Below are 144,179 nucleotides of genomic sequence, written 5' to 3'. Positions count from 1 at the left end.
CTTAAGATATGGAGGTTATCCAGTAGAGCCTGATCTAATCTCATGCGACCTTTAAATGGCAGACTCTGGAGGGAAAAGAGGAGTCAAGGAAATTTGAAGTGTGTGAGGGGTGTGACCAGCTGCTGCTTTGAACATGGAGGGGACGTGGGAGAAGGATTCTGTCAACCTCAAAGAGGTGAAGGTGGTACCCGGTTGACAGCCAGAAAGGAGAGGGAGTCCTCGAATCCGACTTCCACCTCTGAAGAACTGGATTCCACCAACAGCCTGCATGAGGTTGGAACGGAGTTCACGCTCAAGGTCTTTGGGACCGATAGGAGCCAACTGAGGCTCTAAGGAGGGAGCCCAGCTCAGCTATGCTGTGCCCAGACTCCTGACCCACAGGAGCTGTGAGATAACTAATGGGTGTTGTTTTAAGCTCCTAAATTGATGGTAATTTGTTACACAGCCACTGCAAACTAACATGGGTAGGAAGGTTCTAATTCAGTCTGACCAACTAAAATTTTGCCATTCATGTGTAGGTACATTTCCATCATTTTTCCTCAAAACCTAAGGATGGTCTTTTTAATGCAGAGAACAAAAAACTTGTGGTTGGCAGTTCACATGTAGTAAGTCTGATCATAAGTCTGATCGTAGGAAGAGATTGTTGCTTTGACTTCCAAAAAATCGTTAAACTCCAGCCTCGGTGTCCTCAACTAAAACAACAACAACAACAACAACAGAAAAACAAGATTAATAGTAGCTATTCTAACCAACTGCTAAAGGTAGGTTAGGAATAACATACAAAATAAGTGAAAAAAGACTTGTAAACTGTGAAAATGCTAGAAGCATATACAGAATCAGATACGGCGCTTGTTTAAATTATGCCTCATTGAACTTTTCTCTGGCCATAAAAAAAGTTCTCGAGATGTTAAAATAGCATAGCTTACTGCTCAAAAATCTCATCATTCTAAGGGAGACTAGATGAAAGTGAACATAAACACTTTGAAAATACCTTGTTGTCATCGGCTCTTTTTATAGGAGATAGTAATTTAATAACAGAGTCTCAGATACAAATGTATATCATGTCTTCTTTAAGAGCTGTAAAGTAAAAGCTGTATTTTATTGAACTAATTGGAAAAACTAGTCCGTTCCAACTTTCTTTCTCCTTTGCTGTCATAGGCACTTAGGTAGATTGTAAATTATTCAGGTATTATTTGCAAACAAGATTGTTCTCAGGTGAACGGAATGGAAATCACTGAGAGGAAGGAGATGGGTGAGCTGTGAGTTAGGAAAGAGCGATGCAGAAATGCGCTTAGGGTTAACAGAGGCGTTACCTAATGTTTAATGTCTTCCCTATGCATAGTGCCAAATCGTTATTTTATGGCAACCTTTCCTCTGTTTTTCGTGTGTGTTAACTTTCTGCAGTGAGCAGATGTGGCCACACACATTCTGTTTGGCAGAAGGCAGATGCCAGCCCCTGAAATGGGTGCCCGGTTCCAAGGGCAACATCTGGATCCCTGGCTTGGCTCTGTTCCTGTCTGTGCTTGTGGCTCTAAAATGCCCCCTGGAGACATTTTACGATTAGTCTGCAACAGAGTTGGCATGAGTGTCTTGTCTCCCTGGCAACCATTTTCCCTTTGATTCTTATACATCTGCTCGGTAATATACAGTATTTCGGAAACTGCTCCCCACCTCATTTCCAATCACAAAGCAGATGACAGGGGGCTTTTGTTGAATGGCATATCATTTCCCCCGGTGTCCAAAGCTATTGTTTTCCAGCGTCCTCGCAACTGCCTCAAATGGCAGAGTGAGCCCTCTCTGCAAGGCCAGTGGGTTTAAGAAAAAGTGTTAGACTCTAATGAATACTCAGTAGCACATCTTGAACCTGTGAGGATTTCTCATAGCCAGGAGGGAGCAGGAAGGTGGAGCAGCCTGACCAGGCTTCTTTCTTGGGTAAGAAGGACCTGGTTGGATGAACTTGGGTTCCTGTATTCTTTTTTTTTTTTTTTTTAAGATTTTATTTATTTATTTGATAGAGAGAGATCACAAGCAGGCAGAGAAGCAGGCAGAGAGAGAGAAGGAAGCAGGCTCCTGGCTGAGCAGAGAGCCCGACGTGGGGCTCAATCCCAGGACCCTGTGATCATGACCTGAGCCGAAGGCAGCGGCTTAACCCACTGAGCCACCCAGGCGCCCCTCCTATATTCTTTATTTATAATCTCTCTTTCCCCCACGTCCCCATCCTCACCTTTTCTCTTTCCTCTCCCTTCCCATGCCCTCCCCTTCCTTCTCTTTTCCCTTCTTCTCCACCCCACTCCCCCATTTGCCCCGTCCTTAAGGCAATAAGAACTCACACTTCCTTGTTGAAAAGAGCATTAGGCTATGCCTTTATTAACTCTCTATCAGAAAAAAAAGCTGTTGGGTTTTTTTTTTTATTTTATTTATTTATTTGACACAGAGAGAGAGAGAGATCACAAGTAGGCAGAGAGGCAGGCAGAGAGGAAGGCAGAGAGGAAGGGAGGCAGGCTCCCTGCTGAGCAGAGAGCCCCACGCAGGGCTTGATCCCAGAACCCAGGGATCACGACCTGAGCTGAAGGCAGAGGCTTAACCCACTGAACCACTCAGGCACCCCAGGAAAAAGCTGTTATTAACCAGGTGGTGTCCCTCAGGCTGCTCTTTTGTCTCTAGAGAAGTGGGGATGTGGGGATGTGATTCAGGCATGTGGCAACACGGAATCAGTTATTAGCCATTCTCTAGGTGAAACTGGAAAAGAGATTAGATTATGAAAGATAACTCCTTCTTCCCCAGCCTGTCCTTGCACATTTCCATAAGTAAGTACTTAGATTACATCCGGAAAGAAAAGTGTTAAAATTTCACAAGGATCTACTCTGGGTAGGAATTTATAGAAAGTAATTAAAGTAATTACGACTACCAGGATAGGAGTGTGCATTCCCATTGTATAGAAGAGGAGGTGAGACTCTGAGAAATTTAGCGGCACCTTTTTTTCTGGTGACCTGTGTAATCGGAGAGCTACAAGCTATACAAAGCCAGGATGGTTTCTCTAACAGGGTGCCAAGGAACACACCTTCAAGAATTGGCTTAATACCACCCCTTTTCTTGGAAGAGTTGGAATCATCAGGGTGAGATTAAAGAGGCTTCCAAACAGAGGGAATATCTTACGTTCGAGGCAAGAATAAGAAGTCATGATTTGCACAGGAGCTGCCAAAAACACTCTCACCTCTACTAACACATGAAAACGCATCTCAAACACTGCATCTTGTTGGAAGCCTCCGTAAGTCATCACCTGAACATTCCCTCAACCCTTCTTCCCTCCCCACCCAAAAAAGAAAAAATAATTAACAGTTCCTGGCTAAATAGATCATTAGGAAGCTATAAAGAAAAACAGTTCACTTAGGAACGATGTCAGCCTGAGAACGGGTCTGCAGCCGTGGGCCTCCTCACATCCCTGTTTCATTAGAGCAGGGCGCTCTTTCCGCCAGCCGTCTACCAACTAGCAGCCTGTGGGTATCAAGGACTCTTGCATTTTAGAACTCAGTACACAACATGTTAGTGTTCTCCTACCTTTTAAACACCCCGTTGCATCATTTCTTTTTTTCTTCTGGATATCATCACCACTCTGTCCTGCCTTTTTTTTTTTTTTTTTTTAAAGACTTATTTATTTATTTATTTATTTGACATAGTTCACAAGTAGGCAGAGAGGCAGGCAGAAAGAGAAGAAGGGAAGTAGGCTCCCCGCTGAGCAGAGAGCCCGATATGGGGCTCAATCCCAGGACCCTGAGATCACGACCTGAGCAGAAGGCAGAGGCTTTAACCCACTGAGCCACCCAGGTACCCCTGTCCTGCTTTCTTTTGTGTTCTAAATCAGTTATGGGAATGATAGCTTTATGGGCTGTGTCAGACTACAACCTTGAAGGGATCCAGATGACCAGCCCATCCCCCCATAATAAAAAAGATAGGTTATTAAATGAGTAGTGAATGAAAATACAGTTTCAAAATCCAAAGAGAGCCTACCATCTCTATGCCAGCCATCAAAAACTAGCCAACACTAGGGCACCTGGGTGGCTCAGTGGGTTAAGCCGCTGCCTTCGGCTCAGGTCATGATCTCGGGGTCCCGGGATCAAGTCCCGCATCGGGCTCTCTGCTCAGCAGGGAGCCTGCTTCCTCCTCTCTCTCTCTCTGCCTGCCTCTCTGTCTACTTGTGATTTCTCTCTGTCAAATAAATAAATAAAATCTCTAAAAAAAAAAAACAACAAAAAAAAACTAGCCAACACTAGAAGCTTCTGCTCCCCTACTCACTGTATGATCTGTAGTTCCTCAGCCACATGCACTGAGGAACTTTCAGCTTCAGCATTTCAAGAATGAGTATTCATAAGAGCCCTGACTTCATCAGAAGGTTGTGAGAATTAAATGAAATTAGGTACAGAAAATGCTCAGAGAGCCTAATAGGAAAATGATAATTATAAGCCTTGTGGCTGGTGCATTTATAGGACACCTGACTCTGAGACAGAGGTTAACATGAAGGAAGGTTATTAGAAGTATCTCAGGATCTGTGCCTGGGGGTCAAGGCAAGGAAACTGGGAAGCTGAGCTGGAGAACAGTCATGAGAGGGTCTCTGCTAGCCCCCTAGGGAGCTCCAGATCTCAATGGGCCCTTTTGAATTGCCCTGGATTGCCCTGGATTGGGATGAGGGTCTGTCCCTTGGGTGAAGCAGGTATCTTTAGCCTGAAGCAATTTCCAGAGAGGGCCACTCCAAGTAACTGTGACAGTAACTTCTCCAGTTATGAATGAGGTCAGACCTGGGAGGCACAGCAGAGTATCACCAAAGCACTGGATAATGATTGTTATTGCTTTGATGATTCCTCTCGTTCTTTTGTTCATCTTGAATCATTTTTCTCCCTCTTTTAGTTCCCTACACGAAAAACAACATTTGTGGAGACCAGGGCAATAATACAAATGGAGAGCTGGTCACCTGGGTGGCCTAGTGGGTTGAGCAGCCGACTCAGTTTCTGCTCAGGTAGTGATCTCACGGTCGTGGGATTGAGCCCCACATTGGGCTCCCTGCTCAGCACAGAGTCTGCTTGGGATTCTCTCTCCTCCCTCTACCCCTCGTGCTTGTGTTCACATTCTCTCTCTCTCTCTCAAGTAAGTCAATCTTTAAAAAATAATAATGATAATACAAATGAAGGGTCATATACCACATGTCTAAATATATAAAATGTATAAAGCAAGCTACCAGACAATTAATTGCAGATGGGCACTGTATCTTATGAAAGATAGACCTTTATAATGACCTGGAAGCCTAAGTAGGAATTTAGAAATTTCAGATTCCTTGGAAATCTGTGCTCAGTGCATGGTGGTTTGGGGAAAGCCAGTCCCAAGGCCTAAGATTAGGATCTGTTGCCTTGCCCGTCCCAGCTCTGACTTTATTCTTTACCACAAGAAGCTCAAGGGAGTGTGTGTGAAGCTCCAGCCCACACTTACCATAACTTCCACTAACAGCTGTGTTCTGCTGTCCCTCTGGGTAAGGGATGATCGGGAGATGTAATCCATCCTCGGAAGGGTAGACTTGGGAAGAGGTATAAAGGGATCTCAAAGCAAGGTTAGGACAGTCAGGGAAAGGAATTCTGGGGGCTATATACCTGGGAAAGATCTAGAATGGTGTATCTCAGTGGGTCTATGTGCTTTGCCCCAGAGACATCTTACTCCGTTTAGAGAGTCACAGATGAAAGAGGACCAGAGTGGGACACCTATAAAGCTCAGACAGGATGACCTAATGCCTTGTTAGCCTAGTACTGAGGGGTTCCCCAGATATAGGACTTTAAAGGCTAAAATCAGCCAAATGGTCAAACTGGTCATCTTTATAGGATCCAAGCCAGAGTCCTGCCTTCTCAGCTCTCAGGGTGGTACTATGCTTACACATCCCTATTCCTTCTTCCCAGGAAATGGGCACATGCTGTTCCTTCTCTGGAAGGCTGGAGTCTCCTTCTGCTCTGTCTAGATGCCTCGTTAACCCTTTCTTATCCTTCAGATCTCAACTCCATAGTTTCTTGCTCAGAGAAGACTTATCAGATCTCTTTAATAGTGCAGTTTGACCTAGCTTGATGCTCCTAGGTCAACATTAGACTCTCACCATGGTTGCAAGCGTACATGCCTGTCTCAAGGCAGACAACCGTTTGTCTGTCTTAACATCCTGAAGGTCTTCCACACATGCTGCTTGACTGATCAAGGCAGCTCATTCTCCAGTGCTCAGCAGCAGACAGAGATTCCCTTCATTTTGGGGGCAGAGCCTCAGGATGTGGAGTTGGCTGCCTGGATAGGGCAGTCATTTCTTCAGTGGGCTCTGCCTGACTAGACTGCTTATGAAGTGCTTCGACGCAGAAAAAGTATTTCAGAAAGGTTTTCCTGTCACTGTGTGCCTGCATAGAGTTTGAACAAACTCCTGGGTGGGGGGCAATGCATGAAGTCTTGTGGATTTCTGTGATCCACAATTCACACAGGTGGAGTGGCAACCCCGATTCATTGATTAACAAACATCGGTTGAACCTGTATAGCACCTGCCTTCTCCAATATATACTCTCATTTCAGTTAGCAAGTAGAGCCATAATGGAAGTAAAACAGGGTAATGAGGTCAACTCCTCTCCATTTCAAATAGTGCATTCAGGAAAGGCATCCCCAAGAAAGTCACATTGGATCTGACACCTGGGAAGACAGAAGAAGTGCGTCACTCAGGTATCAGGGAGAAGCCATGGCAATGGGAAGGGCAGAGAGGGGGGCATGGTTTGGCAGGTGCTCCAGAGAAAGAAGAGCCATGCAGCTGGAATCCACACACAGAGGGAAAGGCAGGGTAAAGGCGTGGGGGAACCACATGGAGACCAGAATTACAAGACCTCTGACGCCATGGCGGATCGCTGGTGAAGGGTAAGTGACTGCCTCTATCCGCCTCACCTGCAGACTCACTGTTCGGCATCTTAGCACGGAACATCTGGACTTGACATTGACATGCTGCCAGGGCAGGAGAGATCACCCAACCCATGTGTCCAAGTGAGGAGACCAGAGGAGGAGTAAGGAGTCAGAAGAGTGTGTGACTCTTGATCTCTGGGTGGTGAGCTCAAGCCCCATATTAAGTGTGTAGCCTACCTAAAATAAAATTTTAAAAACATATGAAATCAAATATCTAAGTTATACTATACTCCTCTACTTATTTAAATGCTTCTCATGGCATTAAACATACTCTGAAATTATTACTCTATTGTCTGTATAATACCTTAGCAAAGATACCATAATTTAGTTTACTCCATCCCCTTTGTAATCACTCGGTTTGTTTTTAATGTATGATTACTACAACCAACAGTGCAACAAATAGTCCTGTAAGTTCATTTTGCAACATATACAAATATCTAATCATTACGCCGTCCACCTGAAACAAAAGTACAGTGTTGTATGTCAGTTACTCAGTTAAAAAATTAACAGGAAAAAAAAGAATCTTCATAAATAGACAGTGGTGATCGTAAACCAACATTGTGAATATACTTAATGCCGCTGAATTGACACCTAAAAATCGTTAAAATGGTAGATCTTACACTGTGTCTATTTTGCCATAATAAAAATTCATGAATTTTTTTAAATGTACAACCAAACCCCAAAATATTAAAATAATCAAAGATTAACTTTCTCTAAACAGTTTGATAGAGTTTAAATATATGTTTCTATATATTATACAAACAACATATAACTTACCTTCTTGGATTTTTCTTTTTATTCTCTCTCCTCCGCTATTGATCTCCCATGCCTAGACGAGTTTCCGGTTCGCAATAAGGACTCAATAATTAATTGTTTGGATGCAATGCCTGGTTAAAGGATGTGAGTAAGTTTAAGAGAAAACATCTTTAAAAGGGATCCAAATAGTGCAAACATTAGTAGGACTTTTCCAGGGTACAGACTAATCCAGCTTCAGCCTTTATGCTTTGGTGGGGAGGGAGGCCATGTGTAAGACCGAAGACACCGCTAATTGCCCTATATTCAGACAATCCTGGGGTGCGCTCATTTCCTGATATTCCACAGAACACCAATCTTCACTTAACACAGTTAATGATATAATTTTTATTTTTAAAAGGGAGAGCTGATGTTCCTACCAGCTTCAGAAGATGTTTCAAATCTGGTTGTGGAGCCATTCTAGTTCCAATTAAGCAGTGGGGGGATTCAATTACAAGCTGTGGGAAGCGAAGAGTTTGTGTCAATAAACCAGCAGTGGTATTAAGGGTGGTTGTCTGGTTTGCAAACATTAACAGCTTGAAACCTAAAGGCGTGTGCTTTTGAAATTATCTAACTATGCTTCTTGTGTAGATAGGATTAAGAATACCTGAAACCCAGCCTGAGGTTTCCTTCAAAAGCATTTTCTCTCTTGGAACTCACAGCGAATTTGGGCATTAAAGTAGTATATTAAAGGGCTCACTGGGAGCTTGTTAATGAGGTTAAAGACATTAAAAAAAATAATAATAACCAAAAAAATGGTGTCAGAAAACTATCTGGAAGAAGGCAAAATAATTTGTAGCAGGGTCTAGCTAGGGAGGAAAAGGGGAAGATTCACTTAAATAGAAAATTTTCAGATATGATAGGGCTTTTGGAAATAGATATACTACATACAAAACAGGAAACCGAGGCCTCAGAAGGTGAAGGCAGTATCCCAGACCTGTCTAACAAACTGCTAAAATCAACTAAAAGCACATAAAATGGAGACAAGGCTTGGAAAATCCCCGGAACAGGCAAAACCATGTAAGCTGTGTGAGGAAAACCATCATCTAGCTTTATGTCTTGAAGGTCAGTGAAACATAGGCTATTTCTTATGAATGATTCTGATAATCATAAACATAATATAAGTCCCCTTCCTTCAGTGGTGTAAGATCATCATTTTAAACCAATCCCCACCATCTGGAAGCCTCCTTTGCAAAAACCGATTATTGTGAAAGTAAAATGAGTTCCTCATTTTCCCTCATGAGCCGTACTGGAACAGCGTGCCTCCGAACTTTCTACCAGGTTTGGTTTTGAAGTTTTCTGTTTGTGAACACTTGTTTTCCTCCGCCATAGAGTACTCCCATCCAGGAAACTCTCTGAATTCCTTTTTTTTTTTTTTTTTCCAATTTATTTATTTTCAGAAAAACAGTATTCATTATTTTTTCACCTCACCCAGTGCTCCATGCAAGCTGTGCCCTCTATAATACTCACCACCTGGTACCCCAACCTCCCGCCCCCCCCGCCACTTCAAACCCCTCAGACTGTTTTTCAGAGTCCATAGTCTCTCATGGTTCATCTCCCCTTCCAATTTACCCAAAAGCACATACCCTCCCCAATGTCCATAACCTTCCCCCCTTCTCCCAACCCCCCTCCCCCCAGCAACCCACAGTTTGTTTCGTGAGATTAAGAGTCACTTATGGTTTGTCTCCCTCCCTATCCCATCTTGTTTCATGGATTCTTCTCCTACCCACTTAAGCCCCCATGTTGCATCACCACTCCCTCATATCAGGGAGATCATATGATAGTTGTCTTTCTCCGCTTGACTTATTTCGCTAAGCATGATACGCTCTAGTTCCATCCATGTTGTCGCAAATGGCAAGATTTCGTTTCTTTTGATGGCTGCATAGTATTCCATTGTGTATATATACCACATCTTCTTGATCCATTCATCTGTTGATGGACATCTAGGTTCTTTCCATAGTTTGGCTATTGTGGACATTGCTGCTATAAACATTCGGGTGCACGTGCCCCTTTGGATCACTACGTTTGTATCTTTAGGGTAAATTCCCAGTAGTGCAATTGCTGGGTCATAGGGCAGTTCTATTTTCAACATTTTGAGGAATCTCCATGCTGTTTTCCAGAGTGGTTGCACCAGCTTGCATTCCCACCAACAGTGTAGGAGGGTTCCCCTTTCTCCGCATCCTCGCCAGCATCTATCATTTCCTGACTTGTTGATTTTATCTGAATTCCTTTTGACATCATTAACGGGTCTAAAACACCAGCCATGCATGAGGTGCTCTGCCAAGAGTCAGATACACAAATGGAATAAAGCCTCAGTATCTGCCTTTAAGGAATTTACAGCTCAGCAAGGATCTATTCATTGATCTGAAATTCTTTTCCTTTACTTCTCTTGACTCACCTAAAGCATGCTGATCCTTTTGCCGAACCAATCATTCTTCCAGCTACTCCCATACTGTACATTGCTCGTCACCTTTTCTCCTTTTTTCCCTGTGTTTTCTGATGTGGCAATACAGCCATTTAAAATTATTTCATATTTTTAGAATTTGAAAATTCCAAAATTGTGATGATTTTCAAAATTTCAAAATTTGCTAATTTTGAAACTCTTTGGTTTCAAAAGACATTTGTGCTAATAGTCCTGGCTAAGAGCATTTAGCCTATATGTCATTCCCTGGAAATAAAATTTCTCTCTTAAAATGGAACAGTCCCTCCCCACCCCCAACCTATACCATATTGTTTCCAAAATGAGGGCTCTAATCATCTAATTTCCCATGAAGCTGAAAGTAATTCCAGCTTCTCACAAATTCCAAGGGAAGAGTCACCTGATGAGTGACTTTGGGAGAGGGAACGAAGCCTTCCCCACCCTGCCCCTGATTCTGTTCTGCACATATTCAAAGTGAGCTGGGCATATAGTTAGAGCAGCCGGCTATACTCTGGCTTTAAATTTTAATTCAGGACTGAAGAGATAGCATGCTTATTTTGTCTGAGATTGAAAAGAAACCACATTTTCTAGTTGTTTTTTTTAGAAGTGAAGTTTTGGTTTTGACCTCTGTCTTTTGGTCTCTCAATTGGTTCTAGATTTGGTGGGGGGGGGGGGAGAAAGAGGGTTTTATTGGGCTGGAGAGAGGGATCCTGAACCACAGTACGTACGTTGGGCTGAAGAGCCACTGTGCAGGAGGTCTATTTTACTGTTGAATGAAACTGTTTTTCAGGACTGAGAGAACCATCTCCACTAAGCGGCCCCAGAAGACAGAATTTTCCTGGTCAGCAAGGTAAGAAACGGGAGAAGCAAGGTGACTCTTGCTTTTCTAGCTTCTTTCAAAAGAACGAATGGATTCATGAGGGAGGTGGGATTAGTAGGGGAGGGAAAAGGGAGCAGGCGATACACAAAATAAATGAAACCAGGGCTTCAAAACCTGAATCCTGCAAACTAACAGATAATTGAAACTATTCTGGGGAGCCTCAGGCAACTAGGGATGGCAGGGTGCAATCTTACTTGTGTCTTGTTCTCTCTTTTTTCTTTCCTTCTGTATCTTGTATTGTTTGTAAGGTGTGCGTGGGGGGTGGGGAGGAGTGATAGTCTTTGATGTATGACAATGTTATCAGTATTTTTTTTCCCTCCTTTAAATATATCTGTGCTCCTTTATAGATCAGGAGAAGCACATCTTTCACTTAGACTGTTGCTTCTCCGGGATGGAATGGAGAACTTTATGTGAGTGTGTGTGTGTGTGTGTGTATGTACATATGTATGTTTCTATATATACATATGTGTGTGTGTGTGTGTGTGTATGTGTATACAAGCAAAAGCACACATAGCCTTAGGTGTGTGAGGACAGGGGGAAAGAGTTAAGAAAAGGGGCAGAAAAGGACCAAGAAAGTGGGATTCATTCCCACCCTCTTTTTTCCAATGGAAGAATCAATAATCTGTGATAGATTCTTTTTTTTTTTTTTTCTTCTTGTGATAGATTCTATATGAAGTTGTGGGAAGCTCAAGAATGGCTCCCCGGAAATGTCCAATCCTAATCCCTGAAACCTCTCGATAAGGATTTTGCAGATGTGAATGAATTAAGGATATTGAGATGAGATTATCCTGGATTATCGGGGTGAGCCCAATGAAAGAAATCGTAAGGGCCTTTATGGGAAAGAGATGGAGAGTCAGAGTCAGAGGAGGATTTGGGAGGATGAAAGCAGATGTGGGGACATGAGCCAAGGAATGTGGGCAGCTTCCAGAAGCAGGAGAAGCAGGATTTTTTTCCCTAAATCTTCCATAATGAAAGAGCCTTGCCAACCCATTTTACACATCTGAACCCCAGAACTGTAAGAGAATAAGTTTGTGTTGCTTTAAGACACTAAATTTGTGGAAATTTCATACAGCACCAATAGTAAGCTGATACGGGGATGATTAATGACTGAGGAGTAAATGGATCAATATTACTTGTATCAATAATCACAGTTATTCTCATGTTTACATATTTGTGATGAGTTATAGACACACCTTCTTTTTCTATATGCAAGCCCTTCAGAAAGGTGAGGGCATTTAATAAGGGCTTTTTGCCACTCTTTTTCTTCCCACTGAGAGATTTTCAGGTGTATCCCAAGCCTGGAAGTTTCTGGAAGACCCTGCCAGGGGCTAGCCCATATATGCTTCCTTAGGGAGAATCTATGAGAAATTAGGGAAGAGAGTATATTCCTCTCATTTTCTCCAAAACTGTTTAGTGAACTATGATTATGAACAAGCTTTGAAACACAAAGGACCAGATTTAAAGTGTAGACTGAGGCTTAGGCAGAAGGGGAGGCAGGTTTCAAGTGAGCATTTTGAGAGCCTGGCAGGTTGTGAGTTTTGGGATTCATTAATAGACTAAAAGCCCGTTAAATACTGTGGAGCCATTCTTCTGTAAGCCGTTCAGTTCACTTCTTACATAAGGAAATAACGTTTAATAGCTTATTCAGGAAATAATTGGATTTTTAAAACCCTAAAATTAATTATAATATAAAATTATTGCATTTTTTCCCTTAAACAAAATAAAGTAGTAAACTTTTGAGTGTCTTAACTAAACTCATCTTTTTTTCCATATAAACTTTCATTGCAAAGAAATTCAGATTTTAATAGTTCTTAAAAGTATCTTTTTTAAGGAACTCTAAACTTTACTATTATAGTTAAAATTAGATTATAAAATCAATCTAATGTAAATTGAATCATTAATTAAGTCAATTTTAAAAGAAATAATTCAATTTCATTAAGGAGTTGTTACACTGATATTACAAAGTGAATGGATTCCTGTAATTAAAAAGCATTGAATTCCATATGACCATTTATCTTTCCCCCTCTTTTAACCATTTTGGAGAATTTCTAAAACAGAGTTTAATTAAATGCTGAAACAAAGATGTAATTCAAAATTAAAATTCTGTGGAAGAACTCACTGGTAAAACATCAAAGCAGTTCTCCTTCCCCCAGCCCCCAATATTTGGAGGAACCATAACCACATGAAGTATATATAAAATGATAAGCATGGCAGCTATTAAGATGTCATTCCTTATCGATGTGATAAGGATCCACCAAGGAAAAGGATCCTTTTCCCACCAAGGAAAGGGATCCTTTTCTAAATGTTTAAGACCAGTCTTTAATGAAGTGATTGATGTTTTCTTGGAGTTTAGAACTTGGTTTAAACTGTATTTTCCAGAGTTAGGTTTGGTGGTATTCAAATTTTACAGAAAATAAGCCACATGTTTGGAAGATCGTAATTTTGAAGAAAGAGCCTTTGTTTGGGGTCCAGTAGACTCTCAGTGCTATTGAGCCTTGTCAACATTATCTCCACTGAGGCTCAGTTTCTTCATCTTTAAAAGAAGAAACAACAACAACAACAACAAATAAAAATTTAAAAAAAATAAAAGAAGAAACAACATCTCCCATGTGAGTTATTACAAGGATTGCATATAATATCATTTGCCAGTTGTCTACTGCACATCTTGGAACACAGGAGATGGCAAGTAAATATTAGTGTTCCTCCCTTTTTGCCTTGTCAAGTTGTGGAATTATAACAGGAGAAAGACCGTTGGATCTCAGTTAGATGGTATATACTAATGGGAGAGATTTTTCTTCTGTCTTTGCTTCAAAATTGCACATTGTGATTTCTACACAGGTAGAAATCACAGGTAGTTGAAGTGGACATCTTTTAGGTTAAAAGGAAAAAAAAAAAGCCTGTGGTACAATGACTTTGATAGCCACTTTGTAAAAAATACATACACATATGCCCGTGAAGCGATACTGTTATTATCCCCACTGTTGTACGAATAAGTTTTAACTTATGCAATTTTCGCATTTTCTCTTTGGCTTCATGGATATATTCATTTGAATGACTTTCATCAGTGATTTCATCCACAGACCTGCATCTTTAAAGAGGCTTTGACTAGACCTCCTGTTTTGCCTCCCTCCAATAATTTGGACCACAGCCGCTAATTGCAGTGTCTAATTGTATCCTCAATTGGCTGATTGCACCCACAATTAACTAAATATAAGTACCAAGCATCTTGGTGCATTCAATTTTATGCCTCAAAGGGAGCCTGTGTGAGAGGGTAGTTGGCAAGTTGGCTATCTCCAGGAAAACAATTTCTCTGACTTTGGAATTGTAGGTCTAATTTTAAAGCTTTCAAATATTTTTTAGGTGGCACAGTCCGTAAAGCTGGTGACTATCTTAGTGCACCTTTGAGAACATAAAATCTAGACGAGTTGCAGAGAGGCCACAGTTTAAGCAAAATATCAGTAGAGGCACGAGGTTCAAACTCATTGGCTCTTTCCTTACCATAATAATGCTTGAGCAGCTCCTGGAATTGCCGTCCCTATCAGTATGTGTACAATCATGGCAGACTTTGGAATAGAAGAACTGGGACCATCATGTATTTTAATTCCACAGCAGGTTGGATCACCTTTCTTCAGCAATTTGAAAGGCCTCTCTGAAGAGTTAGTTGCAACGATGCAATGAAATGCAGGCACTCCAAGAAAGCAGGGGCATTAAAAACTGACGGGGGGCCAACATAAATCCCTCTCTGAAAAGCGAGTTGGAAATGCCATCGGAATGGAAGCCTGTCATAGCCAGGGTGTGAACTTCCAAATTACAAGTATGGCAGATGTGCCAAAGTTATTAGTGGTTGATCCATCAGTTAATGTAGAAACTAAAACTGAGTTTTGTAAAGATTATTCAACAACCACTGGAGTGTTGTTTTGAAAGCAAATCAAGAGGCTGTAGAAATCTTTCTCTCTAGATTAATTAATTAGTAACAAAACAAAACAAAAGGTTCTCATACGAGTACCCAGGAATAAACAGGATGGTTAGCTAGAGGAAAAAAAAAAGAGAGAGATGTGTACGGAAGAAATTTCCAGCTTTTGTTTTCATAATTTTAGCCTGAGCAACACTCAGTGCTCTGCCATTTCTAACATAGTTTTTGCGTTCAGCAATAGCTTTCTTTACCTCATAGGTTATAGAAGTCCTAACTCAGAGGTGAATTAATCCTATGCTAGGGGTGAGTCTGTGATTTCTAATTTTCAATGCAGATTAGCATGTCTGTGGTATAAACAATTACTACACAATTTTGTATATTTGAGCTGGGCAAACAGATCCTACCCTTGGTCCATCTATATAAACCATAAGCTAATATGTTATTTCAGTTCTTTATCTTCTAATACATTGAACTCTTAGTATCACCTTGTTATAGATTTGCCTGAATATTATGTCTCTCAACTCTCCTGATGGATGAGATTTCTTTCTATCTTTCTTTCTTTTTCTTTTTTTTTTTTTCTGGTGTGGGTGGTCTGGTAAAATAGCTTGATAACTATGTTCAGGGTTGATAGGCAGGGTATGCTTATTTTTAAAATTTGGGGATTAGAAAATTCAAAAGAGAGATATAAATTTGTTGTTCTTGAGGATGTGTGTTGGGGGTAAAGGGGACAATGGCAATGAGGGAGGAAAAAAAGAGGGACCAGAGGAGTATGTAAATGCAATCTGTGACTGAGATTTTGGCAAGATTGTCTTAAAACAGGAATGACTGAGATGGGATTTCAACTCAATTTGGGCATGCCAAGTATAATGTTACCCCAATAAGGTCTACTCTATTTAGGGAAAGATATGTAAGTGATTTGTGTGTGTTGAAAGCAGTGTATTTAGGTCATGTCTGAACTTATGTTCGGAGGTGTGAACTCAGAAACAAAAGGCTCCATGGAAAAATAAGTTCCTAGAAGCTTTATCCACCCCCCCCCTTTTTGAGATTTATTTATTTGAGAGGGAGAGAACTCGCACAAGTAGGGGGAGGGGCAAAGGAAAAGGGAGGAAATCTCCAGCAGACTCCTCCCTGAAAGCAGAGCCCAATGCAGGCCTCAATCTTAACACCCTGAGATGATGACCTGAGCTGAAGTCAAGAGTCAGATGCTTAACCCACAGAGCCACCCAGGCACCTCCCTACCAACTTTCTTATAGGTAGAGGAGGCCTTAGGCTTCTCCAGTCATGACCATGGGTGTTTCAGATAAATTTACGTAAAAACTGAGGAGCCTGGGGAATCCCAACCAGCATCTGATTCATGCTCTATTGAGGAGTAATCCAGGCTCCACTAAAAACATAGATATGCTTATGAAAACAAGACACTCCTGTGGGGTGCCTCCATCCTAGTGAGGGAGACCATTATGATCAAACATGATCCATGCCACATCAAGAACATGCACAACATGCCCCGGCAATAAACAGAAAGCCCAAATGGAAAACCAGCTCAGCGTTTCCTTGGTGCAGGCGAATTCTACAGCATGCGTTCAGAGGACAGAGCCTACTCTAGCCTGTAAGCCTTAACTTGTGGGAGAGATTACGCCAGAATTAGATGCATTATTAGGGTTCCTGGAGACCATGAAAAATCAGCAATTTCCTAACCTTTCCCGGATCCTTTTGAATAGTTGTTTTTTGATGCATATTTCTTACCCTGTTGGATTCTCACATCAGAATTTTTCTAGAAAGGCAAAGAGAAATCTGAAGTGAACCTTGTTATTTTCAACAATGTAGAATTTTAAAGAGTTTTAAAAGTTCAGATGAGGTTTGCATGGCAATTTATAATTCTAAGTTCTTGATCAGAAATGACGTGGGGATTGCAGCCTAAATGGCCCTCTTTTACTTTTTCTTAGAAGTGATTCTCTTCTTCCATCTATGGGAGAAAATATTCTGCCTTTACTAGTAAGCAGGCAGCTGTCATTTATTTTTTGGCATAATTTAAAGCCCTTTAAATGCTTATTTTTAATTTTAATAATTTTGGAGGTGTTCATTTGTACATTAAAATTCAGGAAGCTGGCATAGCCCTCGGCTTACCTTCAGGGCAAAACTGTGTGCAAGACATGCTTCTATGAGATAATTTGTTTCCTAATTGGCATCCGTTTGCTGAAATACAATTAAAGTTATTGCTCTAATATTAACATCAACATCTTGATTGCTCTATAAAATATGAATATTTATAAATTCTTTTCTTCCATGACAGATATCTCTTAGGCACTTTATTTTTTGGTATTGGCAATTTCTTATTTATGGAGAAGTTTTAATTTCTTGCAGAACAGTAGTAACATAAAGCAGGGTCTGGGTAGCTTTCTGGGGTCTGAAACATTACAGTTCGACCACTTAGACTCTAAAGAGCCATGCGGAGTATCATTCCTAAAGACCTGTGTTTGGATTCTTGATCTCGATTGACTTGAAATTCTGAGAACTGGATCACCCCTGCTTACTTTGCCCCATTATGGTAAAGACTGCATGAGCTGGCACCCGGTGGCTCAGTCAGTTAAGTGTCTGCCTTCAGCTCAGGTCATGATCTCAAGGTCTCAGTGTCCTGGGATCCAACCTCACCTCGGCTCCCTACTTCCCTGCTCAGTGGGGAGTCTGCTTCTCCATATCCTGCCCCCTGCTCTTATTTTCTTTCATGCTCCCTCTCAAAAAAATAAATAAAATCTTTAAAAAATATTAAAAAAAAGAAGACATAGTATTTTACTACTAAGTTCTTAGAGGTACCATTTCCAGGTTTTCTTTTCTTTATTTCTTTTTTCTCTCCTCTCCTCTGCTCTTCTCTCCCCTTCTCTTCTCTTCTCTTCTCTTCTTCCTTCCTTCCTTAGAATGAACTAAAATATTCATAGTTGCCTAAAGGCAAGCATGGAAGAACATAATTCCATAATTATGCATTCATAATAAAATGATTACTGTTTATCAGTTAAAATGTTTATATTTGTTCATCCATCATAGTCTTTTCATGTTTTATTTATTTATTTATCTATCTATTTATTTATCATATCATCTTTTAAATTGGAAAAGTAATATAAGGTATCTTTCATGTTCGGCATAGCAAATCATTAGAAAGGGTCTATACTAAAAAGCAAAAGCACTCTCTCATCTTTGCATATTTAATTCTCCTCTTAAGTGGCAACTGCAGTGGAGTTCCTCAGTTATTCTTCTTTCTTTTTTTCCCAAATGATTATCTAAAATCATCAGGTGGGGCCTTGCAAGACAGACATCCTGACAAGGTAAGAGGTTCTCCTGTGGTCTAGTGCCTTCATCAGAGCCACAGCAAAATGAAGAATCAGTCTGTCGCAAGGGTAAGGAGGCTACTGGATGTGGATAGAAGAGTCCAAAGGGAGGGTAGTAGGGCATGGACATGGGGAAAGTCGGGCCAGGATGTGATGAGCAAGGTCTCCACCATATACATGGGAGAGCCTGAAGAGAGGTTAGAGACTTGTAGAGTATGGATCAAAACATAATGTGTTAATAATCGTAGTAGCCTAGTTTCTCACAGTCAGGTATGAGTGTTTCAAATGCAAAAAGTGGGAAAAGACTGTGATGAACTCTGGTGTTGCATTGAAAGATTAGATATGAACTTGAAGTTTTCAATAGGTAGAGATTGGCTATACATATAAATGTGAGACTTATGTCTATGCATATGTATAAATAAATATATTTCTATCCCTGTCCACTGAAAGAGATTGTGAGCTATGACACACAATAGCAAGGAGCATACCTAGTACCCAGATCGCAGTTTCTAAATACAATTTTTTACTAAATGGAATCAGGGCTCCCAGAGAAATGGGCTGATTCCAGGGCTGAAGCAGGGGGAAAAAAAGCCAGAAAATAAAAAGGAGGAGGGCATATAAAACTAACACAGACACCAACTTAAAGGGGTTCCCTCTGGCCAAATCTGAATGAATTTCAGCATCACATTCAATAATGAAAGTAATGGATTGAATAAAAAGTGGAATAAAAAAGTAGAATAAAAAGAATCCACATGATCATAGTGATATAAATATATGAATAAATTAACTGAAAGTTTGATGAGGAATGAGATTTACATAATCTCATAATATCTCCCCCAAATACTTATTATTTATAATGGGAAAATAACTTTATAGCAGAGAAAGCTGGAAACACCCCCTTAATCAAGTGATCAAAATTAACATCACCAGTAATAGAATACCTTGAAATTCAGTGCCACCTGAGAGAATTCAATGAAAACACAGCATTATGACTGGGATATTGTTGCCCAAGATGCATCACCTAAATCTAATAATGTGGGGACATTAGACAAACTGAAACTGAGGGAAGGTCTGCATTGTAACTGGCCTATAAGAAATGTGGTTATGGAAATCAAGAGAAGACTGAAGAATGTTCTAGATCAGTGGAAACTAATGGAGGGTGACAACTGTATACATTATCTGAAAGTCTCTGGATTGGACATTTTTGTTATAAAGGATATTTATTGGGAAAAATGGCAGAGCTTTAAGAGGACATTGGTGAAATTGTCTGAAGATTAAATAGTAGTAAGAAGCAAAGTTAATATCCTAAATTTTTTGGTTCTGTCTGTTATGTAGGAGAATGTCCTTGTTGTTAGAAAATAATTTTAGTTATTCAGGGGTTTGGGGCAATTTTCTCTCAAATAATTCAGGAGAAACTCATTTGTACTATTTTGTGACTTTTCTCTGAATTTCAAAATAAAAGAAAAAAGATCCTGTGTTTCTAGAAATACCACCTCCTTAGGAAATCAGTTGTGAGGATAGAAGTCCATGTTTATATTTTCTCACACAAATGGGAGAATGTACATGCTATTTTCACTTGGCATTTTTCTCCTGGGGGTGATCTTGGCAATCACAACATATTAACATATGTACCAGGCATTCAAAAGTGCTCATTTTTTTAAAAAAAATGGGAAATTAACCATCTGGTTCTTTTGATTCGAAATTCTATAGTCATATTCTGATCTCAACAGAAATATTCTACTGCTTGTAGTTTGGGTGTCTTTCTTGGGCTTAGATGTATTTTGATTCTTTATGCATAACTAACCTTGATATAATTGAACTCGTTTAAATTCACCTTTTTCTCGGGTAAATTCAATGTGTGTGTATGTGTGTGAGAGAGAGGGAAGGAGGGAGGGAAGGAGAGAGGGAGAGGAAGGGGTGGGAGAGAGCCAGAAAGAAAGAGAGAAGGATAATATACCAAAATCTTAACTATTACTTTCTTTGACTTTGGGGATCACAAAGCTTTAAGATATTTTTATTTTTATCTCTAATTTAACACATTTCTTTAGAAAAGAAATAAAGAGCCTTGGATTATTTTTAAAATATGGTATTGATGACAAGATAGTTTTTGAAGGCTGTAGCTGTTTGACTCCCTAGGTCGAGCCTCCTTTCTCTATATACAAACTCCTGGTACCCGTTTTGTCGCAACATTCTAGGTGCAGTTTGATAAACCCAGAGCACAGAGTGACCACAATCAGGAAAAACATGATTCTAGGAGAATTAGGTGAATACTTTCCCCTCTTTGGATAAATGAGGTACATTCTGGAATTTAGCATCTGAACCTTAGACAGAAAATATGTGGAACTATGGGTATGGAAGCCTTGCCAGTGCCTGTCCATCCTACTTCACTTATGCCAGTGCCTATTGATCAGACTTCACCATATCTATCTATCTATCTATCTATCTATCTTTCTTTCTATCTATCTATCTATCTATCTATCTATCTATCTATCTATCTATCTTCTATTTGCCAGGATCAACCTATCAATGCTTAAGCCTTCTTTGAGTGACCTTGGAGAGCCACTTGCTCTGTTCAACAGTAGTCCAGAGAAAGAACACCATGCCGGAGCAGCCCTAAACCAGTGACTTACAGCACATGGTGTGTGAGTACTTGTCCCCTTACCCATATGGAATGTCTGAAGCCTGAATTTTGCACTGTGATCCAGACTTTCCCTTCTGTGATTAAGACTCTGTTTGCCCACGGTTATTTGGCTTCGTGATGTATTCTTTCTTGGCTAACTTCCCTCCCCGTGTCACTTCTTCACTTCTTGTCAATGTTCCCTGCACTAACCGAGTGAACTACTTATACTCAAATCTGGTATGAGAGCCTACTTTTGGAAGACGGCTAGCTGGGGTGCTGGTGACAGTAGTATCTGTAGCTAGATAAGGGGCTTGGAAGAAGGGTCTCATGTAGGCATTAGAATAAAGTTCACCATGACCTGAGATTGCTCAAAGATACATGATAGAATTTCAGGGCCAGGTATACCAACGTCATCTAGCGACTGCCACAACCAAAACCATCTAAACCTTGAGTTTTTATGACATGTCCTCTTCGATACCTTCAATAGCTAGGAATTCAGACCCCCTTGAGTTTTATTTCTGCTTGTTAGAAAGCCCTTTATGTGGAGAAAGAATTAGAGCAGTGAGTCCGTGTTGCTCTCTCTCTCTTTCTCCGAGTGTATGTGATAAATGGTGCAGGGAAGATACTGATTGCTGAAAAGTAGAGTAGGACTCTCAACTCTCTTCTTTATATTGCACAAGTAAAATTTCAGCCAAAGATTATGTTAGCATTTTCTGCTACTGTTTGACCTGGAGACAATTTTACCAAGCCCAAATCTAACCTCACTGACCTTAATGTTCAAGTGACCTCTCAGATGCCAGCCCATGGCTATGCCCTTAGCATTGCCATCCTCTGCGGGTAAACAAGTGTACTAATATAACCAAGAAACCCCCAGCAAGAGCTAACAAAATGGAATTTTCCTTGTCCAACTAGCTTCGGAGACCAGTGGTTTTTCTAACCTGACTGATCACAGCAGAAACAAGGGAGCATGAGGGACCACAGAACTGTGTACACCGTGAAGACAGTTGACTCCTGTCAAGCCAGTGAAATGAAGTCTTACCCAAGGCAGCAAAGAAAGCTGCGGGATTCTTTTTCTTTTCCTAAGTAAAGTATCAGGATACCATCATCTGCATAGGCCCAGGAGTACCTGTAGACAGGAATACAATAATGTTTTATTTAAATTGAGAAACAATCCTTGTGAAAGCCTCGGGACATCAACAACACTTTCCAGGCTAGAAATTTGAGGGCAACTTAGAAATCATGCCAGTGAGGATGGCATGTGAGTCATGCAAGAGCAGGGAGAGACAGAGCATCAGACAGGTGACGAGAGGTTAGTGGGACAGCGCCAATGGGATATGTCCTCCTGAGCCCTTGCGGTTCAATGAGGTTTTACAGAGAAGAAAAAAATAGATGAAGTTTCATTTTGTGCATTTAATTTCTATAAGAGCAAGAAAGACAACAAGAGCCCTGCTTATACTTATCTTTAAAATACAGGAAATTAATTGCATTTAAAAGATGTTCCCTAAAGCCATTTGGGTGTTAGGAGAAGGTTCTCCTTCACTATTCACTTCCAGCATAGAACCCAGAAGGAAAATAATCATATAATCTAGTCTGGATCAACAGATGCTGAGCTGTCATCTCTCTCTTCTACTGGAATCATGTCTCTTCTATTACATCTCCTTTGCCTATGGGGATACTATGGGGATATCAAAGTCTACTGCAGAACACTACTTTCAGGTCTGGACACAATATTTGAACAACATCATCGGCAAATGAACCAAGTTCAGCAGAGAGATACCAGAATTATGGCACGATTCCCCACAATGTCCAATGAAGGGATCCTCTTCTATGAATATTTCATTCATATATGTATATGATATAATATAAAAAATCTTTTAATAATTGATTGGTTACTTTTGCCTCTCCATCATGTCAGTAGCATTCTTGAGTGTGGGGATGGCTACATTCCTAGCCAAATAACCTCGACTTTCCTTTCAGATAGTAGGAGTTCAGAAAATGTTGATTAAAATCTTCTTTAGTTGTGCATAACATGGAAATCCAGTGAGGGTTACCATTCTACTTCCATTGACATTTTGTAAAACCATCCATCATAGTATTTATTTCACTGCACTGGGCTTCTTTTTTATTTGTTGATCTCCCTTACCAGACCATGAGATTCGTTGAGAGTCTTATGTCATTTCTGGTGCTACTAACAGCTGTTCATTGTAGTCCTTCAGTTAAAGTTCAATGAATGAATGGGACGCCTGGGTGGCTCAGTTGGTTAAGCGGCTGCCTTCGGCTCAGGTCATGATCCCAGCGTTCTGGGATCAAGTCCCACATAGGGCTCCTTGCTCGGCAGGGAGCCTGCTTCTCCCTCTGCCTCTGCCTGCCTCTCTGTCTGCCTGTGCTCACTTGCTCTCTCTCCCTCTATCCCTGACAAATAAATAAATAAATAAAATCTTTTAAAAAAAAGTTCAATGAATGAATGAATGAAGACCTCTAAACTCTGACGGAGCCATCAGATGAAGACATTTGGGTAGTTCATTGTTACTATACTATACTTTTTAATTTTAGATGATTTTAGGCTTGCAGGTAAAGACTATTTCTTCTATCTATATATCTTTGGTTTCCTTCTCTATTCTATAAGAAAATGATGTCTTCATAATCATGATTACTACTTTTCTTCTAGCAAGGGAGAAGTTTGTATGAGAGACATGTTTGACTCACATATTACAGCTCAATAGATTTCTGGGTCCAGTCAGTCCCAGCTGACCCTTAGACTTTGCAAATGACAGAACAGATGAATGAATGACACCTTTGCAGTACAAATTTATTTCCCCAATGCCCCCTTTAGCTGAACCAGTTTTTCTTCTAGTTTTTTCCCCCCTAAGATTTTATTTATATATTTGACAGAGAGAGAGATAGGCAGATAGGCATGCGGGGGGGTGGGGGGGGTGGGGGTGGGGAAGCAGGCTCCCTGCTGAGCAGAGAGCCCGATGTGGTCCATTTCAAGGATCCCATTGTTCGTACTTGAAATAGCCCCCAGAAATATGTGGCATGACAAATACGGAACCTGATTTGGAAGAGTTGCTAATTGCTTATTTTTTAGTAACCTCCAATCACACATTAAGTCCAGGATTTTTAACATTCGCATTTGCCTGCATTTGTGTTAACTATGTTCAGAGATAAATCTCACCCCTGTGCTGAATCTAAATCCCATAACTACAACTATCCTGCATCAATGGTGGAATTCTTTAATCTGGACTGCAGCAGTCACTCAATAGCTCTAAGATATGTTAGTTAGGTTATCTGGCCTATTCTTCATGCTTTATCTCCATTTATTATGCACCTACCATGTGCTAGAAATTTTCACACACAGTTTTAGAAAGGCTAAAGAACTTTGTCAAAATCAGAAAGCCAGTATGTACCACAACAGTATTTTTAATCTAGATTTATATAATGTCAAACCTTGTATTTAATCTACCAAACCATGGACTTTGGAGACCGTATATATATGTATGTATATATATATGTCTCCTGACATATATATATATGTCTCCTGACATATATATATATATGGTCTCCAAAGTCCATGGTTATATATGTCAGGAGACATATATATATATATGTTTATGTATATATATGTATATACATATATATATTGTATATGACATTGATGATAATATTGATATAAATATATATAATATTGATGTTTAAGCAGATATTTTCTTGTCATTAATTGAGACATTCATGGCTCTATCTGGTAAACCTTTGGTAGTATATGGATACAACATTGTGTAAACTAATGACAGTTTTGCAAATAGCTGATTTTCACATTTCTTGTTTGAATCAGGTATGCATTTATTTTTGTCCATCCCTGACAAATGCCTTTTGCATTATATTCAGTTCCTAACATTCTTTGGTAGTACTTTCTTGGATTAGAAAACATTCCACTATTGGGTATTTACCCAAAGAAAACAAAATCACTAATGCAAGAAGATATGTGCACACCTATATTTATTGCATCATTATTTACAGTAATCAAGATACGGAGGCAACCTAAGTGTCCATAGATAGATGAATGGATAAACAAGATGTGGTGTCTATATAGATATACAGTGAAGTATTACTCAGCCATACATAAGAATGGGATCTTGCCATCTGTAGCAACATGGATGAGCTTACAGGGTATTGTGCTAAGTAAGAGAAATCAGATAAAGACAAATACTAAATGATTTCACTTAAGGATGGAATCCAACAAATGAATCAACAAAAAACAGAAACAGACTCATAAATGCAGGAAACAAACTGGTGGGTGTCAGAGGGGGAGGGTTATGGGGGATAAGCAATGTAGGTGAAGGGGAATAAGAGGTACAGTCTTCCAGTTGTAAAATAAAAAAGTCATGGGGATGAAAAGTACAATATAGGGAATATGGTCAATAATATTGTAATAACATATGGTGACAGATGGTAACTATACTTGTCATGATGAACATTGCATAATATATATACAGTTGCCTAATTGCTATGTTGTACACCTGAAACTAATATAACATGGCATGTTAACAAAATTGCAGTAATAAAAATTTTTTTATTAAAGTCAAAGGTGTGGGGCTCCTGGGTGGCTCAGTGGTTTAAAGCCTCTGCCTTCAGCTCAGGTCATGATCCCAGGGTCCTGGGATTGAGCCCCACATCGGGTTCTCTGCGGGGAGCCTGCTTCCCCCTCTCTGTCTGCCTCTCTGCCTACTTGTGATCTCTGTCAAATAAATAAATAAATTCTTTAAAAAAAGAAAAAAGGTCAAAGGTGGTCCCAAATGATCAATGGATCTCTTTGACATTGGGTCCCAGTATGTGCCTCTCTCTTATGCTATAATGAAAAAACATGGGAATCTTTTCATAATGTATACATATATTGAATTTAAAATGTACATTGTACATTGTACATTTTAAATATATTACAATTTATTTGTCAATTGTACTTCAATATACCTGGGGGAGAAAAGGAGTTCTGGAAGTTTGCTCGAGGCTCTTCCAAGATCTTTTTCAATTCTGACCAAGTTTTACCAACATTTCAGTAAAAGCAAATGAATCACTGAGAAATTTAGATTTGGGGTCCATTTCCATAATATCACTGCCCATGCATACCAGTTAGGTTGTTTATAATTTAGTTAAGGTTAAAAAAAAATGATAGCGAGGGCTCACAGAGATTCAGGGAAATAATCACTTTATTTTTATATTTTTATTAACATATAATGTATTATTAGCCCAGGGGTACAGGTCTGTGAATACACACTTCACAGCACATACCTTCCCCAGTGTCCATAACCCCACCACCTTCTCCCTACCCCCTTCCCCCTGGCAACCTTCAGTTTGTTTCGTGACATTAGGAGTCTCTTATGGTTTGTCTCCTTCCCGATCCCATCTTGTTTCATTTATTCTTTTCCTACCCTCCAGCCCCCCTCCACGTTGCCTCTCAACTTCCTCATATCAGGGAGATCATATGATAATTGTCTTTCTCTGATTGACTAAAATGATCATTTTTTTATAAAGCTACATTTTTATGACTCATTTGGTAAGCAACTTGGCAATATAAGCAAGAGCTTCAAAATATTTACAGATATTGACCTGATAAATATGCTTCTGTGACTACAAACCAAGAAAAACATTCTGACTACATAAAGGATGTGGGAAAAGGGGGAACATGAAAGAGCAAAGAAGTTTATTGTAACCTGTTTTACTGCAGGACAAAGTAGGGGAGAAAATATGAATGTCTCCAACTGGGAATTGGTTACGTAGCCTATGGTGCATCTACTTTATAAAATATGATATAGTCGTTAGCATGATAATTTTGGAGACTTTCTAATAACATAGAAAATGTTTATGGTATTATATTAAGTAAATTTGCTTTGCTATAACTGCACCTGTATCTATAATCCCTTTATACCTAATCTTTCATGTTTTTGTTCCTAAGAAACAGTTTGCAGGATTTGAACTCCCATTTCTAACCCCATGGCTCCCTCCACAACACATCTTCATTAAAATCTAACAGCCTCTCGTGCTCCTGGGAGAGAAGAGAATCTAAGTAGAGATGTAAAATTGAAACAGGAGGGATGAGGCTAGCCTGCAGATGAACAATACAACAGTTCCAGTCTCGGATGAAATCCTGTATCTTTTTTTTTTTTTTCTCGTTTGCTTCCTGAAGATCCTTTAAAATCTTATTTCTCAGTGAGTAATTTTGTCTTTATGGTACAAAAGGTAATTCCCATACCTAATATTGTTTCTAAGCACATGTGAGTACCCTGCTGAGTTATATATGAGTTTTTTTATGAATATGACACAAAATGAAAATTCCATTTCTTGAATTGAAAAAAAAATGTAAATTGACTTTCACGCTCAAGTGAGTTGTTTCAGGGACTAGGTGGGGGGGGCAGGATAGATTCAGTGCATCATCTTCTCTATATTCATGTGTAATTGATGTAACTTTTAGCAATTGTTCTACATTTCCTAACATCATATTCGAAGAGTAAAGTAACAGACATTATTGATTTTAAACAGATCTTAGGTTGCCCTCATCAAAAGTTGTCTATCTTGGGTAAAGGCATTAGCAGTATCTTTAAAAAGATTGTAAACTGCTGAGCCCTCGAAGTTTTAGTCCTTTTGTTGTTCAAGTTAGATTCTTGGATATCTTGCATTATGCCTATTTTGTAGTGAGAAATGGGTAGCTGGCATTCTAACTGTCATTGTTTGTATTTTCTTCGATTTGGGGGCAATTTTATAAAGCTCTCTAGATGGATAAACGATGGTTTGGTATAGGGCATGAGCAAGTGTTTCTAGTGACCCTGGTTGGACAGTAACAAGGATATGGTTTCTGCCAGAGAAAACAAAGTTGTGAATAGACAACACATTCGGGCTGATATATGAGAGGTTTCTAAGGGTTGTGCAAGAAATTTCGCAGAGGAAAGATGACAAGAAAACCCATACACATTGGGGATGTTAAAGATGGTTTGTTCAAATTGTAAGTTTAAATTATGAAATGCCGCATGTTATATAAAGGGATTTTCATGTGCAAAACAAAACTTGTTGGCCATCATTATATTCTACGTGTCATATTAAGTTGCAAAGTTGATTATTTAAGCAAAGGATATTTAGCTCTTAAAGCTTGAGTTAGAGGTTCAAACTCAGGTTGTATGGCTGAAAGACTGTCCACTATGTCATCACATAAGAGTAAGGAACCCTTAAAAACTGCACCTGTTGGGGCGCTTGTGGATCAGTTGTTTAAGTGTCCGCTCAGGTCAAGATCCCAGAGTCTTGGGATCGAGCCCCATGTCAGGCTCTTTGATTAGTGGGGAGTTTGCTTGTCCCTCTCCCTCTGCCTCTTCCCCTGCTCATGCCCTCTCTTTATCACTCACTGTCTCCCTTTCAAATAAATAAATAAAATCTTTCAAAAAAATGTAAAAAGGATGTGGGGAAAGGGGGAACATGCACACATGATTAGAGCACCCCTCCACACACATGCACACCCACATACACTGTGTGTCTTTAATGAAAAATACTAGTTGAGTTTGTCTTAATCTCTTGTATATTCTTTGAATAAAAGTATTTCATTATGCTTACAGACATATCTGTAAAGCTTATTACTGTGTCAGACATATATCAGTTCTTAATAGCTTTGAAATGTGTGAGTGTCTGTGTATGTGATCAATGGTTTACAGTGAGAATATGTTAAATGTTCTTTAGGTGTGTCCTAAAGAAATTCTTTATATATATTTGTCAACTCAAATAATTTTTATACTTGGAACAAATAACAGTTTTTACTCAATCAGTAGTAAAAGGTGAATTACTCAACTTGATAGCCGCACACTTTCACAAGGGGAGGGTTTGAGGAGTAGAGCCGGAAAGTGAAATTGATATCCTTCGCAGAAATTTAACATTCCTACTTCCTGACGGCTCTGCTCTTAGCAAGAGTATCCTGGCAGGGTTACCAGGACCCCAGTCATTCTAGGCTGCTTATTATTACCTTGTTATGCAGGAACCAGAAATGCAGCTTAGTGAAGGAATTCAAGTGCAGACTAATTGTTTTAAGTGTCTTTAATGGCAGCCTTCTGAGATCAATGGTTGCTATATGTAATACTATCCATTCTTCCAGAAAGGAAAATGCAGCATTTATAGGAAACAACGCAAACTTCCATGTAAAAATGAAAACAGTGTGTTTAACTGATGATACAGATAAGAGGTATTCCAGTTGGCACTGTTATGGTCATTAAAATTTTAGGGTGATTCTGATTTCAATACATTGTTCATTCTCTCAATTCAGTCCATGACATGCCATAGTTTAGAACAGTGAAAGTGTTAGTGTTAGAAAACACTAGATGGTATCTAGCCACTCTCCTTATTTTGAAGATGGTCACAAAAATGCCCTGAACTCTCCTAGCATAGCTCTCTCAATGACATCAGGAAACATATGACTTTATATTTTGAATGAAGGATTCTATGTAAAAATCTAGACACCTAACTTCTCTATAGAGTCTCAATTTACATGATAGAATAACTCAACAACAAAACTTGCTCCTAGGGAAATCTGAGCCTCTGGCCATAGACAAATTGAAAACTTACCCGCCTTTCTGTATTTTTCACTGACGCTGCAGCTTGTGGGGTTGTTTTTCTGGTGTTGGGTTTGTTGTTGTTGTTCATTTTTTTGTACGCATTTGAACTGAAGGAATTTAAATTTGTATCATTAGTGGTATGATTATTACTGTTGTCATATTTATTTAGCAGAGCGTATTTCTAACATGAATAGTTAATAGCTGAATTGACATTTCTGAAAATATCCTTAAGAGAAGATAGCCTTTTATGAAGGAAAGAGAATGGTTCTGTTATATCACAGCAATCAAAATTCCTTGAGAATGTAATGTGATACTCTACTTTTTATGACATTCTTTTTTTTTTTTTTTTAAGATTTTATTTATTTGTCAGAGAGAGAGAGGGAGAGAGAGCGAGCACAGGCAGACAGAATGGCAGGCAGAGACAGAGGGAGAAGCAGGCTCCCCGCCAAGCAAGGAGCCCGATGCAGGACTCAATCCCAGGACGCTGGGATCATGACCTGAGCCGAAGGCAGCCACTTAACCAACTGAGCCACCCAGGCGTCCCTTTTTATGACATTCTTAACACCCTTTCTTGCTGAGGCTTTTGCAGGGAAAGGGGAATAGAGAGAGAAGACTAAGGTGAAGGTTAGAAGTATAGGGGAATCACCCAGTGAGCATGAATTAGAGAAAAGAAGGAATCACAGTGGCATGCTCTCCGAGTATGAATGATTAGGATTATTGGATATAAAGTCACTGAATGCACCTAAGTCATTGATCAAAAAAGCAACTCGCCATTGCAACCTTGTGAATATCAGAAATGGGATTTTAAAAATGATTGCTGGGTGTATTCTGTGGCCTGACTGACAACAACAACAACAACAAAAACTCATTTAACATAAACTTCGTGAGAATCCTCTAACTTCCAAGAATGGGTGCTAAGGCTGAGCAGAAAAAGAAGTCAGGCTTATAAGCAACTCACTTTGGTGAAGTCAACAACATAAATAAGTAATTATCTGAGAGATACATGCTGTAAGAAAGAACCAATCTAAAAACGTATTTTCCCCCTTATGGAAATCAAGGTGGAAAAAGCTAATGCCTAGTTTTTTTTTTTTAAAGGGGAAGTCGAGTTCCGTGTCGGTAAGCAAGATGGAAAAGAATGTCTTTGAATTATGGACATTGTGTAATGAACAGTCCTTCAGGTATCCGGGAGATTATTAAACATAAAGAGAGGTTATCAAAATGAATATAGCAATCCACATGTGGCAAAAGTAGACTTCTACTTCTTGACCTGAGTTTCTTGGCTTGGGTCATCCATTCCCTGCTTCTTCCTCATCCTGAATGTCCAGCTTCTAAACCTCTTTGCCACCTTGGTAAGCTTACATTTCCCATGCTGATTCTAAGTGCATGAATTTGAGCATATGATCTTCCAGAATGCCCAGCAGAGCACCCAGATATTTACTGGGTACCACATCTAATTGTACACATTATAGATTTTGTTTTTGATACAAGTTTTTTCCTGAAAGTGGTCGTAGATCGTCTTGAGAAATGAGTGCCTTATTTTTTCTTTTAAGATTTCTTAAAAAATTATTATTTATTAGAGCAGGGAGAGCCGGAGGCAGAGGGAGAGGGAGAAGCAGGCTCCCCACTGAGCAGGGAGCCCGATGTGGGGCTCGATCCCAGACCCTGGAATCATGACCTGAGTCGAAGGCAGACACTCAACCACCTGAGCCACCCAGGAGCCCCGAGTGCCTTATAATTATTATTATTTTTAAAACTCTCAAAGTATTCTATAGGTGAGGATGTCCTTGTTGCCAAGATTCCTCACAATCCACGGAGGAAACTCTATCATCAAGAACCTCACAGGTCTTGGGGCGCCTGGGTGGCTCAGTGGGTTAAGCCGCTGCCTTCGGCTCAGGTCATGATCTCAGGGTCCTGGGATCGAGTCCCGCATCGGGCTCTCTGCTCAGCGGGGAGCCTGCTTCCTCCTCTCTCTGCCTGCCTCTCTGTCTACTTGTGATCTCTCTCTGTCAAATAAATAAATAAAATTAAAAAAAATAAAAAAAAAAAAAGAATCTTCCAGGTCAGAAAATCACACCGGTAAGAGAAAGCCATGTCCGTATGCTTGGCTGGCGTGAGAAATCTGTTTGGATTTATCAGGATAGGAAATTTATGTCTCCCGAGTGAATCCCTGCTCTCTTTTGGCCGCCTCGTAAAGACGGCCAGAGCCGCCCTCACCACAGGTTTGTCTTGTGGGGAGTCTAATCACGGACACACTCCGCACCCTCCCCCTCGATGGCTGCCTCGGCCTTACCGCAGGCGGCGTCTTGAGGAAAACGCAGCGGGTTGCCCCTATCCGCAGTTTCGCTTCCCGGAAGCCAGGGAGCCTCCTCCTGACGAATCGTCGGAAGGTCGCGAGCAGCCTGACTCGACCCACAAATCCTGTGTTTTTCACCACGTGAACGACTCCTGCTGCCGGCGTTTGGAGATCTCCCCACCTCAGACCGACAGCCGTGAGTACAGCGCCGTGAGATATTTTGAGAGAGACCGCGGTCAGGTAACTTTTTAGTAAAAGTTAGTACAGTTGACCCTTGAACAGAGAGGTTAGGGGCGCCGACCTTTGGCGCAACCCTAAACCTGCCTCGTCCTTCTGACTCCCCACAGACTTAGCTACTCATCATCTGTTGACCACAAGCCTCCCCGGTCAAGTAAACAGTAATGTAAACAGTTGATAAATACGTATTTTGTTTGTTATGTTTTATACATCATAGTCTTGCATTAAGTAAGCTAGAGAAAAAGTGTTAACTAAGAAAATCTTAAGGCGGGGCGCCTGGGTGGCTCAGTGGGTTAAGCCGCTGCCTTCGGCTCAGGTCATGATCTCAGGGTCCTGGGATCGAGCCCCGCATCGGGCTCTCTGCTCAGCAGGGAGCCTGCTTCCTCCTCTCTCTGCCTGTCTCTCTGCCTACTTGTGATCTCTGTCAAATAAATAAATAAATAAAATATTTAAAAAAGAAAGAAAATCTGAAGGGGGTGCCTAGGTGGCTCAGTCGTTTAGCCTCTGCCTGCAGCTCAGGTCATGATCCCAGGGTCCTGGTGGGATTGAGCCCCGCGCTGGGCTCTCAGCTCTTTGGGGGAGTCTGCTTCTCTCCCTCTCCCACTCCCCCTGCTTGTGTTCCCTCTCTCGATGTGTCTCCCTCTATTAAATAAATAAAAATAAAATTTTACAAAAAAAAAAGAATATCTTAACAAAAATATATTTACAGTACTGTACTGTAAAAGATTCATGTGTGAATGGACCCATGGCAATTCAAATCCATGTTGTTCAAGGGCCAACTGTCTATTGTTGTAATTGTTCTATTTTGTTATTGTTAATCTCTTACTGTTTCTAATATAAAAATTAAACTTTATTCTAAGTATGTATGTATAGGAAACAGTATGGAAGGGGGTACTATCCATGGTTTCAGGCATCCGTTGGGAGATTTGGAAGGGATCCCCCATTAATAAGGGAGAATGTATAGCATTGGTCTGAATGCCTTGCTTGAATCCATTTTTGTCTGGCACTCCTTATTGTCTTTGTTCATTCCTACTTAAAAAACATTGTTTGCGCTCCCTTTTTAACTCCTGCCTCAATATTCAGACTGTTACTTGCCATTATTTTCCCAACTATATCCAACCCCGGCTGCCCTCTGAATGTGAGTTTTCTTCTACCGTGTACCGTGTATTTCCTCCCACCATTTAATTGAAGCTTATAAGCAGAAATTGGGCTGCTGCCAAAGATATAACTACCCAGGGATCAAAATGCCTTCCATGTGGAGCCATTAATGTTAGTGAACGTAGACGGATATTTTTATTGACTATTGATCTCTATTTGAAAGGAAGTATTTTTGCCTTGACCAAGCTAATGAAAGTGGGTTTAGGCCCTGATTGGAGCTGGACATGCAAACTCTCATACCTACAAGGGGTGATTTTTAAAATATTTTATTTTATTTATTTGACAGAGAGAGATCACAAGTAGGCAGAGAGGCAGGCAGAGAGAGAGATAGAGGAGGAAGCAGGCCCCCTGCTGAGCAGAGAGCCCGATGCGGGACTCGATCCCAGGACCCTGAGATCATGACCTGAGCCGAAGGCAGCGGCTCAACCCACTGAGCCACCCAGGTGCCCCCAAGGGGTGATTTTTAAGGGGTATTTGTCATCAAGATCCGGTCCCTATTATTTGTGTTAGTTTTTCTTTTTATTTTTCTGTGCATTCATCTACCCCTATTGGTCCTGATTTTAGATGCTATTATTTCCTGGAAGATCAGAATATTTGAATTCCTTACGATATTCCTAATCACTCCTCTCAGAACAAGCACGAAAGGCTGGTGTTATGCTCCCTTTCCTAGTGGAATGCAGCGGCTGGTACTTGGGAGAAATACAAAGCCTAGACCACCAAGATTAGGACAGGATGCATGCATGTGACAATCACATAATGAGTTATGAAATCAGGATTTTTAATGAAACTCCATTGTCTGCTATACAGATTAGAGTATGTCATCCTCCAAGCAGAAACATTTCCAGATTGATTGAGCCATCTTTACTGAAGCAGTATCTCCATTTATTTTGCTGGGGCCTTTGACCCCTAAGAATAGTAGCTGATTGTAATTGCATAAATGGCATAATATTTTAGAGACCTATGGAGAACTTGTGTGGAAAGGAAGCCTTTTTTGAGCCTTTTTGAGCACAGCCTGCCATTGTACATAGTTTTTATTCATTTTCCTGATTTCATTAGTAAAGGTATTTGTATGGAAATGGATTAAGGTTTATTTTATTGTGCTGTAGATTCTGCTGTAATTATAACACTGATGGATTATGTTAAACCGCTTTGTGGGAAGCTTTCTCCGGAAGTGTTTTTGATCTACAAAATATGTGCTTTTTTGTCCCACCTGGAGGTACTGAGAGAGTCTGCCCCTACTTAGCTTGCCCACACCTTCCAACTTTATCATTTTTCTCTTCATTTTTAGGTTTAAAGGGTGGTAACTTAGCTGTGGTAAATACACTTGAAAGACCCTCCAATCCCAAGGGTATAAATGTTCTTAAAAAACAAGCAAAATTGAATAAGGAGAAAAAGAATGAATAATAAGTTTAGTGAGTCTTACTGTATTTTTTTGTACTTACCTGTGACATTTTGAATATAAAATTTTCTAGGATGTAGAAGCGCTTTCATGAATGTGTGAATCACAGAGGGGTGAAAATTCTGCTTAATTTTTTTCTAAGGGAGAAATGATAGAGGACAATTTGAACAAATTTTTTTTTTTTTTTTAACCAAGGAGTTATTTAACTGGACTCTAGGGGTCGTCCATGTGTACTATCAGGTTATAACTTTGTGCCTTCACACGCAGGGTTTCTTCCCTGACCTTCCTTAGTTTAGAAGACTGGGGCATAAATTTTTATCAGCCCATAAGTTTTTAAAACTAGGACTGGGGCATCTGGGTGGCTCAGTGGGTTAAGCCTCTGCCTTTGGCTCAAGTCATGATCTCAGGGTTCTGGGATGGAGCCCCGCATTGGGCTCCCTGCTCAGCAAGGAGCCTGCTTACCCCTCTCTCTCTGCCTGCCTCTCTGCCTGCTTGTGATCTCTGTCTGTCAAATAAATAAATAAAATCTTTAAAAACAAAAAATAGCCAAAACAACAACAAAGACTAGGACCAGACTCTTAGAATATCTGGGCATAAGAGCCCAAGTCTCTGGCCAGTATTTTATTCAAAAGGAAGTGAGCCTAGAATCTTACTAGTGAGACAAAGTTGAATTCAATAGCAAAGGGCCCTCTCTGAGCACTGAATTTGTGTATCCATTGCCTATCCCATATTTCCTTGTAGGTACCACCTATGCATCTCACCACTTCAAAAAGAATGAAAGTATCTTGGTTTCTGCACAAAGACCTGCTCTATCTTTATAACCCCCAGATACATCTTCTTGTCAGCTTTGTCCCATCTTAAGGGGATTACCATATCTATACCAAAACCACACATGTCATCTTTTATCACTCTCTCAGTTATTTTATCCAGTCCAATATCAGATCCTCTCCATTTGCTCTAATTTAAAAATTTTCTCAAATTGAGCAAATCCCCCAGCTTCAGAATAAACACCCTACTCAGCAACAATGATTTTTTTCCCAGGTTACCGAAATAACATCCTTCCTAGTATGTCTTCGTACCCCCAGGTACATTCTCCACCTGGAAGCCAGAATGATCTTTTAAAACTGAAAATCAGAACACATCAGTCTGCCATTCGAAGCTGTCTAGTGGTACACCACATTAGTCAAAATTTGTTCCAAATCTTGCCCTGGAGCCTCTTCACCTCCATTATTTTCTTTCCCTGCCTACCTTCCTGACCACATCCTCAACCCTTTGCTCCTTTGCTTATTTTTCCTCAGAAACATTGGATGCTCAACTCATCTGTGTCATAGCGGTTTACCTGGTCTTTTCTTTCTACCTGGAATGTTATTTCTCCTCATCTTTCTGTGTCTTGCTTCCCATTCATGTCCCTCTGCAAGTATCTTCTGCTCACAAATACCTTTTATAATTCCCCATCCAAAATGACTGCTTTCCTCTTCCTTGTATCTTATTCCCTATTTTTTACTTCACAACAATGACCTTTATATATTTCATTTCACATTTAGTCATGTCCTTTTTATTCCTATTTCTCATAATAAATTGTAAAATTCCAGGAAGATGGGGATTTTTGCTTTATTCACTGGTGTTTACTGGTTTGTAACATAGTGTCTGACACATGATAGGCACTCAGTAAGCGTTTGATGCCTTTATGACCAAACGAATGAATGAAACAAAGAGAGATTAAATGGAGTCCTGAGGAATTTGAGGAAAGGTAAAGAGGAAGGGCTGGGAAGATCTGAGAAAAAAACGTGGAGAGCTACTAAATATGGTAGACCCTTGACTTCTCTTCCATGAATATGTATTCCAGTGAGAAATTCAGTGCTTCTTAGAAAAACAAACAAGTCATCAAACTGGCATCTGGGAATGGGGTGGGGGGGAAGCAAAGGAGAAGTGGAATCATTTAGAAGCTGCAGACTGTTCCTTTAGCAAATGACTGAATGCTAAATTTAATTGGATGTGCTCCGCTAGAGAAAATAGTCTACTCATTAAAACATCAATACTTGAAGTTCCAAGCAATCTGGCATCTTTTTTGAATTACAATATGTGCAAAAGAAAGACTCCTACAATATTTTATCTCAATAATACTTTTTATCTATAATTTGTATTGGGTGTGCAATCTGTGGAGATGAGAATTTTCTAGATATTGATCATCTGATTTTGAATCAATATTATAAGCATGTAAATATTTGTAAAACTCATAGATGTTACAGTCTAGTCCCCTGAGTTTAAATCCGTTCCAAACACCCAAGTTTTCATATACTTTTTACTTTGATTTGGAACTCAGAAGATCAGCTTCGTATAGTGGAGAGAATGTAAGCAGTCCAAAACCCTGGGATTTTGTCCTAGGTTTAAACTTCAGTAACTCCTTGACCATAGGCTAGTTCTTCAAGCTCAGTTTCCCCATATACATACAGTTCATAGATTATTCCCAGGTCTGTTCTGAAGATCAAATGGTACAATATTTATACCTGAATTTTATGAATTTAAAAATATCATTGGGATATGGCAACAACAAATATTAAAGTTAATGCAGAAGTAATCTTAATAACTTTCATTTAATAGATTTTTTATTTATATGCCAGTTTGGCAGTAAGATGTAAACTTCATTCTATAGTTTTCAACATCCTACACATCAGAGCTCCTGACTATTACAACACATTGAACTTGTTTCATTGGTCTTGCTTTCCTTCTGACATACCAGACATATCCACCTTGAAGATTTTTAATTGTTGTCTCTTTTTCCTGGAAGTTTCTTCCTTCAGATGGCTTGGTCCTTTGCCACATATAGGATGCATTTCAAATGATATGTCCCCAGAAAGATCTTACTTGACCACTGCATGTAAATAACCACCTTCTTTTTACATGTACCTTCACAAACAGGTACTTCCTAGCTAATTTCCAAGCTGTGTTGACTTAAGAGTGTTATACACTAACTGAATTTAGTATTACTTTATTTATGTATTTATTGATTTCCTCATTATGCCATGCCTTACTCCCTTTTTACAAAGAAATATGTTTCATGAGAGTGGGAACTGTTGTTCATTAGTCTTAGATCCATGGTTGAATTAGGTCCATGGTTGTAGAAGGAAGGAAGAAAAGAAGGAAGGAAAGAGAGAAGGAAGGGATGATGGGAAGAATGAGAGAAAAAAAAAACTTTAAATTGGAAAATCTCTGGGAAGAGTTTATGACTTTACTTGGCATATCGTGAATCCCTAAGTGATAGTTGTAATGGTTATGGCTGTTTTTGCCACTGTGGTTAGCATTGCATACATTCAGTCCTCAGGGGATAAGAAATAAATACATACATACATACACACACACACACACACACACACACACACCAAACACAAGCTTTTTGTTTTTTTTTTCTGCTCCTCCCCTTTTTAAGTAGACAGGAATTAGGTCTCTACTAGCTCACCTGCCCACATTCCTGTCTGTGCAGAGGGGGCATCCTGCAATTATTTAAAATTTCTGACTTTTTAAATTAAAAAAAAAAAAAAAGGCACTGCCTTCTTGCCCTATGCTGCCACTAAATAAATAAATAAAATAACGGGAACCTAAGCTTTTTGCAGGGTGATCAGGTTCATCCGTGAAATGGTTCAGGTCTGTTAGGAATAAAATTTCCCCCAAGGTTGTGAGGAGCTCAGAGCCAGGACTCTGGAGTGACAGCCAGCCAGAACTCTCAGTTTCCCGAAGGCCAAGGGGGAGAATTAAATTGGGGAAGGAGGTGGAGAGGAGGGAGGCAACGGTGGGTCGCAACAGTGTGTGTACACACACACACACACACACACACGCATAGGTGTATATATATGTGTAATTATATATATTTATAAATATATTTTGGATAGATAGGAAATCAATCTTAAGATTTAGCAAGGGTAGGGGTGCTTGGGTGGGTCAGTGGGTTAAAGCCTCTGCCTTCGGCTCAGGTCATGATCCCAGGGTCCTGGGATCGAGCCCCGCATCGGGCTCTCTGCTCAGTGGGGACCTGCTTCCTCCTCTCTCTCTGCCTGCCTCTCCACCTACTTGTGATCTGCGTCTGTCAAATAAATAAATAAAATCTTTAAAAAAAAAATTAGCAAGGGCATCATTGTTCCTAGAAAATTCACTGGGAAGAGTTAATGCCATATTTGGCCCTTATCTATTGCTCATTTACCAGTGGAATCATCAGCAGTGTCATGGGAAACATTATCAAATTAATAACCTGAAATTTGAAGAAGAAAATTAATTTCTAAAACCTAGGTTTTCTGAACCGTTAAGTCAAGGTATAACACTTTGACTTTGAAAATTTCAAAATTCTGTTAAGCATTTCATGGCTTATAAATTCCAAATATGTGTTGAGAGTATTGAGGCATTTTGGTTTAGAGAAAGATCTATTAGTATTTCCCATTAATATTCAATTATCAGTGAGATTGACCAGTAATCCTCTAGCTGTCAACATGTGTGTTGAAAGGAGAAATTTAAAAAATTATTTTACTAGACAAATTCTGTATCATTTACCCATGAATAACGCATTGTAAGATTTATGGCAAAACAATTTTAAAATTAATTTGTAGGCACACCTGGGTGGCTTAGTTGGTTAAGTGTCTGCCTTCAGCTTAGGTCATGATCCCAGGGTCCTGGGATTCAGTCCCGCATCTCACTCCTCACTAAGCGGGGAGCCTGCTTCTCCCTCTGCCTGCTGCTCCCCCTGCTTGTGTTCTCTCTCTTTTCTCTTGCTTACAAATAAATAAATAAAACCTTAAAAAAAAATAAAAGTAATTTGTAGAAGGATGATAAAATAATAGAAGAAAAACCAAAAATAAGAGTCTAGTTTTAATGTAATAACAATGATAATAATCATTAAAAATAATAATTACCATTACAGTTATTATTATTATTCATGTTGTTTTGAAAAATTGAAACTATTGATCAGGGAGAAGTTTGACAGCAAGAATGTTCCTGCATCTTATGTAATTCTCCATGTTACAGGCATTCATGACAGGCAGAAAATAGCATTAAAAATCAAGAAAAAAATAAATACTTCATTTTCAACATTGCTTTATTCAAAACCCCTCTTTGTCTTAACAGGTTAGGTTTTCCTGATGACTCAGTATAGGCTGAGCAATTGGAAGAGGTTCAAGATGTATTTTAATAGGGCATGTCTGAGAAGTAGCAATTTACAAATGAAATACTTATTATAAGTATTAGGAGGTTTAATTTGAAAGGAAACTATTCTTAAGAGAATCATCTTGAATCATTATCTTGTAGTGCTAAGTGTACTGTGCTATATATATTTTCAAGCTAAGTAATAACCCAATTAATATTTGAAATTCTTGAAAACCGTTCTGGTGACTGCACTCAAAATGTGGCCCATGCAGGAAGTAATTCGAGTGAAGTCAGAGAAAGACATTCCTTTGCGATGTGTTTTTTTCTAAACTTTAGGTGCTTTATATTTTACTGATTTGGTAGTTAATCATTCATTTTCTCTTTTGCCAATTACCTCCGTAATTATTTTTTTCCTTTCATAAGCCTCCTTCTTTTGTCAGCTTCTCCATTCCAGAGATTTCAGATCTTTTCAGAAAATCATCCTTGAATAAAGCCTGTAGGAGAACCTTAAGTCACTCTTTCACTTGGGCTGATTTTTATTGTGTTTTTCTCATTAGCAGTCTTCCTTGAAGGATTAGAGTGGAAGAACCAGGTGTATTATTTCATATGACCTCATTTGTTGGGATTCTGTATTTGCATAATTACATTTGACTTATAGATAGAACTTTTGTTTATGGTCTTGAGACTTAGAGGTTTTTTTTTTTTTTTTAATTTATTTTATTTTCTTTAGCCCCTATTCAAAAGTTTAAAAGACTAAGACATTACAGAGACAAATGGACATTTTCTAAATTTCCGTTAGAAATAAACAAGGATGTTAAATTACACAAAACGTAACCTAAGCAGTCATTAGAAATCATATCTAAGGTAAAACCCATTGTTTTGGATTGCAAAACTTTAGTTGGAGGATGATAAGTTTGAGCTTTTCTGTACTTCCTGATATGCATTTCTTGAAGCCTTAACATCTCTTTGTTCTTGGAACCCTCATATAAAACAGTGTCAATGCTATATGCCTGCTACTTTTATTTATTTACTTTTTTTGCAGTAAATAAGTTCATAAAAGATTTGGGCACATGTATTTAATTATGGATTCTTTACATATGTGAATTTACCTGATGCAATAAAAATAAGGTCTCTGGCAGGCATTGGTGATATATATTTATGCTTGAAATACATTTGGACCATTTTGTAAATGTACACCTGACCGTTTGTATGTGAATGTATTCACTGGTAGGAGAAATACCAAGTGTTTTGTGAGCAGATAACATGAATCCAGCATATTCCCTGCAAATAAGGAACAACCTGTTTTAAAATGGAGTTTAACACATAGGATTATAGGAGTGGGGAAGAGGGACATTTTGGTCAATTTGGAAGGGTTTGCAATCTGTGTAAAGCATTGATAGTATTGATAGTACTTCAATAACTGGAAATAAGAAGGATGGAAAGATAACTAGGCTGAGGAAATGATACTGACAAAGGCACAGGGTATGAAACTAGCCCTCCCTTGAAATGTCAGAAGTGGGAAACGAAGAAGCAATTTTTCCCAGCTAATATCATAAAGTTGGCACATTTTAACACCATTTCTACAGTCTGTTATTTTAATTTGTTCTTGTTCTTTGCTTTGACAACTATGAGTGTTATTACTGTTTTATGATTTAATGTTTGCTTCAATTTCCTAACACACATTTGTAAGTTACTTTCTTCTTATCTCTCAGACTTATCTAGAGTCTCTTTCCTTCTGCTTAGAGAACTTGCTTTACAATTTCTGTTAGTGAAATTCTGATGTGACGCATCATCTGTTTTTGTCTCTTATGCCCTTTATTCCCATTATTATTCTTTACTCCTTAATAGGAGGAGTTTGTGTATTTATAATTCATAGAATTATTAACCTTTGTGGATATTTGTGCTTTCTATTTATTCCACCTATTGCAGCTTTTTAGTCTTTTTGTCTTCCCACCCTCTCTCGATCTCTCATCTGATTTTGAGTGATTGAGAATGGCTTCCATCCGATTTCCCCCTTACGAGTGTGGCGTTAATGCCCACTGAGTGACTGACCTAGAAGTTACGTATGTGTCCTTAACTCACCAAATTGTAATGTCAGTCAGGGCCAATATTTTCTCTTTTGAATAACAGAAAAATTCTGTATAATTGACATATTTTACTCTCCTCCTAAATTATATGGTATTGCTTTTGTGTATATCAATGAACTTAAACCCCACAAAATATTATTTTTGCCATATATTGTCAATGTTTATATACACATTGATTATCTGATCTTTATTCCATTATGGAACTCTATCTGAGATCATTTCCCATCTGACTAACACATACCCTTTAGGGGTTTACTTTTATTGAGGCGTGGGGATGGAGACGTCTCTTTTTCTGTGTGTATGTCTTAAATGCCTTTACTTCTCAAGAATAGTGTCACTGGAAATTGAATCATAAGTGGTCACTTGTTTTTTTTTTTGCTACCTGTGTTTTTTCACATTGAAGATACCATTCCACTTTTTTAGGCTTGCCTTGTTCCTGTGGAGAGGTTAGGTGTCAAACTTCTGCTCCTTTGAAAGTAGTATTTTATTTTTCTCCTGTTCTTTTAAAAAAAATTATACTTTGTCTGCTTCATATACTGGTTTACTCTGATGTGTCAGGTTATGGATTTATTTTGAATTACTCAGTTTGGAAAATTTTGAGATCTTTGAAACTGAGAATTAATTTTTATTTTTTTTTTTGCTCCGGAAAGTGATCAGCTGTAAACTTTTCAGTATTTCTTCTGTTTTAATTTTTTTTCCCTCTTTTCCTTCTAGTATTGTCCAACTTTTTTCATTCTGTTTTCTGTGTCTGAGTTTACTGTGTCTTGTCTTTCCATCCTGAAATCCAGATACTTTTGACTTACATACATTCCATTTCACTAATTATGTTTTCTGCTCTGCCTAACCCATCATCAGACATGTCCATTGAATTATTAAATTTAATTATTTTTTGATTCCTTAAATTTCTATTTGCTATTTCACCTCTTATATTTTTCTGCTCCTTGCATATATTTTCAGCTTTGTTGCTTTTTTTGTTTAAATTTAATTATCCTTTTTTTTTTTAATGTTGGTTTGATGTTTTCAGTATTTAAACTGCAGTGTGAATCTCTCTTTGCTCTGCATTATTTTTCTTCTGGTTTTGCTCATATGGTCTTATTTCCTCTGTGGCTGGTTAAGCCTTGTGTGCTGGTCCGTGCCTTCAGAAAAGTGTGCCGATTTCCTGAGGTCCAGAATAAATACCCTTTTTTACAGAGAGATGAAGTGTTTGATTCAGCTTGGTGCCTGGAAGACTGCCATTTTGGGGTCTCTAAAATCAGGTTTCTGGCTTGAGGTTCCTCTGCTCCATCTAGGTTAAGGTGTAAACCTAACGAAAGCCACACTATGGGTGGCATGTCTCAGGATCATTTTGTTTTCTTTTTATTCAAGCTGGGTTCAACACCCAAGTATTTTTTCTTGGTTACTTGTTTTTTTTAAGGAGGGAAGGAGAGGCATGTTTATTATGCCCGCACATGCTGGAAGTTCAAGTTAATGCAAGGGAAGGTATTACGTAGGGCTCCTCCTTTTGATGAGGCTGGTCCTTAGCTTAGTGTTGTTCAGTACGTGTGGCTAAGCACCTCCAAGTCCAGCGTGGGATGCTGGCAGATGTCACCAGGCAAACGTGGCTTTGTGTTTTAATGCTTTAGCTTACTCACTGTCTTTTCAGATCTATAAATCTTTTGGGAGACAATTATATTTTTTATTGTGACATTTGTGTTACTTTCATAAGAAGATGATTAAGACAGTCTTACCTACCGCACTGTCATTTTTTCTGACTTCTTGCTCTTCCATGTCTGAGCATCATTTCTGTAATTATTTCTGCGTTTTCTCAAATTCTCTGATGTGTCCTTTTACTTGAGGCTCATAGATTCTTTGAAAACAAAACAAAATAATGTGTTCTGTTGAATAGCTATATTTTTAATTTTCTTATAATTTTGTATTAATTTTGTCATAATTTCCTTTCCTCTTTTATCAGTAAAGTGATACTAGTTCTTATAGTTTAATAAGCATTTCTTTCCACTACATTATCTTTCCTTCCATGAGTTAGGGCATATTTGTGTGGCTCATAATTTTTCACTGGCCAATGACTTAAAATTTTCATGTATAAATATATGTGTGTGTGTTTTAGAGCATTAACATTATTACATGCTATAGTACAAAATCAGAGCAATAGGTAGAAAATAACCTAGGATATTTTGACACAACTCTTACTATCATGTAGGAGTATTTATTTTCACTTTAGCTTAGTAGAGTTTTTATTACAAAGCTGTTCAGCATAATAAAGTGATACATCTCTTCTCTCTAGTTAACGTGGGCTCATTTAGTAATGTTATCTCAACTGCTTTATTGCTGACATTTATTAATGAGTGTGTAATATTGCATTAACTGGTAGGCCCAAGTTATGAGCTAATACTTTGAGGATAGATCATCTGTATTTGACTTCTAGAGCACTGTTATACCAGAGCAGTTTTCTCAAAGTGTTCAGAAGTCATGAATTCAATAAGGATAATAACAGTAAGGCTTATTACATTAGATAATACATGTAAAACACTTAGACATGTTTCTGGAACATAGCCAGCATGCTGATGTTTGCCATCTCTCATACTCAAAATTTCAAACAAGCTGGGATATAATAATACATAGTTGGAATGTTATATGCAATATTTTAGGTAAGCAATGTAGAAAACTAACAACATAAACCAGTTGAAGTTCTCCCTTTTCTGGAATTTTAAGACTCATCAAATTAAGAAAGTTAGACTTTGGGCATTTAGAGCAGAATTCTATTTTGTGGGTATGGGATGTATTTTCTTACTGCAGCATGATTTTATCTGGTTTTCATAGTTTCTCAACACTGGTTCAGCTGATAATCAGGAACTTCCTTTCCTTTCTAAAAAATGTTGTACATAAAATCTATGGTGATAATTAACTGCATCATCACACATTCATATTTCTACTCTAAGTTAAATTGATTCTTTTTTTTTCATGTGTGGTTGTGGTACATCTGTAGTTGTCTCGGTACATGCTATGTGGACAGATTGATCACTTCTAACGCCTCTTTTCTCACAAAGAGTATCTGCTCTGTGATGCTTAGAGAATTTTTTCAGTTTGAAGAAGAAGCGGCACATGGTGGCACAAAGGGAGCCTCTCCCACGTTTTTAGAGCATAGACAGTCACACCTGGAAAGCATCTTAGAAGCCACTTTGTCTTTCAGGTGATGAAATGGAGCCCCGGAGATTGTTCTCCCCTCACAGCAGGTGACAGCACATACCTCGTCACCTCCATTGCTTGGAAGAGTCAGCCCCTGTCTTGACAATTTTAGTTTGGTTATTTCATGTGTCTCATTGGGCTGTCTCATCAGTGATTCACAGGACTCCTATAATCTCCCTAGATCTCGAATTTTGAATCATAATGACTTTCCCACAGTACTTACCCCTTTGAAGAGCTGTTCAAGTTTTTCTAAATTCTTCTTAGATTTTCTGCTACATTTACAGACATTTACTCTTATTTCCATTATTCATGAAGGCATGCAAACAGTTGGAAAATCTCAAAATGTGAGCCCAGTGATTTCTTTATTTTTAATTCCTGAACATATTTGGATTAAATCCACCTTGAAATGCCTTCTAGACATTAATTTTCAGTAGTTGTCTTATAAAGGCTTTATTTTGCTTTTGTTCTGCAAACAGGGTACAGATGTGAAATTTGGCTGGAACAATTAGAAAGAGTTTTGGCAACTAGAAACAGAAGTTCACTATTCAAATGGACTTAAATGAAAATGGAATATATTACCTCACAAAGCAGTGAGTCTTGTTGAAGCATGACATACCAGGTGGATATAGGTTAAGCTACAGTAAAAACGAGACTCCAAAATACATGGTTAAACAAGATGGGAGATTCTATTCATCAGGATGCAGGTGGACCCTATGTGGAGGGGTATTCAGCACAGTATGTGGCTCCTCTCTATGAAGTCATTCCCCCCCAAAATTCTGTTTGTTGTTTCTCCAGCATCCTGCATGTTGTTATCCTCATTCTTCTGTACATTTCTGGCTTGTTTGACTCTGTATATGTTCTATCCCATAAGAGAGGGGAAAAAGAAGGAAAAGATGCCATTTCCTTTTAAAGGAATAACATGGAAGTTGAAAACTGGTCAGTTGTGTCTCCATTCTGTTTCCAAGGATTCATTCTCAGGGTCATACCTAGCTGTGAAAATGTTTGGTCTGTTAAAATTGAAGTGAATTTTATTACTAAAAGGAAGAAGGGGAACGTGGGTATTGCAGGGGGTAGGGGTGGGGAAGAATTGGTGGCATGAGCCACAGGCAGGTTTCATGGTATATTGATTCAGTAGCTCAGTTGTGTCAACTTTGTCCTTTTGAACTTTTCTACCATCAGCGATGTGTCAGTTTTCCCTTATGCCAGTTCCCCTCACTGTTCCAAGAAAGCCAGAGATGATCCAATTTCCCAGATACTCAGGGGCAAAAAAGGGCTATTCTTTTACTAGGATTTTATATCTGGTATGATTTAACCTTCCCCAGAAATCCTTCAGACTCACAAGGTCAAATGCCCATTGATGGATCCACAAAAAGAACCAGAGCACTATTACTATTTAAAACAGTCAGTATTAAGTGCTGAGATTGGAGTAGCAGGTTATGACCCTGAAGCCACAGAGGTAAGAGGCAGAAGTGTGAAAAAACCTGGAGTTCTAATGTCAAGGAAGAAGGAGGAGGGTGGACAGAAAGTAACCATTACTTACTGAACAGCTCTGTTGTGAGACCAATGAAAAGTACAGCTTTCCAGCTTAAGTGATTCCAGGAATCCTATAATCACCTTCACCCCCCAAACCAGACAAATAAAAAGTCTGGATAGTTTAAAGGACTTATGCAAGGTCATATGGGAAACTAATGTTTGAACTGTATAATGCCGTTCTTCCAAAAGCCTCCAAACAAACAAATGTGCATATAAATAAACAAAGCAACCCATTTTCGACATATGTTTATGTTGATAAAGCAACAGCTATATAAGTTTGTACACATGAATGAACAGTTAGAATTCATTGTAACACTTTCTCAGAGGGGCCTTAAAAATAACAAATGTCTACAAGTTGAATTTTCCACTTCTGGTCTTCAAGAAAAGCAAAGTTCTTCCTCTCTGTGACTCCTATCAGGTCCAGACATTTGAAAGGAAGAGGGATTTACATCAAGCAGCCTTGATTCTGCAATTATGTAACAAGTTCTGTGTAGAGGAATGAAACTGGAGGGGGAAGGAAATGGGAGAGAGAAGAATTTTATGGGAGGACACTGCAGCCATAAATTTAATATGGATGCTGGAGAAACATGAGGAGGTGGAATAGATATTATGGACTGTAGTGTAGAAAATATTTATGAAGTAGATGGGTTTAGGTTCCAGTTTGCCCAGTTTCGTCAGAATAGACTGAGGATCAGAATGGAGGTTTCACTGTGGAATGCTCAGAATGACAAAGACAAAGACAGGGAGACATTAAGACAACAGGGAGAAGACACTGGTTCTGGGAGATGAACCAAAGAGTTAGACTGTGGTACACAGGGACCTCACTGGACTCCTATAAGCCTACAGATTTCTCTCTGATTTAAACTTTGAGCTTCTCTCTGAAGAGTGAGGGAGACCTTTAGGAGATTTTTAGCAGGGAATGAAAATTAGATCATTAAAAAGATGAATTGGACATGTGTTTGAATTATAAATAGGTAGGTGGAAAGAATGAAGTCAATGAAATAATTTAAGGAACCATTGCAGTAACCAAGGGGTAGTTTTTTGTTTTGTTTGATTTTTAATAAAGATTTAGAGAACTCTGACAGGCACGGGGTGGGGGGGGAATAGAGCACAAAGGAGAACATATTTAAAGGGTGGAAGTAGCAGGTCACAATAAATCTCCAGAGGTCAGAATTTGAAGACGTGTATAGACGCGGTTTAACTCAATAGAAGGCAGAACTCTCTCCTACTGAGAGTTTGCAAAAACTGCAGTAAAGACACCTCATTGGGTAGTAACTCCTTCATCGCTGAAAGTTGTCACCTCAGCTGGAAGGAAGCCTGAAAGGAGAAGTATTATCTTAATTTCTGTATCCAGTGTGATGGACCAGAAAGATAATGAAAATCTTTCATGGCAGTCATGCAGATATTTCATGACTGTATTCTGGAAGTGTGTCCTTAGATGGAAGAGCTGAATAAACACAGAAAAATTATTTACAAAAACCTATAAGAAAACACCCTGCAAGTTTACTAAACTTGAGAGAGAGAAGGAGATAAGGAGAGAGAATATAAGCTAGATGTAATGTGTGTATTTTAAATCAGTGGTTTTCAATTGAGGACATTTTTTATTCCCTAGGGGTCATTAATTAATGTCTGGAGACATTTTTGCTTTTCACAACTGGAGAGGTGTTACTAACATCTGAGAGGGAGAGGCAAGAGAATTCCCTAGTCCTCATGCCAGAGGAAAAGAAAAGCATTATCTGGCCTAGAATATTAGTAGTACTGGGGTGAGAAACCCTGCTTTAAATGAAAAGGTACACAGCCACTCAGTCAACATTCTTGTTTGGTTTGAAATTGTGTATGCTCTTGGTCATATATTGTGCTGATTTACTGGTCCACGTGCAAGGGGTACAGGAACTAGGTTATTTCCCCAGTGCAAGCGGAAAGTAAAGCATCAGAGATAAAATGTGTCCAAGAGATTAGAATAAGACTGCATTCTATTCGCCGTGAATGACTTCTTATTCTACTTCATTATTAAAATAGGTTGCTCTTCTCAGAGGCATAACATTACTTACTGTGACATCTCATTTAAAATTGTCCTTGAGAACCTCAGATAATAATATTGTACCTAGTTTCCTAATTTGACTCAGAAGCTAAAAACCAACCGCATTTGTTAAGCATTTTATTTAAAATTGGTTAATGTGTGAAAAAGTCATAAATTAGAGTGACACCTTTCAAAAAGGTCTATTTAAATCCCACCACAATAAAAGTATGCCTTAAGTTCAACAGCAAATGTGTTATTAATAATAAACCTTGTCGACTATTCCTTAAGAAGGGCTTTCTGACTGAATATTGTCAAATACCTAGAAATGATTGTGTGGTAAAGGAGAGGCTTTCCCTGTGGTACAGTCATTAGAAAAGATCTTAGAAATTGCCCAGTTTTTAATGATGAACTAGAGCTCAGAGAAAGGGAGTTTGGTATTAGTGGTTTATTTGTATCTAGAATCCAGGCGTTCTGACTCTCAGCCTGCTGCTGCCACTGTCAGGACTTCAGGATATCTCAGTTTAAGAGGAGAAGCCATGTTTCAAGGGATTATCTAATGGAGATTCTCCTCAGAATGGCATTTGTAGTTGCTGGAACTGAATGATGCTGAAGAAGAAAAAAAAAATGCCATGACCAAGTAAGACTTGGAAATCTTGTGTGCTCAAGAGTATATTTGCTTCATAATTGCACGTCTAAATTCATTTTAATCAATAGCATATTTAACTTAAAGACACTCGACATTGTCTACAGGAAATTGACTATGGAATTATAAGTTCATTGATCAGTAGCTAATGTCCCATGGTCCACAGCTTCGTGTGAAAGAAAACTGGCCAAACACTGTCATACTTAATGTTTTACACCTCCCTCTGTCTGAAGTGACTTTCCCTTCTTTCCTTCATGGGCTAGCCCCACTTTCCCTGCAAGGTCTTATATTGTGGCAAATCCTCTGAGAAGCTTCCCTGACCTTCCTCTGGTTCAGGTGACCTTTCTCTACTTTTACAAGAAATTTCAGACTAGAATTTGTAATTGTGTTTTCTGTCCCACTGAAGAAATGTGGCCCTTGAATTGTTTTTCATCTCCAGCTTCTGTTAGTTTATTAGTGTCAATACTCAAGTAGATCCTTAATGAATGCACTCTCAGTAGATAAACTTTGTAGTTTCTCTTCTAATATCTTTATTTTTTTTTTAAAAAAAGATTTTATTTATTTGATGGAGCTCACAAGTAGGCAGACAGGCAGGCAGAGAGAGAGCGGGGAGGGGCAGGCAGGCTCCCTGCTAAGCAGACAGCCTGATGTAGGGCTAGATCCCAGGACGTTGAGATCATGACCTGAGCCAAAGGCAGAGGCTTAACCCACCGAGCCACTCAGGTGCCCCTCTTCAAATATCTTTAAAAAAGAACATTCCAAGCCTTCTCTGCAAATCTAATCTTTCCTTTCAGAAACATTTCATCTTGTTTTATTTAGGCCTTTCTGTTATTCTGTCAAAATTATGTTAAATTAATTGTACCACAGGATTTTTATCTGATGTCTTTCACATACATATTTTTATATATATGCTGATACACAGCTGTGAGTGTCCGCACACACACACACACAAGCACACAAATAGATGGGGATAGAAGAGGCCATGCTATTCATGGGTTATTACATTTGGTCAGGTTCAGTGTATCACTAATAACTGTGTGAAACTCTGAAGAAAGATGATGATCATTGGTATTGTGGACAGAATATCTACTTTGCACCAAGAAGTATCCAGACATGTACAGATTTTTTTACTCCCAAGTCTTGCAACTATCTTAAAAGTTAGCCGGACAAATAGTGAAGAGACAGTTCTTTGAATTTGGATCTTTGCTTTGAATTTCTGACCTTCGAATTTTTATTCTGTCATTAATATTCTTATACATCAGTGCTCTAATAATAATAATAACAGTATCAAAGGATTGTCATAAAAATTAAATTAGTGCCTTAAAAATCCTAGTACATGGAAGGGCATCAGCATTTATTGATTATTTGTTTTGTCGCTTTTTCATTGTTACTGTTATCTAGAGAATTGAAAACCAAACTTCTGCCTCTCTCCTAAATCCTTTATATTTGAGTTGAACAAATCAATTTTCAGTTGTTTGTATTTTAAGAAGGTTATATTTAATTACCAAAATAGCAGGAATTAGAGGAGTGGTTTGGTTGACTTTAATTTTACTAACCTTTTTCTCCTTCTTTGTGGGAAGCAGGCATCTGTTTAAATTTTGTCAAATTTACGGTTCTTTGAAAAGATAGGCGTTCCTAATTCATCCGCCTCTGCGTGGGAGCCTATAGCACCTATCACTCTAGTCCTGTAGTGCTTTGACAGGCCTACAGTCTAAGAGTGAAATGATGGAAGAGAGATAGGATGGATATGCTCTGTGCTGTAAACATGGGATAAGGAAAAGCAATGTGGCTCTGCCTTAAACGGGATAAATTTCAGTGGCTAGGTTTCAGATTTGTTACTTTTCATTCTCCCCAATTGATGTAAAGTAACTTTCTTTCTGAGGGGTTTGTTCTGGTGTTTCCCCTCCAGCACCAATGGACTGACCCATGTATTATGACACTACGTTAAATACTATGACACAGCATATGAACCCAGCTCCTGGACCTTCTGCTTGACCCGTGCCCCATCCATACGCCAGAAAACAGTTGGTCAGTGGTCAATGACTGCTCCCCTTTGCCTCACTTTCTGCTGTTTGTGGAGGTGTGTGAGTGGACGTGTTTGTGAACGAATGTATTTATACATTTTAAACCGTGGTTGTTGCTCTTGAACCTGGATTTCTCCTTTTGACCCTTGGCCCTCTCTATGGATAGCTTGTTCTCAGTCAGAATGCTTTTGTGCAAAATGCTAGTACCCAGTGCTAGGTTATGGTTTCATTCTAGTCCCTTGCAGCGCAAGGGGATTCTGAAGGATTACGTCAGTCCATGAGGTTTCTCTGGTGCAGGGCTCCAGCATGACAATGTGTAGGTGCAAATCAATTATATTTTTAAAGACCTTCCTGGACAATTTAACAACTTTCCCTGGAAGCCCAGTTCAGTATTTAACTCTCTTTCCTGCTATCACAGACCTCCTTATCTCGAGTTTCAGGCTTTTCTGTAACTAATGCCTCTCTGTCACCCTTCAAGGGAATATGGGAGAAATTAAGTAAAACAGGCAGTATCCTATAGTATAATGGATCTCCAAGAGTGGTTCATGGATCACTAGTAGCAACCATCTGGGAACTTGTTAGAAATGCAAATTTTTTACTCCCACCCCAGACCCACTGAATCAGAAACTCTGGTCTAACACTGTGTCCTTTAGAAAAGCTCATGGGTGATTTTAAGGCCTGCTAAAGTTTTAGAAATACTGGTGTAGTGGTTCAAAGTATAGAGTCTTCATTCACATAAACTGGCCCCACGATTTCTAACTATGTGCTGTGGAAAGACATGAAACAACTCTGTACTACTGTTTTCTCTTGCAAAATGCAGCTAATAATGGAGTCGACATTATAGGATGGTGACATGTAAATAATTAATATAGGCAATGCACTCAAAAAATTGCCAGCCACGTAATAGAGTGTTTGATAATGATAATTATAGCAAAGACCAAGAATAGGCATTGACAACAGATTGCAAACGTTAGGGAGGTGAATGAAATGCCAGTATTCCTGAAATCTGTTCAGATTTTCACAGTACTAGTATTTTCTGTAATTCTGCTCTGTTTACTTTCTGCCTGTAATGAGAGACATGACTTGTTTTTTTAGTTGTCAGGTAGAACTGCTGTTTCATTTCAAGTGAAAGTTAGAAGGAGAAAGAACTGTGGGTTTTTGCTTTGTTTTGGTTTTCGGTTATTAAATAAATATTACTGTGTCTTAGAAGTGGAAAGTAAAAGTGCAATCACTGAGTGCTGGGTGTGATGGAATCAGAGAGTCTTCTCTTTGGGAGAGCCCTAGAGATCAGCTATTGTAATAACCTGAGAAACACATGAATTTCCTCAGAAGTATACCCAATCAGACTTTTTCATCCAACACATCCTTAGTGAGGGGAGTTTCTCTACCTCACAAAGCAAGTTGTCACTCATTGGACCTTTTAAGTTGTCAGAATAGGAGGAAACATCCATTCCCTTTAGTCTCTGTCCTTTCATATACAATTTGCAGGACAAAGTACAAGTGTATTAACCTCCAGGATCCTCTGATGATCTCTACGAAGGAGATAAACATGTCAATCTTGCAAGTGTATCCTACGGATTCAGTGAGAAGACACAGGTAGAGTACAGAGCACTGAGATATTGCTCAGTAAGTGATGTCTTTCTGAAGAGACATTTCTGCAAAATAGTCGGCTAGGATATGAGACCAAAGTCTCTATTTCTGTAAGGTAGATGATTGTGTTAGGCATATGATTTTAATATGGGAGACAAGACATGGAAAGGGTAGTGAGTCGTACTGGAAGGGATTTAGGTTAAAGTAAACGTTCATAACGACCAGTGTGTATTTTGTATAGCTGCAGTAGGTATGTTTGCGGACAGCCCTTTCCTTGACAGCTCTCACACTTTTTATGAGATTATCTTATTTTTGGCAATATTAGAACGTGATTTCCAAGTTTACCTGCTTATTTAATCTTTCCTGCTCCTTGATAGAGTTCTTCCCACTCGTGTTTGCAAGTGTTTGGATGTCATCTTTTTGTTAATTAACTCCTTTATTTTTTCTTTCTCCTTTTTGTGTACTCTGCAGGCTTCCTTTTTTTTTTTTTCTTTTTCTTTCTTTCTTCTTCTTCTTCTTTTTTTTTTTTTTGGTTTCCTAGTGACAGCTTCCTTTCAGTTCCTCTTCTCTGTTTGCCTTTCCAGAGAAGGAGCCAGTGTCAAAATGTTAGCTCAGTTGGGTTTCCCATTACCAGCTCTGCTAGTCCCCAGGCCTCCCCTATATTTAGCAGTCTAGGAGCTATTATAGTTCAGACATCATTTTCAAATTGTCATGTAAATACATTCGCAAGGCTCAAGAAAATAGGAAAAATACAAACACCTGTGAAATAATGATTGCTGTTGCCTTACCTCATGCCCACTCCATGTTAGAGATACCCAGATTCTTTCTTTGGAAGCTGATACAGCTATGCTGTAACTGTGAAATTAATTATCAGCTAGTAGGGTTAAGGACTTAAGGTGTGAAAATTGCTGGTTGACAAAAGCCGCGGCTCCATTATATCTTAAAACTGAAGGAGATAAAGTGAACTAGTCTCAAAACCTTCAGTTTATTACTGTTAACAAATACCCCTGGAGGGTGTCCCATAGGGAAGAATTAGTTGAGTGACAACACCAATAACAAAACAGAAACGAAATAGGCAACTTCTATATGTAGTACCCTCTTGGACCTCAGTTTTTTAAGCAGATACCTGTGCATTAATTGTGAGGCATTCATTTCTCAGAAAACAAGTTGGGTGAGCCGAGTCGGAAATATGTGACCTCCCTCCCAGTGGGACTTTGGGGAATTGGCCTTTCCCAACTGTGGGGTCCTGGTGAAGTTCAACAGACTAATTCATCTTTCCAGCTCAGTGACTGGTACCAGTAGGACATCTGACCAAAGAAACACAAATGAGAAACGACTTGATATTTGATAAAATGATGTTCTATTCTGAATTGAAAGTTGTTAAGATGCTTGGCTTACTGGTGTCAACAGTTACCTTTCCCTCTTCCTGATGAATGTTTCTTTCCAAAGAAAAGCCAGTAGAGAGAGGGAAACAGGACACTTGGAGAGAGAAATACAGAGCCCCTAATAAAATGGTCAGAGCCTTTGGGCTCCAGCCTTACCTAAGCCAGCTTTGTCTCTTGACTTGAAAGTTTCATGAGTCAATAAATTCATTTTTATTTGAGCTCTCTCAGCTGGGTTTCTGACCCTTGCTACCAAAGACTTCTGACTAATATAGACGCCCTATTAAGAGCTCTCAATTCCAAGGTAAGCTCTTCTTTTTCAAATGCCTAAATATGATAGACCTATAACAGGCTTTGGGGTACAAAGATATCTGACACACACCTTGACTTCAATGACCTGTTCCTCTTATTGCAAATATAGGGCATATTACACAAATAGACCCCTGGTGTACTGGAGGGTAAAAATAATGATTAAATAAAGGAAAAGGAAATATGTACTAAGATCTGAGAAAACTGAGTTTAGCAAGTGGAAGCTAAGAAATAAAACTATGACAGTGTTGCTTTACAAACAGATTCAAAAAGCTTCATAAATTAGTACAAGGAACTCTTCAAGGGGATAAGACGTAGCTGAAATATCAGTTATAATGACTTGGATTAGTGGCAGGCACCATGATAATTATGATGGAAATGATATTTTACATTTTCTGGCTATCCACAGACTTCTTAATACCCACACCCCTCAGTCTGCCCCACCTTCCTCCATCTTGGGAACTCCTGTTGTATTAAAAACTGCTCTTACATGTGCTTTCTTCTCTGAAACCTTCACTGAGTGAATTTTTGATCTTTTGAACCATTTAGCTGTTTACATGATTTTGATGCACATAGGTGCCTACCCTCGGGTAGTTGATACTCTGTGTGCAGTTTCCTGATTTGCATTGAGTCTCCTCTTGTTTTTTATTTGGGACACATATTTTACTTGGGACTATTCTGTGCTTACACCAGTTACTATGCACAGTTACTGCTTTAAAATTTTTAGTAGGTTATAATTGTTTTCACATGTAGTGAATAAGCCAGTATATATTTGTCTTTTTGTTGGGTATTCATCTAAGAGATGTATCTCTTAGACCTTAACTAAAGAGGATAAACCTAACTATTCCTCTTGTGATATTTCTTTCTCTCTCTCCATGGAAACCTCATGGAGAATATGACCAATGAACTACAAAAGTTAGTGGTCATGACAAGTCACATCTAGGCTAGACATGGTTTTATTTCATGTTTACTATATACGTAACTCCTTCATTAACCTTATTTGTAGGGTTTTGAAAGGTTCAATGTATCTTAGCAGAGCTATCAAAGGCATTAAATAATAAATAATCCAGAGGGATTTTGCCTACTTTTGATGCATATCTTTAAAAAGTACATAGAATAGGAGCACCTGGGTGGCTTAGTCGGGTAAGCCTCTGCCTTGGCTCAGGTCCTGGTCTCAGAGTCCAGGGATCAAGCCCCACACTGGGCTCCCTGCTCAGTGCATAATCTGCTTCTCCTCTCCCTCTGCCCCATCTCCCCCCTGCTCATGCTCATTCCCTCAAGTAAACAAACAAATAAATAAATAAATAAAATCTTTTAAAAAAGTACACAGAATACAAAAGGAGACATCTGTGGCACAAGGAGTAGAAAATAGAATGAGATCCTACTTGAAGAGTAGGGGAGATTAAGAGCAATAGAATTTGGAACACCTGCTCAAGCTGCTCCTTCTCACAGATATTGCCCCTTGGCTAATAACCCTTGAAAGTTTTAGGTTCTGTATTACCAAGGGGTGCCATATGCCGGATGATAATCATGCATTCTGGGTTAATTTATGCATCTCTTCACTCGTTCGGTACATACTGAGTTCTAACGTCATACGAGGTACTGCTGTAAACATTGAGATAGAGTCGTTAACAAGTTAAACATGGTTGCTTATGTCACAGGCTTAAATTCTAATCAGGAAGAGGATCTATAAATAAGTAAACACATAAATAAGGACAGTAGTCTTTCTTTTGCATGTAAAAATATGTGTTGCATTCTGTAAGCAGAATGTGGTGAAGACTATATAGAAAATGGGAGTGGGCTTTTCGGGATAGGATATTTAAGCTGATGTTCAAAGGGTAAAGAGGAGTCAGTAATTTCAGCAGCTAGAATAAAAGTTATCTAAGAGGTGACAGCAAGTACACATGCATCACCATTGCAGAGGGGCTTGAAGCTCAAGAATCCAAAAAGAAGCCAGTGTGCCTGCACTGTGCTTAGCAAGCAGGCTTGGCATTGGTGAGCTTGGGGACCTCTCCATGAGAGGCAAGATCTTGCATGGCTTTGAAAGCTATGAGCAGAGTTTGATTTCAATGAAATGGTAATTGAAACATTAAACATTTTAAAAGAGTGGCATAATCAGCATTTTCAAAATACTGCTGTGGTAATTCTGTGGAGGATGGCTCATGATAGGAGAAGTGGAAGAGGGGAGATTTGAGTGTCTTGGACAAAGGTGAAAATGAATAGTAGTGAATACATGTTTTCAAGGTAGATACATTATGGCTTGAGTTTGGTAATCTATCTGCTCCCTTTCCAATCTGTTTAAGCCTTAGAAAGTTTCTGTATGTTGAAAGGTAAATATACAAGAATAATGATACAACTGTACAACTAACAACATGTATTCCTATTTAGGTAATGTCTTACATAGATATTAGCTGTTGTTCTAACATAATTACCTACATAATTGCTCTTCCATTAATATTGATGATATTTGCTAACTTTTTGAGAAAGGTAAGAATTGCTCTATGATACCAGGTGCCAGTCTTAAAATTTGCTGTTTTTCAAGGTAGTAGAGGTTTGCCTCTGACAGAGTTCAGTCCTAAGAGTAGGTCCTGCTTCAACAAGATGCTTTCCATATGATATCCTCTACACCAACCCCCTACCCTCAAATTCCAACCTTTCAGTCTTTTTTTCCTAAGTTAAAGTGTAATGTATTATTTGTTTCAGGGGTACAGGTCTGTGATTTATCAGTCTTACCAAATTCAGAGCATTCACCATAGCAAATACCCTCCCCAGTGCCCATCACTTAACCACCCCACCCCTTCCACCCCCTTTCCCTCCAGCAACCCTCAGTTTGTTTTCTGAGATTAAGAGTCTTTCATGGTTTGTCTCCCTCTCTGGTTTTGTCTTGTTTCATTTTCCCCTCCCTTCCCCTATGATGCTCTGTGTTGTTTCTCAAGTTCCTCATATCAGTGAGGTCATATGATAATTGTCTTTCTCTGAATGACTTATTTCATTTAGCATAATAGCCTCTAGTTCCATCTGCGTCGTGGCAAATGGCAAGATTTTTTTTTGATGTCTGCATAGTATTCCATTTGTATGTATATATATATGTGTGTGTGTGTATATATCACATCTTCTTTATCCATTCATCTGTTGATGGACATGTAGGCTCTTTCCATAGTCTGGCTATTGTGGACATTGCTGCTGTAAATATTCAGGTCTCCGTGCCCCTTTGGATCACTACATTTGTATCTTTAGGGTAAATACCCAGTAGTGCAATTGGTGGGTCATAGGGTAGCTCTGTTTTCAACTTTTTAAGGAACCTGCATACTGTTTTCCAGAGTGGCTGCACCAGCTTGCATTCCCATCAACAGTGTAGGAGGGTTCCCCTTCCTCTGCATCCTTGCCAACATCTGTCATTTCCTCACTTATTAATTTTAGCCATTCTGACTTGTGTGAGGTGGTATCTCACTGTGGTTTTGATTTGTATTTCCATGATGTCGAGGGATGTGGAGCACTTTTTCATGTGTCTGTTGGCCATTTGGATGTCTTCTTCCCTTTTGTCTTTGATCTAGGATTATCCAGGGTCCAGTGACTCCTAATGTCATTGCTGGCAATTAGTGACTGCTGCTCTGGAGAGTTCTGTCCCAACTTACAGAGACCCTGCCTACACTTCATGCTAATCCCCCAATCCCTTAAGGATTCTGACTCCAGTTCATTTCCTCTGTTTGTCCTTTGTAGCCCAGAGTCCCTCCAATACTACAGAAGCTGAGGCAGGTCAGATCTCAGCACTCACCCCTTCACATGAACATGGGTCAACATTCTTGCCGCACAAACCCCATTGCTTCTGTTTGTCTTTCTTCTGGATGTCACTTTTGGGACTAAGCCTCCTGAAAAGAGTTGGCCAGACCCTGCTTCACTTTGCTCCATCAGTATGTCTAAGAACACTTCCTGGAGTTAGTTTCCTGTTCAGATAAAGATGGTGGTGGACTGACCTTTCTAAGGGAGAGGCTATTCAGTGAAAAGATGATATATAATGTAGAGCTTTCACTAAGGTATAATTATAACAATAGACACAAAAATGAATTTAGAGGACCCCGATGTTCACATTTATATCTAGTGTTTTAAGATGGAGCATTCTTCTGCTTTCTCTAAATGGTGTAAAGTCTAGCTCTTACCGATGGAATGTCTTATGCCTTGGTCTAGAGTTGAAGAAATAGTCATCATACCAAGCCACCTGCAGGGACTTTAAAATCATACTAAGGATTTGGAATTTATCCATTGATAATAGGAAACCTTTAAAAGACTAAAATAAAAATGAATTTAGGTCCCTCAAAAAGTGTTCTTCTAACCCTCTCCCTGTTGACTCCTGTGTTTAAGGAGCATTGAATTACATATAATGAAGCATCTAAGAGTATAGCTGATAGCAATTTTATATTTTTAAAGGAACAGTTCTTGGTATTAGTTATGCACTTTAATGTCCATTAATGTTTGGTTATTTCTTTATACATTTTATTTATGTATTTTAGCCCTTTCAGTTAAATTACTCAAAATCTCTGTTAGTTTCATTTTGAGTTACTTGATCTGTCCAAAGCTGAGAAAGTTGTATTGAAGTCACATTCCATTTTCAAAGAGCTTTTACTTAATTTATTTTGATTCGGTATTTTGTTACATAATGATTTATGACTCTTAAGTTCATTATGAATGTAGCTTTTATCAATATGAAATGATGTTTTTCCCTCCTATCTAATGCTGTTCAGCTTTGGTTTTCATTTATTCTGAAATAAATGATATCTCAGAATTATTTGGCAGTCATTTTTAACATTCTTGTAACCAGCATATATTTGGATTAGGCAAGTATATAATCTGAAAATGCTTAATGCAGTTGACATGTGCAGAAGCCATTTCCATCTTTTGTCATGATTAATAGAGATTTCCAGAAATTAGGTGAAAAATTCTGAGATATATACATGTATAAATCACATATATAATCATATATATGTATATATATATATATAAAATATCACATTTTCCTTCATCTCTAGTAAGTACTCTCTGCAACATATAATTTTAGTGAAGATTGAGCTAACAGGTACTGGTGAATTTGTATGGAACAGCTATTGCTGCTTCTATGTTACTCAGAGGAGGGTAGACTATTCTGTAGTAATAGCAAGAAAGGAAGGAAGAAAGCAAGGAAGGAAAGGAGGGTGGGGAAAGGGGGGAGGAAGAAAGGAAGCAAGGAAAGAAGGAAAGAAGAAGGAAAGATGGAAGAACCTCAGTGGCTTCACACAGTAAAGGACTGCCGTTGTTGTTACGGCACAGTGTGGATCCAGATGCTTCTTCCGGATGGTGACTGGGAGAGCCAGGCTCGTCGTCTTTCTCTCGTGACTGTGCTGCCACCTGGGCTGTGTGGCTCCCAAGTTGCTGGAGAGCAGTGAGGACTCTAGAATATACAGTGATTCCACCCACCTTTCTTCCTCTATGCCCTCCTTACATGTTTGCTTATTTTGTGGGAGAGCTTCTTTGTCTGTCTGCTATGCTATTAATCCAATTTGATGGCACGTCGGTTCTTTTTTTTGTCTGTTTGCATACATAAATTCTTCTGTTGCATTTTCAGTTCCCTTACAGTTTTTTATTTTTTTCCTCTGCCATCATACAGCTGTCTTTTTTCCTCCTAATGGCACATTGTTATCCCATAGACGAAGTGCTGAAGAGAGAAAAACCGTTTTATAGAGACTGAGGCATTTTAGATTCTTTGGAAAATGTCAGACATTTCCTTAAATTTTCTTTTAGTTTTAATTGTAGTTTTTTAGTTGAATGATCAGATCATCTGAGTCTTCATGATGATGTGCCATTCTTTTTCTCAAGCTCAGAGAGCTTATTTTTTTCCGTATCTACTGATTCTGCGGAAATTGAGGAGTGATCTGAACTGACTCAATGGTGTGTACAGGTGTGTGAATCAATCTTGATTCTGATTTCATCAGATGCCTCTTTTGCCCTGCTTTCTTCTCTCACCTCTGACTCTGGTTGAAGGTGAAGTTCTCTGTGGCCCCACCTCACTTTGTTCTGATGGCTTCTCACCCCACTCATGAGTCCTGCTGTCTTTCTTTGGGCTTCTTAGAAGCCAATGCCATGTCACAACTCAGATTCCTGAGGTGTGAATACTCTTTAACATAACTTTTAAGGAGATGGGAAATAAGAGTCAGAAGGCTAATGCTTCATTCTCCAATTGCCAATTGTGAGAGTGTTTTTTGTTCTCTTTGAAAGGTTAATAGATTTTAGAGAATGAGATCTGGTTCCATGTACTACTTGACTTAATAAAACACATCTGTGGGGCACCTGGGTGGCTCAGTTGGTTAAGCGTCTCACTCTTTATTTCAGCTCAAGTCATGATCTCTGGGTTGTGAGATTGAGCCTCAAGTCAGGCTCCACTCTGGGCAGGGAGCCTGCTTGGGATTCTCTCTCTCCCCTTCTCTCTCGCTCCTCTCTCTCCTGCCCTCTCTCTCTCTCCCATCTCTCAAATAAATAAATAAATCTTACACACACACACACACACACACACACACACTTACACTTGCATCGCCTTTTTTTCTTTCCCATTTCCCTTTGTATAGCCTTTTGTTCCTGTTCCCTGGTATTTTCTCTTAAATAAAGCCCTTTTACACAATTCCTCCCTTTCTACCTCTGCTGAACCACATTAAGACACTGGTTATTGTCACTTGATTATTTCTAGACCCTTCCCTCCCTTTTCAGATCTATAGTGAGGGTTGCTGGATTATGAACTATGCCTTTTGCTTTTTTTTTTCCTACTTATCAGTTAACCAATTAGAGTAATTTTGCACATTGAAGTATAATATTATCCTGAATTTATTTGCTGGTTCTCTAAAATGTTCAGCTAAAAATATATCAAAGGTAAAATCCCTAGTTGTAATTTTTGCCAGAACTATCTATGTCTGCAATCTATTTGATGATTTTCTATTTCCCAGTGTGATGAACTATCATCCGTCTCCCTCTGTATCATGCCCTATTATTTTTGGTAATTAATAGTTCGTATTTTGATACAGAAAAAGAGGTAGTGAGTGATAAAGTCAATCCAGGAGAAATAGTATACTATAGTCATATCAAAACTGGTAATATATCTGAGAGATTCAATTAGAAAAAATTCTGATTGGTATAAACCTGGGTACAAACCTGACTCATGGGAAGAGAGAGAGAGAGAGAGAAAGTGGGCGGGGGGAGAGAGAGAGGGAAAGGCAGCTAATGTATCTGCTTTCTTTTCCGAGGAGAGGGTTTGCATATAATGACAAACTGGGAGAAATTATTGGCCATCAGGTCACATTCCAAAGTGAGCTATAGAGATGTTACACAGAGCTTGCAAGGACCTGGTTAGAAAGAATTTTACACAGTCTGCCTTAACTTTTGATTGTGTTATCAGTTTAAAATGTTACATGTTTTCACAGGATATAGGAAAGTTGAGGTACGGATACCGGGGATTGCTATTCAGGTGCTGCACTAAACTTTTAGAACCTGTAGTTCCATTCTTCAGTAGTTTCTAACTCATAAGGAAATAATATTATCTTGCGTTTTCCAGTTTGCTAAAGCAAATGAACCACATTGTTGACTTTCTGCGGTCTCCCTTTGAATGGGAAAAGCAATAAAAATGAAATACTGGTAATAATCACAGTTGCTGGAAGGTTCTCTCCACAGTGTATATAGAGAATAGGCACCCATAAATGGAAACCCATATGATCAGATCTTCAAACAGGTCACTAATTAGCTTCTATAATTAACAGCTTATTACAGTAGGGGGACCCAGGTAATTATCTGGTATATTCTGAAGGTGAGTCACCTCATTTTAAGTACCCATCATCCTAGAAATACAATTGCAGAATAACAACTTTTGCATGTTTAAAGGAGTCCTAAAGCTCCCCAGCAGTTCTAGCTAGCTACAGCCTAGTGTGAAGCGCCTTTTCTTGTCTGGATCAGCAAAGAGAATCGGGTGTGAAGACCTTATCATTTTGATCATGTTGTCAAGGAACAACTTCTTCTTCTTCTTCTTCTTTTTTTTAAAGACACTCATAATTCTTGATGCAAGAGGCTGAAACTATTTGAATGTTAGAATTCAGTCCTTTTCTTTTTGAAGTTGTCTCATATGTTTTTCTACTTCTTAAACTACTCAGCAAGCATAGTATTTATCCCTTGTAATTTGCTACTTTCTACTCAGAAGAGGTGTGTATGAACTGAAGAGAGTCCTCAATGAGAAATTATAAGGAAAAAGAACTATCGTGTTCATGTCTTGCAATCTGTAGATTTATTAAAAGGCATGGGATTTTTTTTTGGATATGGTGTTATCTGTGGTAGCACCATTTTCTTGATGTGGTGCTACCTGGATAGGGAAAAATATATACACACACGCAAACACACGCACAGATTCGTGATCTTACTGTTCCAGGCAGTTGAATTTCCTGAGTTACCATTGCAAGATTAAAACTATTAGCAATATCAATTAAAAAAAACTTAACCTATTATGAAAGTACATTAGGTATTTTACCTATATTAACTCTAATCCTTCTGAAAATTTTGTCATGATTCCTAGCCTCGTTTTTACACATTGGTGGTTTGAAAGATTCATATATTCACAGTAGTCAAAATTCTGACCTATTCTGATAAACTTTAAAATACTGCCTATATTGCTCTGTATTACTTTATATATTTCTGGAGCTGGTTTGCTGATAATATGATGGGCATTTCCCTTAGGTACATTCATGTGGGTCTATCAGGACACTATTATGAAACAAACTGAAGATAATCACATTTGGTTATTGACTACACTAGGAGTGGGAAAACGATGGCCCATGGGCCTTCATGTTCAGTGAGCTCCTTGTTTTTGTAGACAAAATTTCATCAGAACATGTTCACACCCAGTTGTTTGCATATTGGCTGTGTTTGCTCTCGCAATGACAAGAGTTGAGTAGTTGTGACAGAATATATCAATTAGAATTTAGCCTTTCTTATAGGCTTAAGGACCATAAGCCTAAAACATTTACTCTCTGTTGCTTTATAGATAGTTTGCTAACCACTGGACTAGAACATTACTGTTCTAGTTCTAGCAAAGTAATGCATATACATTTCATTATCATTGAGTCACAGGGACCCAAAAAGAACATTAATTTTCTTTTTATTAGGTGAAATCTTCCATGATCCCTGAGCTGCAGTTTTTCAGCTTTACTCTTAAAACACAAAGTGACAATTATATTTTCTTAGTGTGTTTCCCCTTTTGCAATATATTCCTCAAGTTGAACCCAAATCTGTTAATAGCACTGTGTGCATATCTTTGTCTTATCACAAATTGTCTTCAAATAGTGCCTCATTTATACAACACATCTAATCTATTACAAAGTCTTGTAAATTCTGCCTCTGAAAATTCAGCATCTCTCTTTTCACATTTTCATCCTTTTATAACTTTATACCTTGAATATTATGGTAGTCTCTTCCTAGTCACTTCTTTCTCCCGTTCCTCAAAGTAGGCAGTTTTTAATTTCTCTGTTCCATCTTTTATGAAAATAACAGCAATAATAATAGTAATAGTCATAATAGCAAGAACAACAAAAATATTAACAGAGCACTTAATATCCTCCCAGCCACTGTTTATATATATAAACATATTAAACATATTTGATGGGGTGCCTGGGTGGCTCAGTGGGTTAAGCCTCTGCCTTCAGCTCAGGTCATGATCTCAGGGTCCTGGGATGGAGTCCCGCGTCGGAGTCTCTGTTCAGCAGGGAGCCTGCTTCTCTTCTCTCTCTCTGCCTGCCTCTCTCCCTACCTGTGATCTCTGTCAAATAAACAAATAAAATCTTTAAACATATTTGATATTCACTAGAGCTCCATGAGTTTTTATTATCATAATGAGCCTGAGGAAACTGAGGCAAAGAGAGGCTAAATAACTTGCACCATAATCAGCGTTTGAGGGTGCCTGGATGGCTCAGTTTGTTAGGTGTCTGTCTTTAGCTCAGGTCACGGTCCCTGAGTCCCAGGGTTGAGCCCCACATCGGACGCCCTACTCAGTGGAGAGTCTGCTGCTCCTTCTCTCTCTGCCCCTCACCCTGCTCAGAGTCTGCTTCTCCCTCTGTTCCTTACCTCGCTTATTCTTTCTCTCAAATAAATAAAATCTTAAAAAACAAACAAACAAAAAAAACACAAACAAACAAGAATAAGCATTTGAGCTAACATTAAAATCTTTATCTTTCTCAACAATCATCCTCATGTCCTTTGTCCTTTGTCTGCTTTTAAGCATGTCATCTCTTTACAGAGACTCTTAGATTGATCGCCCGGTCTGAGAATGGCTGTTTTTGATTTAGGCCCTAGGAATGTCCCCAGCCCATCTGCCCATCTTCCAAGGCATGATTTCCAGTCTTAGGGCCTTCATCCATTTGCGGTCCATGAGGGCAGTATGAGTGTCTGATGGGCAGGCTTCATAGAGCCTCTACTAGCCCAAGTCGTTCAGAGGGCTTCTTTCCTACATTGGGGACTCTGGGCTTAGGGCTGGTTGTGACTTCCTGTCTCATTCTAAAAAGGAAATGTACCTGATCTTTAACACATCTTGCCAACTGAATCTTATCTGCAACTCTAACATTATCCTTTATTTCTTCTGATCTATGCCTTGTTCATATCAGTGCTCAGTATACTTCCTGGATTTCAGTTTTCTAAATACTGATTTTGTGGCTCATTTGATTTTCTCTGTCTAGGTTGCCTTGTTTTTGTTTCTCAACCTTCTTTATGTTTAGAACTGATTTTACAGTTGGCAGAGGGAAATGTGGGAAAGGTTGGAAGTGTGTGCTCAGCAGTCATAAGGTCATTCATAGGTCTGCCTTATTCATGGCCCTCCGTGACTGGGTAGTCCTGAGTAAGGAACTTGTCAGCTTTGAGCCTCAGTTTCTTCTACCAGGAAACAGAGATCCTAACAGTAACTACCTACTATAAAATGCAATTATGGGCACTTAATGGGAGAATCCATGGAAAATGTTTAGTATATGGCCTGGCGTATAGTAAGCACTCAATTTTGGTATGAATGCATACAATCTTTTGAATAAATAAAAAAAGATACCCCTCTAGGATAAAGACTGGCACACTTTTTCTGTAAAGATCCACATAGTAAATATATTGGGTTTTGGGGGCTGGGAAGCAAAATGGAGGATATTATATAGACATTTATATAACATTTAGAAATTTAAATCATTTTTAGCTCATGGGCCATACAAAAATAAATAGTGGGGTAGATTTGACCCACAGGCTATAATTTACCAACCTCTGTTCAAGGGGAGAAATAATAAATATAGCTAACACTTCTTATATTCTTATTCTGGATTGTTAAGTTTTTCCTTCCTTTTCTTTTTTCTAACTAAACTAAAACCTCTTTGGGTCAAATTCTTGTTTTGCCAAAATTGTTTTTCTGTTGTTTTCCTTGTTATTTATCTTTCCAAAAGGTAAACTGCAGTATAGAGTAATTTTATGTGTGTGTGTGTGTGTGTGTACTACAGATAACTATATGTGTATATAGATATCTATACTATATATATACAATATACACATACATATGTATATACATACTATATGTGTGTATATATATACTTTATAGAGTGATATATATATATATATATATATGTAAAATGCTCTATAGTGAGATGTATATGTGTGTGCGTGTGTGTGTGTATGTGTACACACAGACATACAGACACGGAAGAGAATTTATATTCTAGGCACCAAAAAAAGTTTTCTTATAACAATAATGATTAATCACATTACCAAATCCATTCCTTAGTTCTGTTGCTTGAATTCTCCTATTTGTGTTTATATTACTGGAGGCCCATGTTTCTGGTTTTTTAAATGTGATTTGCTGTGATGAGGGCTCAAACCTGCATTTACAACCACCATTGCTCATAGATTTGATTGTGTAAAAAATTAAATCACAATTACCCGAAGGGAAAAAGGTTGATGAAAACACTAGGAACTAAAGTCTGGTAATTCTGTTTACTCCATCTTCCTTGCACAGTCCAAGAATCTCTTTTATGTCATTCTTTTAGGAGTTTCATAAGATTCTGGTATAAAAACTATCAGGTATATTTTCAATGCTGTTTGCTCTTCATCTAGGTATGAAGGGGCTCTTCTTTCCTGACTTTTTAATATTTTATATTTCTCACGAGTGAATTAGTAGTCACCAATATTGATAAGTAATGAATTTGATTATATTTACACACAAGTGCAATGTCCATGGTTTCCTAATTTTTGGAAAAGATTCTGTGGAGACTCACATTTAAATGTAATGGCCTTTGAGGGAAAGTCTCTTGAGGGTATCTATGTGCTGGTGCAGGTCACAGAGCAACAGCACTTTTTTTTTTTTAAAGATTTTATTTATTTATTTTTTAATTTTTTTTTTTTTAAGATTTTATTTATTTATTTGAGAGAGAGACAGTGAGAGAGAGCATGAGCGAAGAGAAGGCCAGAGAGCGAAGCAGACTCCCCATGGAGCTGGGAGCCCGATGCGGGACTCGATCCCGGGACTCCAGGATCATGACCTGAGCCGAAGGCAGTCGTCCAACCAACTGAGCCACCCAAGCGTCCCACAGACAGAGATCACAAGTAGGCAGAGGGGCAGACAGGGAGAGAGAGAGAGGGAAGCAGGCTCCTTACAAGCAGAGAGCCCAATGCGGGCTCCATCCCAGGACCCTGGGATCATGACCTGAGCCGAAGGCAGAGGTTTTAACCCACTGAGCCCCCCAGGTGCCCCACAACAGCGCTATTTTAGACCAAGGGGACAAGGCTTTAAAATAATACTAGTAAGAAAATGGCTCAAGTTTTGACTATGGCACTGAAATGAAGATTGGTAAATCAAGTGCATTTCTTCCTGGAAGAAAGTAAAGAATTGCAGACATTTTTCTGGCTTTTGTTCCCTTTCTCTTTGATGGGAAATTAGAAAGAAATATACTACTCAGAGTGTCGAACCCTGAGATGGACACTTCTGGTACATTATTCTGTCATCATCACAATTAGATTCCTCAGTATATAGATGGAGGAGTGTTTGAGAGTGGCTACATTACTCCCTGAAAGTAACATAGCTACTCTGTGGCAGATCTCTTGATTCTAGCCCACATGTATCTGGTTCTAATACCCACGTAGAGATCTAAATATATTTTTTACTGCAAAGTAACTTTAAAATTACCAGTCCAGCTCTGTTCTTTGAGCACAAAGCAATAACATATATTATTATTTTATAAATAATTATTTCTGTTATTCCACTAAATAAATACTTTAGTTTCTGAGGTTATCTGCGGTCTGGTTATAAACTATTGATACCATGAGCCATGGGAAAGAAACATGTCTTTTGTAAGAGCAGATATGCTTTTTACTGCTTTTCCAGTTGGTCCCTGTTCTTTTTTTTTTTTTTTTTCCAATTTATTTATTTTCAGAAAAACAGTATTCATTATTTTTTCACCTCACCCAGTGCTCCATGCAAGCTGTGCCCACTATAATACCCATCACCTGGTACCCCAACCTCCCACCCCGCCGCCACTTCAAACCCCTCAGATTGTTTTTCAGAGTCCATAGTCTCTCATGGTTCACCACCCCTTCCAATTTACCCAAAAGCACATACCCTCCCCAATGTCCATAACCCTACCCCCCTTCTCCCAACCCCCCTCCCCCCAGCAACCCACAGTTTGTTTCGTGAGATTAAGAGTCCCTGTTCTTTAAAGTCAGTCTTGATAGATAACTGGCAGTATTCCTGGTATCATGGGTGAGTCTATCTGGGAGAGCAGCTCAATCCCTAAGTATTTTTCTTGGCTTTACACCAGACTCAGTTTTTCATTCTTCACGTGCTCTCTTTCTGACTCTGTTCCGTTGCATGCCCTCAACTAGATACACTGCATATTCCCAATGAAATAATGTCATGGTCCCCCAAATCTGCTTCCCCAAATGGGGCATCTGAATTCTGCTCCAAAATGTGCCATATCTAGAGGAACCATCTTGGTGGGAAAGGAAGAACAGCCTCGCATGCTCATCCTGTCTTCATTTAAAATTTTTATTTGGTTCATCCTGAAGCTTTGCATTAGTTCTGAATTGATAAAATATTACATTACCTATTATTTATCTTGATGAACGATTTTTGGGTTTTGTTTTCCTTTGTTTTGTTTTTTGGCATCCCCTTAAAATCTGTACCTGCAGTGAATGCCTCATCCTCTTTACCCTAATCTCATAATCAGTCTGTCATCCAGGTGGGATGATTTTTTTTTCCTCCAAATAAATATCTCATAAAATCACCTGCTTCTTTTTATTTTCACCTGGCACCCAAAGTAGTCATTTCAGAGTACATGTTGGACACCACACTCCCTTAGGGATGAAGATAAAACTTAAGATGGACTTCCAGGCTTTCTCTAGTCCGGTTCCACCTATGTATGCAACCTTGTCATGGCAGGTGGCATTTTTTGAAAGATAACTGGTACAACTTGCCCTGTCCCACATAATAGTCTTACAGTGTGATATTTACACATTCATGGAGTCATGCAGTGTACACCTCCTTCCCTTGGAACTAGAATAGCTTTGTGACCAGACCAGAAGAGTAATGTCCCAGTAATGCTGGGTCATAAAAATTGCCAAGCACTTCCACTTTTTTTTTTCTTGAACACCCGCTGTGATACCCAGTTGTCATGCTAGGAGGAAGTTAAGTAGATATGGAGAGACTACATGAATGTGTTCCAGCTGGCAGCCCCTCTGAGCTCTCGACTGACAGCCAGTGATGCCTGTTGGATATATATATGATGCTTCCTGCCTCTACTTCTTGAATCATATCTTTAAGCCCTCTCTGCTTCAGCCACATGGAGCAGAGAGGCTGTCCTTACTGAGGCCTAACTAAATGGCAGGTTCATCATCAAAATACGTATTGTTGTTTTAAGCCATTGAGTTTCATGTGGTCTGTTACACTGCAGTAGGTCCCATATTCTTTCCCCTTCTTCTGTTCTGTTTACCCAGGTGTTCTTTAGATCTTCATGCCTTCCCTGTTCTCTCTTTGTCATACTGTTTTCTCTGCCTAGGGTGTTCTGTTTCACTTCATTTTAATTTTATCGGTTAATTATCATTTATCCTTTATGTCTTCATTCAAACACCCTTCCTTCAAAAGACTTTTTGGGCTTCTAGCCTAGCTCTTAGCGCTTCTTTCCTGTCCTCATCACAGTTAATCAGTTTTTTTTTATTGGTATAATAATTTGATTATGATCTCTCTCACAAACTAGACTAAAAGCCCTATGAGGGCAAATCTCTTTGTTTATATTAGTATATCCCAAAACCTGCTCTAGGGTATGGTACATTCTAAATTCTCTATGAGTATTTGTCAAATTGATGATGGAATAATTTAGTAGTAATTCAAAACCATTTACCTAGTTTATAAGCTGCCTCATGCAGTGTTTTAGGGACTAGAGATTTTGCTGTGAACCAGGAAGACCAGGCCTTGGCCTTTATGGGATTTACAGTGTAGTAGGACAGAGAGAGAGAAAGAAAGAGAGAGAGATTTTAATATATATAAAATATAGTATATTTAAATATATTTATATTATAATTAAAATTAATACATTAAAATAATTAAATATATCATTAAAATTAAAATATATAATTAACATATTTAGCTAGGGATCTGAGGAAACATTAATTCCTGTGAAAGGGAAAAGCAAATGACAACCCCCTAAAGTAGGAGCTGACTCAATATTTAAAAACAAGATAACTGGCCCAGAATAACCAAAGAGCAAAGGTGACCGAGAAAGATGAGGTCAAAACAATTGATGAACTCCACATTATTGGCAGTTTTGTAGCTTGTTTTTTTTTTCCTAAGTGTGATGGGATACTGATTAGTTTTGAATCTGGCATCTTGATGTTATGTGTTCATGTTTTTAAAGGTTTCTTTGTGGGAAATACGCCTTTTTGAGTGGGAAGAATGGAAGCAAACAAACTAGAGGTTATGATTGCGGTCTAGACCAGAGACAGTGGTGGCTTGTATTGGAGATTTTATGAAACTGTTGAAAAGTGGGCAGAGGCTGGATCATCTTAGAAAGTAAAACCAATGATTGGAAAGGAAGAAGTGTAACTGTCACTATTTGTGGATGACATGATTTTATACATGAAAAACCCTAAAGACTCTACCAAAAAACTGTTAGAGTAATAAACAAGTTCAGTAGAGTTGCTAGGTATAAAATCAATATAAAAAACCTGTTGTATTTCTATACCCTGAGAATGAACTTTAAGAGAAATTAAGAAAACAATTCCATTTATAATTGCATCAAAAAGAATAAAATACCTATGAATAAATTTAAGGAGGTGAAAGACGCTGAGAACTATAGGATGTTGATGAGAGAAATTGAAGAAGACGTGAATAAAATAGATATTCCATGCTCATAAATTGGAAGAATTAATATTGTTTAAAAGTCCATACCACCCAAAGCAATCTACAGATTCAGTGAAATCCCTATCAAAATTGCAATGGCATTTTTCATATAAATAGAACAAATGCTCCTAAAATTTGTATGGAACCATAAAAGACTCCAAAATAGCCAAAGCAACCTTGAGAAAGGAAAACAAAGCTGAAGGCATCACATTCCCTAATTTCAAACTATACTACAAAGATGTACTAATCAAAATAGTATGATATGGGCATAAAAGCAGACACACAGACAAATGGGACAAAATAGAGAGCCCAGAAATAAACCCATGCATATATGGCAAATTAATTTACAACAAAGAAGAAAAGAATATACAGTGGAGAAAGGACAGTCTATTCAATAAATGGTATGGGACAAATTGAATGGTAATGTGCAAAAGAATGAAAATATACTCCTGTGTTATATTATACCCAAAAATTAACTCAAAGTGGATTAAAAACTTGAAAACTTGAATATAAATCCTCAAACCATAGAACTTCTAGGAAAAAAACACATAGTTGGTAAGCTACTTGACAATAGTCTAGGTAACAGTCTCTTAGAATTGACTGCCAAAGCAAAGATAACAAAAGAAAAAATAAATAAGTGGGACTACATTAAACTAAAGAGCTTTTACCCAACAAAGAAAACCACCCACAAAATGAAGCAGCAACCTACTGAATGGGAGAAGATATTTGCAAATCACATGTCTGAAAAAGGGTTAATATCCAAACTACATAAAGGCCTCGTACAAGGCTATAGCAAAAAGAAAGAATAAATCTGATTAAAACTGAGCAAAGGACCTGAATAGACATTTTCTAAAGACCTACAGATGGCCAGTTGGCACATGAAAAGATGTTCAACATCACTAATCATAAGGAAAATGCAAATTGTAACTATAGTGAGGTAATACCTCACACCTGTTAGAATGGCTATTATCAAAAAGACATGAAATAACAAGTGTTGGTGAGGGTGTGGAGAAGAGGGGATCCTCATGGCATTGGTGAAAATGTAGATCGCTGCAGCCACTTTGGAAAACAGTATGGAGGTTCCTTGAAGGATTAAAAATAGAAATATCATATGATTCAACAATTCCAATACTAGGTATTCCTCTAAAGAAAACAAAAACATTAATTCAAAAAGATATATGCACCCCTATGTTCACAGCCTCATTATCAATAATAGCCAAGATATGGAAACATCTTATGTGTCCATTGATGCACGAGTGGATAAAGAAGATGTGGTATATACACACAATGGAATACTACTCAGCCATAAAAAAGATTAAGCTCTTGTTATTTGCAGCTGCATGGGTGGACCTTGAGGGAATTATGCTAAGTAAAATAAGACCGGGAAAGACAAATACTATATGATTTCACTTAGATGTAAAATTTGAATGCAAAACAATGGACTAAACAAAACTAAACCATACTCATAAAGAATAGAGTGATGATTGCAAGAGGGGAGGGTTGTTGGGCATGAGCAAAACTGGTGAATGGGGTCAAGAGGCACCAACTTCCAGTTATAAAAGAAGTACATTTTCATCATAAGAAAAAAAATTTAACTTTGTGTGGTGAGGATGATAATTATACTTATTGTGGTGATGATTTCCCAACATATATGACTATGAAATCATTACATCGTACCCCTGAAAGTAATTTAATGTTCTATGTCAACTTTGCCTCAAGAGTAAAAAAACAAGATGAAACAAATGGATCTTGCTGAACAAGTGAATGAATATCCTCTAGTGTTTTGACATTTCCATACCTCTTCCTTTTCTCCTTCCAGTGCTTTTTCTTTTGCATTTCTATTCACTCTCACTTTTCTCTCATTATTCTGCAGTCCTCTAGAACTCTAGCCAAATATGAAGGTCCCCTGTAGCTTTTTATATGCATTTGGTGCTTAATGACAAAATTAAAGTCATCGGAGTTGAGAATGAATCACCATTTGCAGGGGTCTAAGTCCTTTAAATCTGCAATTCTTTTCCTTGTTGTAATAAAGAAGAAATCCTCCTTGGGTACTTCTGTTAATATGTATGATTGCATTCTTCCTTCTCACCCATATGAGACTAAATGCAATCTCTTCCCCTAATACACAAGTGCCTATGCAGCTTTACAGGTGAATTAATTGTTCGTTTCATTTGATTTTCTTCAAATGAGCTCCAGTTTATTTCTCCTCAATTTGTCTTTGGCAGATTTATTTTGAGTCTTTTATTTCAGCTCCTAAAGTATTTATCCTCTGGGTCTATTCTCTTTCCTGTACGATGGGAGACTAATTATTCTTCTCCTAATGAATGTACTAAATGTATTCCATATGGTGGCATATGTGTGTTCAGACCAAAGATGCTTTGGGATAAAATAAGTAAATTCCTCTCATGGGGTTTCCTTACAAACTTCACTTTGTAACAGTGATAAGTTCAAATATTCATAGACTCTAGGTTGCTATAGAGATCATCTTCTTCCCCCGACCTTCCTCATTTTGCAGGTAGGAGCAGAAGCCTAGGAACTACTTAGCTGGATTATGAGAGAGCGGAAGGATGGGGATCAAGAAGCTTGAGCTCTATTCCCAACTCTACCACTGACATTTTAAAATGTCTTTTGTATTGCAGTCCCTTGATTTCCAGATGAGAAAACTGGTTCAGAAAGAGACGGGGGCTATGCATTCCTAAGGGGAGTCTTGTCTAGTCCTCCCATTCCAACTCTGCCTTCTTTTCTTCAAAGTAATTATCTTTGTTTGTAAATAATGTGATTCAAGTAATTATACTAATGAAAGTCTGAATCCCTTTTGCTCAAACACTGTGTATGTTTTTGTTCACCTTACCTCCTAGATAGTAGGCACTAAATAAATACTTGTTGAATGAGTGAATGAATCCATTTTATATTTGTGAAATACCTATCAATTATATAGCATAGTAGCAAGCATTTTATGTATGTAAATTACCTTAATTTTTATAGGAAGCCCGTATACTTGAAAAGTATACTTGTCAAAGACAAAGACAAGTGAGAAGCTCAGAAAGTTTAAATAAACTGGCGCTGGCCAACTTCCAGAACTATAACATGAGTAGAAGTCGTTGTGTTTCAAAATCTGAAGTCTTTCCACAATACCAAAACAGTAGATAAAATTCTTTTCTGTGTACCAGCCACTGTTGTTAATGGCTTTACATGTTTTATGTCCTTAAGTTTTCTAAATGACTCTCTAAGTTGAAGTGCATTTTTATCCTATCAAGAAACCAAAACTTGAGATTTATGAGTCTTTTTGTTGAAGTCAAACAGCTAATAAGTTGGTGAGGACTTGAATCCTTACCTATTGTTTATCTGAAACTCATATTTGAGTGTTGTGTAATTTTATTTCCTAAATCTGGCAATCCTGTCCATGAGGGATCCTTTCTCCATAATGTTTTTAGAATCTCATAGGTTTGTGTATATAGAAATTGGACAAGAGGTATTTTGTTATTTAGTTTGTATAGATAGCCTTCTTTTTTTTTTTTTTAAAGATTTTATTCATTTATTTGACAGAGAGAGATCACAAGTAGGCAGAGGCAGGCAGAGAGAGAGAGAGAGGAGGAAGCAGGCTCCCTGCTGAGCAGAGAGCCCGATGCGGGACTTGATCCCGGGAACTCGAGATCATGACCTGAGCTGAAGGCAGCAGCCCAACCCACTGAGCCACCCAGGTGCCCCGTATAGATAGCCTTCTATCAGGTTCCATGAGTCATCAAAGAAAGGATGTACTAGGCTATTAATTTTTTTTTAAGATTTTATTTATTTATTTGAGAGAGAGTGTGTGTGTGTGCGCGCGCACGCGCACACACACACACACACACACACACACAAACAGAGTGGGGGAGGGGCAGAGGGAGAGAGAAGCAGGCTCCTGGCTGAGTAGGGAGCCCAACATGGGGCTTAGTCCCAGGACTCTGAGATCCTGACCTAAGCTGAAGGCAGATGCTTAACCAACTGAGACATCCAGGTGCCCCTATGCTCTTCATTTTTATATGCTTAATTATATGTCAGTGATTTTTTTCCCTCCTTAGGTATTTACTATTGATACACATGGATGGACTTTGTAGTGGGGGTGCTGGGAGGGAGACGATAACATAGAATGTACTAATTTTTATTTCTAAAAGTGCCACTAATTTCCTCTTGTTCAATACCCATTTTAGGCTCTATGTTTCAATAAAATCATGTAACTTTTCCTGCTGTGAATTATGTGGTTTGGAGGGGAAAATGCAATTAGTTTTATTTTTAGGACTTTAACTTGATAAGAGACATGTTAACCATATCATGTAAGTTTCTGTCCAGTTGTTGCACAGTGATTATGTATGTGCAGTATTTAAATGTGCATATTTATGCAATTTGGGTACCACAAATTTACAGTAAAAGGAAAATGGAACATAAGAGAAAGAAGCACCACTTATTGTGGGCTTACTGAATGCCAGGCAATGCATTCATCATTTTGAGTTATTTGTTCTCCTATCATAACCATAAGGGCCATATGATAACCTTTATGTTGTAGATCAAGAAAATGAACTCATGAGAACTGAAGTAGCTTGCCCAAGGTTCTGTATACAGTAAGCACTAAAATAGAGTTTAAATCTGTCTTTACCTGCATCTAAAGTCACTTACTGATTTATTTGGATAAAAAAGCTCATAGCTAACTTGAAATGCTTAAACTTCTGTATAGCAAACCTTCTATATTTAAGTGGAAAATGTTTCAGAAAGAAAATAGCAGCTATATTCCTACCACCCAAAATTAACAACTGTTAAAATATTTGCTTATATGCTTCCTGTGTTTTTGTTGCTGCAAATGTTGCTTTTAAGGAAAAAATATTTCTACTTATTTTTATAAAATGAAAAATATATAGTACAAAAAATTCAAGAAATGCAATATCCTGCCAAAAGAAAATTTAAACAATCACATGAAATCCTAACATTAATCATTAGGTGCCCATAATTCCAGACATCCTTTTTGTATATATAGAAATGGAAAGAGGAGAGGGAAAGGGGAAAGAAAGGGAAGAAATATATAGGAAAGAGAGAAATAGTAAGGGGAAAAGTAAATATAATTAGTTTTACAAAAATGGAATTGGGGCAGCTGGGTGGCTCAGGTGTCTTGATTTTGGCTTAGGTCATGATCTAGTGGTTGTGAGATCAGGCCCCACCTCAGGTCCACGCTCAGTGGGGAGCCTGCTTGATACTGTCTTTCCCACTCCCTCCCCCCCTGCACTCAAGCATGTGTGCTCCCTCTCTAAAATAAGTAAGTCCAAAAAAATGAAATCCTATGAAAATGCTTTCTATTAAAAAATACTGAATATTGCTTGGCTATGACATAAGTAAAATGCACAGAAGTCAGTCTGGAAAGATTAACAGAATTCAGTGAAGTGTTTCTTTACCACAAGTGAGATTATTTACTGAAACACACTCTTAACCTAAAATAATAGAGATATTGTAGAAGGAGTATTGAACACTACTTATTTTTAATGATGTGTTTTAATTTTAAACAACACAATAGCTATTTTGAAAGATGAAGACAGGAGAGCTTTTTCTTTTTACCCACTTTACAATTTGTATGTATGCGTGTGCATGTGCGTGTGTGTGTGTTTATGAACCTGGCGGATACAATTAGTTTCAGTGTTATTATCATACATAGATTTCATGTTTACCACTGGGCTTTTTATCATGGATTTTTCATTTTCAGATTGTTTATTTTGATTCTCCTTTTAATTGATGGGGCTTTGTCAAGTGATTTTTTTGAAGTTCTCAGAATTCTCTGCTGATTCTATTTTTTAATGATTGAGGAGTTTGCTTGTTCCCTATAAAGGGAACTATAAAGTATGAAGGTATTTAGGCTAAGTTTCATCTTCTTGAATGTCGATCTTATTCCCTCAAAAATCTAAGTATATTTTGTTGATATGCCACTTGTTATTTTTCTAGAAGTGAATATAGCTGTGCAAATGACTGAAACCAGTGTAGTTTTTCCTTCATGTAGGGTGTTTTGTTTTGTTTTGTTTTGTTTTGTTTTGTTTTGTTTTAGGAGAGGAGGTGCAGAGGGAGAGAGAGAGTCCCAATGCTGAGCACAGAGCCCAGTGGGGGCTCGATCTCAGGACCCTGAGATCATGACCTGAGCTGAAATCAAGAGTCAGATGCCTAACCAACTGAGACACCCAGATGAATTATTTTATTCTTAGAGTCAGGTGATTTATGTAGGATATATATTGATTCTAAACATTTGGTATCCTAAAACACTTTGTGTTCTTTTGTTCTGTGTGTTCAAGTAGTCTTCCTTTTCAACCATATGTCTTGCATTATATGGTTTAATAAATTGTCTGCTCTGTATATAGATATTTTACTTTGAGGATACTCATTACCTCATGTTGAGTCACAACATCTTCCAAATCTATTAACTTATCTTTAATTGTTTTACTCTGCTGTTTTCATTTGTATTCACTATGATTAGCCCAGTGTCTATAATTCAGGTTTAGAGTATATTCTGTTCTTTGTATATTTTAAAATTTATTAGTTGCATAATGAAAACAACAGGTGATCTCTAGTGTGTTTCCTCCAACCTACAGTTTTCCTTTTTGCTTATTTGGTGGCTATAAGACTATAGAATTCAAGTTCTTAGTAAGTTATTCTATGATATAAAGCAATTTTAAGGAATTGTGAGTAAGTTATTACTTATTAATCTGTGGATTAACTCCAGATTGTGCTCTTTTATTTTTATTTGAATGGCAAATTCCTCCCTTTCCTCCTATATTTTGTTTTCAGGTTTAGAGGTAGATTTGCCATATACTTCATTTTCACCTTAATTAGTTTTGAGTGACTCTGTAGATACATCATTTGTTTTGATAGAACAGAAAGAGTCAGGTGACCCACACTATATCTGAGAAATGTTTTTTTGGTTTGGAGGTACTCTTGAGTGCTTTTTATGTGCTACTGCATCAGCTTTTCTATACCTAAGCTAAATGGATGGGGTAAGAGTGGGCAGGTGTTTTTGGAGGAGCATAGACAAGTACAGACATTGCTAAAGTGCATGATTTTATTCTTTTCTGAAAGTGTTGATGATGCAAGAGCATATATTAGACCAAAGTCAACTTCTATATATGAGATTAGGAATGTACAGTTTTTACCCATTGTGGTCATTTCTTTCTTCAGTATGTCCACTTTCCCCATGGCACTCTTTTTGCCTTGATCATGGTGTCTCTGACTTCTCGATTAGCAGAAGAAACAGGAAGATAAGACTACATACTAATTCTTGTGAGAATTCCTGGGATACTGTCAATTCACCACTTTTTTTTATAGGTAATATCCAAATTCTGCACTTCATTCAGGTTCTTTTCTTGCTTTCCCCAGGTACCAGTTGCTGAAAGTTATTGTATGAGGTTCTCTCTCTCTCTCTCTCTCTTTGTTGCTGGTAAAGTTTCCCCAAGCATTAATGATGATAATGAGGGTGTTCAGAACACAACTCCCCCAAATGCAAAATGTGGCACTTTGAGATGAACTAAAACATTACTTTGAGCTGGAGTTGATCAAGGCCCAAAAGACTCCAGAAAGCCTTTTATTTCACCCTTAACTGCTTAAAGAACGTAGATAAAGGGCCTGGTGCAGGAAGAGAATTACCACTGGAAATGACTACAAAGAATGAGCTAGCTGTGATAAATTGGGGGTGAGCTTGGCAGTGCCTGGAGATCAAATTCCTCTTTGTCCTACTCTCTGCATAGCATATGGCATGGTGAACATTTGTGTTCCAAATATTTGCTCTTTCCATCTTCCTATCAATTTCTTTCTCCCTTTCAAAGTCTTAGATCCCTACCCCCTGGTCCTTAGCTTAGATTGGCATTTAAGTCCCAAATGCCTGACTGCCTGGGGGTCTTATATTCTTACAGGACTCCCATATATGTGTAATTAATTTTTTTCTGTTCATCTGTCTTCTATCAGTCTAATAGAAAAGTAGAGGAAAATTGTTTTTCTTTTTTGCAATGGAGATGATATGACATTAGGGGAGGGGCACCTGGGTGGCTCAGTTGTTGAGTGTCTGCCTTCGGCTCAGGTCATGATCCCAGAGTCCTGGGATGGAGCCGAGCATCTGGTTCCCTGCTTAGCAGGAAGCCTTCTTCTCCCTCTCCCACTCCCACTTCTTGTATTCCCTCTCTTGCTGTGTCTCTATCTGCCACATAAGTAAATAAAATCTTAAAAAAAAAAAAAGAAGACATTAGGGGATAAAATTCTTTGAGTTTTAATACTTAAAATGTAAATTTTAAAACATGTTATGTCTCTCAACTCAAGATGACAATTCTTGTGTCCCATCTCTGAACCCCTAACTCAGCCAAAAAGTCTATTTCATTAGCGTCTTAATCAAATTCTGTTGTTAATAAATATTTGTTCATCTATTGTCACCAGTAAATTGTGAGCTCTTTGAAGATAGAGTATGTGTCTTCTCTTTATCTTTTATTCATAGCATCTAGTCCATTGCTCAATGTGTATAATATAAATGAATAGATGTCTGATCTATGTTCACAATGGGACTTATTTTTTAATAGATAGGCTTTCTAAAAATAATACAGAGATTTTTCAAGAGGTTATCTACTCATAAAAATACTCAAGCTGAAGACTGTGCATCTGGAACAGTGATGTGAGATTTTCTATGTAGTTGAAATTGGACATCATTGTCTCCAGTTAGGATTTTATCAAGAAACACTTACTTAGAAATTTAAAGAAAAAAAAGTTACTTAGAAATTAAAAAAAGAAAAGAAAAAAAAAAGTTTCCCACAGAATTTCCAGCTAGATGTCCTTATGTGATGAATTCTTTTAAATATTATAGAATGCTCTGGTACGGGATGGTGATTCATCTGGAAGAATGATTTTTTAAAATTTCTTCCAAACCATCTTTTTCTTCCTGGACTTTTCCTTGTGATTTTAATATAAAAATAAGAACAACAACAATAATAATACCATTGATAGGGTGATAGCAAAGAAACAAGAAAATAAATACTCTAGCCTTATTAAAAAAGGCATTTCTCTTTTGAATCTGAAACTCTGGCATTGTCTGTGACTGTTTTGAAGGCAATGTGAGAGTTCATTCAGATGCATTTTTAAGCTTATAGTTATTAACTTTCCAAACTTGAAAGCATCCCTGGTGGTCTCTTCAATAGCTGTGTCCTCTACCTGACTTTCAGTCTTTGCCTGCAAACAATCATGGGAGTGCAGACCATTTTAAAGTAAAATCAGTTTGGCAGAAAGGTTTGTTTCCCCTTCTTTTGTTGCCTTGATACACTACTAGTTTCAAATGCTTAATTTAAACTTGAAAGAAAATTCCTGATGTCCTTGCTTTACGTTTCTAGAGATCCAATAGTGTACCAGGTCCTGAGGTAATAATCTATTCATAGATTTATAGGAACAGTGAATAACATAGTAGGATAAACTTAGACTAGGTCAAGAGTTTAAAAAAAAAAAAAAAACAGTCTGAGAATTCTGAGAACATGCCTGAACCTTTCTTCACTTTTTATGTGACTAACAATTAAGCATTTAATAATAATTATTATTTTTGAGTGTACCAAGTCTGAGTCTGGTTGATACTCTAAATACTATGGGACACCATGTGTGTATTGCTTTTTCTATTTTTCTGAGATGGAAAATTGAAGTTCAGAGTTGACACAACAAGATTTGTAAAATGTGGAACTAGAATTTGAACTGAGCTCTTTCTGATCCTATCACCATTATGAAACAGTATTCCTGTGCTTAGGCCGAACTGACTGCAAAATTTAAGAATATAAGAAGAAAATGTCTAGCAATTACATGAAGACAAGAACAAATGAAAAGTTCAGGAGGAATTCCACAGCAGGAGTGGAATGTTTTGATAATGCAATTTGTAGGGGGGAAAAAAAATTATAAGAAGGTAAGGGAGATCTAGAGTTAGGAGTTTCAAATTTTTTTTTTCAGGTTTATTGAGATCTATTCAATATATAACCTTTTGTAAGTTTAAGGTTTACAATGTTACAGTTTGATACAGGTATGTGTTGCAAAATGACTATTAAATTAAGGTGTAGTGGGGAAAGATGTATCACCCCCAAATGTGTCTTTGATATAAGGTTTATCTTGAACTGATTATTATTTTTTAAAAGATTATTTATTTATTTATTGGAGGGGGAGAGAAAGCAGGCACAGGGATGGAGATAGAGTGAGAGGGAGAGAGACTCCTTACTGAGTGTGGAACCTGATGTGGGGTTTGATCTCACGACTCTTGAGATCACAACCTGAGTCAAAACCAAGAGTCGGACACTTAACTCACTGTACCACCCAGGTGCCCCTTGAGGTGATTATTTTTAAGAAATCACAGGCACAGGAGTAGTTCTGAAAACCCAGTAGAAATTACCCTTTCAAAGAGATATTCAAATGGAAATTCTCCATTTGGAGGGCTATCCTTCTCTTTGTACCAGGAAGAGAAGGATGACTAAATCTTTGGAAACACTAATGGAAAAGACAAGGACTTAAATCTGCATAACAGTAATATCCTTGTTTACTGTGCTTTACATGATAATTCCCATAACTGTCTTCCCAACCGCCAGCATTTTCTTTTGTTTTTAGCTGGAGGTGGTGCTTAAAAGGATGGCTTGGGTGATTACATGGAGTTACTCAGTTTTCCTGGGGATATGCCATTATACAGGAGGTATACATGTAACTGAACTTAGGTTTGTTTTTCTCCTTTTGATTTTTTTTTTTTTTTTTTTTTTTTGTTACAGGGCTTTGTCAGTCAAGAATCAGGCAGAGAGTAGAGGGCAAATTATTTTTAGTTAGTTAACACCTCTATCACCTTCATAATTAGTGTGTGTGTGTGTGTGTGTGTGTGTGTGTTGGAAACATTTAAAATCTCTTAGCAACTTTCAAGTTAATAATACAGTATTGTTAACTATAATCCTCATGCTATATGTTAGATCTCAGAACTAAGCCATCTTATCATTGGAATTTTGTACCCTCTGACTAACATCTCCCCATTTCCCCAACTCCACAGCTCCTGCTGACCATGATTCTAGTTTATTCTGATTTTGGCTTATAATTAGATGGTCTCTTTTGAGAGGATGACATTTGAACAGAGAATTGAAAGATGTGAGTCAGTTAGTGCAGGTATATGGAGGAAGAGCATTAGAGACAAAATTAGTATTTGGTGTAAAGAAATCAAGGCTGGAGCAGGTGTGGCGAAGTCATGAAACAATAAAGAGCCAAGTGGAGCTGGAGCCATGTGGTTGCAGCTAGGGAAGGACCTTGGTCAGAAACGAGTTAGATAGCACAGGCCAGATCACTTATCATAAACTGTAAAACAGAATGGATGTTAGGTGCTAAGTCCTCGTAGAGCTTGTGCTGAACGAAGGGCCTTTGGATTATATTTTACAATAAACACAGTTCTGACCAGCACAACACAATAAAGGATAGTATTCAGCTAGTGGTTAGCAATCCCTAATTCAATTCAGCAGCTTACATTTGTGGAAAAAGATTCTGGGCCCATTTAAGTTTAGTGTCACAGCTAGCAGTTGTCAATATTTTGTTTTCTAAATCCCCATCCATTTTCCCCTTCCTCTGCAAAATGTGTTGTGACTTGGCAAAGTTTTAGAAAAGGGGTTTGAACATAAGCTAGGAGAAACCCAGTCTCCAAGGAAATCTTGGAATGACTTAGAAATCTTGAGATTTGCATAATCTGAAAGAACAGGTATGCTTTTAAAAGCTGGTTTGTGGGGTGCCTGGGCGGCTCAGTGGGTTAAAGCCTCTGCCTTCGGCTCAGGTCATGATCCCAGGGTTCTGGGATGGAGCCCCACATCGGGCTCTCTGCTCTGCAGGGAGCCTGCTTCCTCCTCTCTCTCTCTCTCTCTCTCTCTCTCTCTGCCTGCCTCTCTGCCTACTTGTGATCTCCCTCTCTCTCTCTCTGTCAAATAAATAAATAAAATCTTAAAAAAAAATAAAATAAAAGCTGGTTTGTTAAATTCAGAGAGATATCCCTAAATCCTCATAGTAAAGTATTGATTGTACCACCAGTTGAATTTTCATCAAAGGAACTTAGTGAAAGGACTTTTGGATCAAATTAATCCTTTCCTTTTTCCATCTAGTTCTGTGGAAACTGTCATTTTAGATGATGAGGATTCTTCTTCACTCCTAGTATGCGTTTATATCTTTCATCCTTTAGAACATATTGGGGTGAGGGAAATTCCCCTTCTACCCTCAAAACTACTTCTCGCTGGATTGATGATTGACACAGGATAGAGTAACAGAAGAAAAAAAAAAAAACTAGTAAAATTTAGTTACAGGTGCATGGAGGTTCAGCAATAAAGTTGAGACCCAAAGAAATGACCAAGGCATACAGTTTTTAAAAATATATTTTAGACAAAGAAACATAAATATGTGAGCAATTGACAGGATAGAGCAAACTTATGTTTGTGAGCTTCCGTTAGTATAGAATTCTGAACAGAAGTTTGTTGGGGTAGTAAAGTAATAAAGTTTGTTTATGTAGTCCTCTTCAGCCCTGAATTCCCATCAGTGGTCATAAGGATGCTTTTGTCAGTCTCCTAGTGAAGGAGGGGCACCCTTCACATGAATTTCCTGCATTCAGGGAGACAAAGGGTCAAGATGCCGTTTTATCAGTTGCTTTTCCAGTAGCTTTAAGTCAAAGTAATCATCATGCCATTGTAGCATATTTTAGGATGGTCTTCCCTGGGCCCCCATAAAGCCTTAGAAATGGAAAAAGAGTCTTTCTGTCAGTGCCTGCATCATGTGATATTGAAGTTGTTATCTGTGAAACATTATGGTGAGATGTAAAGAGTGTGCCATATAGTTGATTGTCCCATGTTCTAGGACCCAGTGAGTTTATATGTCTTTTTTCCCCTCTGCTCACAAAGAATAAGATAAAATAAAATAAATAGGCAATATGAAAGCTGCTGACCATAGTATCTGATTTTAATAACTCCCTAATTATTTCCATATCCTTTCTAACAATTATAGTAAAGGTGCATTGTAGGCCTCAGTAAATCACAATTTCCCTTACATGTTTCCCTATGCATGTAATGTGTGAAGCAGAATATCTAATGCATAACGTCTGAGGTGTGGCTTCTTCAATGGTTGGATGGATGAGTGAATGGATAGATGTGTGGACAGACACATGAATGCATTAGTAAGTCAGTAGGTTGAATTGCTTTTGAGAGTTGAACAATCTAATCTTGATGGACACCTAATGTATATTCAATGACAATATCTAAAATCACCTCCAGCTCTGAACATATATGGTCTATAAATTTCATGTATTTTGTACATTTTGTTTATTTTGGTCACATCACGTGTTAAAGAAATACTGCTTTATATGTAAAAGTTAGGTATGTTAGCAACTGTGTACTTAAGATTATATGATTATGGGGCTCTTCTGATTCACAAAATGTTGAATTAGGTTAAATAAATTCCTCTTTTGGGTACAATGATATAGAATACTACTACTATGTTTTTATTAGAGTCTTATGTGTTTTTTTAAATTAGTTTATTATTATTATTATTATTTTTTAAGTGCTCTTTGCACCCAGCATGGGGCTTGAACTCAGGATCAAGATTAAGAGTTGTATGCTCCATCAACTGAGCCAGCGAGGCAACCCTAAAGTCCTATGTCTTCACCAAAAAAACAGTATTAGGATTGATAGGAACATTTGAGAACAATAATGAGAAGTCCTTATTTTATATTTGAGGGCACTGAGGCCTGGAATGATCAAAATAATCTTAGTTTGATCTTGTTCATTGTTACCTAAGGTTCTATTAAATTTACTGATTTTTGGTAAACAAAATCAGGAGAGAGTCTTGAAGTCAATGGGACTGAGGTCAAACATTACATTTGGATGAATGAAAGCCTAAGATAGTGAAATTTCCTAAAGCTGTACGCCCTTTGTTGTTATTATATACTCTTCTAAAGAGCTTCAACCAAAAATCCTAAAATCTTCGCAGATTTTTCTATACCTGATATATTAAATTTAAAAATTAATCCAGTGCCCTTAAATCTATGTTTCTTGTTTTACAAAATAGTTTATTGATTAGCCAAGGTCTAAACAAAGCTTCCTGCATGACTCATTGATCAAAATAAGATCCAAGAGCTCATTAACTTGGTTGTAAGATACTTTCATTTGTTCATAAGCTTCTTTTTATTCCCCACTAAACTTTCACAATAATAAAAGCAAAGGAGACTACTTACTTTTATGTTTCACCAAGCATATATCAGTCACCATTATGTTCTTTTCCAAAGGAGATTTTAGAGAAAATGTACATTCAAAAGTATCTTATTTGGAGGATGAAATCTCCTAGACATCAAACTGTTTAATAGATTATTGTAGTTTTACTAAGAGAAAATACAGTCACTTGATATCATTGATTACTAATATAATGGAACCATAACAAAAAACATCGTATCAGTAAGGGAGTGAAGGATCTTTTGGGAAACCTTCTTTGGTTGGTTGGTTGTTTCTGATGGTGAAGGTACTCATTGGGAGAAGTTTTCAAATTTTATCAATAAAATTTGAATCAACTGGTGGTTAATACCTTGTCTGGTATTTATTCACAGCTTAGATGCACAGAACCTGAGTTCAGTTTGGGTAAATGGTCCCGTATTTGTATTCATGGGTTTGAATGTATATTTACAATATGTTGTCTTTTGCTAGGGTGGCTATATAATTTATCATCCAGACCAGAATACTTTTGAGAGTGGAACATAGTCCTATTAATAATTATGCTGGACCAAGCAACTGGTATAAAAGAGGGGCTTAGGATCACCTTGCATTTCGTTGAATAAATGACAGGTCATGCCATAACTGCCCTCTCCCATACATGAGCCCTTTTTCTCACCGAAGAGTGTTTTGAACATTATTATTCCAGGATGACTTTCTGTACAAACTCTTTTCCTCCAGACTTTCTAATTCTATGCATCTCAGGTTCCATTTTTGCAATGAAGTTCCCTGGTCCCCTAGGTCTCATTGATTAATCTTCCTGAGCAGTACTTAGAGTTTGCACTGCACATCATCATTGGCTCTAAAATTGTTTGCTCTTGTTTCATATATATGTAAGTTTTATCTTCCCAAATATGCCACAGGGTTCTCAGAAGCAGGGAGGAATGCCTTATACTAGTTCCTCTCCAGAGACTTTTAACATTTGAATCGGTACTTAACACCACAATCATAGATCAAAGCATTAAACTGGACATGCTAAAAATTTTCTCCCTCTGCGTACCTCCACCTGTCTGATTGCACTCCAGCTGCACAGGCCTGCTTACCGTTTCTTTCAATATGCCAGGCATGTTGAATCTGGAGTACCCATTTAGTTAGCCCATCATGTATTTTCCTTCATTTATTTATAGGCTGGGTTTCGTGCTTCAGGTGCCTGGTGCAAAGTTAATTCTTTAGAAAAGAGTTGCTTGGAACTTTCTGTATTATGTCCTCTTTCCATTCCATTAGCCTTATTCCCTGAGCTGCCTTCCTTGCTTTATTACTCTCCATTACTACAACTGTATTTCTCTTCCTTGTACTTCTTTTCTCACATCAAATACACACAAAGATCTCACCATTCTCCCCAATAATAAGTATGCTTCATGTCTTGTTCATCTATTATCAACATCTAGACGTGTGCTAGGAGCATAGGGATTCCTCAACAAATGTATATATCTGTTGGAAGACTATAGCGGGGAAGAAAAATATATCCAAATAAACAGTAACGGTGGGGAGGAAGGAAAGTGTGGAGCAGTTATTTGAGAAAGAATATGAATCATGTCTTTTAGGATGTGGAACCTCTGCTTTCATACTGGAACTCAGATCTATCTTTTGACCTCATTTCCTATAAAGTTCCTACTAGCTACACTATGCTAAATGATCACCAAGGCTAACATAAATTCTGAGAAATACTCCATTTCTAGAAATTCTTCAGCATATCTCCCTCATGAGGAGTTGAATCGAACTAAGTGCTGTTTTGAAATTTGTTCTCAGTCGAAAAACCAAAAACCAAAAATAAGCAAGTATGAACATCATGCAGATATATATATATATCTCTCTATATATTAAAAATATATAGATATATATCTCTCTCTATATAGAGATATATATCTCTCTATATATTTCTATATATAATAAAATATATATTTTAATATATAGAGATATATATATCTATATGTTTTTAATATAGAGAGACATATCTATATCTATATCTATCTATATATATATATATTTTTTTTAAAGATTTTATTTATTTATTTGACAGAGACAGATCACAAGCAGGCAGAGAGAGAGGGGGGGGGAAGCAGGCTCCCCGCTGAGCAGAGAGCCCGATGTGGGACTCGATCCCAGGACCCTGAGATCATGACCTGAGCCGAAGGCAGCGGCTTAACCCACTGAGCCACCCAGGCGCCCCATATATATATATATTTTTTTTTTTTCCTTCTGTTGAAATACTAGCTTTGGAAAGAAAGGGTATGGAAGCAACACAACTATGTTAGGTACCTTGCATATCACCCTTCCTTACAAGACAAATTTAGCTTCTGTTGCTTTGAGATAGCCGTGCCTGGACCAATGAAAATGGTAGGCTACAAACAAAGTATTTTAATGGATTTTCACTTTTGTGCTATCAATGTAGATACAATTTAACAGCATCCTATAAGATCCTTTTCTAAAGATGTAGCAGTGCAGGTAAAATTTGGCCATCAACTCACCCTATTTTTATGAAAAAAACTACCCTTGCTATTTTGAGAATGACTCTTTCCCATCTATGTTTATATGGTCAGAGTAGAAGCTGCCACCTTTTAATGTGATCCTGGGAGTGAAACCATGACTCGGGCTCAGATCATTTTCATAGGTCAAGGTGTGTACATCTGATCAAACCCAGACCAATGAGAGCCTTTCTCCTGGTTTTGTTAAATTTGAGCTGGAAGGAAAAACCCTTTCCTCCTTGGCCACAGAAGTCTGGAAATTAATAAGACTTGAATTACCCTTTATATGTAGAGTTGGTTTTCACTTTTTTCTCTAAAATCAAAGATAGCAAACCAAACTGAAAAAAACCAAACCAGCAAAACCACAAAAAATCCACCCATACAAAACACCACCAAAAGTGTGAAATAGAGTTTGATTATACTTGAGTGCCTGGTTCCAATTGCCCAACATAAATTCTAAAACCACCCTTTCCCTTTGCCTTAATTAAATGATTCAAGAAATTCTTTTCCAGCACTGTGTACATGTTTGATTTTCTGTTGCTCATTTTTGGGCTCTTAAACTCTAACTTAAGTTGTTAACATTTTTTGGGGGTTGGGGGAGATCTTTTCTCCTGTGATGCCTCTTTTGAAATCCCAGATCAAGTTACTCGCTCCTTCTTCTCTACCATTTATTCAGTTTCATGTTCATACTTCTGTAATTTCACATCTCCGTGCAGTGCATTTTTTTGCGTGTGTATTTCCACTGCTGTATTCTATGTTTTGTGAAGAGAGAAGTTCTGTGTTTAACCACCATTGCTAGAATCCAGCATTTTAATCTCAAATATTAGTTTCTCAGTACGTGACGTCATAAAATGACCTTAGAAATTGGGCTCTTTTTGTCTAGCTAAGAAAGTAAGGGAATCTACTTATGTCACTCCTGATATTTGACAGAAATGATAATTCAAGAGCACATATATGCTATATTGCATATTTGACGGTTGCTAAGAGAGTAGACTTAAAAGTTCTCATCACAAGAAAAAAATTGTGTAACTATGTATAGTGACATGTTAACTAGATTTACTGTGGGGATAATTTTGCAATATATCTAAATATTGAATCATTAAGTTGTGCACCTCAAATTAATATTTTATACGTCAGTTATACCTCAAATTAAATATATCTGTGTGTGTAGAGAGAGAGAGGAGACAGAAGGGAAGAAAACAAACTTAAAAAGGGAATATACAATATGATCCCAGTTTTGAAAAAGAAACAAGGTATAGTACTGTTGTAAGTGAACAGCATATAGATTAATGATTTTTTTCATTATGTTTATTCTCAAATTAATATGTATTACTTGTATAATTTTAGAAGTTTGAAAGTAAAACCTCTCTCTGTCATGGTATCATCGTAAAAAGACCTCTTGGAACACATTATCCACCATAACTATGCATAAGTGTTTGTTAACTTCTAGCTAGTGACGGACCCATTATTCTAAATGGAGAGAAAAACCTCTTTTGTCTGCTCTTATGCAAAGTGTTGACTTTCCACAGCTTTTGCATTGTCTGAAATTTGAATAAACTCCATGCTTCCAGGCTGGGGGAAATAAACAAGTAAATAAACGTCAACAAAATGACATGGATGCTAGAGGCAAATGCTTTCTTGTCATATGATACCCAACTTTTTGGTCTATTCCAAATCTTTTACTTTTGCAACCTCAGCAATACTCTCTTTCTTTAGGTCTTTCTGTTCATCAGAATTACTCTTTTTCTTTCTCTTCTCTTGTTTTGGGTATTTTATTATAATCTCTTAATTAAATGACAAAATTAATTTGCATTTGAAAAAGAAAGGTATGCCATAGTATGTATCAAAATGTTCCACATCTAACTATTGTTCCACTTAACTCTGCTTCTCATGCTGCATAATAAATTAAGTATGAGTAATGTATTTACTTATAGTTTATTTTACATTTTTCTTTCTATTAAAAGTTGAAGATAAGAATAATAAGAAAGGCTTACAGGGATTAGCAGTGCTCATTCTAATGGGTCATTTGTAACATAAATGTTCATGCAAAATTACACATTTTTACAAATATAAGCATACTATAAATTTTTATAAACTTCTATCATTTCATCATCTAGATGGGTCTCGGAGGGACATTTAAAATATATTTTTGTGAAAATTATGTTTAAATTGTAGAAAGCATTCAGGGGAAAAATAGAATACTACTTCTGTTGTTTTAATTATGCCAGTAGAAGATTCAAGTGTACATTGAACAGGCTTAGTACAATGTATTTATCTTGTCTCTCAGGTAGAGATAGTTCTACCTAAAGCTTATTAGAGAAGAATTACCCGTGGTTAATTCAAGCTGGATTTCAGAAAAAATAAGGTGTCTAGATGCACACATTTTCTGACACCGGAAATGGATTTACATTTGTTTGTAAATGGAATTACATTAGTTTGAATTTCTATTTTTTCTTTGTCTAAAGTTCAACCTTGCAGCTATTTTAACTATTCAGAAAAATATAATAACAAGACCAAATATTTAATCTCTATACTAGAAAAACTTTATTACACATGAGAAGTCAAAATTTTCCCCTTGTTTTCAATTTTCATATAACTTAACTTAGGCTGTTATGAAAGTTAAGCATACAGTTCTCTAATTAGCATAAATTCTATGATGTTGACCCTGAACTGGATCCTAAAGACCCTTTGTTAGTTCTCCATCATAAAGACAAATTTCATAATCTCTCACTTAGCATCCAGGGTTATTTTCTGACTCTACATTCTCATTTCTCATTCATGACTTCACATTGTATAGCTCAAACATATTGAACTCATTACATTTCCCTAAATCTATCTTAATTTGTGTATGTGTGTGTGTGTGTGTGTGTGCATGCACATGTGCACAGCATATTTTTCTTACCATTCAAAAACTGGGACACATTATTTTTAAAGGTATATAGGTTTCTGTAAGGTGGACAAGAGCCTGACTTTAGGTATCTAATACCCTAAATTTAATCTTAGCCCTGTCACTGATCAGCTATAGACTATGGATAGGTTGCAAAATTTCTTAGTATCTTAGTTTCTTCATGAGTAAAATGATAATATTGTAGCATCTAATTGGGAAAGCAACTGTATGTCTATACAGATAATGTTCTCTTCACACAATTTCAGGTATTTAGGGGATGTTTGTGTAAAGACTGCCAAAAAGAAATAAAGTGGAATTAATATGATTTTCTTTATACTGTTATTTCTCTGGTCTGATGATGCATGTGTTAATCCTAAAAATAAAACTGTCAGTTATTTTGCCAGCAAAAATGGATTTATTCAAGAATAGGGACTTACAAGCTATGACAAAACCATAGACAAGTCCTGAAAGCAAAGGAGAGAAAGCTCTTTTATAGAAGAGAGGGGGAGGTTGGGAAGGCTTTTATAAACAAGAAGTCTACTGGAATAAACTGGGAGTTTGACGTATGGTAGGCTTCTCATTGGCTGAATTGTGACACTCTCTCATTGGCTGGGCTGTTTCCGAGGCAGGAGAAAATCTTTTTCCCACTTGGGTAGTAAAGTGGCTAAAATAGTATGGACTTGCAAGGTACCTCTCTTACTGTTGGGTTCTAAAATTGATGAGTGATGGAATGAGAGAAAAAGACCTCCTATTTTAAACAAGGTTTCCTTTTGTTAATTTTCACACATGGATTGGAAAAAGAAAATGATAATTTTTGTGAGAAGTGGTGCATGTGTGTTTATCTTCAGTATGGACTTAAACTGAGAAAACAGCACTGAGATTTTTGCCGTATTTCCAGTAGTCACCAGGAATACTTCTTACTGCTCACACACTAGACTAAAGATGACACATCATCAGATTCACCTGGTGACTTGAAAAAATACAATGTCCATGTTCCCCACTCCTCTGAACCCCATAAGGTGATGATTCTGAAGGTCTAGAGTAAATCTGCAGTGTCAGGTAATTCTAATTCACAGTCAAGTTGGGATGGTCCCCATGATTATCTCCTCTCCTTCCTTCTCCTCTTTTTAATCTTTCTGGTATCTCCTATTATAATCAATTATTGTGTTTTATCCTGTCTGAAAAGCTAAGTGAAGGCTTCCCAACTTTGCCACTGTTGCTATGCATTCATTGACTTTTTTTTTTTAAATAAAAGTTTGTTTGTTTGTTTGTTTTTTTAAAGATTTTTTAATTTACTCATTTGAGAGTCAGAGAGAGAAAGCATGAGCAGGGTGAGGGGTAGAGGGAGAAGCAGGCTCCCCATTGAATAGGGAGCCTGATGCAGGGCTCAGTCCCAGGACCCTGAGATCATGACCTGGGCCAAAGGCACATGCTTAATATACTGAGGCACCCAGGTGTCCTCGTTCACTTATTCTTGCCACAAATCCTGAATGAGTGACTTGTGACACTGTTCTGCCTGCTAGGGGCATTGTTTCCTGTTTGGTCTAAAGGTAGTACTGCTGAGTAACAGAGATTCAGTCTGCCTGAGTCTTAATCCTGAGTGAATCTGATGTGCCAGTTGCTTTCTTATGGTGGGCAGCAGTTGCACAACGGTCTTTCAGTTTCTGGAATATTCCAAATGGCTCAGATATGCTTCAACCTCTGCCAGACTTGCTTTGCTCTTGGTTTTCTTGGGCCATTTCCATTCTTAATTTCCACATACAAACTATCACTTTCTGAAGAAACTTTCTTTGATCACCTTACAACTCTTATTTCTCTACTTTTTTCTTAAGCATCCAATTTTTGCCTTTCATAGAACTTATCATATTCTTTTCACTTGTTTACTTTTTATATGTTGTTTCCCTGACTGCTGAGATTGGTATTAATAAAATAATAACATGTTTGTGAACTTACCAAGAGACAATACAATAAAGATCTCATGTTAAACCTCACAAAGAATCTGGGAACCATATGAAATATTCCAGAAACTGAAAGACCACTGTTCACCTGCTGTCTGCCATGAGAAAGCAAATGGCTTTCAAGGGGGTTATTGCCCAAGGCTCGAAGGTTGCTGATGCACCTGCATCTCCTGAAGCCATTCTCTGCCCTTGGGCATGACAGCTGTCCCCTGAAGTGGTAGCCAATATTCCTGCTAAAGGCACATCAGGTTTGGCTGCTTAAGCTGTGACAAGCATGGCTAAAGCCACCCACCCATGGCACGGTCTTTCAGGCAATTACTTGTCTAGAACTTCTTCCTCATTTTGACCCTGTGTCTCCTTTTATGTAAAAATTTCACATGCTGCCATGAGTCCCAAGCTATGCCTCTTTTTATTTGAAGTGTCTTATAGAAGTTCTATTGAATCACTTCTTTTAGACTAATTTTTAGACACATGTTGTTGCCACATAGTTAAGAGTTGAACTCCAGAGTCCTCTTATAGTTTACACTTTCACTTCGCATTTTAATTGCTATGACCTTATATATATATATGTATATGTATATTTTAAATGTTGCATTAAAAAATTAAATACAAACTTCATGGCTTGAAACAACAGCCAATTTTATTAGTTCACAACTTCTGTCATTCAGAAGTCTGGACACAGTATGACTAGAATCTCATGCCAGGGTTTCAACAAAGCTAAAATCCAGAACTCAGCTGGACTCTCATCTGGAGCTCAAGGTTGTCCAGGTTGTCCAAGGTTGTCCAGGGTCACACGATGATGGCAGAATTCAATTCTTTGCGCATTTCCTTGCTGGCCATCAGCCACAGGCTGCTCTCACCAGCTAGGCCCTCCTTCTGTGTGGTGCCCTCAGTGTTCAAGCTAGCAACAGAGACTCTCCCTCACGTTGAGTCCTTCTTGCTCTGCGAATGCTTTCAGGAAGAGCCCAATGCTGTTGAAGGGCTCACATCATTAAGTCATGCCCACAATAAAGTTTTCCTTTCTTAAATTCAAATGTGCTGGATAACATAACCTAACCCCGAAGTGACTCTCCCATCAAATTCAGCGTGCCCAGCCACACTCTAAGGGAGCAGCAGAAACATTGGGGGCTATCTTAGAATTCTACCTACCACACTTGTCAAGACTTCAAGCCATAGATTCCTTCTCTGCAAATCAAGGATGATAATAGGCCTTGTCTTTGAATTGCTGTAAAGAATAAATGAGATAATTGATGTAAAGTATTTGCTCTAGGCTCTAGCATGTGAAAGCTCTTTTAAAATATCGATACTGTTACTTCTACTACATGTACCACCAGAAGCCCTGCTGCTGCATTCCTTAGGTATAAGTCTGTGTGGTCTGGGGCAGGTGGCATATCCTCTATATTCAAGTTTTCTGCTTTTTCTTAAGATGATTGTTTGACAAAGAGACTAAAGACCCTCTTGGCTCCCTGAAAGAGAAATCCCTGGAAGAGTTTCTTCCTCATGTTTCACTCAGGGTATGATTCCCAGAGTGACTACAGTGAGGCTTCTGTGTGTATCCATTTTTCTCCAGCACACACACACACACACACACACGCACACACACCCCCAGATGAACTCTTCAAAGAGAGGTAAGTGATCATTTAATATGTGTTGTATAATCTGATAAAACTGCATTTATACCCTGGCTCTATTAGGATATTTAACTTCAGGAAGCCTCTACTTCCTTACCTAAAATATAGTTGCATTAATGATGCCTGCTGTACAAACTGGTGTTAGCATCGAATTCCTCTATACTGACTTCCAGATAAATTATAGCTATTGTTCATAATACAAATGTAGCACAATTTATCATACCACTTATGAAAACTACTCATGTTGAAATTTTCAGCCTCGAACACCTAAAAAAAAGTTTAATGTGCTATTTTATTTCATTTTTCTAAATGGGAGACAAAAGACAAACATGACTAATTGTTCGTTCTTGCTTCTCTTCTCTCCAGTTTATTCTTGGTGAAACTGTAAGCCCTTTTCATCATAGGACATGAGGAGTGCTGTACAGGTGTGGATTTTGATGGATGTGACATCTATAGGTGTTCCAGTTACCTTTTCTTACCCTGAGCATTCAGGTTGGTTGAGTCAAGAGTGGCACTGGGCTGTTACTTCGATTCATATCATCTACTGTTTCTCCTCCTGAACCCCCCCACTCCAGATGTGGTGTCCCTACAAAAAACAAGCAAAGTGACACAGTTCCAACCAACAGTATCAGTAAATGCTTTTCATAAAATGGGAACTAAAATAGGGGGAGGTCTATCTCTTGCCTTAACACCCTAAAGAGCTTGAAATGGATTTGGTGACATTTGATGTTTCACTTACTGGCATATTATCTCCAAGGTTGAGCTGTTTTTATTATGTTTAAGGATAATATTGCCATTTCCCTTTCCCTTCCTTTCTTTTTGAATGATATAGTGTTATTTTCCAGAATTCCAAGTGCATTCCAAGTAAAGCCATGCTCCATTGAAGGGTGACTTTTGTTGTTTGATATACCATTTTGATTGCACACTTAAAGCATTTAATGTTCCATTTTTTACTATATAGAAATAGAGTTTATGGGGAGGGTATGTGCTTTTGGGTAAATTGGAAGGGGAGATGAACCATGAGAGACTATGGACTCTGAAAAACAATCTGAGGGGTTTGAAGTGGCGGGGGGGTGGAAGGTTGGGGTACCAGGTGGTGGGTATTATAGAGGGCACAGCTTGCATGGAGCACTGGGTGTGGTGAAAAAATAATGAATACTGTTTTTCTGAAAATAAATAAATTGGAAAAAAAAAGAAATAGAGTTTATTCGCTAAAGAAATACTGATGGAACACCATTTTTGCCAAGCACAAAGTTGTACACTGAAGATATAACTAGGTGGCATAGAATTGTGTTAAAAGAATAGTCAGGACTCAGACTGTCCAGAATTGGCATTTACTAGCTGAGGGGCTGTGGGCAAATTATCTAGTATCTTTTTGCTTCAACTTATTTATCTGTATAAAGTTGATAATAATAATACCTATGTCATAAGGTTGTAATGAAGAGTATCCAAGTGAGTATTTGTAGAATATTTTTAAAATATTTTATTTATTTGTTTATTTGAGAGCAAGAGAAAGAGAGAGTATGAATGGGAGGAGAGACAGAGGGACAAGCAGACACCCTGCTGAGTATAGAGCCCCAAACAAGTCTTGATCCCAAGGCCATGAGATCATGACCTGAGCCAAAGTCAGATGCTGAACTGACTGAACCACCCAGACATCCCTTGTAAAATATTTTAAAACACTGCCTAGCACATAAGAAGTTTTATGTAAATTTTTAAAAAATATTTTATTTATTTGACAGACAGAAATCACAACCAGGCAGAGAGGCAGGCAGAGGGAGAGGGGGAACAGGCTCCCCGCGGAGCAGAGAGCCCGATGCGGGGCTCGATTCCAGGACCCTGGGATCATGACCTGAGCCGAAGGCAGAGGCTTTAACCCACTGAGCCACCCAGGCGCCCCCTATGTAAATGTTAAAAGCCATAATAACACTGGAACATTTATGTTCATGTAGATCACAGTCTTGAGGGAGGAAGGGAACACTAAATGACTCTACTTTGTTGTTGTTAATAATTAAATCTTCATAGAAGAAACATAGTGTAACACTTAATAAATTGAGACAGAGAGGTATGAAGAGAGTAAGGAAGCCTTCAAGGAAAAATGGTGCTTGTTTTACATTTTGAAGACTGAGTAGGGATAGATCAAGACTAGGGGAGAGAGATTTCCAGGCACTGAGTTTTTCGCCGAACAACACAGCCAAATGATGAGAGCAAGGAGGCTATGGAGGAGGCAGTCATGGGCAATAAGGATTGTGAGGATGTGTGTTGATTGTTTTGTCGTTGGTGGTGCTGTTCGTCCGTTTCGCTCCCTTGATGGCAGCAGAGCATCCCTGAAGTACTAGGACCAGAAGTAGTTGAAATTACAGAGATTAGGCATACTATGTTAGTCATATCAGTCATATCAGGAATCATGAGGAAGAAGGAGGCTAAAGGTAGGGGAACTGGCCAGGAGCCTAAAGCAATAGGCATGGTCCTGATGAGTCAACAGCAGTGGGGTCAGGGTACTTGACTGATGAGAGGTGTATAGCAGGGAGGAAATACATATGGGCCACTGGGTGAAGAAACACAAGGAAATTGATTTAGTAGCCCCTAGCCGTTCTTGGTGTAGTTCATCTTCCATTCACGTTACATATCAAAGAGAAAATTAAAAAGTCATTGTTTTTTGGCAGTATTAATGGCAAGTGTTGCATCAGCAGAAGTTCATGCATCAGTGGTATGCAACATTAGACTAAGGGCACTTGCCTTTGTAATTAGAGAATTAGAGAAGAGTGGAGTTATAAAGCTTCTAATCCACACTCCCATGGATCAGAGAGATTAAGGATTTACATGAGATTTAGGTATTTGTTAGCTTCGGCACAACTAAAAGTGCATGAACTCTGTAATTAGTTAGACCTGTTTGAGTGAGTCAGTAGATCTATTATCCTGGGAAGGTCACAGTTTTGTTTCTTTTTTCTCATCTGTAAATTTTACTTGGTTAATCTGCATTTGTCTTCTGTTTGATGACCACACAAAAGAACAGACACAATAGCAAAGAAGGATGCTACTGATGGACCCAAGATCATGGTTCATACGTATTTAGTAAGGCTCATCTAGCCAACTTTAGAACGTTCAAGTTGTCAGCAAGAGACCAGTGCTAAGCATTACTCCTCAAGGTGCCAACCAGCTACCACATATCAGTTTGGGTCCCTTTTACCATGGAAGAGATAGTGGTTTGTTCACGCAGGAATAGATACTTCTTCTGGATATGGGTTTGCCTTTTCTGCCCACAGGGATTACTTATATAGTAATTTTACCCTTATGTATATGTCTAAGTGAAACTCTTACACATGTATATGAAAAGACATGAGTATGCGCCCCATTGTCCATACAAAATATTAGAAACAAGACCTTACTTCCTACCATTAGAAGAGTAGATGAATGTATATGCTGTAATACAGTAATATAGTTGAAGGTAATATAGCAGTCAGAATGAAAGTACTGTCAGAACAGCCAGCAATATGGATGAATGTTATAAAAAATTGTTAAGTGAAAAGCATTACCTTCATGATAAATCCAATTTTTATGAAATTAAAAATAATAGGATATAACATTTATATATAACAAAATACCTATAAACTGTAGTTAGTATTATGTAATTATATAGCTAAATTACTATACATATATATGTACACACACACATCTTTGGGAATAAAACTACATGAAAAAAGCAAGGAAATGACAAATACATGATTGAGAATTTAAAAATTTCTGGGAAGAGTCTTGAAGATAAGATGGTGGATCATTTGGGTAGATAGAGGCTACATTCAGAGTCAGAGCTTTATTTTGGATGGTAGGTTCATGGTATTCATAACATGATTCTAATCAACTAAATAGCTAAGTAACTATAAAAATAAATGAATGAGGGTCATGCCTAAATTGATGGTGTCATCATCAAGAATTATGATAAGTGTATTATCATCACAAATTAAATTCAGTTCCATGCAGTGAAGTCCAATGTGTGTATGTATACATGAGTGTGTGTATGTGTGTGTATGCACGTGTGTTTATGCTTACAGAGAATTAAAGTCAAAAGTGGATCAGAAAAGTTGTTTCCTTAGAATATATATATGTATATATATGTGTATATATATATATATATGCGCTTTTGCTATTTATATATTTGGATGGTTCTCAAATGTGTACACATTGTTTGGCAAGTCTCTTCTCAAAAGGTAGAACCCAGTTCCCTTAGAGCATGTGCTGGACTTTATGTCTGTCTTCTTATGAATGAAATGTGGTAGCAGTGTTGGCAGCTGACTTCTAAAACATGATATAAAATGCATAACAGCTTTTGACTTTCTCTTTTGCATCACTTGGTGGGAGAGAAGCCAGCTTCCATGCCATGAGACAGAGTTGCAATATTTAGTAAATAAAAATACAGGACAGCAAATAAAAATACAGGAATTCAGTTACATTTAATTTCAGATAAAGCATGTATTTTTTTTAATTTAGTATAAGTATATCCCTTGCAATGTTGGGGATATACTTACAATACATCTTTTTTCTTGTTTACCAGAAATCCAAATTTACCTAACCATCCTCTTCTTTATTTTAGGACACTCATAATAATCAAGAGGCAGGGATTGGGCTTCTCTGCCAAAAGCCATCAGAGAGAGCTGTCCTGAGGCTGATCCTCCATCCCCGGTCAAGCCTTCAGATGACTGCAGTTCTGGCTGATAGTTTGACATAAATGTCACTAGAGACCCTTAGCCAGAATCAGTCAACCAGGCTGCTTTTGAAATACTGAACCACAGGCTCAGTAAAATAATAAATGCATGGTTGGTTGGTTTTTTTTTTTTGATTTTTAAAGATTTTACTTATTTATTTGACACACAGAGAGAGCAAAAGCAGGGGGACCAGCAAGCGGAGGGAGAGGGAGAAGCGGGCTCACCACTGAGCAGGGTGCCTGACACGGGGCTTGACCCCAGGATCCCAGGATTATGACCAAAGTAAAAGGCAGCTGCTTAACTGACTGAGCCACTCAGGTGTGCCAAAGGCATGTTGTTTTATACTGCTAAATTTTGAGGTAAATTGTTCCATAGTAATCTATAACTCCTAAAACAAATAGCTCATCAATCATGGTTTGTAGAATTATAATCCAAAGAGGAGGGAATTGACATAGATCACTTGTTTCAAGATATATCTCTCAATATTTAATTGTTTTGTTTGTTTTAAACCCCACATCACTAGGCCTTACATGGTGATTAATTCATGGAATTCTGACTTTTTTTTAGAATAGTCAGTTTTCAGGGTTTACTAAAACTGTCTTGTCCTGAAACAAATCAGTCCTTTTTATCTTCACGCAGTCACGTTTTATTTTCCTAATTCTGATTGAAGTCTCAAGAGGCTAGAAAGAAAGGGTGTGTATTTTGATAGAAAGTAAAAGCTGTCATTTTATAAATGAGAGTGCTTCTGTTTCTTAAAGTGAGAAAAATATCTTCCTTTCCCTACTCCCAGTAGGATTATGTGGGTCAATTAGTTTTCTCTGCTTCATCATAAGCAGGTTTTGTGACCACTTTTTCTCTTCGTTGATTACTTGGCAGTTTCTTTTTATTTTATAATATGCCACATTTCATCATTTACCTCTGAATCCTACATAAATATTTGTCTCTAGTGATTCACCTTTTTCTCATTTCCACGTTTAACATCTGTGTGAGTATCTACTGCACCGAAAATCCACCACCATTATTTTGTGCTTTGTACTCTCCCCTCCCCCACCCCTTCCCCCTGCTAGCCCTGAGACTCCAAAAAGAAATGCACTATGATTGTTGCTCATGTGGGAGAGTGAGAGCAAGATGATATGGGTCCTGATGTTTAGGAGTCCTTGGTTACAACTTGCAAAGAGTCCTGTCCTCCCCTTTTAGCAGTTTACCAGCTTAAACGTCCCCCAAGAGATTTCTTTGCCATAATAATTTGTCTTTAATAAGATGGCAGCATAATGGAAAAAGTACCCACTGCAGGGCTACTTAGAGGTTAATAGAACAGCAAATGTGACTTCTCATATTCACCATGCAGAATTCAACATGGAGCATGTGGTGGAAAATGCATCAGCTTTGCCCCTGAAGAATACACGGCTGTTAATTAACTGCAGGACATTTCCTCCTACAGTATTTTATTCTTGATTCTTTCACTTCTTGGTATAGTGGAAAGTGTACTGCTATCGCAATCAGAAGACCTGGCATCATTCCTGGTTTGGCACATTTAACTCTCTGGCTATTGAGAATCAATTCAAATATCCTCTTGGCTCTAGCAACTAAGTTGACCCTGTGTTCAACTTCGACTTCCCTTTCCGTAATCACTATTTTATTTTCATTTTCTGTGGTTTTGACTTTTAATTTCTAGCTCAGTATTCTATTATTTAATGAATGTCTTCTTATTTTAAGCCAGTTCAAATCCTTTGTCAGTCAAATATTGAAAATATGAAAAAAAATGGGAATGACTGCCGTCCTTACAATCGGAGGTTCTAACATAGGGCAGGATCTAGAAAATTTATATGAATTTTAGTGTAAAATGTTAGTTTTCACAATTATATAAAGTAAACATCTTTTTGTCATTTTCATTTACTTGGTTGTTCAATGTCCCTTCTGTGAAAAATGTTTCTTTTGGTGGATATTAACATATAATACATGAATCATTACACTTCTTGCCCACTTCCATATACCTGCCTCTACCACAGGCCTCCTTGTGTCTGAGATTTTCATCCTTTTCTTTTTAGATCTGTCACCAGCTCCCTAGCCCATATACCATTGTCCATGATTCCATAAACACTCCTACCTCAGACCCTTCCTTCAACATAAGGTGCGCGAATCAGACGCAACTTTTGAACTCTGCCTATTGAAAAAATTCCCTTTGATACTTTATGTCAAGGTGATGCCTGATTATAAATAACTCCAACATGTCTGACATGTTTTTGGCTTACATACCACATCCTGAACTAATCTATCCCCAAAATGTATAGAAGTTGTTTCCTTCCTTTGGTGGTCATATATATGGTCATAGGTTTGAATTGAGAGATGGATGCTGGAGGGACTTTTGAGATGGGGATTTGGGCTCCTGGCTCATTCAACTTGCCCATGTCCTATGGTCCTGCTCAAGCTTGACCCTGGCTATACTGTTTTCATCTTGGTTAAGTTACTGCTGCACCTGTTCGATTTTATTGCTTGCTAGGTGTCACAGAACACAACTCATGATGGGCAGTTACCGACATACGGTTACTTAGTGTCCTGTGATCATGTATTCTGTCTCTGTCGAAACCTGTTCATGGGCTAGGAGCTGTTAGAAAGGTTTTATGATTTCCTACTGCAGGTGGCATGGCCTCACTCCACAACTGTGGTTTTTCTCACTGGGACCTGCCAGAACTCCACCCTGCCCCTTCTCCTGCCCTGGTATCTTCAGCACTGCAGGCCCTGCTGTGTCATATGGCTCAAGCATTTAGCTTGCTTCCACCATAGCCTGGACCTCCTGGAGAACCACTGCATGCTCTAGGCCTCACTCAGAACTCAAGAGTTCAGAGCTTTGAGGCTAAGCAGTAGTTCAACGGTGGAATATGTGATCTCCAGAATCGGAAGAAACTTCCCAGATACTGCAGTTCGTTCTTTATGGTAGGGGATATGGTAGGGGAAATAAGATGCTCTTATTTTTCAGAGACATTTCCATATTCCCCAGATCACCAGACCCTTAAAAACTGTATTGATGTATGTCGCAAACCCCGAGTGTGCATATGTTACAAGTAGAAAAACTGCCTCAAGTACAGGAACTAAGCAAGGGATTTTAATTTATTTTATTTTACTTTAAGCAACTGCCCTCAACCTCCTGCTCATCCATTCCCACTTTCTTTTTGATTTTACATTAAGAGGCACTCTTGTTGGCTGCCCATCTGTTTGGTTCCTATGTGTGCTGTGTTTTATGAAACATCTTCACAACTCTGTGCGGGTCGAGACTTCTTGGCTGCTATTCACACCTTATCAGTTTTTATGTAGTTACGGACCCCTGGGATCTGGAATAAGCAATGCCAGCTGGCCACTAGTGCTTTGGTACCCCCATGTCCACATTGCTATTAATGAGGTAGTTGTGTGGTATACTCTTTTACTCAGTCCTGCCTTGCAGGAGAGGAGCACTACTAACCTTTTTTTTTTTTTTTTTTTTTTAAAGATTTTATTTATTTGAGAGAGACAGTGAGAGAGAGCATGAGCGAGGAGAAGGTCAGAGAGAGAAGCAGACTCCCCGTGGAGCAGGGAGCCCGATGCGGGACTCGATCCTGGGACTCCTGGATCATGACCTGAGCCAAAGGCAGTTGTCCAACCCAACTGAGCCACCCAGGCGTCCCTACTAACCGTTTTCTTGATGTTTGATGTCCGTCACCAGAACATTGCAGCCTAATGAATAGTGTCATCTCGGTCACCCCTCTGTCTTACGTACTGTCTCCACTGTAGCATGTTTACTTACCTGAACCTTTTAATCCTTTCCTTCCCCATCTGAAATGGCATTTTGACATTTATCACTTTCCCCTGCTTCTAGGAGCTGTTCTATCAGCATGTTTCAACATTTCCCAAGATTTTGCCAGAGTGTTAGATCCCACCCGTCAATCTGCCTTATTGTTCTGGTCCCCTAGATCAAGGACCCTCAGAATCCAAGCTACAAACTCACCCTACTTCCTGTACTTTTCAAAAACCTGAATTATTGATCTGGTCAGTGTATTCTTATCTACTGGAACATTCCCCCAAGTCATCACTGAGACGAGTGATCTGTGTCCCTATGTACCACCCAGAAATGCATCCTTATTGCCAGCCTGAAAAGTTGATGTCATGTCAAAACCTATATTGCCACCCACTTACTCAGACTTCTGGGCATATCCTCTGGGAGTTAGATCTGGAGACAGAAGGTTGCAGTATATCAGCAATCATGGCAGAGATTTGGAAATCTCATGCTTTGATGGTGGAGATGAAGAACTTGGTTGGGGTAGGGGCACCTGGGTGGCTCAGTGGGATAAGCCTCTGCCTTTGGCTCAGGTCATTGTCTCCAGATCCTGGGATTGAGCCCCGTATCGGGCTCTCTGCTCAGCGGGGAGCCTGCTTCCCCCTTTCACTCTGCCTGCCTCTCTGCCTGCTTGTGATCTCTCTCTGGCAAATAAATAAATAAAATATTTTTTAAAAAAAGAGCTTGATTGGGGTTGTAGTGCCTCATTTGGGGTGGGGAAGCAGGACTGGTCATAGCAAGTCCACATGATGATATAGGTCTGATTCTTATAACAGCAAAGAGTAGAAGGGAGAGCCTCTGATGGAGATGCAGAAAAGTGATGGAAGTAGGCTTTCTTATTGTGTTCCTGATTTTAAAAGAAAAGGCTTCTAAGATTTCTACACCTAGGCTATGAGCCATGTGTTTTGTATTTCTTTTTCTAAGAAACTCATCTTGCATAGAAGTACAGAAGTTTGTGCCTTTAAAAAACAAAAACAGAATACTGAAAAATGTTATCGTGAGTAACTACTGGTTATTATGGAATGCTTTTCTCTTAATTTTTTTTTTCGGTGTTCCAAGATCCATTATTTATGTACCACATCCAGTGTTCCATGCAATACATGCCCTCCTTAATACCCACCTTAATACCAGGCTCACCAATCCCCCCACGCCCCCAAAACCCTCAGTTTGTCAGAGTCCACAGTCTCTCATGCTTCATCTCCCCCTCCAATTTCCCCCAGTTCACTTTTCCTTTCCTTCTCCTAATGTCCTCTGTGTCATTCCTTATGCTCCACCAGTAAGTGAAACCATATGATAGTTTACTCTCTCTCTTTGACTTATTTCACTCAGCATAATCTCCTCCATTCCCTTCCATGTTGGTACAAAAGTTGGGTATTCATCCTTTCTGATGGAGGCATAATACTCCATAGTGTATATGGACCATATCTTCTTCATTAAAGTTAGTTGAGGCTTTCTTCATTCCCTAGTACGTGATCAATGATTATAAGTAGTATAATTGTATTAGAGTAAGGGGTGGGGGATACACGTATTTTTGAGATATGGAACTCCATAACTGCATTTGTTTATCCCACTTATCTGTGAAGTTCAGATTTCCCTGTTCCTTCTGAGATTCTGACTTCTTAATATATAGTGATCCAGAGTGATAGGATAAAATTTCCTTCTTTCCTGATGAATCGATCCATCTCTATAATTTTATTTTTGTTGTATGTATTTTGAAGCTATGTTAAATCCAGGCATATTTAAAACTACTATAACTTCTTGATGACTTGAACTTTATATTCATTCTCTCCACCCTATTATAAGCTTTGTTTTAAAGCATATTTTATGTTACATAATGTAGTACACAAGCTCCTCACCTGGATTTTCACTTCTCTGTGTTTCTCCATTGCTTATTTTGAACACTTGAATGATCCTTTGCTTTAGGTGTGTCTCTTACGAAACAGCATATATATGGATTTTTAAAATCCACAGACTTCTGGCTTCCAGTCTGGTGTGTAAGGAGCTTGGAATACACCATCTCATTTCAACAAGTAAAAAGCTCAGTAAACTGAAAGGAAAAAAAAAATCAACAACTCTTCTCAAATCCTTAAGAGAAATGAGGTTATAAGGCAAACTGCTGTCCCCAAAATTGGAGAGAAAGGTAGGTAAGTGTAGAGAAACAGTATAGAGTATAGAGAATCAAAGCCGAAACCTTCATTGGAGCCAGTTCCAGAGAAGAAAAACTGGAACTATAATTGACGAATTTCTGGAGGCTCAGCATAGGAAGTCTAAGAGATGAGAACTCCAGGGGACCCAGTCCTTAGCCTCCTGCCACCCTTTTGTGAGTTTTACCTTTTGGAGCTCTATCAAGTTCTTACAGTGAATATCAGGAAAATCCCCTCATGTCTCTGTCAGGGAATAGGATCATTCTGTTCTTATTAACAAGGTCTACCTTCAGGAGATACTATTTTAACCAGAGCCTAAACTTCTGGAGTTTTATCAGACCTTAACTGACCTGAGGAAAGAGAAATATCCAACTTCAGCCATTCTAAACATCTGCCTCACCTACAGGATGGGACAGAACTGAGAAGCATGAGGGAATTCAGATCTGAGGCACAGGCTCCCTAAAAGACTAAGACCTAATCACAGGATGATAGCGTGCTTCCCCCTCCCCCTTCACCTTGCCAGCACATCACTCAAGTCTTTTTTTACAGTAGTTCCTTTTACCCAGTACATCATGAACAGCTCTCAAGAAATAATTAAAAGACCCTAAAGTAAAAACCAACCAACCAACCATGGTCTTTAGAGACAGAGGAAGCATCAGAGCCAGACTCAGAGATGGCAGGGATATTGGAGTTATCCGGGAGTTTAAAACAACTGTAATGAAGATGCTAAAGGCTCTAGTGGATGAAGGAGACGCCCTGCAGTAACAGATGGGCAGTGCAAAATGGGGTTCAATCTCATGACCTTGAAGTCAAGAGTTGCAGGCTCTTCTGAACCAAGCCAGCTAGGCACCCTGAGAAATGGGAATTCTAAGAAAGAACCAGAAAGAACTGTCAGAGATAAAATAAAAATGAAGAATGCCTTTGATGGGCTTGTTAGTAGACTGGACATGGCTGGCGTAGACTCTGAGTGTGAGGATAGCTCTTTAAAATCCTCTCAAACTGGGGCACCTGCGTGACTCAATCAGTGAAGCGTTTGCCTTCAGCTCAGGTCGTGATCTCCGAGTCCTGGGATCAAGCCCTGTATTAGGTTTGCTATTCGGGGGTGGGGGGGCTTCTTTTCTCTCTCTCTCGCTCCCTCTTCCCTTCCCCACTGCCTTTTTTTCTCTCTCTCTCTCTCAAATAAATACATAAATTTTTTTTTTGGAAAAAAATTTAAAAAAACAAAAGACCTCCCAAACTGAAAAGCAAGCAAAAAATTGGGGTGGGGGAAGTAATCAATAACTGTGGGATAACTACAAAAGTATAACGTACATGAAATGGAAATACCAGAAGGTGAACAGTGAGAATAAGGAACAGAAGAATTGGGGTACCTGGGTGGCTTAGGGGTTAAAGCCTCTCCCTTCAGCTCAGGTCATGATCCCAGGGTCCTGGGATCAAGCCCCATATCAGGCTCTCTGCTCAGCGGGGAGCCTGCTTCCTCCTCTCTCTGCCTGCCTCTCTACCTGCTTGTGATCTCTGTCTGTCAAATAAATAAATAAAATCTTAAAAAAAAAAAAAAGGAACAGAAGAATTATCGGAAACAATGATGACTGAGAATTTTCCTAAATTAATACCAGGCATCAAACCACACATTTAGGAAACTTGGAAGACACCAAGCTCCCTATCTATTATCTATCTATCTATCTATTGAGAAAGGAAGAAAGAGAGATCAACATATGTTTATGTTTTTTAAGCATGAGAATGGGAAGAAGAGGAGGGTTCTAGAAAATAGCAGTAAGACAGAAGGACTATGAGTGACAAAAGGATTGTAGTGTTTTGGAAATTAAGTGAAGAAACTTATTTTTTTTCCCTTGAAATACTGGTTGGATGATGATGATCTGTCAAGTAAGGTGATAATTGATAAAAGAGCAATGATTGCAAAATGATGGTGCACAAGTAAGTAGCCTGTGAGTAAACCAAGATCAGAATATACATAAGAGTGACTAAACATAGTCATTTCAATGACCCACTCAAAAAATCCCGAGCCCAGCACTTAAAAAATGAAGGCAAATAATTTGTGGGAAGAAGTTCTCTTACAAAAATCTTCAGAGCCTTTCATATGCAGTTTAATCAACCTTAGCCATATTTCTCTGGTCATTTGTTACTAATGCACAGATGTGAGCTTAGAAAGTGTTACATCATAGTGACAAGGAACAAAAAAGGTGCCGCTTGTTCAGACTTTGTTTAAACATTTGTTGTACCCTAGAAGCATATAAAGTTTCCTTAAACTTTTTTTTTTTATGTAAGAAGAATCAGGTGGGGATTGGAAGTTGGAATATGGGAGACAATTTAGGTAATTGTTTCAAATATCTATCAGTAAGAGTCAGATGCTCAGCATTCAGTATCCCTAAAAGAATCTCTCTCTCTCTTCAAATACCTTGTGTCTTCCAAAGAAGACAAGAAGGAACAGAGGGGCTGATAATGTTTAGATGTTTTACAGTGGCAAACTGGATAAACTTACGGGCATATCCATTATTCCTATTTATTTAAAAAAATAATAAAAGAACTAAAAAACATGCCTTGTTAAGTTGTTTGCTCTGGGAAAACACAATGACAAGTTCTTCTCCTGGTACTGATTTCAGATGGGCACCGAGTGTGTAATTCCTGCTCAGTGAATGGTTTAATGCATCCATAGTATTTCTCTGTTCAGAAAATCTGACAGCGGAATAAGCACTATTACAGTATTCCAAAATGAAAATGAGAGTGAATGTCAGAAATAATGATAGGAGAGGGTTTCACAGACTGCAGGTCCAACTCTAATGAGAGAAAAACTGCATTTCTAATAATTCCTCATTATTTATTTCAAAGTACTGTGGGCAGAACTTTGTGTATAATGAAAGATAGATATAAGGATCTCTTTGAGTATTTCTTAGAAGATAAAAGGAAACAAATAAATACATAAAATTTGTTTTCTTCTATAACATGAAAAGAATCCCAGAATTCTACTTCTGGCTCTATACTAAATCCAACAACCCCCTTTTCTGGTCCCAGCACTCTTACAAGAGCCTTTTTTGAACAATACATTTACAACTGTCAGAGATTTTCCTTCAGAGCTATCTTTTAGATCACAACCTTAGGTTGCTGGGAAAGAACAGAAATGTCAGAGGTTAAAGAGGTGAAAACAGTAAAATGATAAGAAATTAGAATAGATGAAAGCCCTCAGCCCCATGGTAATACCAAGCATACAGATCATATGGTTGAGAAACAATGAATAAACTAGACCTGTATATTTCAGTAGCATCAAAAATTCATACTGTATTTTTTTTCTCTAAAATGATGTCAACAAAAATAATATTAATAATATAATGAAAGTAAAAACATAGACAGTTGGTCCTATGAAGGAGGAATGAAATGGAGAGAACCAAGTGTTGGGTAGAATAGATTTCTGTCATGCTTCTGTTTTACTCTCTACAGTTTTTGCCATCAGTGATAGAATCAGTACTTTTATTCATTACATTGTCATTACATTTACTGTTTATTTTAACTTTATAATTTTTTATTTCTTCCTTAGTCAAGATAAAGTAATACATAGTAGAGGTATATTAAGATATAGAAAATGACATACTGACATTTGTCCAAATGCCACCTAAAATAGTCTTGTACCTTTAGTGGTAAATTTTGTGGGAAACTCTAAGCTGGATTAGTTCATCATTTCCCCCCCCTTAGTTATTATGTAATTAAAATTTACTATGGATGAGATTTTTTTTTAATCAGGTGCTGAGAAAATAAGGGCTGGTGGGATATTGTTTTGGTTCTTGTGGCCCTCAAAATCCACTAGGGAAGAAGGACTCCTTCTCAGATTAGACAGAATCACTTCTATGATTCCTTCCAATAGTAAGATTCCATGATATCCCCTATCTACGAAGCAAGTTGGAAGCCAAACTTACAAAATAACACAGAGCTCTTGACTTCTCAGATATCCCTGGAAGGACTTAACATTCATCTGATATTCACGAAGTTGAAAGAGCAATTTAAAGGGGGGGGGGAAGAGGCTTCTTCCCAGAACATATTATAAATCTATTAGATATATCGAAATAAAAGGTCAGTGAGTCAAGTGAGCCAGGCAGTTTATATCCAAGAACAATATTTGTAGTTATAAATGTAATGAAATCTTTTGCTTCAAGAATTAATTTCCCCAATGTATAGTTGGCTGAATAATTGGTTCGGTGAAGGCAGACAAGTGTTCGTATTTCTCCAAAGCAATATTGGCCACTGCTTATCTGAAGGCACCTGCTTTTTGTGGGAGACCACATGCTGTGTTCCTGTTAAGCAAATGGGGCTTGTGATCTTTGTCTGCAAGTGGCCAGGATATGGTCGACACACTGTCACTCAGCATCAACTTAGAATTTGATACCCAATGTTCTTGTCATCATACACTCTGTACAGGGGTCCCAACATGGACAGTGCTTCAGTTCTGATGTCACTGTCTACTTTCCCTAGCTGAAAGGAGATTCTGATATTTAGTTGCTGGCACACACCGAAACTCAACTTTAGAAATTTTCTTTCCATGTACAGAAAAATTACCTTTGAAAAATACTTTCTTTAAATTTGTTTCTTGGTTTTTTTTTTAGTACAGGGATCAGCTTTTTTATTTGGAGTCTAATTAACCTGCTTTGAAACCACAGATTTGTATTAATTTCAAATGTCCTTACAATGACAAAGCCAAATGAAGTGCTTCCCTCAAGAAAATTTGTAGTATAAGAGCTGGATGGTATTGTCAGCAGTATAAAGGAAAACTTTCTGTCCCATTTATTAATTCCCCCTTGCCACCCCCCAAGAGAATTGTCCCCATAACAAAAGAATCGCCCTTGTTACCCCTTATAACAGTATGTTCCCCATAGTATTCATGGTACAAAGAATTAGCAGGGGGTCCTCTGACTGCATATGGATCACCACACAGTCCCTTCCGAAAGGAAGGTAAGTTTCTTGTCAGAAAATGTGGGAACATTTGCCTTGACTATTTTTAGCAAGCAGTGACTCTGAAGAGTTGGAGATAAATATTTGATACTAGTCTAACACTGTATGTAAGAGTCCTGTTTGATGGAGTGAGAAAATCAGTTAAGAAGAAGAAAAAGAGCAATACTAAACAATGGAGACTCGATCACGCTGTTCTTTTGTTACATGTAGGAATCATTCTGGGCATTAAAAAAAAAAAAAAGACAAAGGATTGAGTAAAACCTGTACTGTAAAGAGTAAAAGAATCAGCTTTGGGGTCAAATGAACTTAGGTTTGAATTGCATTAGTCATTTGAGTCTAGTTAGGGTCCTTAACGTACCTACCTAAACTTTCCAATCTGAAAAAAGAAAAAAAGAAAAGAATTTTTATTTGGCATGTTTTGGTTAATAAATGCTTAACACAGTGCTAATATTATTTTCTGTACATTTTTGAAAATAATCTTTGTTATTTGTATTATCATCATCTATGGCATATGGAGATAAGATACTCATTCCTGAGGCACAAACAAGCCGTACGTCAATGGGGAAAGCCAAGGGATAGTGCTTGCAAATGTGAAGATTAGAGTTAATGGAGAGTCATAGTCTTGATGATTTCTTTACCTTCCATAACTCCTGACACCTCTCAAGTGCATGTCTTTTCTTGAAGTTAGAAGACCTAAACTTTTTATCTCTGAGGAACCTGTCTACTACCTTATTCAGGATTTCCCAAAAGCAATATGAAACAAACAAAGGATCACAACTGCATGGGCATTTTTTGCTCTTGGGCAATTAATCATAATTTGAAAAGGTTAGTCGGTGTTGGTGCTAGCTATTTAATCTCTGCTCTTCCCTTACTATCTTGACACTTTTATCTACTTATTAATAATAATTATCTCCCACAATGAGTGTAATTTCATTTTAGGAAGCATCATCTGTTAACCTTTTCACAAGCTTTCTGTCTTGAATACTGTTGACCCTGTCCTCACCTCTCAGAAACAAATGAAATCCTCAAACTTAAAGTTTAAACCCTAACCTAATCAATGTCTGTAATTTTTAAGCTTTTTTAAAGAAATAAATCACGTTCTCCTATAAAAGTCTCATGTAGATGCCCAGTACATGAAACAGATGAATATAAACGTGGTTTGTTTGAAGTGTGATGAGTTTAGCATCCTACTCTTATACCCTTTACTGGATAAGTAATCTGTTATTTTAGCTGATGTAATACTAATTCCTCCTTATGTTTTTTAATAAAATCACCAATGTTTCATATCAAAATGATCAGTACCTCAGCCCGTGCATCCCTGTTGAATTTATCAGTCTTATTATCCCTTCCCTCCCGTCATTAAAACAACTTAGACCTGACCGTCATTTTACACCATCACTCTTGGCTTTGCAATGACAGCAAAACATAAAATATATTCATTGAGATTTGGCATTCAGATACTAGGGAAGAGATGATTGTACTTCCGGGGATCTAAAGTTTTAATTTAGGCTTAGAGTAGCTTAACAGGATGGAGAGAGGTTTCCCTATAATAAAGTTAGCAAAAGAGGGTACTGTTCAATCAGGAGTCTTAACGGCTTGTTTTACCTCTTGATTCACATGTGCCCCAAGCTAGACTTATCCTTAGAGTTCCCAATATTTTGAGCCAAGAACCATCCCCCTCACATTGTTGTAGTATTGGATTATTGTTAATTAATTAATTAATTAATTATCCTTCAGCAATACCTGAAAGAGCCCTGATACCCTTCCCTTTACCTCCTTTTCTTCATCCTCCAGCACAGGCATAAATCCTATTTTGTTCTAAAGCTACAATTTTATATAATGACATGCATTCAATAAAAACTAGCAAGATTTTTTAAAGAACAAAAGATCCATACATAATATATTCTAGAAAAAGAAGCTATTTGTCTTCCTAAAATGTTTGTTGTTCATGAGCCAAAAATGTATACAATTAACTAGCAATGATGGAGATTAATGCATATACAAATATAAGGGAACATCATTACCATTCATTTCTTGAGATTACAAAACATGAATCATTTTAAATTCACTTTGAGGATAATTTCTTAGCAAATGTCAGGCAACCCATTATGGTATTTTCAAATTAGTCTAGATATAAGAGTGGAACAAACTACACATATAAATACACACTCCTCGTAAAATGTGTCCATCTGAACTGTTGGAGTTCATAAAGACTTTTTTATTAATTTTTATTAATTTATTAATTTTTCTTAAAAATAACCATGAGCACACTAATTAAGGAGAAATCTGAATATTGCTGCATCTCTAATAGTTCCAAGTGATCACAAGATTGTAATTTAGATCATTCACATTTGAGAAGTTATGAGAAGGTTAGGAAGTTGGGTATCTTAATATGCTTTAATAGGGAGTAATTTGGTATTTTCCTCATTGTCTGGATCCTAAGAGCCCAAGGTATATTAATTCATTTATTGTTGCATATGTGTTGGTCTCATGCTTATTATGTTCCAGGTTCTGTGTCTGGTACTGAGTGATGTAAAAGCCAAGACAAAATCAGATGAGGTTTCTGATCCCAAGGGCCTTACCATAATATTCAGCATTCAGTACACATTATTTGCATCAATACTTGAAACTATTCTTCTTCTTGAAAAGCTCAAAATATGGAGAGAAATAACAACTGCCATAAAACTGCAATGGTATATGGTTCATTCATATAATATTTTCTTTTTCTTTTTTTTTTTTAAAGATTATATTATTTATTTGACAGAGAGAGACAGAGAAAGAGAGGGAACACGAGCAGAGGGAGTGGGAGAGGGAGAAGCAGGCTCCCTGCTGAACAAGGAGCCTGATGTGGGGTTCCATCCCAGGACAGTGGGATCATGACCTGAACTGAAGGCAGCCGCTTAATGATGAAGCCACCCAGGTGCCCCTCATATAATATTTTTAAACATCTGTTATGTGCCAGGCATTGTATTAGATGTTAGAGCTACAGTGAGTAGCAAAACCATTCCTGATCTTATGGTTAAGTGGAGAAAATTAAACATGAGTAACTTCAGTGCTAGATAGAAGAAATTCCAATGTACCTTTGAGGGGTCATGTGTAGCATGTTCTATGAACATGCCTAACCAAGGTGTGCAGTTCTGGGAAGAAGAAGCAGCAAACAAATTGAGGAATAGATTAAAGCTAAGAGTTAGCTGAAGAGCAAGAGTGACCAAGGTATAGGAAGTGGGGTCCCTCGGCAGTGTATTCATGATGTGAAATATAGAATAGAATACCAAAAATAGAAAAGTGTGGAAGGAGAATATAGGAACAGGTGTTTGGACTTTATTGACCAGGCAAAGGGGAATACTTAAAGACTTTAAGCCAGGGGAGCTATGATCAGCTTTGTAGTTCAGATTGATCCTTTAGCTGCTATATGAAAAGTGGTTTAATATTGAAACTGTTCACAATGTTTGTAATATACAGACAAAGAGATATGTTCTGGAATTACGAGCAAGTATTAGAGCAGTGGTTCTAATCCATGTGTTCAGACATCCTCCAGTCTTGTACCCTCTATAACATTCTCAAGGTATTCCTGGAATATGCATAGTAGATTAAAGAAACTATGGTACATCAGTATTATAAAGCAAAAAGGAATGCATTTCTTGTTCAAATCCAAATGTTTAACAAACTGTCCCACGATTATCAATAGCATAAATGCAGAGTCAAGATTAGAACCATATGAGTAAATGTTTTAGTAAATAGATCTTTGAATGCCAGCAAGTATAAAACTGTTAATTCTGTTAGAGTTACCAGTATTTTGTGTGATAATTAATATTATTGAGATGCTCTGAAGATTATTATTATCATTTAATCCTCTCATCAACCCTGTGAGAAAGGGACTAGTAAACTGAAATAAGAAAGATTAAATAAGTTGACCAGTCATACAGCTAATGAACAGAAAGGCCCAGATTCAAAATGAGGCTGGTTAACTTCACATTTATTTTATTTTTCCTTTAGAAGGCAGCAACAAGTTTACCTTTGTAGAAGCCAGGGAAGAAGCTTCTGGTATGTCTCAGTTCCTAAATTTTTGCCATTAATTTTTATCCTGGATCTCTTAAATGTGAAACTATATTGGGACAGCTTTTTACCATCTCTCCCTGCAAAGAAAGAATGCAGAGGAGGTGAGCCCCACATATGAAGATGTGGAAAAGGAAACTGGCCCTCTATCCCAACCCAGTCTGGGGATAAAATGTTTGAAGAGTGGGAAGGTATGTATTGTTCCATTGTCTTCTATCATCTCCTGGCTGCAGCTTTCACACTAGCTTTGGCAAATATGTCCCTTTATCTAACAATGAACAACTAAATTGAAAACCCAGATATGGGGAAAATATGTAAATTATTAATAGAACTTTATGATGATCTTATCAATAAAATCGAAGGTAAATTCTTGACTTATTATATGTTTTATTATGTCTTTGCCCAAGGGAAGGCAATTTGACTTCCTTGACATTGCTTTCTTTTTCCTCTTCTTTCAAAGCTATGATTAAGAACTAATTTATTTAGATCTGGCTGTGATTAGTTGAATGATTTTGCTTCTTGTTGTAATTAATTTTCAGACACTTTAATTGATAGTACCTGTACTATATTTAATGCATTTCAAGGTACTAGAATAAAAATGTTTCTTGTTGAAGTATTCACATATCCACTCCACTAAATAGAATACTGATTTATTCTATATCAACATTTTGTATTTGTTTCTTTATGACTTTTATGGAGGAGAATACTTAAAGTCAATTGTATATTTATTTCAATATAAATTAGGGGAAAAGATGCAAAATTATTTCTCAAAATAATACAGTGGTCCTGGATCTGGCAGCCAGGGATTGCTAAAATATCCATAGATGAGCTTTGGTGAAGTCATTGAAATTACATATGCATATACACTCATACACACACACCACACACATGTGCAGATTGTAGGGAATTTGTCATATAGATACATGACCTCAACATTTTTTAGTGTCCAGTGTAGTTCAGAAACCCTATACTGAATCACCTTTTAAACTTTTAAAAATATATACTTAGAAAATCAATTTCTAAATCAGAATTCCTAGGATTTATATTTTGAGGCTTATCTAGGATTTAAACCCAAGGTGCATACTGACATACAGTATACAATAGGGATTGTGCCAGACATATTAATTAGTTATGTCTTTTAGCCCTCATAATACCTTAGTGAGGTTGTATTGTCATGATTATTTTGAAGATAAAGAAACTGAGAAGCTAGGTTGAAGTGTAGGTACTGATTATTAATTAGAGTTTATCCATTCTCAAACATCTAAGAAATTTATAACTTTAAGAAATATAAGGGGAAACTTTTTCATTTTATATTCCTGAATTTTTAAATTATTTTTTCAATTAATATCTATTTGACTTCTCTATTTTCCAAAAGAGATTTGTATAATAAGCAAAATATCTAACTTCAGTTTCAAATCTATTGTTCTGTTTTATTCTTGAATATAGTATTAGAAATGATGAGTCTCTCCTTGAATTTCCTGGTCTTTTATTTCTTTTCTCTGAGGGAATAAATTGTTACCAACTCATCACTCACTGAAGTGTATTAAATACCACACTGCATACTTTTGACATTCATGATAATAATCAAGCAACCTGTTCCTCCTAATATTTCACTGAAGAATCTTCTGTATTATAATGTTATACCAAATATTGTATATTTTAAAGTATATTTAACTCATTCTATTTTCTTGCTGAAAGTATTCTGACAGAAGTGCATGGGGGAAAGAGCATTGCAATTTAAATGTCACATTTATCTCTGGCAGAAAATTCTACACATAGGCAGGTGTAGTCTCAGTGAGGTTTCTCTGTCAGTTATCAGCAATCTGTTAGTTCACCTTACAACTTTCAGGAAGACTTTCATAGGCATAGAAAACTCATGGCTTAAGAATTTAGGCAATGACAGACTGACTTTTTCAACTTATTGATGAAATTTTTTTTTTAATTTGATATTTTAGTTCCAGATAACTTGCTCCACAGGTTAGTGAAAAGATAGAAGCTTCTAGAGAAAGGTAGTATACCTTTTACAGTTTTTTCTTCGAGTCATGACAATGCATAAGAAGGGTTATAAATGTCTAGCCTACAACTGTTCAATGATACTGAGTTCCCCATGCCTGCGGCCTCTCACAGGCAAGAAGCTTCCATTTCCCTGCCACTCTGAGGTGAGGGATGGTCATCTTAACTTCTTTGCCTGATGAAATGTGAATGTAGTTCCCCTATATTGGCATGAGTTGATCTGGAGGGGCAATGCTGAGCCATAGTTTGGGGAGGAGTTACCCACTACTGACCCTTCGTGAAAAGGAAATAAAGCTTTGTTGTGTTATGTCTCCCAAGATTTTGGGTTAGTTGTCACCTCATAACAACCTAGCCTACCTGGAGTGATACTTGCTTCACAGAAGAATAATTCCAATGTGATGCTTTGCCATCACACACAATAGAGGTTTTGAAATGCTTCAAATTTTAGTTTAAAAAAAATTCTCTTCTTAACAGATTTTAAATTAATATATAAACATCCTTCCCCCCCTACATTTTACCTACACCTTTTCCAACATTGTATTAATGTCTCTGTATTAAATGTGCAGAATAACAATATATATCTTGAAAAAGATGAACAACTAAAAAATATATCAAAGCTTTAAGTGGTAAAGCGTCTGTCTAATTTGCATGGCCCCTCCACCTAAGAATGGCACTCCACAGAAAATTGGTGATGGGAATCTTGAATCCAGGTCCATCTGATTCCAAATTTTATGTTCTTTTCAGTAAAATCTAAACCTTTTCCTAGCTAATGAAACCTAGCTCCCAAAGTTGTCATGAGGATTAAGTGGGATATCTTGTGCAAAGCAACCAGCTCAGAGCCTAGCACCAAGAACTACTCAATAAATGTTAATTTAGCTTCAGAAATGCTCAAGATGCCTTTTAAATTTTAATCAGGTGCCCTTACATATTAAAATTGTCAAACAGCAATCATTATGGTCCTCAGTGATTAGTGTCTTTCCACAATGGATCATAATGCTCTTTCCAGACCTTTAAAATGAAATTACAACTTAATCCTGCATCCTTTTGTTTCAGCTTGCTAAAATCTGACCCTATTCTTGGATTGGCATTATGAAGTAACTAAAATTTCCAATGGAGCTCCTTACAAAAGATTGCCTATTTTCTAGTTGGAACTACCACTTTTGGCATTATACTGATCGGTTATGGAATAGTCTAGTCCCAATTCCATTTTCATTAGCAAATTTTCACTCTAAATAACCTTTAGAAAACACACACACACATGCATGCTTGTGCACATACCCACATAATTGAATTTAGATGTATACACCCTTTTATTGATGTATATTTTTGTTACTGATTTTATCTTTAGGATGTATTATCTTTAGGATGTATTTCCAGTATGTTGTAAGAATGGCATTTTATTTTTGTTAAATTTCTAGGCAAAAGGCCAATAGTTTACATTAGATATTGGTTTAGGAAATAATGTATTTAAGGAAAATGATCAAGGAAAAGGGCATGGTGGGTGATGTCTTAGGGAAAAATAGCTGGAATTGAGGCAGCATTCTATCATTGGTGATATTGACCCGGTTTCCTCTGCTAAGCTGTTTGGTGTACCAAAAGCTTATGAATACATCATATTTAAAAAAGCATCTTCACTTATTTTGCCTATTTCGGACTTAGCTGAATATTTAACACTAAGTTTCTACTTGCAAATTAGGGAATGCTTTTATAAACACCAAGAATGTTAGAATTTAAAGTGTCTTACAGATCATTTTAATATGCCCTTTCGGTATACACACAAGTAGAACCTAAATTTCATAAAGACACCATTTACTAGTAAGTTTACTAGTTTTCAGTCTTTGAGTAGGAAGAAACTTACCGATTTCTGGGCACAACTTGGTTTTATGATACCAAGTCCTGCCTATGTGTTAAATCTTTACTTTGTTTGGAACGAGGTGAGACATAAATAAGTGACTCATCTAAAACAAACAAACAAACAAACAGAGTGCCTGGATGGCTCAGTTGGGTAAGCTCCAAGCTCAGACTCTTGATTTGGCCTTAGGTCTTGATTTTAGGGTCTCAGGATCCAGTGGAGTTGGGCTCGGTGCTCAGCCCAGCTGGGAGTGTGCTTGTCCCTTTCCCTTCCATGGTGTACACTCTATCTTTCTGCCTCTTTCAAATAAATAAATAAAATCTTTAAAAAACAACAACAACAACAACAAAAATAAGCAAACTAACTCTATCGCCTTGGAAAATGCTCATAAGCTATGCCATCCCTTCCGCCGCTGGGTTGTTATGAAATCCAATGTAAAAGCATTATGGAGGATGAAGGATTTTTAAATAAAAGCCAGTCTTGGCTTCCCAACTGACCCAACAGACTTTAATATTGCAGAATTTAACTTGTTGAAATGTGGGCCATGAGGATAAACTTCTGCTTTAAGAGTATAGATTGATGCTGAATTGCTTGGAACTTAATCCCAGCGGCTTGATTTACCAGCTTTAAATTGACCTTGGACATGTTACTTAATCTCTCTGCTCTGTTCTTCACCTGTAAAATAGGACAGTAATGCTTTTCAATTCGTAAACAAATTAAAAAATAAGGTAATGCATGGAAAATAATTGAGAATCTGGCATGTAGTATATAATGTGCTGTGAACATGAGCTAACACGCTTATTGTTGTCTTATCTTTATTTTCAAGATTTCTTGGAACCTTAAGCCATTACAAGTTGTACATGCCTTCTGTTGAAAAGACACATAAGAAAGTCTTCCTGTATTTAGTTGATGCCATGGGTTTGATTTATTGCTGCTGCCGCTACTGACCATCCTGTGTGATGGTAGCATCTCCTTGCCACACTTAGCTTTGTTGCCGTGTCCATGATTCAGACTCGGAATCTTAGGCCCTAACTGGGTGCTGCTAACAATTTCTTCCAGTTTAACTTCATATATTTTAGACTTTTGGTAATTAGGCCACAGAGTCACTTTTTAATTTAATCTCCAGGGATTTTGTTGGCTCCCACATTCTGAACAGCTTGGATCAGGGTGTTCTCTGTGATGAGAACACAGTATTTCAGATGTAAAGAACACCCTTTTCTTTCTTTGCTCTCATGCCTTGGGCAGCATCCGGCCATATATGATCATTAGGAAATCTGAATGCAGCTTTCAACTCAATTCCAGATTTAACTAATCTTAATTCTATGTAGTTAATAGTAGCTAGCAATTTATCACTGAGCAGAAATCCACTTAATTTTGTCAGTCTGATATTGTATTTTGATAGATCCCTTTGTTTGATTGTTAAGAGGGCTGGCAAATTATTTAATAATCAGGCACAGAATTGATTAATAAGATTTGACTGTTGACAGTTAGATTTTACTATTTTGGCTTGACACTTACTGAAAGTTTGTCTGCTTTGAGGCTGATATTTTGAATGATACATGCTAATTGATTTGCATCCATCGTTCTTCTTCATTTGCTTGTAGGAACTGTATTTGTAACCATTGGGTAGTCTGTGGTATGCATTTAAGAAGTACTTTGGAAACCAATCTGTCCCCAAATCTTTGCTTTATTGCTACAGATTTTTAAGCAGTTCCACACTATAGACACAAAGAATGACTTGGGATTCAAATTAAAACAAGTTTAAATAGACTGCAAAGCTTTCCTCAGCAGACTGACTTCTACATTAAATACCCAAATTAATGCACATCACCATTCAGGCAGAGAATACACCATTTTCTAGACTCTAAGCTATAATGTCTACTCTTAAAAAAGCATAAAGTTTACATAAAATATTTAAGTTTCCTGCATACCATATTACTGAATCTCATGTCTGTTTTATACCTCAAAGTAAAATGTTATTTCCCTTATTATCTGTTAGTAATTTCGACCAATATCCAGAAGCTTGTACTTAAATGGTTCTTAAAAGACAAAACCAATATTGTCTTTAAAATATTCATTCATTCATTCATTCATCTTTGATTTGTTTATTCATTCACATCTTGTTAGACTCTCCTACCCATTTATTAATGATCTCTTTTGCATTCATTCTCTTTTTCATGGCAATAATCCATATTTTCTGGTCAAGTGGTTTTGTCCAACCTTATTTCTAGGTGTGGGACCTGATGAGCTTAAGCCATTCACAGTAATCCTGTCACCAGTTATAAGCCTAGGTTGAATTTGTTAAAGGCCACAATTCATGGTGATGATATGACAAGTGTTAATGTCTGTATACCAAACGCCATTGCACACATCTTCAGGCGGTAGAAGTTCCCAGAAATAAACAAGGAAATAGAACAGAAATACAATAAACAAAAATGACTAGCATAATAACATTTAATGTTAATAAATTGTGGCATTTATCATTTTATCTTCTATTAACATGTCTCTTGTCACATGTTGTATAGCAAACAACCCAAAACTTCAGTGGTATAATAAACTTGTTGCTCATATGTTGGGATGGTTAGCTAGGCAGCTGTCCTGTTCTTTTCTTGCTTCGTTCAGACATCTGGAGTTTGGCTAGCTGCTAGCCAATTAGGAAGGCATTAGTGGAATAATCAAAGCAACTTACCTCTGATCCATGCATATCTCATTTTCCTCCTGGGATCATTGGGCTAGGCTGGGAATTTCCTTTTGAGTACTGTGAGAGGGAAAGAGTGAGCAACCCTGGTAGTCCTTCCAGTCCTCCCCTTGTGTAATGCTTGCTAAGTTTCAAATAGCCCAAAGCAATATATAACTCAAGTTGAGGTCAAAGAGGGAGGATATTACAAAGTTATAAGGCAAAGGGTATAAATCCATGAAGTATGTAAGAATTGGGACCATTATTATAATCTATAGAATACAGTTGACCCTTGAACAATGCAGAGGTTAGAGGCACCAACTGCCAGTGCAGTTAAAAGTCTGTGTCTAATTTTGGATTCCCCGAATTTAACTACTAATAGCCTACTGTTGACTGGAAGCTTTACCTAAGCAGTTGACTAACACATATTTTGTATGTTATATGTATTATATACTACATTCTTAAAATAATACTTCCCTTTTTCTTAATTTGAGGGGGATGTCTAGGCTATGCAGTTTGTTTACAGGTTTTCCCAAATGGGCAGTTTTCTAATAAAAATTGATTATTTTCCAATAAAGAAAATTTCTGGTATATTTATTGAAAAAGCATCCATGTATAAGTGGACCCAATACAGTTCAAACCCATATTGTTCAATGGTCAGCTGTATTTTATTTAAAAGATGCTGTATTAAAACAATTCTGTTGCTACAATGACTTAAATGTTGTCATGTTTTTATTTCTCAACCATAATCCTCTGTTTTATATTTTCTACTATTTCATAGTTACTATTTTGTGCCCTTTAAATCAGCTACCCTCTGTGTTTATTTTCCTTATCCTTGGGACTACCTAAATACATGACTTGTATTTGTATTTTTGTATTATTGTAGGGAGAATGATAATTACTGTGCCTGGAATGCTGCTTTTCCTGTAGGAAAACCAAGGTGTAATAGAGAAGAGAACCATATGAAAAGAAGTCAGGATTGTGGATTTCTATTTTTGAAATCTTGTAGCTTCCATTAACAATTTATGAGCTTAGGAATGTACTCACATACTTCCATCAAATTACTTCCAATGTGCAGTGAAAGCTTGGATATGATTAGGGAGATCCTATATGATAGCATATTTGGGATTTCAAGGCTAGGATTTAGCTTAATGTGTGATAAATAAATGGAAATTCCCCCCCCCAACTTTCCTTCACTGGATAGCTATAAACATACAAGTAACTTTTCCTAGCAGGCATGCAAGGCTCATGCCTAAGAATTTAGCTCAATGAAAAGAGAAAATGCTGTTCTACTTTTCTTTTACTTTAGAAACTATTACCAAGATAGGATTATGAGCAATCCTTTTCATTTAAATCTCCAACTCTGCCTGTTTGGATTTTTAGTTGTGTCTTTTACTACATGATGCCAAAGTGCTTTGCTCTCTCGCATCTGCCAACAAAGGTATGTAGTCACAGGTACATATAAGGTCTGACTGCCTCTTCTGTTTGGGAACTGTGTCTTGCTATCTGCTTTTATGTGTACTTGGTGGCCTGTTAGGAATCCATGTGCCCTCCAGCCACAAGTTCTACATAGAGCCTCTAATAAGATGAACTTTGCTCTAGGATTTCTCTGTTGTGGATGAAGTATTTTCTACTGGCCAAGGTCATCCTTCCTGCTCCGGGTGCTAATTTGTGCTGCTCTTAATCCACTCATATTACTGATAGCAGAGTCCTTGGTATGTGTTATATTGAAATATTACTAATGTATGAACTGTAACATTAAATTTCTAATCTAATCAATCAAATAGCATACATATGCAGTAGATGCTTGGCTAGTAAAAAGATTAATTGCCATGTGCAATGAAAACTAACTCTCTATAAGGTGAAATATTGCATGTCTCCCACAGAAAGATGGAAGCCTGAACACTGTGTTAAGCTAATGACTACTTCTGCCATTCAACCATATGGATTGCCTTTAAGACAAACCAAAATGAAGATTAAAGGCATGTAAAATCAACTCTCTATTAAAGCAGTTAGGGCTTTTCTCCAGATTCTACAGGAAAATTATGCAATCTGTTGCAAAACCAAGCACTTGTCTCCCAGATGGTGCCCAGAATCTATCTGAGCAAACACTTCTTTCCTGCTCTGTGTAACAAACCAGGCATATTTTTGATTCTCTGTGCTTGATTATGCATCTGAAGACATTTACACGGGAAGGACCTTGTAGAGTTGCTGTGGATTTGCATTGTAGAACTCCACAATGTTGTAATACACACTTTGAGAGCAAACCTGAAGTTACGAAGTAAAAAATGATGCTTTTTAAAAAAATGTACTATTTATTTCCCTGATATGCTGGCTCTCTCTCTTTTTTTTTTTTCTCCCATAAGTATTCTGCATTTGCCTAATCAGAGAGTAAGGCCATGAGTCTTTGATTGTTGATAATCTTTTGTTTATTAATGTGGACCTGATTGCTTTGGGGGAGGCCTATTGTGAATTAAATTATTAGTGGTAGGATACATGTTTTTAATTATTACTGAGAGTATTTTGAAGGAAAAAAAATCATTCTTATTAAATGGATGCCTGGAAGGGTTTCAATTTCTTTATGCAGGTAGAGTAAATATGTTGTTTTACATATTTAGGAAATCGTGATTGTTGGTGAATTCTACTGAGTATAAAGGTCAGACTGCATTATTGGCCACTCTGGGTTCCTTGTCTTCATGCCTGTCAGTGTTTCTGTTCTTCCTTAGCTTGACTAACTCCATGTATCCTCAAACTCCTGTCAGAGGTTCTTAGTGCAGGAAAACGTTTCTCATCACTTAGAACTGAGTTAGTTGTCTGTTAATTTGCTTCCATGTGGGATAGTATTCAGTACTCAAAAAGGAGCTATCAAGCAATGAAAGACAAGGGCAAGTTGCTTAGTGAAAAAAGCCATCTGAAAAGGCTACATATGTTATTATTACAAGTATATGGCATTCTGAAAAAAGCAGAACTAGAAATAGTTAAAAGATCAGTGGCTTCCAGGGATTCAGAAGAGGGGAGTGAGTGAATAGGTAGAATACAGAGGACTTCAGCATTGTGAAACTATTCTGTACAAAGTATCAGTAGCCTGTGATCTTGAAACTGCACTAATTTTTTTAAAAAACTAAATGGTGGATATTTGCCATTATGCAGTTGTTAAAACTCCTAGAAATGTACAATGCAAAAAGTGAATCTTAACGTAAACCATGGGCTATAATAATAGGAAAAATTTATCAATATTAGTTCATTAACTCTAGCAAGTATACTACCCTAATTTGGGATGTAAATATGAGGGAAACTGTTGACTCGTAGAGTGGGTCTAGGTTTGAGCATGTAGAGTTCTCTGTATTACCCGTTCAATGATTCTGTAAATCTAACACTGTGCTAAAAAGTCTATTAATTATTAAAATAATACATTAAAAATGTTGACACTGAAACTGTGTAGCAGTTTCAAATAATATAAGATTTAGTCACAATTTCTCTTTTCTACTTCCTTAATCCTCCCCCAAACAAACAGATTCTCTGCAGATTTATGGAATCAGCAATTAAAATGAGAAATCAACATTTTTACACATGTTTAAAAGGTGATGAGGTTGTATTGAGAGGAGAAGTATATCAGTGCTCAAAAATGATATTAATGTGTTTTTCTTAAATATACTGAGAGGAAATATTTGTCATCCAAACGGATTTTAATATCATTGAACATAGTTTTCTGTGTCACCATAATTCATTATATACATATATTTATTTTTTATTTGCATAATATAATGACATTTAAGCTGTGATCCTGAACAAGGGGCTCATAATCAAGGTGAGTAACAGCATATAAATAGGTATAACTTTGTTGTCTCATGTCTATAATTATATCAGTATGTTAATCTCATAAGTAATTTAAAATATTTTTCTCTGAACTAAAACAGTGTTTGGTATGTCATGGGTGGAAAGGAGACTTTCTGTATTTTTAATTTTTTAAAAAATTTTTTTGAATTAAATTTTATTTTTTTTTCAATGTTCCAAAATTCACTGTTTATGCACTCCACCCAGTGCTCCATGCAATACAATGCCCTCCTTAATTCCCATCATCAGGCTCACCCGTACCTCACCCCCTTCCCCTCCCAAACCCTCAGTTTATTTCTCTGAGTTCACAGTCTCTCATGGTTTGTCTCCCCCTCCAATATCTCCCAACTCATTTTTCCTCTCCATCTCCCAATGTCCTCTGTGTTATTCCTTGTGCTCCACAAGTAAGTGAAACCATATGATAATTTACTCTATCTGCTTGACTTATTTCACTCAGCATAATCTCTTCCAGTCCTGTCCATGTTGATACAAAAGTTGGGTATTCGTCCTTTCTGATGGAGGCATAATACTCCATAGTGTATATGGACCACATCTTCCTTATCCATTCGTCCGTTGAAGGGCATCTTGGTTCTTTCCACAGTTTGGCAGCCATCTGTATCTTTGGGGCAGATACCCAGTAGTGCAATTGCAGGGTCACAGAGTAGCTCTGTTTTTAATTTCGTAAGGAATCTCCACATTCTTTTCCAAAGGTGGCTGTACCAACTTGCATTCCCACCAACAGTGTAAGAGGGTTCCCCTTTCTCCACATCCTCTCCAACACTTGTTGTTTACTGTCTTGTTGATTTTGGTCATTCTAACTGGTGTTAGTTGATATCTCAGTGTAGTTTTGATTTGAATCTCCCTGATGGCTAATGATGATGAACATTTTTTCATGTATCTGCTATCCATTTGTATGTCTTCTTTGGAGAAGTGTCTGTTCATATCTTCTGCCCATTTTTTGACGTGATTATTTTGTGTGTGTGTGTGTTGAGTTTGAGGAGTTCTTTATAGATTTTGGATATCAGCTTTTTGTCTGTAATGTCTTTTGTGAATATGTTCTCCCATTCTGTGGGTTGCCTCTTTGTTTTGTTGACTGTTTCCTTTGCTCTGCAGAAGCTTTTGATCTTGATGAAGTCCTGAAAGTTTCATTTTCACTTTTGTTTCCTTCGCGTTTGGGGACATGTCTTCAAAGAAGTTGCTGTGGCCAATGTCTAAGAGGTTACTGCCTATGTTCTGCTCTAGGATTTTGATAGATTCCTGCCTAACATTTAGGTCTTATATCCATTTCGAGTTTATCTTTGTATATGGTGTAAGAGAATGGTCAAGTTTCATTCTTATACACATAGCTGTCCGATTTTCCCAGCACTATTTATTGAAGAGATTGTCTTTTTTTCCACTGTATATTTTATCCTGCTTTGTCAAAGATTATTTGACCATAGAGTTGAGGGTCCATATCTGGGCTGTCTACTCTATTCCACTGGTCTTTATGTCTTTTTTTGGTGGGGGGGCAGTACCATGCTGTCTTGGTGATCACAGCTTTGTATTAAAGCTTGAAATCAGACAATGTGATGCTCCGAATTTTGTTTTTCTTCTTCAACATTTCCTTAGCAATTCGGGGTCTCTTCTGGTTCCACACAAATTTTAGGATTATTTGTTCTAGCTCTTTGAAAAATACTGGTGGAATTTTGATTGGGATGGCACTGAAAGTATAGATTACTCTGGGCAGTATAGACATTTTAACAATGTTTATTATTCCAATCCATGAGCATGAACTGCTCTTCCATCTTTTTGTATCTTCTTCAATTTCTTTCATGAGTGTTCTGTAGTTCCTTGAGTACAGATCCTTTACCTCTTTGGTTAGGTTGACTCACAGGTACCTTATGGTTCTTTGTGCTAAAATAAATGGAATTGATTCTCTAATTTCCCTTTATATATTTTCATTGTTAGTGTATAAGAAAGTAACTGATTTCTGTACATTGACTTTATATCCTGCCACATTACTGAATTGTATGAATTATAGTAATTTGGGGGTGGAATCTTGGGTTTTTCATATAAAGTATCATGTCATCTATGAAGAGAAAGTTTGACTTCTTCTTTGCCGATTTGAATACCTTTTATATCTTTTTGTGATTGCTGTTCTAGGACTTCTAGTACTATGTTGAACAACAGTGGAGAGAGTGGACATCCTTGTCATGTTCCTGATCTCAGAGGGAAGGCTGTCAGCTCTTCCCCATTAAGGATGATACTGGCTGTGGGTTTTTCATAGATTTTATGAAGTTGAGGAATGTCTTCTCTATCCCTGTACTTTTTTTTTTTTTAATCCCTGTACTTTGAAGGGTTTTAATCAGGAACAGATGCTGTATCTTATCAAATGCTTTTTCTGCATCAATTGAGAGGATCATGTGGTTCTTCTCTCTTCTCTTACTGATGTTCTGTCACATTGATTGATTTGTGAATGTTGAACCACCCTTGCATCCCATGGATAAATACCACCTGATCATGGTGGATAATTTTCTTAATGTATTGTTGGAGCCTATTAGCTAGGATCTTGTTGAGAATCATCGTCCATATTCATCAGGGATATTGGTCTGAAATTTTTCTTTTTGGTGGGGTCTTTGCCCGGTTTGGGGATCAGGGTAATGATGGCTTCATAAAAAGAGTCTGGAAGTTTTCCTTCTGCTTCTATTTTTTTAAACAGCTGCAGGAAAATAGTTATTATTTCTTCTATGAATGTTTGGTAGAATTCGCCAGGGAATCTGTCAGGTCCTGGGCTCTTGTTTTTTGGGAGGTTTTTGATCACTGCTTCAGTTTCATTACTAGGTACTGGTCTATTCAGGCTGTCAGTTTATTCCTGATTCAGTTTTGGAAGTGTATAGGTTTCCACGAATGCATCCATTTCATCTAGATTGCTTAATTTATTGGCATATAATAATTGATAATAATTTCTGACGATTGTTTCTTCTTACTTGGTGTTAGTCGTGATATTTCCCCTTTCATTCATAATTTTATTAATTTGGGTCCTCTCTCTTTTCTTTTGTATTAATTTGGCCAGTGGTTTATCAGTCTAATTGATTCTTTCAAAAAACCAGGTTCTAGGTTCGTTAATATGTTCTACTATATCTCTAGTTTTTATCTCATTGATCTCTGCTCTAATCTTAATTATTTCCCTTCCTGTGTATGACATTGGCTTAATTTGTTGTTGATTCTTCAGTTCTTTAAGGTGTAAAGACAGCTGGTGTAGTCTGGATTTTTCAGTTTTTTAGAATGAGGCTTGGATGGCTATGTATTTCCCCCTTAGGACTGCCTTTGCTGTATTCCATAGGTTTTGTACAATGTGTCTTCATTCTCATTGGTTTCCATGAATTGTTTAAGTTCTGCTTTCATTTCCTGGTTGATCCAAACATTTTTAAGTGGGGTGGTCTTTAGCTTCCAAGTGTTTGAATTTCTTCCAAACTTTTTCTTGCAGTTGAGTTCTAGTTTCAAAGCATTGTGGTCTGAGAATATTCAGGGAATAAGCTCAATCTTATCTGGTATCAGTTGAGACCTGATTTGTGACCCAGTATGTGGTCTGTTCAGGAGAGACTTCTGTGTGATCTTGAGAAGAATGAGTATTCTGTTGTTTTAGGGTGGAATGTTCTGTATATATCTATGAGGTCCATCTGGTCTAATGTGTCATTCGATGCTCTTGTTTCTTTATTCATTTTCTGCTTGGATGATCTATTATTGAGAGTGGCTTGTTAAGATCCCCTACTATTAATGTATTCATATCAATATGACTCTTTATCTTAACAGTTGGCTTATATAGTTGGCTTTTCCTATATTGGGGGCATAAATATTTAAAATTGTTAGATCTTCTTGGTGAATAGACCTTTTAAGAATGATGTAGTGTCCTTCTTTATCTCTGACTACAATCTTTAGTTTAAAATCTAATTTATCAGACATGAGAATTGCTACTCCAGTTTTCTTTTGAGGCCCATTGGCATGAAAAATGCTTCTCTATCCCTTCTCTTTCAGTATGGAGGTATCTTTAGGTTCCAAATGGGTCCCTTGTAGATAGCATATGGACAGGTCCTATCATTTTATCCAGTCTGCGACCCTGTGCTGTTTTATGGGAGCATTTAAGCTGTTCACATTGAAACTGATTATTGAAAGATACGTTTTTATTGATGTCATGTTGCCTGTGAAGTCCTTGTTTCTGTAGATTGTCTCTGTAAATTTCTGTTCTATGTCACTCTTGGGTTCGTTCTTCTTTTATAGAACCCCTCTTAATATTTCTGGTATTTCTGGCTGGGTGGTCACATACTCTTTTAAACCTTGCTGGTCTTGGAAGGTCTTTATCTTTCCATCCATTTTGAATGTCAGCCTTGCTAGATAAAGTATTCTTGGCTTCATGTTCTTCTCATTTAGTAACCCTGAATATGTCTTGACATTCCATTCTGGCTTGCTAGGTTTCTGTGGACAGGTCTGATGTTATTCTGATGGACCTTCCTCAGTACATAAGGAATCTCTTCTCCCTAGCTGTCCTTAGGAGCTCTTCTCTAAAATTATGATTTATCAGTATCACAACCAAGTGTCTTGAGGTCTTTATAGATTTGTTGATCTTGGGGGGGTGATCTTTCTGCCTCTAGGACATGAACACTTGTTCCATTCCCCAGACTGGGTAAATTTTCATCCAGAATTTGCTCAACTGTATCTTCTAGTCTTTCTTTCTCCACCCCCTCAGCGATCACAATAATTCTGACATTGGAATGTTTCATGGCATCATTTATTTCCCTAATTCTGTTTTCATGGTTTCTAAGCTGTTTCTTCCTTGCCGCCTCCTGATCCCTTTTCTCTCTCAGTTTGTCCTCTAGATCACTAATTATATCTTCTGTCTGGGTTACTCTACTGTTAGAGTATTTAGATTAGATTGGATCTCATTGATAGCATTTTTAACTTCTTCCTTGGTGGCTTTCACTTCTGCTGTTAGAGATTCTATGTTATCACTTTGGTTTTCTCCAACCTAGCTATTGCCTAGATAATTGTTACCCTGAATTCCCTTTCCAGCATACTGTTTATGTCCATATCCAATGGTTCTGATGGAGAGGGCACAGTCTCAGAACTTCTCCTCTGTTGGGTTTTCCTCCTCCTAGTCATTTTGGTGAGAGGTGGTTGAGGGGATGCATAGCTGAATATATCAACCGCAGTCCTCTGTGCTTTAAAAAAATGAAATAAGAGACATTAGTGTGAACTAAGGCTTCGGCAAGATATTGGCCATAAAAGGTTGTATCCTGTACTTCTCTGGCTGATTTTGTCATTGTTTTTATGTGTTTGGAGATATAGTTACAGAATAAGTTTGAGGATAACTGACATTAGCCAAGTCATAAAGCTTAAAAATGTTCTTCTGTCTTACTATAACAAGTATATCTATATCATATGTTCAGAAGAAGGGATGTAAGGGCGAATGTCTACAAGAAACAGAAAAGGGAGTTTCAGGCAAAGAGTGCTTTAAATGTCCCATGAAGAAGAATGGATTTTAGTTTATAAGCAAGAACTAAGGCATCAGAAATTTTTGAACATAAAATGTATGTGACAAATGATTCACTTGGGATCCTTGACCCTAAGAATACCATGAGTTGTGGCTTCTCTAATGAAGAAGGGAAAAGGATCTAACCCTTTGGCAGAATATCCCATTAAAAGTCTACTGTAGTTAATCATTTGAGAGAGGCTGATATAATTACAATAGATGACAGTAGAGATAAAGAAAATAAAAGATGTATCTCTAAGACATCTTAACTAAAATCAAATAGATTTAGCTATTGATAGAGCCCTTACCTTGTCCAAAAGTGGATCTGTATCCCTCATTTGGGTAGATTTGGTGATTTTGCATCCAATCAACTAGATGACTTCCCTAGACAATGTTGTGTTTGGAGCAGCATTGGTCAATGATGCACATATTTCGACTAGGCACTCTTGGAGAGCAATATTCCTTTTCTGCCAGTGGACATAGAATTTAAATTTCAGGAGCCATTAGGATCATACGTGTTCAGTTTTTGAAAAGTCATATGATAGAATAATTTACAACTGAGGAACTTAAGAATTCATAGGTTAGGAAACCAAGGTCTCTGAGAAGAATGTTATATGAGTGAACTTTTGCGTTTACTGTTATGGTTACTTAGTATTATACTGCTTATTATTTTGCTTTGGTAAGGATATCTGAAGTTTTATATATCTAAATACATAGGGCTGCTTATCCTTAATCTAAATTCTATTTCCTTTACCTATGTAATACAAACTCTTGAGATTTGACACTAATTGAAATATTTTGTTGCTGTCATATCTTACATATCATCTAGAGACTTATTTCAGAATTTAAGCATAATCCATTTCCTTAATAATTTGTAGTAGTTTTTTGGATGGATCATAATTAGATAAACTTTTGTTTTATTTTTTTCTTTATTTAGCTGTCTTGAAGACAGCACTACACTATTATTCAAAAATACCCTGTAGTATGGCATAAATACATAAACACATAAACACAGATTCACATCTCCTGAGACAGAGGAAACCATTTCATATTTGCTATGAGTTCATCAAATTTAGGGTGTTGTAATTTCTGAATATCAAGGTTTACTTTGGGTCTTTACTATGATATGGTTCAAATATCTGGATTTGGTTGTAAGAACATGATTCTTTAATCAAGGTTTTTAAGTAATCTTTAATTCTTAAAGAAAGCTTATATGTTAAGACAAGCAATTTTTAAGTAGTATTTTGATTGCATTTTGGAAGAATTAAAATATATTCAACAATTTTTCTGTAAATGCTTGGTAAGCCTTAACTGTAAAAGCCCAGATAGTAAATATTTTAGCCCTAAAAGGCTATATGGTCTCTGCTGCAATTATTCAACTCTGCCTTTATCAAAGGAAAACACCTATAGATGATATAGTAAAGCCAGTTAAAAAGACAGGTGAGGTGGCAGGGCTTGGCCTACAGACCTTAGTTTTCTGACCCCTGATTGAATGGTATATAACACAGTAAATGAAATGATAGAGTATACAACACTAACATTTAGTTTTATACACAGACTTCAGGCTAAATACCCTTCTTATTCAACTTTTAGTCAATAAGGTGTCAGCTCTTCACTCTCTTTCCATTGCTGATTATGAATATTTTATTAAAACCACCAAAATGGGGGCACCTGGGTGGCTCAGTGGGTTAAGCCTCTGCCTTCAGCTCAGGTCATGATATTAGGGTCCTGGGATTGAGCCCTGCATCAGGCTCTCTGCTCAGCAGGGAGCCTGCTTCCCTCTCTCTCTCTGCCTACCTCTCTGCCTACTTGTGATCTCTCTCTCTCTCTGTGTCAAATAAATAAATAAAATCTTTTAAAAAACCCACACACACCAAAATGATGTGGCTTAAGTATCAAATAATGTACATCAATTAAATAAATTGGCCAAAGGAAAACAATGGTAAAAAAAAATATTCTTGGTGTACATTTGATTCGTAAGAGGTGTTTAATAATAAAATCTAAAATTTGTCTCTCTTTTGTCTCCAACGCAAAGGAAATCTAGTGAATTATAAAGATGTTTTGCATTATAATGATTTTGTTTCAAAAAATATTTTTACATGATTTAATATTTTGAAATTAGGTATTTTTGGGGGTTTTTACTAAAAAAACTTTCTCAAATAAAGAGAAAATGTGATGTGCTACAAGATTGATGTGTCTGGAGAGTATGGAACAGCAGGTCACATAGCAATTTTCTTTTTAATGCTTTCTTAAAGTAAGACGTTGTAACACCAAATGAGAATTTTTTGAGTGTTTCAATAATGAAATAGCAAACTATAAGTTAATATCCATAAAATTATACTTTATTGATGCTGTTCGTTGTTTGTGGGTGGTGGCTCTATGATAGTTGGTGGGATCCAGAAATGCTGCTGACTGATGGTCTGGTTTGAGCTAAGGACAGAGTAGAATTTTGAGAATATAAGGTAGTGAGGAATCTGAATATAAGTTCATGAGGAATCTGACCAGCCTTTCACGTTTGATGGCTGACAGCTGAGTATCCTCATCCTTCCTTCTTTCCTGTTTACCCTACATCTGGACAAACTGATAAAAATGCCTGAGTATTTCTTTATTTGTCCCTGGCAGGGGATTCAGACAAGGCAAGACTTTGCCTCCATGCAGAAGTCTCACTTTGGCTTCACCCCCTAACCACAGTACACACCTGGGGCCAGCCTCCCTTCCTTGCTCTTTCAAGCCATTTTGGACCTTATAGGGAGGCCTGCTGCAGACCTCTCAATAACCTAAGTAATACGTCTTTTCATACACCCTTGATGTGGGTGTGTTGGGGAGGGGAATATTTTCAGTGTTGACCTCTAAATCTAACTTTAGGTGGGAGTCCGTGTTTTTGCAGTGTGCCTATAACAGAAGTGCCTACAAGTGATACCTATTAAATTGTGAAAATCTGCGTTTCTGCCTTGTTGCAGTATGAGCCTGACCACCACCAACATCAGCCTCAGCACCGTGAACCCTTCTACATAGGTTATGGCATAATTAGAGCTTTGCATCAGGAAAATGCTTCTAGCACCTCTCTAGATGCAGAGAAGAGGTGGTAGGGTCTTGAGCAGGAGTTAGGACATTCGGCCAGGCAAAAGAAAAAGAAGGGTAAAGAAGAATAAGAAGTTAAGAGAATTTGGCAAGTGACTAAATGTGTGTTTGCAGTACCGCAGATCGAATGATAGCGGCAGAGAACAGCAACAAAGAAAAGAATCAGTGACCATACCAAGGTTTCAAACTTTGGTGATTAGTCTTAATTTTTTTTTTTTTTGGAAATGCTGAATTTGATCTTCTGATGGGTTAGGCAGTTAAAAAATAACTAGAAGAGAACTGGAGCTGGAACTATCTAGCACAGGACTGGACATGAGAATGAGGAGTCATCTTCACAGTGGGAGAAGAAATTATATTACTGCATAAAGTCCTAAAGGTGAAAGCTTAGAAGAGAAGGGAATGGTGGGGTATTTTACATATTATAATTATATGTCAGGAAAGATACTGAAGTAATAAGAAGGAGCTTTGAAATAACTTAGTAGCAAAATAAATAGTTCCTTCAGAAGTACTTATCATCTATACCCATATAGGTGATCCATACCAGATTGCATCCTGTCAAAAAACCAATTGTTTAAAAATACTCAAGAGTTTGAGATTACTGGTGTAAAATGCCATTGACGACAATTATATTTTACTTACTGAGTTGATTCAATTAAGAAACAATAAATTCTGAATGTTGCTGATAGGATTTGTAAAATTATCAGGCTATTCAGCCATTCTGGTCAAAGTGGCTAAGGGAAGGAAAGAAATTTATAATTTCATGGTTGAATGACATAATGAGTGCTATTAACTTAATTGGTCATTATTAAAGTAACACTCTGTGCTGCAAACAATAGTGATTCTTTGGTGCATGGGGCTTTTCAATTCTACCTCAAATATTTTCAGAAATCATATATGTCACAAATCTTTAAGTTAACAGTTTATGCATGATTTTCTGTTACCTGGATTTTTAAAGATAACGCCCTTGGAATATTGCTCTAAAAAGACATATAACTAAATGGTATCGGGATGACTGCATAAAAATGAAGTACTAAAAATGAGTTTGAGATACATTTTACTTAGCCTTGAATACTAAATAAAGAAAAATGAGTTGGTTTGATGTTCCTGTCTGACTCATATAAATACCTCTGAAAAGAAGAAAATATGCCCTCCCTAGGGGAGACAGTTAGGTGAGGCAGATTGTCATGGAAAATGACAACTTGGTGATTTTTGCCCGACTTAAACTCTTCAGGTATTGAACCTAGTAATGAATGGTGGAAATTTTAGAAATGAATGAGAAAAGAAGCAGAGTAAATTAGGTATGTATTTCCATGTCCTCTTTAACATATATAAATGAAACACATTCCATGTGTCCTGTAATTCCCATTAATACAGTGATGAAAGACTAAAAATAGGATCTCTGTAAGACCAATAAACATCTTATTTGCTTCCGATCAAGAAAGGAGTCATGAGGGCTCCTGGGTGGCTCAGTGGGTTAAGCCTCTGCCTTCAGCTCAGGTCATGGTCTCAGGGTTCTGGGATGGAGGCCCACATCAGGCTCTCTGCTCAGCGGGGAGCCTGCTTCCTCCTCTCTCTCTGCCTGCCTCTCTGCCTACTTGTGATTGCTCTCTGTCAAATAAATAATTGAAATTAAAAAAAAACATTACAAAAAAAAAAGAACGGAATCATGATACAGATGAAGTTCCTTTAGTATTGCGTTGTCTAGTAATAGAGCTGATCTACTTGTTTTTGTGTGCTTTGGGGAATGGAAAAGACAGAAAGACATGTGGAGACCATGGGTGACCTTTTTGCCTAAGTTCTACAGTGATGAGAGAATGCTCATTTCACAAATAAACAGCTGTAAATGACTTCTTATTCTGAGGTCAATTCCATTCTAATTTGACCGTAAGGCCCTCAGAAACTTGGGATTCATCTACTTGAATTAATATGACCCAGTTTGTTGTCAAAATCAGAGCTGCAGATCTGAGATCATCTCCATCATAGATAGATAAAGACCCCCAACTTTCTTCATTTGCTTTGGAAACAACATATAATTCTACTGTTTACAAAGATAAAAACTAAATGATTGTTCTTTTTTTTTTTTTAAGATTTTATTTATTTATTTGACAGACAGAGATCACAAGTAGGCAGAGAGGCAGGCAGGGAGAGAGGAGGAAGCAGGCTCCCCGCCAGGCAGAGAGCTCGACATGGGGCTCGATCCCAGGACACTGGGATCACGACCTGAGCCGAAGGCAGAGGCTTTAACCCACTGAGCCACCCAGGCGCCCCTAAATGATTATTCTTCAAACCTATTTTTCTCTTACTTCCACCCTTTATTTAAGCATCTTCCCCTTCCCTTTAATTCTGCTGGCCAATTCAGAGGTATTGTAGACCCATCACCCTTTACCCTGTATATTTTATCAAAGAGACATTGCAACAGTGTCTACTGATACCATAGATAAAATGCAAAGCCCCTTAAAGCAAAAGTATAAGAATAATTTAATGAGATCTATGAAGAGTTTATATTTCTAACATTTTACAAATTTGTTACATATCGTAGGATGAATTTTCCTAGGGTAATATATTGCATATTATTTTTCCATAGCAAGACACATTAATTGCCTGGGAATTGAAGTACAACTGTGTACAAGATGTAGCTTTTATTGCCTGGCCAAACAAACAATTACAGAGAGACTATTTACTGAAGGCCATGTTCATGAATAATATGGCAGGAATTTGTCTAAAAGCATTAGACTGTTTAACAATATTTTTTATTTTTTTTGTGTTTAAATATTTAAATTGAATTTCTTTAGTGTTCTAGTTCTTTGAATTTTGTTGAATATGTGTAAAAATGTAATTGGTTTCTTTGTTTTAAAGTTTAAAATTTTTCATCTGCCCTCTGTCTTAATAGAAAAAAAGAGCCTCTTTCCATACTGATTGCACTACAGCTTTTAAAGAGAAAAAAATGACTAAAACTATTCCTTTACATTTTTAGCTTTCTGAAATTTTCTTCTTTTGAGATATGTAGCTGAAATCATAAATTCCTGTGAGTATTTGGAATACTCACTCACAGTGATCAGTTGGTCTGCTTAATATGGTCACCCCAAGTGAATAATTTTGACTTCAAAAAGTAATTGCTTCATAAAGCTCTAAACTTTTCTTAATTATGGGAGCAACTTATTCATACTTTTATATTCTCCCTTTATGAATAAACCTAAAATTGGTGATTTTTCCTCTTTATAATAAATTTTCTTCAATTTTTTAACATGTCTTTGTTAAAAAAGTGGAAGTTGACAAGTAATTGCTAAAAAGCAGAATGATAAATGCAAATTTATGGACTCTGAAAAACAATCTGAGGGGTTTGAAGTGGCGGGGGTGTGGGAGGTTGGGGTACCAGGTGGTGGGTAGTATAGAGAGCACGGCTTGCATGGACCACTGGGTGTGGTGAAAAAATAATGAATACTGTCTTTCTGAAAATAAATAAATTGAAAAAAAAAGTAAAAAAAAAAAAAGAATCAAAACAGAATTCCTTAGGTTAATGCTGTTTGTATGCTAATGCATCCCTCATAGCTTGTAATGTGAATTAGGTACTTAGGAAATATCAGAAAAAAAGCTTAACGGCTATTTTCAAAAACTGTGGGTCTAAACAAAGATGTTTCAGTGTATATAGCTTTTCAAAAAAAGTAGAAAAACTGAGAATTTCCCATTAAATGGTATATTTGGCTATATTCATGAAATCTTAATTTCCAAATGCCATCCTAACTCTTACAAATGGTGCAGTTTTTCTTGTTAAACTATCACATGAAACTGTATTTTAGGCTTAGGCTCTGGTTGTTGGAAGTTTCTTTCTTTACTTTCTTAGAAACCAAGAGGAATTACATGTATAGAAAACTTACATGCCAACATGTTTGATATCCAAAGATGCTTATCTAAGAGGCATACCTGGAAAGGATGGCTCAAACTTTCTTTGAGCCATCCATACATTTTGTTCATCCTATATATCCCAAACGAGCATGCACATTTCCCTTATTGAATGGTAAAAAGAACACTGTGAAACTTTATAATTAATATTTATAACTAATATTGAAAAAGATACCAACCTGCCATGCTTAAGTTGAATTTCTACCCCTGTCCTAAAAGCATAAATGGAACAAAGACCATGATGATTGGTTCAGTGTAGGGAAATGTGCCAAATTCTGTAGTCAGAGGATAGGGATCTATTGCCAAAAGGAATATGGATTTCCTATGCAGCCAAGGATATAATGGCATCATTTAATTGGTCACTGTTTCCTTACTGATTTCTAATATTGCTCATTTTATTAAAAGTTTGCTTTACTTAACTCAAAAGAACATTAAATTAATTTCCAAGTGTTTCCAAATAGCTCATACACTGGTGTGGTGCTAAAAAACAAAGACCATTTAAAAAATATTTTGTTTTGTTACCATATAATGTGTTATTTGCTTCAGAGGTTCAGGTCTGTGAATCATCATTCTTAAACAATTCATAGCACTCACCATAGCACATACCCTCCCCACTGTCCATTACCCAGTCACCCTATCACTCCTCTCCCCAACCCCAGCAACTCTCAGTTTGTTTAGTGAGATTAAGAGTCTCTTATGGTTTGTCTCTCTCCATAGTCCCATCTTGTTTCATTTTTTTCCCTCCCTACCCCCGATGACCTCCCACCCTGCCTCTCAAATTCCTCATATCAGAGAGATCATATGATCATTGTCTTTCTCTGATTGACTTACTTCACTTAGCATAATACCCTCTGGTTCCATCCATGTCATTGCAAATGGCAAGATTTCGGGTTTTTTGATGGCTGCATAGTATTCCTGTGTGTGTGTGTGCATGCGTGCGTGTGTGTGTGTACCACATCTTTATCTTCTTTATCTGTTGATGAACATCTAGGTTCTTTCCATAGTTTTTAGGTTTATTTAAAAATATATTTTTTTAAAGATTTTGTTTGTTTATCTGTCAGAGAGAGAGCACACGCAAACAGGGAAAGTGGCAGGCAGAGAGAGAAACAGGCTCCCTGTTGAGCAAAGTCCCTTTTTTAAAAAATTTATTTTTTATTTATTTTCAGCATAACAGTATTAATTATTTTTGCACCACACCCAGTGCTCCATGCAATCCGTGCCCTCTATAATACCCAGCACCTGGTACCCCGACCTCCTACCCCCCACCCCTTCAAAACCCTCAGATTGTTTTTCAGAGTCCATAGTCTCTCATGGTTCACCTCCCCTTCCAATTTCCCCCAACTCCCTTCTCCTCTCTATCTCCCCATGTCCTCCATGCTATTTGTTATGCTCCCCAAATAAGTGAAACCATATGATAATGGACTCTCTCTGCTTGACTTATTTCACTCAGCATAATCTCTTCCAGTCCCGTCCATGTTGCTACAAAAGTTGGGTATTCGTCCTTTCTGATGGAGGCATAATACTCCATAGTGTATATGGATGACATCTTCCTTATCCATTCATCTGTTGAAGGGCATCTTGGTTCTTTCCACAGTTTGGTGGCCGTGGCCATTGCTGCTATAAACATTGGGGTACAGATGGCCCTTCTTTTCACTCCATCTGTATCTTTGGGGTAAATACCCAGTAGTGCAATTGCAGGGTCATAGGAAAGTTCTATTTTTAATTTCTTGAGGAATCTCCACACTGTTCTCCAAAGAAGCTGCACCAACTTGCATTCCCACCAACAGTGGAAGAGGGTTCCCCTTTCTCCACATCCCCTCCAACACATGTTGTTTCCTGTCTTGCTAATTTTGGCCATTCTAACTGGTGTAAGGTGATATCTCAATGTGGTTTTAATTTGAATCTCCCTGATGGCTAGTAATTATGAACATTTTTTCATGTGTCAGATAGCCATTTGTATGTCTTCATTGGAGAAGTGTCTGTTCATGTCTTCTGCCCATTTTTTGATATAATTGTCTGTTTTGTGTTTGTTGAGTTTGAGGAGTTCTTTATAGATCCTCTATATCAATCTTTTGTCTGTACTGTCATTTGCAAATATCTTCTCCCATTCCGTGGGTTGCCTCTTTGTTTTCTTGACTGTTTCCTTTGTTGTGCAGAAGCTTTTGATTTTGATGAAGTCCCCAAAGTTCATTTTCGCTTTTGTTTCCTTTGCCTTTGGAGACATATCTTGAAAGAAGTTGATGTGGCTGATACCAAAGAGATTAATGCCTATGTTCTCCTCTAGGATTCTGATGGATTCCTGTTTCACGTTGAGGTCTTTTATCCATTTTGAGTTTATCTTTGTGTACAGTGTAAGAGAATGGTTGAGTTTCATTCTTCTACATATAGCTGTCCAGTTTTCCCAGCACCATTTATTGAAGAGACTGTCTTTTTTCCACTGTATATTTTTTCCTGTTTTGTCGAAGATTAATTGACCATAGAGTAGAGGGTCCATATCTGGTTTCTCTACTCTGTTCCACTGGTCTATGTGTCTGTTTTTATGCCAGTACCATGCTGTCTTGGTGATCACAGCTTTGTAGTAAAGCTTGAAATCAGGTAACATGATGCCCCCCGTTTTATTTTTGTTTTTCAACATTTCCTTAGCGATTTGGGGTCTCTTCTGATTCCATACAAATCTTAGGATTATTTGTTCCAGCTCTTTGAAGAATACTGGTGGAATTTTGATCGGAATAGCATTAAAAGTATAGATTGCTCTAGGCAGTATAGACATTTTAACAATGTTTATTCTTCCGATCCAAGAACGTGGAATTGTCTTCCATCTTTTTGTGTCTTCTTCAATTTCTTTCATGAGTATTCTGTAGTTCCTCAAGTACAGATCCTTTACCTCTTTGGTTAGGTTTATTCCCAGGTATCTTATGGTTCTTGGTGCTATAGTAAATGGAATCAATTCTCTAATTTCCCTTTCTGTATTTTCATTGTTAGTGTATAATAAAGCCACTGATTTCTGTACATTGACTTTGTATCCTGCCTCGTTGCTGAATTGCTGTATGAGTTCTCGTAGTTTGGGGGTGGAGTCTTTTGGGTTTTCCATATAAAGAATCATGTCATCTGCAAAGAGAGAGAGTTTGACTTCTTCATTACCAATTTGGATACCTTTTATTTTTCTTTGTTGTCTGTTTGCTGTTGCTAGGACTTCTAATACTATGTTGAACAAGAGTGGTGAGAGTGGGCATCCTTGTTGTGTTCCTGATCTCAACGGGAAGGCTGCAAGCTTTTTCCCATTGAGGATGATATTTGCTGTGGGTCTTTCATAGATAGATTTGATAAGGTTCAGGAATGTTCCCTCTATCCCTATACTTTGAAGCGTTTTAATCAGGAACGGATGCTGGATTTTGTCAAATGCTTTTTTTGCATCAATTGAGAGGACCATGTGGTTCTTCTCTCTTCTCTTATTAATTTGTTGTATCACATTGATTGATTTGCGAATGTTGAACCATCCTTGTAGCCCAGGGATGAATCCCACCTGGTCATGGTGGATAATCTTTTTAATGTGCTGTTGGATCCTATTAGCTAGGATCTTGTTGAGAATCTTAGCATCCATATTCATCAGGGATATTGGTCTGAAATTTTTCTTTTGGGTGGGGTCTTTGCCCGGTTTGGGGATCAGGGTAATGCCTCATAGAAAGAGTGTGGAAATTTTCCTTCTGCTTCAATTTTTTGAAACAGCTTCAGGAGAAGCTGTTTTCTTTCTTCTTTGAAAGTTTGGTAGAATTCCCCAAGGAATCCATCAGGTCCTGGGCTCTTGTTTTTTGGGAGGTTTTTGATCACTGCTTCAATCTTGTTACTAGATATTGGTCTATTCAGGTTGTCAGTTTCTTCCTGGTTCAATTTTGGGAGTTTATAGTTTTCCAGGAATGCATCCATTTCATCTAGGTTGCTTAGCTTATTGGCAAATAACTGTTGATAATAACTTCTGATGATTGTTTCTACTTCCTTGGTGTTCGTTGCGATCTCTCGCTTTTCATTCATAATTTTAGGAATTTGAGCTTTCTCTCTTTTCTTTTGGATTAGTGTGGCCAGTGGTTTATCGATCTTATTGATTCTTTCAAAAAACCAGCTTCTAGTTTCATTGATACGTTCTACTGTATCTCTGGTTTCTACCTCATTGATCTCAGCTCTAATCTTGATGATTTCCCTTCTTATGTGTGGAGTTGGTTTGATTTGTTGTTGATTCTCCAGTTCTTTAAGGTGTAGAGACAGCTGGTATGTTCTGGATTTTTCAGTTTTTTTAAAGGGATGCCTGGATGGCTATGTATTTCCCCCTTAGGACCGCCTTTGCTGTATCCCATAGGTTTTGGATTGAAGTGTCTTCGTTCTCATTGGTTTCCATGAATTGTTTCAGTTCTTCTTTGATCTCCTGGTTGACCCAAGCATTCTTAAGCAAGGTGGTCTTTAGCTTCCAGGTGCTTGAGTTCCTTCTGCACTTTTCCTTGTGATTGAGCTCCAGTTTCAAAGCATTGTGTTCTGAGAATGTGCAGGGAATAATCTCAGTCTTTTGGTATCGGTTGAGTCCTGATTTGTGACCCAGTATGTGGTCTGTTCTGGAGAAGGTTCCATGTGCACTTGAGAAGAATGAGTATTCTGTTGTTTTAGGGTGGAATGTTCTGTATATATCTATGAGATCCATCTGGTCCAATGTGTCATTCAATGCTCTTGTTTCTTTATTGATTTTCTACTTCGATGATCTGTCTATTTCTGAGAGAGGCATCTTAAGATCTCCAATGATTAGTGTGTTCATATCAATATGACTCTTTATCTTGATTAACAGTTTTCTTATGTAATTGGCTGCTCCCATACTGGGGGCATAGATATTTACAATTGTTAGATCATCTTGGTGGATAGTCCCTTTAAGAATGATGTAGTGTCCTGTATCTCTGACTACAGTCTTTAGTTTAAAATCTAATTTGTCTGATATGAGAATCGCTACCCTGGCCTTCTTTTGAGGCCCATTGGCATGAAAGATGCTTCTCCATCCCTTCACTTTCAGTCTGGTTATATCTTTAGGTTCAAAATGGGTGTCTAGTAGAAACATATGGATGGATCCTGTCGTTTTATCCAGTCTGCAACCCTGTGCCGTTTTATGGGTGCATTTAAGCCATTCACATTGAGAGTGATTATTGATAGATATGTTTTTATTGACATCGTGTTACCTTTGAAGTCTTTCTTTCTGTAGATTGTCTCTATATTTCTGTTCAATGCTATTCTTGGGCCTTTTCCTCTTTTATAGAACCCCCCTTAATATTTCCTGCAGTATCGGCTTGGTGGTTGCATAGTCTTTTAAGCCTTGCCGGTCTTGGAAACTCTTTTATCTCTCCATCCATTTTGAATGTCAGTCTTTCTGGATAAAGTATTCTTGGCTGCATGTTCTTCTCATTCAGTGTCCTGAATATATCTTGCCAGCCCTTTCTGGCTTGCCAGGTCTCTGTGGACAGGTCTGACATTATTCTGATGGGCTTTCCTCTGTACGTTAGGATCTTCTTTGTCCTAGCTGCTTTCAAGAGGTTCTGCCTACAATTATAATTCTTCATTCTTACTATTAGGTGTCTCGAGGACTTTAGAGAATCTGTAATCTTGGGGGGAAACCATTCGGCCTCTAGTACATGAACTCTGGTTCCATTCACAAGATTCGGAAAATTTTCATGAAGAACTTGTTCCACTAAATCTTCTAGATTTCTTCTTTCTCTTCCCCTTCAGGGATTCCAATAATTCTGACGTTGGAACGTTTCATGGAATCATTTATTTCCCTGATTCTGTTTTCGTGGCTTCTAAGCTGTTTGTTCCAGGCTTCCTCCTGATCCTTTCTCTCTATCTGTTTGTCTTCCAGATCACTAATTTTATCTTCTGTCTCAGTCTAGCTTTGAGAGAATTTAGATTAGAGTGGAACTCATTGAGAGCATTGTGAAGCTCATCCCTGGTAGCTTTCAGCTCTTCCCTAATATTGAAAAAATGATCTCTGGTCGTCTTCAGTTCGGCCCTAATCAATTCTGTTTGGTCACCCATGGCTTTCTCCAACCTGGCTAATTGCTTGGATAATTGTTAGCCTGAATTCTCTTTCCGACATATTGTCTAGTTGATAGCCATTAACTATGTTGCAGAAGGCCCATATTCTGTATTTTTCTTCTGTTGGCCATTCCTCTTCCTAGTCATTTTGGTGAGAGATGGCTGAACGGGTGTAGCTGGATGTATTGGCCATGGTGCAGTCAAGGTGCACCCTGGAACGCTTCTGAGCAATCAGGGTTCCCCACCCAAATGAGAGGGAAAATGAAAAGGAAAAGAAAAAGAGAGAGAGAGAGAGAGACAGGAATGAAAGGTGAGATAAAAGAGAAGGTTCAGCCCACATGGGCCCCAAGGTAAGATTTATAAAGTATACAAACAAAAAGACTGATAAAAGTATATGACAAGAGAAAAAAAATTATATATATATATATATATATATATATATATATATATATATATGCAAATAAAGGAAGAACCTCGTCAAAAAGAACCCCGAGTGTAAGATTTATATACTATCAGGACAAACACAAAAACACAGAAATACTGGTGGAAGAAAAAGATGGGAGAGGGTTGTAAATTTTCAGTGTGGGTGAGGAAGGTTGTTTTGATTCTTCCTGTATGTATCTTGATATCTTTGTTTAAGGACTCAACTTTCCTAAGATAAAGGGGGATTAGGAATTGGTTTACCTATAGGGGTGGCATTGATTGGGGAAAGGGTATTACCTTGAAGTTTAACTCTATATGAATATTAGAAAATAAAAATTAAAAAAGGAAGGAACTAGACTAAACTAAACTAAAATTAAAAAAAAATAAATTAAAAAAATAGAAATGTGAAAGGAAAAACAGGTGTATGTATCAAAAAGTTCAGGTTAGAAGGTTATTATGGAATTTGATATACTGGACATCGAGCAAAGTCCCTTTTGAGCAAACAACCCCATGTGATACTCAATCCCAGGCTCTGGGATCTTGACCGGAACCAAAGACAGATGCTTAACCCCTTTAGCCACCCAGGCATCCCCATTTTTAGGCTTAAATGTTCCTAAGATAAGACAATAATCAGAGTGAACAGAGAGTTCAAAAAGGTACAGTACTTTACATGGCACGAAATTCTGTCCTCACCATCTGACTCATGTATAATCCATAGGCTATGTTTTAAGGCTTGGAATTTTATGCCAGAACATGTTTTTTTATGGCTTGCCTAAAACAGTTATTTCAAACATTGTACTATTTGGGAATAAAGGCAAACAAACAACAAAAATTAGCATATCTAGGGGCACCTGCGGGTAGTTGGTTAGGTGAATAACTCTTGATTTTGGCTCAGGTCATAAGCTCACAGTCCAGGGTAAAGCCATGTATCCAGCTCTGTGCTCAGTGGGAGTCTGCTAGAGATTCTCTCTCCCTTTCCTTTGGCCCCACCCCCGCCACTTGCCACAGGCATGGGCATTCTCTCTCTCTCTCTCTTTCTCTCTTTTTAAATGTTTTATTTATTTGACAAAGAGAGATCACAAGTAGGC

The sequence above is a fragment of the Neovison vison genome, chromosome 7, assembly GCF_020171115.1.
Source record: "Neovison vison isolate M4711 chromosome 7, ASM_NN_V1, whole genome shotgun sequence".
NCBI classification, from domain to species: Eukaryota; Metazoa; Chordata; class Mammalia; order Carnivora; family Mustelidae; genus Neogale; species Neogale vison.
This window is presented reverse-complemented; position numbering follows the sequence as displayed.